Below are 103199 nucleotides of genomic sequence, written 5' to 3' on the forward strand. Positions count from 1 at the left end.
GTTTTAGTTAGTTTTCCTTTTTTTGTTTTTATTTTTATTTCCATTAACGAAAATGTTTTTTCACTTCTAGTTTTCATTATTTCGTTAGTTTTCGTTAGCAATAATAACCTTGGTAGTAAGAAAATAAACTACTAACTCTTTTACACTACGTCCACGCCTACACTGGTATTTTTGAAAACGCAGCTGTTTCGTCCACACGTAAATGGTGTTTCAAATCACCGAAAACTGAGATTTTTTTTTTTTTAAAACTCATCTTTTGTGTTTATGTGTGGACGAGGAATACAGAGTTCGTCATGCAACATTAAAGGCATGTGCCTTTATTCATGTCAGGCTGTGGGCAATGTTATTGTTTACATGAGAGGAATTGCAGAATGGCAGCTATTCAGATTAACAGTATTTTGTCTCTATCTTCAGGTTTTACATGCTTACATATAAACACGCAGTTACTGTCCCTCCATTTAGAAAGGCAGAGGCGTCACGGTGTAATTATTTTACATGTAGTTGTTTTTTTCCTGTGTAATATTCAACATTGCTATCAATAAATTTTTCAAAAAAAAAATGCCTCTGTGCAAAATGGGTTTAAAAACATAAACAACTGTGGGATGCTGTTTGTCCGTGATTTAGATGGGGGGGAACAAATCGTGGCAGTATCAGCCTGGTGTTATTTGTATCCCGCTGTAACTTTGCTGTATAAAGAGCTAACATCTCCAAAATGTCAGGAGTAGTTAGTCATTACAACAAGTGCTTGTGAACTAAAAATCAAGAATGTGGGATACTGTTTGTCCGTGATTTGGAGAGCCCAGCGCTGCTCCTGACGAAGGGAAAACCAATTCTGCAGGGGAGACCTACCTTGGACTTGTGCAGGTGAAACCAAAGGGAAGTTATGCTTCACTGTATTTTCTAGTCTTTGGCTTAGAATGAAGTTGGTTTGGAAACATATTCAGCTATGCTTCAGCCCCTGCTTTGCGTTTGTGTGGGCGCCGTGCTAGCAGTGTCCAAGCTTTGTTTTTTCCCCTTTTCATGCTCAACCTGATTCAATTGCTGTGGTGGGATCTTAAGAAACTTTTGCATAAACAAATGCCTGCAAATATCAAGCTGAAGCAACACTGTAAAGAAGAGTGGGCCGAAATTCCTCTACAACAATGTAAGGAACTGATAAACTCATAGAGAAAATGATTAAGTTATTGCAACTAAACATACCTTCTATATTGGAAGATGTACTTAGATGTACTTAGTTTTTTTCACTGGACATTCATTTACATCCAGTCCAGTGAAAAACTAAGTTCAAGGTTCTTTATTATTTGTAACTATGCATGTGACAAATAATAAAGAACCTTGAACCTTGAACTTAGTTTTTCACTGGACTGGATGTAAATGAATTCTCTTTAAAATTTGTTTAAAAGTTTTAGAGTACTGAAACATCATGGGTGAGAGCAGTCTCATGTTGCAAAAGCACTAAAAAGAACCAGTAAAGTCTGCAGATCTACATGCCGACTCTCACCAAAGTCCTATAATTAATAACTGGAAGTGGTTTCTGACACATAAATGGTAAATGGCCTGTATTTATATAGCGCTTTACTAGTCCCTAAGGACCCCAAAGCGCTTTACATATCCAGTCATCCACCCATTCACACACACATTGGTGATGGCAAGCTACATTGTAGCCACAGCCACCCTGGGGCGCACTGACAGGCGAGGCTGCCGGACACTGGCGCCACCGGGCCCTCTGACCACCACCAGTAGGCAACGGGTGAAGTGTCTTGCCCAAGGACACAACGACCGAGACTGTCCAAGCCGGGGCTCGAACCGGCAACCTTCCGATTACAAGGCGAACGCCCAACTCTTGAGCCACGATCGCCCCATAAGCACAGGTAAAGTGGGTAAATGCTGCCTGGCCAGAATAAAAACAAAGAGCACCAATGTCAACCAGTGACTTATGAAGGATGTCGCACAAAGACCCAGATATTTATGTGTTTTATGGACCAAAACAAAGTAATGAGGCCACTGGCGTACAGTACATTCATCAGGTAGGAGGAATCATACTGCTCCCTGGTGGTCAAAGTTATTGCAGCAATTTCAATTTAGATTTGCTGGAATTTTTGAAAATACATAAGTTGTTAAAAGAGTGCTTCTCATAAAAAACAAAACACACAAATGTAATAAAACATCGTCTCTAATTATATGAAGGCTTGTTCATTTCTTCAGAGTCTGTCTTTATTCTTTCCACAAATTCCCGACAACAATACCTAAAAACAACAACAGTCCAAGGTTTCTGTTTGAAACAAACTTTTTCCAGCAGTCTTCTGGTTTGTTGATGTCTAATGTGTAAATCTACAAGAGAAGAAAATAAATATACTTCAATGGAAAACCTAATCTTAAAACACATGAATCTGTGCATGTTTCTCATTTAAATGTTGTATTAAAGTTGACCATGATCCTCACCTGGTTTGTCAGGTGCATTGCTATACCGGTGAGTACAGCATAGTAAGGGAGAGTCTGTTCAGCATTGACCCCAGCTAATACCAGTCCAGACATCATGGCCACAACGAAGCCACTCAGCCAGGGTTTGGTTTGCTCCTGGAACCTCAGTGCAGTAGATTTGACTCCTACTTTGATGTCATCCTCCTTATCCTATTTATGAAAGACAAAACAACACGAGGTCATAGTCAATCAAGGTCCCTACTTTAACATCCTGGATCCTGTGGACTTTCCTCCTCTGACCGCTAGCCCTCGCCATCCCGCTGTGTCGCTGAGGTCTGCGCCATCTCCACCACTACGCCCCCGGAGCCGCGGTGGGCAACCCGACGCTGTGGTGCAAACTCACCGCGGAGAGCTGTGCTTTACCCCGGCTCCTCGGAGAAGAGGACCCACGGCGCGGCTACCTGGGAGTCACTCACGCAGTCCGGCTGGCGCATCTCCATCTGAACACCCCCGGTGCCGGGCGCGGGCGTCTCAGATGGCCAGCAGCCCCCGGTAGCACCTCCTCTCTCCACGCTGGTCCTCGGGGATTCCATCGTCAGGAACGTGCGGATGAGGGGGGCGCTCACGCTGTCGTTCCCGGGAGCCACTGTTGTTGACATAGTGGACAGAATTCCCAACATTCTGGCATCCCACCCACAGGTTAACCGGCTCATCATCCACATCGGCACCAATGACATCCCCAAACAGCAATCTGAGCTGCTGAAGTTGGACTTCCTCCAACTCTTCAGCCTCCTTGGTCAGTTGCAGGTGAGTGCTTTTATCTCCAGGCCCACCCCCACCTGTGGCAGAGGGATAGGCCGTTTCAGCCGGCTGCTCAGCCTTAACACCTGGCTTTCCTCCGCCTGTGTCTCCCACGGCGTGGGTTTTATTAACAATTTTGATGCCTTCTGGGAGAGGAGGCATCTTTTTGGGGCAGACGGGCTCCACCTCAACGCCTGGGGACGCCGTTTGCTGTCCGCCAATTTGGCATTTGGCGTACAGCACTCCCGCACATCGCCCTGTCACTACCCCAAATTGACATTACCTGCAGATCTGTCTGCCACTGACTGATGTTCCCCTGGTCCCAGCTCCTATATTTGTTCCACTTTTAACAGTAATACACAAAACTCTGGACTCGGACCTCTCTCTCCCACAGTCAACACAATACCCGTCATAATCACAAACAGAGAGCAACAGAATTATCATAAATCTAGTAACTCCAAAAACATTAATAACCTCCGGCCTCTTCAAAAATATCAACATCCATTCAACTCTATTGTCAAAAATCCACCAGTCTCAATCAGTATGGCACTTTTAAATGTCCGCTCTCTGTTGAACAAGTCTTTTATTATTAATGATTTAATTTTAGATAATAAACTTGACTGTTTATTTTTAACTGAAACATGGCTGGGTTCGGATGCACCAGTTTGTTCTCACTGAGGCCTCCCCACCAAATTTTAATTTCTCTTTTTCTGTTAGAAGTGGTAAGAGAGGTGGTGGGACTGCATCTTTAGCCAACAACACACTCACCTCCAAACAAATTTTACTTGATCATTTTACCACTTTTGAATTCCACGCTATTGTTTTCAGCAGCCCTCCAGTTTCATCTGTCACAATTTATAGACCACCTAAAGACAGTGCTGCTTTTATCAAGGAATTCTCAGAATTTTTAACAAACATACATTCAAAATATAATATGATAATTTTAACCGGTGATTTTAACCTGCACATAGATCATCCTTCTGACCCTGCATCAAAAGAATTCTTAAACATTCTTCACTGTTTGGATTTTACCCAGCACGTCACACAGCCAACTCACAACAGAGGACACACTCTGGACCTGGTCATCACCCATGGGCTGTCCACCAGCGTGTCCTCTGTTGTTGACTTGGCTGTCTCTGACCACTACTGAAGGAAACGGTTTCCAGGGCCTAATCCGTGGATCGACTTCCTTCGAGGCGTGGACGTCTATCAGCAGAGAATGTACCTTCACCTATCAGCAGAGAATGTCCCTTAGTCTGTAACACAGTCAAATATATTCTCAAGTAATATTCAAGCATGCCATTCAGCGTGTTAGTACGAGCTCGGGAGCAGCTTGGGAGAACAAGAAAACAGAGACTGCTTTAGATTGTCTTCCCAAAGTGACTCAACTTTATTCACAAGTACAACAGTTTATATAGAGGGTAAAATTCATGAGACAGCAGATTATCAGTTTAAACCAGTACAGACCAAGATAAGGCAGTGTCTTCCTGCCCATGGGTGAAGAAGCATCCTTTGTGTAGTGTATCAGTTCAGCTACAATTGTGATTATCTCAGCGACATATTTTCAAGGCACAAAACGAAGAGTTCTTACATTAGTGAAATCTGAAACAAACCATTTGGCCTTCAACAGGCGTCTAAAAGATTAAGAAACTAATGTAGCTGAGGGAGTGATCTCTGTGGTATTTCAACCTTGTACCAGCCTGTGATTCTCACACATCAATTCTTGGGTCAAAGAGAAAAATAACTAAAACAAAGGGGCCTTATTGAATGACAGAGTTTTCCTGTATAATGTCACTATAAAACAATATCCAGTAAATGCTACCATGGTACTAAAATACCTAACAGTTCCCCTCTTTTATTATTTTTAAAAATAATAACTCAAATAGAAAGGAAAAATCACAAATGTAATAACATAATATAAAAAGCAAATCATAAAATGTAATAGTTCACAACCTAATGTTCAATATACACATCAGGAACATCATTGGTAACATCTGGCACATCCTCAGGATCAATTTGTGCTAATTGCAAATACATTGAAGTAGCTGTACTAGTAGCTATATGGGTTATCATTGAAAATGTGGCTTGCAGAAATGTGAACAGGGTTGCACTTTACAATACGAAATAGTAAATAAAAATCCTAAGGTTAATGCAGTAGATATGATTAATAACCTAAATATATAAAAAAGACAGTTCTTTAGTCGTCTCCTGGCCTGGTCCCAGGTTCGTGTGATGACAATGGGCATTTCATTTTCTCCATTATCAGGATGAAACGAGTCTATCTTTATCAGGTTAGACATTGTGTGGTACTCTAGGCTTTCTGTTCCTGCTGGATGTTCGAGTACCTTGTTGTTGTTCAGGCGGGGGATCAAAGGGCTTTCTGAGTCTTGGCTCTTTCCGGCGTTGTGTGTTAATCAGTGATTGTGTGTGTGTAGGTGTATTGGATCCGGGCGCTGGCTCGCCGGAGACGTCATCTACTTGATCCGACGCCTTAGGTGGTTTGGTGGGACTGGTCTTAACCCTGCTGGCATGAATCCACTGAGGTTGTCCGTCTGTTAGGATGCTGGTTCTTCGTCACTGCCAGTACAGTCTGGGGCTGGAACACGCGCGGCCTCCCAGAGTGTCCTTGGTTTTAGTGACTTCTCCAACACGCATCTCCTTGTCTCCACTTGTGGAACCGTGGAGGGGAAAGGCTGAGAGAGACAAACTTTCTGATAGTTATTATTCAGTTTTTCTACCAGGTTGTGAACATCAGTGGACAATGCAATATACATCACCTTCTACTAGCGGTGCCCCTCTGGAAGCTGACCATGGTGTTGGAAATAGTCTTATTTCAAATGGAAATAATTTGGTTACTGCAGATGGAGTCATAATGTATGAAGTGGAAAATCTGGTTGTGGTAAATGCTGATGTTTTGCTTTTGATTTTCCTACATTAGTTCGTGCACATGTTAGACAGGTTGCTAATATGCTTTTACTGCATGTGATGTTTTCTCAATTACAAATCTTGATTTTATTGCCCCTATTACCCCTCTTTGTCCGACATGACTCACACAGTGAAAATGTCGGGCAAGGACTGGCATCAGGGAATATGGGAGGGCAATCAAACCCTTAAGATTTTGTATAAGCCATCTCTGTCATCTAAGGTACAGTCATTATTCTCCCAACAGGTGTAATCACATGCAGAGGCTTGCTCTTGTATAAATTTTAAATCAACATTTGTTTCTAAATAGTCTGGGAGTGTAACAAGTGGCAGCTGTAGGGGCACAGATAATACTTCCTGCGGAGGTGGGAGCTGCAGCCTTGGCTGTCACGTCTGCTAAGGCATTACCTGTTGCTTCGTCTGTGTCAGCTGTACTGTGTCCTTTCGTTTTTACAACTGCAACGGCCGATGGCAGCTGTATAGCCTGAAAAAGTCTTTGCACAAGATCAGAATTAGCAATTTATTTTCCATCAGCAGATCTAAATCCTCTCTGTCTCCACAATGTGCCAAAGTCATGCACAACGCCAAATGCATAGCGGCTGTCTGCGTAAATTGTCACATGCTTATCCAAATGTAGCTCACAGGCGCGTATTAAAGCCATGAGCTCTGCTTTTTGTGCTGAGTGAAATGGTAATGAGTGAGCCTCTAGTATGATGTCAGGCACTGTTACCACTGAATAGCCACAAAGAAATGAGTTGTCACTCGGCCTTGAACAGGACCCGTCCACATAAACCGTGGCTGAGTCTGGGATAGGTGTTTGCTCTAAATCTGGACATGGTGCTGTGGATTCCTGTATACGTGTCATGCAGTCATGATCGTCAGGGTCGTCTGAACCATCCTGTCGGTCAGAGGAACACAGCATACGAATAAGTAAGTGTGCTGGCGAATTGGGTGTGCTGCTTGCTTTTATAGTGAGATTTGCTGTTGAAGTCAGTGTAGCTTCATAACCTGAGCGACGTTGTGCGGTCATGTGTTGTGTAGTTATGTTTGCTAGAATGGTCGTGACCTGGTGATTGGTGTGTAGAATAGTGTCATGTGAGAGTGTGAGCTTCTCGCAGTCCCTTATCATGATAGAGCAAGCTGCTACTGCTCTCAGGCAGGCCGGCATTCCCTGAACAATTCAGGCAGCACCTTTGAGTGGCGGAGGTCAGCACTCCCTTTAATGCATTGAAAGAGGCAGTCATTTCTGTGGACCACAGTATTCGAGGAGGCTTGTCTTTTTTACAACAGTCACGCAGAATGTGGTCATGAAAAGAACAGTCTGGTATCCACTGTCTGCAATAGTTCACCATGCCCAGGAAGGACAACATTTCCTTCTGTGTAGTGGGCCGAGGGACGGAGGTCACAGCTTTGACCCTGTCTGCAGTCATGGAACGTTTTCCGTGAGACAGTGTGAATCCCAAATATTGAACAGAAGTCTGACAGTACTGCATTTTCTTTGCTGATGCTTTGTGGTCAGTCTTTTGGAGGTGCTGGAGAAGCATGTGTGTAGCAGTTTGACATAGTTTTTCACTCGGAGCACAGAGGAGGAGGTCATCCACGTGTGGATCAGGGTGCAGCCCTGGAGGAGTAAAGCTGTCCAGGGTAGCACAGATCACCATTGAGAAAGCAGCAGGGCCGTCTATCATGCCTTGAGGCAGACGAGTCCAAGTGTACTGCTTATTTCTATGTGTGAATGCAAATAACGGCTGTGTGTCTTCATGCACAGGTACTGAGAAAAAGGAGCGGAGCATAAATCCACCACGGTAAAATGTGTATGCAATGCATGTCAATATGCTGTGAACATCTGAAACGAGAGGTGGCAGAGGAATGTTGACTGCATTAATTTGCCTTAAGTCTTGTATGAAACGCCATACGCCAGGTTTGTTAGGCTTTGGCACAGGATTGACAGGAGTGTGGGCTTTATTACTCCTGTAGTCAATAAATCTCCTATCATGACATCTAGGGCTGAGGCTTTTTCGGCAGAAATGGGATGTTGCTTGACATATACTGGCTTGTTGTGTTTTAATAGGTGTACGTGATAAAGTGTACAGTCAATAAATCCTATATCATTCTCACTTTTAGACCACAATGTCATATTCTGGTATTCAGCTGGCAATGTAACTGCAGAAATAGTACAGTGGATAGGGTAGGTTAGATCTATGTGTCGACATATTTCGTAACCTATGTCTGAGTTATGTAACAAAATCACTGTTTGACCTTAGAGAAACAAAAGTGTGGCTCCCAGTCATGGGATTACCTGGTAGTGGCGTCTGTACACGTTTTTTTTGGCACAGTGTGTGACATAGAGTACCGGACAAAAAGGATGTTGAGTTCATTCTCTGCTGAGGGTCCAGCTGACACAGAGGATGTTCCTTCTCCATCATGTCGGTACATAGGGCAGAGAAAACATAAGCTGTTATCAGTGTCAGCAAACATTTCACCCTTTATGTTAAATGAAATACACAAATTCATTTTTTGCTCTGGGTGTCTGCGGCTGCTGGAAAACTGAGCCACAATAAAAACACATATCTCTACTTTTATCCTTCCGTCCTCTGAAACTTCCTTGCTGTGCTGGAGCGGGTAATCCTGCATACATTAGTTTCTCACTTTCCTCTGAGCCTTCTACATCAAAATTCAACTTTATCTTAACACTTTTAGCTTTCGTGGTAGTATCTGCACTGGCCTTCAGTTTTACTGACCTGTTTTCTGGCGATAATCGTTCGGGATAGGGCTCCGGAAATAAATTAGAATGCATTAAAGTTATAGTTCTTAAGTTCGAGACGAAATCAGTCACGTAAGCACTTCCGCATGTTCTGGATACGTAATCATGGAAGTCTTCATTGATTCGCGAGTGTGGGTTAAACGTAACCGGAAGTGGGAGTCGTACTGAGCCGCTATTTGTGATTTTATATTTTATTTTTTCGGTTTTACAGTTAATTTTGATTTTTTATCGGACCCGTCTAAGGTCTTTGAATTATTCTGACCCATGTTCAGTGATTTCCAGAGGGGTTTACACGCTAGGAGGATTTAGGTTAGTATTTATTTTTGCTGTGGCACACCTGAGGTTACTTGATTTTTTGCTAGCAATTTTATCTTTTTAGTGAGCAACTTCTCACTTTTTAACGAGCAACTTCTCGTTTTATGACCCCAGGCAACTTCCTGTGTCCTTTCTGCTGGTGAGCAACTTCTTAGTTTATGACAGCAGGCAACTTCCTGTGTCCTTTCTGCTTTTATTTACAAAACAACAGGCAACTTCCTGTGTTTCTATGTGGGCCACTAAAGAAGGCTCCTCAGTGTATCCCACTTGTTACTATGTGGGCCACTGAAGAAGGCCTCGTCAGCGTATCCCGTTTCTATGTGGATCACTGAGAAAGGCATAACACAGTCTTATAAAATAAAGACGAGTGCCTACCTTCGTCAGGATCCCACTTCTCGACACCAAAATTGAAGGAAACGGTTTCCAGGGCCTAATCCGTGGATCGACTTCCTTCGAGGCGTGGACGTCTATCAGCAGAGAATGTACCTTCACCTATCAGCAGAGAATGTCCCTTAGTCTGTAACACAGTCAAATATATTCTCAAGTAATATTCAAGCATGCCATTCAGCGTGTTAGTACGAGCTCGGGAGCAGCTTGGGAGAACAAGAAAACAGAGACTGCTTTAGATTGTCTTCCCAAAGTGACTCAACTTTATTCACAAGTACAACAGTTTATATAGAGGGTAAAATTCATGAGACAGCAGATTATCAGTTTAAACCAGTACAGACCAAGATAAGGCAGTGTCTTCCTGCCCATGGGTGAAGAAGCATCCTTTGTGTAGTGTATCAGTTCAGCTACAATTGTGATTATCTCAGCGACATATTTTCAAGGCACAAAACGAAGAGTTCTTACATTAGTGAAATCTGAAACAAACCATTTGGCCTTCAACAGGCGTCTAAAAGATTAAGAAACTAATGTAGCTGAGGGAGTGATCTCTGTGGTATTTCAACCTTGTACCAGCCTGTGATTCTCACACATCAATTCTTGGGTCAAAGAGAAAAATAACTAAAACAAAGGGGCCTTATTGAATGACAGAGTTTTCCTGTATAATGTCACTATAAAACAATATCCAGTAAATGCTACCATGGTACTAAAATACCTAACAACTACTGTGTGTTTTTTAACATCACCGGTTTTATTCAGCGGGAGACCTCGGTGCGAACTGTGAGGAGGCGCTATCTAACCTCTGAAGTGGCTGCAAATTTTACCAGGGTTTTAGACGAATGCCCCCCTGCGATTTTACCTGCACCCTGCGATTTGATTTTTAATCATTTCAACAGCAAACTGAAAAAAAGCCTTGACTCCGTTGCTCCACTCACCACCAAAAACATTAACGTAAAACACGTATCACCCTGGAGAAACGAAGAAGTCAAAAAACTCAAAAGAAATTGCAGGGCAGCAGAAAGGAGGTGGAGGAAAAATAAAAATACTATCAACCATCAAATATTTTGCGAGCAACTTAAAGTGTACAATAATACATTAAGGAATTCAAGAAATTCATACTTCGCCAAAATAATCAGTAATAACAAAAATAATCCCAAGGTCCTCTTTTCCACCATAGATCATTTATTTAACCCTGATTTTAACAGCTCCCAAAGAACCCCCACAGACTCACTCTGTGAGCAGTTTGCAGACCACTTCAGGGGAAAAGTCAGCGCCATCAGATCTGATATTTTATCTAATCGCGATATGTTTGTAAACACATCTGCGGGCTCGATTGTACCTGAGGAGACACTGGACAGCTTTGTCCTGGTTAATGCTGAGAACCTTAAGAAAGTTTTCTCCACAGTGAGACCCACCACATGTCTTGTAGATCCAATCCCTTCTTCACTCTTTAAAACACTTTATGGATTTTTTGAGGCTGAGCTTTTATACATGATGAATTGCTCTCTTCAGTTGGGTGTCTTCCCTGCTGCCTTTAAAACGGCGGTGGTGAGGCCCCTTCTGAAGAAGAGCAATTTGGATTGTAATGATTTTAATAACTACAGACCTGTATCCAACTTACCATTTTTAAGTAAAATCTTAGAAAAACTTGTTTTTACTCAGATTAATGATTTTCTAAATGATAGAAAGATCCTGGAGATATTCCAGTCTGGATTTAGGGTGAACCACAGCACAGAGACGGCTCTCCTAAAGGTTTTAAATGATCTTAGATGTAACTGGGACGCCCAAAAGCTCTCAGTCCTGGTGCTACTGGATCTAAGCGCAGCCTTTGATACAGTAGACCACGCTATTCTTTTAAACAGACTGAAACACATGGTGGGCCTCTCTGGTGCTGTACACAACTGGTTCACTTCCTATCTCTCTGACAGATCTTTTATGGTGAGTATGGATACATGCTCCTCTAAGATCCATAAAATGACATGTGGTGTGCCTCAAGGGTCGGTTTTAGGCCCTGTACTTTTTAATTTGTATATGCTCCCTCTCGGCAGTGTCATCAGGAGGCATGGAGTGAACTTTCACAGTTACGCTGATGACACGCAGCTGTACATCTCCGTGTCTCCTGATGACACCAGACCAATGGATGCCCTTTTTAACTGTATTTTAGATATAAGATCTTGGATGGCAGAAAACTTTTTACAGCTTAACCAGGACAAAACTGAAGTTTTAATCGTCAGTCCTGAGGCTCAGAGAGAGAAACTCTTGTCTAAATTAGAGGCATTTTCACTATGTCCTTCGCTACAAGTGAAAAACCTGGGTGTTATTTTTGACTCTGAGCTTGGTTTTATCCCACATATTAAACATGTAACCAAAATTGGATTTTATCATCTAAAAAATATAGCCAGAGTCCGCCCAATTCTCTCTCGGGCCAACACGGAGATGCTGATGCATGCTTTTATTACCAGTCGCATTGATTACTGTAATGCCCTGCTCTCTGGTCTTCCTAAGAAGAATATTTCAACTTTACAACTTTTGCAAAACTCGGCAGCTCGTGTGCTGACGAAGACCAGAGGGCGGGCCCACATTACACCGGTTTTAGAATCGCTGCATTGGCTCCCCGTGTGTTTCAGGATCGATTTTAAAGTTCTTTTATTGGTTTTTAAATGTCTTAATGGTCTTGGGCCTTCTTATCTCTCAGATCTGCTTTTACCATATGAACCCTCGCGGACCCTGAGGTCCTCTGGTACTGGCCTTTTGATTGTCCCTAAAGTCAGGACACATACTCACGGAGAGGCAGCTTTTCAGTGGTATGGTCCTCGTCTGTGGAACAGCCTGCCGGAGGAGCTCAGGGCCGCAGAGAACGTACACGTTTTTAAGAACAGGCTCAAGACCCACCTTTTTAATTTAGCTTTTACTTAGCGTTTATTTATTTTATGCTTATTTATTCTATCCTGCTATTTTATTATTAATTTAGGCTTTACCTAATATTTATTGATTTTATTCTTATCCATTTTTTAATCTTCTTACTCTATTTATATTTATATTGTATCCCCTTCTTATTTATTTTATCATTTTACCCTGTATATAGCCTATTGTGGCATATCTCCAGTGTTTCCTCGGAGGGGGCTCTCTGCACTGGGGCTGTGATCGACCGTGGCTGCTGGGTCGCTGGGGGTCCTCTCAGCCTGGCTGGGGGCCTCCTTTGCCTCCCTCCTGCTGTGTGCCCAGCCTGGAGGCTGCGGTCTGTGACCGGCTCTCGGTGCAGACGGCTCCCTGTTATAGTGTTTCCTCACTTGGCTCATGTGAACCCAGCCCAATTTTTACTCTTTAAGTGTGCGCGTGTGTGTGTGTGTGTGTGTGTGGGGGGGGGGGGGGGGGGGGGGATATGTGTGTATTCACATCATTTATGTTAATGAGAGTGTGGGGAGTGAGTTGGAGGGTGGGGTGGGCTGCTTTTAACTATGTAAAGCACTTTGTGCTACATTTTTTGTATGAAAAGTGCTTTATAAATAATGATTGATTGATTGATTGATTGATTGATTGATTGATTGATTGATTGATTGATTGATTGATTGATTGATTGATTGATTGATTGATTGAACGAACGAACATAGGACACATTAATCTCATGTTCACCTCAAAGAAAAACATCAGTAAACACAGTAAACTGCAATCCCTTAAACTGCATTTCTTAAATATAAAGGAACAGCTACCATGTACTCACAGTTTAAACTGTTTTTAAATTAGTTTCAGTTTCTCGGTTCCTTTCTTCTTAAATTTACAGGTTCTCAACAGTCACTTTATTATGTATACCAGTTCACCTGGGCAAAAATCCCTTATTGATGTCTGAGGTTAGAGGAGAATGGACAGAAAGGAAGCTGATAGGAAGGCAAGGTTAACTCAAATAACCACTCAGAAGAACATCTGCTAAAAAGCATCTCTCAACGCACAACACGATGGGCTACAGCAGCAGAAAAGCACATTGGGGGCTCCTGTCAGGAAATTGAAGCTATCATTTGCAAGCTAAATTGGACAACAGGTGACTGGAAAAACTGCTTTCCTGGTCTGGTGCTGATGACCTTGGTCATGATTTCTGCTGCAACACTTAAATGGCAGTGTCAGAATTTGGCATTAAAAAAAGCATGTTGCCAGGTATCATTGGTTCAGGGTAGTGTTGGTGTATGAGAGCGTTCTTTTACATTTACTGCACTCAGCCTTTGGTTTAAGGAAAGAATTGTGTTTAATAGGAACGAAGTGGTGCGATCTCTCAGGCCCACTACTTTACCTGATGTGCGTATATTGTGTCATATACCAGCGTCCACATCACTCCTGAGAAGTATAGCGGGAGACACACGGACCAATCACAAGAGCCTTTAATAGCGGACCAGCCGAGCAGAGCGCCCCAGTTGAAAGTGAGTCCTAAAGTGAGAGAAGAGAACAAGAGAACAGCTATAGCTCTGATAGTCTGTAAAATATTAACTCTAGACAAAGAACACTACAAGATAACTTTACACAGCACATACCCAACACAAACTGTGGCCAGTAAGTGAACCTCTTCATCAGTGGGTAGGTGATAACAAGAGATAAAGAAGCAGCACCCAGAGCTATACTGTGAGAGCATTTTGAACAATGTGAGGGAAAGACTGCAAAATAACTGGATAAATAATCACTTTTAGTTACACTATGAAAATTAACACACTGTAGTAATATTGTGATCCAGTTCAACTGTTGCACTGATTTTTTTTTCTCATGACTCGGAGGATTTAATCTAACCTATATACCTGTTCCTATTCTTCTATTTATATTTTCTTAATAAAATGTCATTAACGTTCATACATAAAATTGATTCTGAGTACCTGTAATAGTTGAGACACAAAAGAACCCCAAGTGCAAGCGAGAGCTGCCCTCCCAGGAAGACCAGCGCCTGCATTCGAGAAATCTCTCCTGATGCGATTGGTCGAGAGGCTGTGCGGGACACCTGCGCAAAAACACAAACACTTTCAATTTATCAGAGCTGAAAAATAAATAAACACTTTGAGCAGGGGAGTGACAGTGACACAGGTAAGTCTAACGTCTGCTTAGAAATGGAAGTTTTATTTACTTTATTGCAAAAACATGTCCTGTTCTTTGTTTGGAGTCAGCTGTAAGAAAATCTCATTTACTTTTTTGTCGAAGTCTTTGTCCCACATGTCATTGATGGTGCAGCCGGCCCCTCTCATGAGAAGAGCACCTGTACCAAACAGTGTGAGCATGCCCAGATCTGGGAAGCATCCAGGGTTAGCAGCCAGAGCAATGCTCCATGTACAGGGGAGGTACAGCAGCCATGTCCCTACGATTAAAAGGCAATGAATTTCAAGGGAATTAAACAAGGAAGTAAGATAAGAACAGAAACAAAGCCCACAAAGAGATGAATGTGCAGCCAATAGCTACATTAATCTGGTGGCATTTTAAATGTGGTTTGGTTTTAGATGCATCTGTGCAGTGACACTGAAAAAATGCAGGGGCAAGATATTTTAGACTCATTGTCTTACACAGTAATTACATAAGAGTTTTACAGTTTGGTAGGATTCTTTCAAAGAACAATTTTAACAATTATTATCTACATCATGAGTTAGGGCTACATGCTTACAAAGATGCTTCCCTGTTAGTGCCAGTTAATAGCTCTACAAGGTCAAAGATGATGTGCTTATTTTAGCCATTTGTTTTCTGAAGACTGTATTAATGTTATATAGCTTCTTGTTTTGTTCTGTTTTGTTAACATGGTGAAAATGCTGCTAAAAATTGTTCTGGGCTTAAAGAGTGCATGTTTGGAATAAAGTCAAAATTCTGCAATATTCTAGATATCAATATTTTTCTTTTAAACTGACACAGATAAAAATCATTGCATAGCAGAAAATGAATGTGTAGACATGGTCATAATGACCTGCTGAAGTTAAACCTGAGTACATGAGCTTGCTTTGTCACAGTAGGAAGGAAAAACTCCCTTTTAACAGGGAGGGACGGCTATCTGTCGCGACTGGTTGGGGTGAGCGAATGAAGACACGACAACCCAACAATGTGATGTTCATATAAGTACAAACCTATAGGTTTGTCCAGCCTCATCAGCCGGAGGTACGGTTGGACGTGTACTGGTGCTGAATTTACTATAGTAGCAGCTGATAAACTGAACCGTCTTCTCCCGTTTTGCTGTGTTTCAAGAAGTCTTATTGATGACCAGATTGCAGATTGGTTCTTAGGCTTTCTCTTCCACACACGGGAGTCTGAGGGGGGCCCATCTCCAGCCTGTATCCCTTCCTTCTGGATGAAGCAGGTAGAAAGTGTTATGGTTCAAAATATTGGGGATGGAGACAAGAGAAAAACCACAATAACAACACTGGTCCGGCCGGGTCAAGTCAAACGATGATTTTAATGATCACACACGTGGGAGATGGACACTGATGCAGACAGCCTCAGATCTCAAAATGGTGGAGCATTGCTCAAACTCTTATAGCCTCTGGTTCTCCCACCTTATCATAAAAGCCTAAACATTCACATGCTTTTCTCTCACACGGCGCCTAAGCTACGACCTTGGCTCCCCGTTTATCTGCTCCTGCTGAGTTGGGGCAGAAAACTCCAGTATATTCTGTTCTCTTCTAATCAGACAAATAAGGCGATGACTTTCTGCAAACAGTATTTCTTATAACATCATAAAACAATATCATTCATCCACAATAAATCAGCAGTCTAATGTAATGCAAATCAGTTTAACGAATGCAATAGTTATCAGCTTCTTCTAATTCAGGAGAATAATGCAAACTAAAACTACATAATAATTCACAATCTTTAGTTAGGGGTATAACATGGCATAAAATAATATTATAATCTAACAATTGACATCGATAACAAGCTCCATGGTGGATCCTTTTCAGAGTGCTCAAAGCTAGCTTGGCTGGGAACATGGTGTCTCTCTGCACACACAGAAGCAGAAAGACACATGCAAACGAAGGTTAAACAAATACATTTGGTACAACAGAAACAGAGATGTGTGAAACTTTTGGCTGAAACAACCTGACTGTTTTAGCTGTTTAGGTAAGACACTGCACACACCTACATGAGACAAGCTGGTGTTACAGTAACAAGGCTAAGCTATCACTGAAAATATAATTCAATTCAATTCAATTTTATTTATATAGCGCCAAATCACAACATAAGTCGCCTCAAGGCGCTTCATAGATACAGAGAAAAACCCAACAATCATATGACCCCCTATGAGCAAGCACTTTGGCAACAGTGGGAAGGAAAAACTCCCTTTTAACAGGAAGAAACCTCCGGCAGAACCAGGCTCAGGGAGGGGCGGCCATCTGCTGCGACCGGTTGGGGTGAGAGAAGGAAGACAGGATAAAAGACATGCTGTGGAAGAGAGACAGAGGTTAATAACAGATATGATTCAATGCAGAGAGGTCTGTTAATACATAGTGAGTGAGAAAGGTGACTGGAAAGGAAAAACTCAATGCATCGTGGGAATCCCCCGGCAGCCTATGTCTATTGCAGCATAACTAAGGGAGGATTCAGGGTCACCTGATCCAGCCCTAACTATATGCTTTAGCAAAAAGGAAAGTTTTAAGCCTAATCTTAAAAGTAGAGATAGTGTCTGTCTCCTGAATCCAAACTGGAAGCTGGTTCCACAGAAGAGGGGCCTGAAAACTGAAGGCTCTCCCTCCCATTCTACTTTTAAATACTCTAGGAACAACAAGTAGGCCTGCAGAGCGAGAGCGAAGTGCTCTAATAGGGTGATATGGTACTACAAGGTCATTAAGATAAGATGGGGCCTGATTATTTAAGACCTTGTATGTGAGGAGCAGGATTTTGAATTCAATTCTGGACTTAACAGGAAGCCAATGAAGGGAAGCCAAAACAGGAGAAATATGCTCTGAATGCTACCAACACACTTGCTAACTCTAGTGTGATATAACGCCAAAGCAAGCTTACAATGAAGGTTACAATAGAGAATATACCGATTTTAAAAAGACCAAACACTGGACAGATGACAACCACATCAATACTTCCCTGCTGGGTCGTCATTGGTCGTCTCTTCTTTGAGACTGACAGACAAGTTGGAGGACCAGCGCCTCCAACTGGTGTGGAGTGTGCATCACAATTTCCTTACTGGTTAAATAAAAACCAGGTCTCACACTAACTAGTTTTTATTTTTTATTATGGCAGCTCCATATTCAGCATTCTTTATCCAGTATATCCACTTTGCCTCCTCTGCACATGTACAAACAATCAGTAAGTTGGTTTTATTCGTTTTTGTGGTTTCTTTTGCAATCCTCAATGGGAAATAGCTACAGAGGTCACTTTCTGTCAACCATATGTATGCAATAATATAAATAATATTCAGCTTAATGGAAGCTTTTATATGCCAATAGTTTTTTTAATAGCAGTGTTTTGTTAGTTTATCTAACACTGCTTCACCTAAGGCGTTCTTAACAATTGCCTGTTTCTTTCTTTTTTTGCACTTATTAAGGAAAAAGCACCCATGCTTTTTTGGTTAAAACCATATGTTGGAAAACCTCTTTGAACAAGCCCTGTAAGTCTACTTCACTTATTTTGTTCTTGTTAACATACAAAACAACCATGGAGTAGTAGTCAGTGTAAACTGATCGGATCCTAGAAATTTATTTCTGTTCATCTGGACCCAGCGTTTAGTAGAAACATTTTATCACTTATCTATGTGACTTCTTCAGTTTCAGCCGACTGCAGGCTTCACCAACTTTACAAACAATACGGCTGCATAATGACTAAAATAACACCAATAAGCCAGAAGCTTAGTTTCAATAAAAAAAAAATTCAAAGTGAGTAATAAGCTAAATAAGTCCTAAACAGATTCTTAAATTTACTTGTCAAGACAGGGTAGGGCTGTGGAATATGCAACATTATTGCATATGCAAAAAACATGTGACAAATGTAAGCAGCATTACAACTGAAACCTCACTGCTCTTGCTGAACAGTGCTGCACAGGGCCCTGTTCCAAAGGGCTTCGGAGTTGACGTAAAGCGGCGATGTATGTCGGCAACCTTCCGATTACAAGGCGAACTCCCAACTCTTGAGCCACGATCGCCCCAAAGACTACAATGAGAATAGAAACAGAGCAGTGTGGCTGGTTAAGTGGTGCAGTTGATAATGAGAAACATGCTTTCATTTTGTACTTTTTTAGTATGAGTACTATTCATTGTGAGATGAGGAATGGCTGCATTCACCGCATTATAAGATCGTGAAAGATAAACTCTTAAGCCCCTTCTCGTTTGAGAGATGGTCGTTCCTTTTTTACACAAACGGCCTCCTGCTTAAAGCAGGATATCTGCCTCGAAAGGATTTGCGCATCATGAACATATAAAGAGTGAATTTGAAACATATTGAGCAAAAAATGCTGTGAAGACGTGATATATGACACAAATCTAGATCCTTTATTTTTTTTCCTAGAATGTTTTAGCTTTCATCTTGTTGTAAAAGCCAGACCCTCTGCAAAAGTCTGCAACATCAGTATAAAATTTCTCTGGGATACCAAGGTGATATTGGTAAAACAAAGCTTTTCTTGCTTTCTTTGTGACCTGTGCAGCTCAGCAAGCATCGTCACTGCAAGCACGTGGCCAACTGCCTGCGATAGAAACCGAGCCTGAAAAAAGGATTTCTGTTATAAGTTTTTAATAACAATAGCGCCCATTTATTTAAATATGCGGTGCTATATAACACTTACAGTATGGAGGATTTGTTAATACCTTTCATTGGACATTATAATACCTATATCGCCGGCCATAAAAACAGAAAACAACACCATCACAAAAACAGAAAAGACTTTTAAAAGGGGGGCTTGGCGTTAAGGTATGAAATCTACGTACTTCCGGTTACTGTTTCCCCAGATTTCACAATGAACTAAGCGTGGAAGTAAAAAAAACAACAACAAAAAACTCCATACGTTTTCGTGAATATTAACAAACACATATTTTTTTTTATCAAATTGATAAAATTTAAAAAAATACAATTAAGAAATCCTAGTTCGTATTAAACCAAAATATCCTGTCGTTATATCGAATCTCGTGTAACTGCTGGTAAATAACATTATAACTGATATTTTAATTACTTACACAGCGGAGGTAGTTTTCAGGTAGTTTTATTTTGAAGGGTTGGTGAATTCTACGGAAGTGAAGATGTTTTGTTGCGGTGGGGGAAGCACAGGCCAGGGAGAGTCACACACGCTTGAAAAATGGCGGAAACGTGCTCCGTGTTCACGCGACTTCCAGCAGCGGTTCAAAACGGTGCCTCCTAAGCCTTGTCCTGTTTTTGTGTGCATGCGTGAGTAAAAACCTTGCGTGCATCGCGCACTTTAGCGAGTTGCACATCTCGGCATTTTGTTAAAATAGGTAGGATCTGTTTATTCGGTTGACTCGTTTTACGTCTCCTTCCTGTTGAATATGCTACACTGAAAGTTAAATAGAGGTGTTGAGTTCTTTGTGCTGCCATATTTAAAGATAATATTAGCAAAGCGTACAATCTCGCTCTCTCGCTCTCTTTAAGTATTCACTTGTGTGTATAACTTAATAACGGATAACGAAGTAGCGTCGGATTATGTTGTGCTGCTTCTGTGCCTTGAGAAAAATAATAATCTGTTTTTTCAGTTGTCTAGGTGTGTCACTTAATGTGTAAGGCTGTGGGTTAAAAGAGGCATGCAAGATGGAAAACGGTATGTATCACAGAGGTATGCAACGTCTTTGTGAATAGATACTGACCTATGCTGATCTATACTGGTCTGTTGCCTGCCCCCTCAGATACAGTGGAGTGCTCCACCTCTGGCCACATCAAGCAAGTCATCAGCCAAGCAGTCACTGAAGAATCCCAAGTCGAGGCTTTCCATTGTAGTCACTGTGTGCTGATCTTCGAATCCAAGGTGTACCTTTTTGAACACCTTTACAAGGTGCATGGCCTCAATACAGAAATTTCTCTCAGAGAGGCTGGTTTATCCCCTGGGACTGACAAAGCCAACACAGAGAGCAGCAGCAGGAGTTCAGGAGATAATTTTAAATGCCAGAGGTGTGATTTTAAAGCTTGTAGTTGGGATGGTTTAAGTGAACACGAGGAACTGTGTCACAAAACTTCAGAAAATCCTAACGTGTCAGGAGGTGTCATCATTTCAGAAAACCTCGACAGCACTTTAAGTGTCATTTCAGCAAACCAGAACAATGAAGCTGCAGGAACATCGGAAGATCCATCAGTTCTTTCAGATATTTCTACCTCAGAAGCAAACTGCACATTAAAGGACCTGAAAATTTTGCAGGAATCTCCTTCAAGCTCCTGTCCAAACAGTAGTGGTGTGTTTAAAGTCACAGCAAAGTCTGTGATAGATATCACCGGAAGTAAGTCGTACCCTTTTTTGCACACTGACTTGACTACTGATTTGACTAAAACTCCGGAACAATTCAGAAAGGAAACTGTTCCTGACAGTGCTGTGAAGAGATCCAGTGGTAAAAGTTTAAAAGGTCATCCTGTCAAAAAAGCCAAGTTGGATAACGAAGAGATGCTCACGGAAAAAGAAAATAGACAACAGTCATCCAGCAGCGAAGTCAGCGAAGATGAAGATGAGGCAGACGCGGCAAAAGTGTATTCTTGTAAACATTGTGACTACAGCGACGTGGGCATCAGGCGAATTTCTGCCCATTATCAAAGTGACCACCCTTATATCAGATACAATTCTGTCTACATTCAGGACGCAAGTGATCACAGTGCCACCTTTCGTTGCTTGGAGTGTCCAGTTGAGTTTTTAAGCACAGCTGACCTCAAGAGGCACTACTTGGAAAATCATCCAGATGCCCCAGATGTATTTGCCATGAAATCATGTGGCCTCAGTTTGGTTTTCAAATGCTTTCTTTGTAAATTTACTATCAATCTATTGAAGTCTTTGAAAGAACATTACAAGGCAAAGCATGCAACATATGAAGTGGAGAATTCCTTATTGTTCTGCAGATATTCAATGTCTGAATGCCAAGAGGAATCGTCTCAGCTGAGTCTAGATGTTCACTACCAAAAAAGCCACCCAGATGAAGTAATCACATTAGATAAAATCAAACAGTCCGCTTGTCCCACATCACATGCAGCATCAGAGATGACATCTGAGAAGTGTTCAGATTCTGTGATTGTAGTAGATCATTCAGAGACCACACCAGAAGCCTGTAAGAATCGTTCAGAATCTTCCCAAACCACGAAAGGGGAATCTTCGAAGTTTCCAACAAAATCCAGTAAAGAAATTACTACTGGACTGGACATTTCCTCATCCAGTTTACCAAATGAAACATTTTACTGCCAGTTCTGCAGTTACACAAGTACCGAGGTTAAGAGTATCCTTGGTCATCACTATGCAAAACATTCTATGGATGCACCAATAGGTACTGATGATGTCCTAGGGTACAGTGCTGAGATGCAGAAACGTCAGAGTGAATCTAAGATGTCAAAAAGTCCTTCATCTTCCCAATTTAATACTAGTAAACAAGTGAAGATGTGTAGGGAAAAAGAAGATCTGTATAAGGAGGATTACACAGCAGATGCCTCAGAAACAGGAGAGAGACAGAACAAGTCCTACGCATGTCCAGAAAACTTGTTTTACTGCCACAAATGCAACTTTGGAAATCCGTCTGTAAAAGGAGTAATTATCCATCAGGCTAAGGTTCATCGAAAGTGTAATTCCAGCACTAAGTGTGTTCTTGAATATACAGCTTTAATCCATGATGAAATCAGGAAAGCAAATGCAAAGGATTCCTCTTCTTCCCGTCTACCTCCTCCTATAATAAATGAAGGCGAAGAAAAAGCATTTTTTTGCCACTTTTGTAACTACAGGCATAGTACTTTGGATCGGGTAATGCGCCATTACAGCAAAACACATCATGGATTTAAGGCGAAGACTTCAGAAGTCCTTCTGCATACATCTAAGATCCACGATCAGGCACAGAAATCTCCTCTAACATCCACTCAAAATGAAGAAGCTGCTCAGGAAATCCTCAAGCTGAAAATGAAAAAGAAAAAAACAAGGAAGCATTCAAAGTCTTTGGTCATTTCAGCAACACCCTCAGTGACAACCCCACACACAAAGAGGTCCCTGAACTGTTACTCATACGCATGCGCATACAAAACTGACGTGATATATGCTCTGAAGACGCATTTAAGGAAAATTCACAAAGTAAAGCGTACAGTCACAGATATTTTAAGATATTATTTTAGACAAGGATCATTAAAGCGCGGCTATTATTGTGAATTCTGTGTTTTCAGACATGAAAAAGCTGCAGCAGTTTATGAGCACTACCAGGAACGCCACCTAGGACGTGTCCCCTGCGTTGAGTATGTAAATTCTCGGTTATATGCTGGTCCTGAAATTGTCCTTTCTAAAAAGAAGAAGCCTGATCTAGAGCAGAGTGGAGGCAATGGCACTGAAAACAGATTGCTATCCCAAAGATCCGGACAAAATAAAGCTGGTTTGTCTTGCAAAAGATGCTCTTTTAAATCTAAATCTTTGTCAGATCTGGCACACCATTACCGAATGGTTCATCCTTTGAATGCAAAACTTTCCAAGAAAACAAGCGCAAGCTGGCGGGTGGAAGACCAAAGTGACAGATCTCGCTCATTGTCCTCCAAAGTGTTCAAGTGCCTTTACTGCTCTGCAAATTTTAATAGCAAACAGGGTCTCCACATTCACTGTGGATTGAAACACCCGGAAGCTGTAATTGAAAGATATGAACAAGAACAAAAACCAAAACAGCAGCGCAAAAAAAGAAGGCATAAGACATTGAAGTCTAGCATAACAGCAGAAAAAAGCCTCTTGATCTACAAGTGTCCAAAGTGTCCATATGTGAATGTTAGCTCCCAAGGGACCCTCACTCACTGTCAAATGAAGCATCCAGCAATTGTAGTCTGGGCAGATGAACTTGAGACAGGTGAAGTCTTTGCATCAAACATGGTCAATTGTACTTTAGGAAGAAGTTCTAATGAAAGAGGGTACTTGTGTAAAAAATGTTCACAAATCCATGGATCACTGACAAAACTCAATGCTCACTGTAAGATGGTTCATCATGACAGAAAAGTGTATGAGCACACTGACACTGAAAGCCAGCCGGTTCACACATCTCGGGGCTCAGCACGGAAGGATGCCTCTGTGAAAAACAAAACTTCGAGAAGAGTAAAAATTGCGAAAAGTAGACAGGCTCCACAAACGGAAACTCCTGAGGCATCCCCATCAACTTTGCTGTCCGGCCTCCGCAGCAGCAAACAGTTGTACAAGTGCCAGATGTGCACCTATAAAGGACCGTATCGAAAATACCTCCAGCGCCACTACAAAAATTATCACAAATTGGATGCAGTCAGTATTTACAAACTTCTTGACAAATATAATAAGCGTAAATGGAACTCTCCCAGCAACGTACTTAAATCAGGCAACAGCACAAAGGTTAAATGTTTGAAATGTCCAGAATTAACATTCAAGTCGTCGCAGCTGCTCATTGACCACTATAGTACTTTTCACCGCTCAGAGTGGAAATTGGACTTTACTGTGTTGTCACTAGGATTGAGGAAAAAGAAAAACACAGGGGTTTACAAATGTGACCACTGCAACACACAATTAAATGGGATTCGAATGGTGTGTTATCACATGGATCGCCACAGAGCAAGGATGCTAGAGAAGGCCAAGGCTGCGCAGAGAAAGGAGTCGCTTATTAGTACAACACTAGAGCAAGAATCCAGCGAGGTAAGTTGACGCTGTAATTCCTGTCTACGCTCTTTGTCTTCTGATCTACTCGTGTTATTTGACCATTACTGTGATTTTTTTTTTTTTCCAGCCCTGCAGGCAAGATGAAATGACCACATTGGAAACTGTGAACGAGGTTAATCGTTGGAACGGGACACGAGTACAGAGCGCCGCTACATCAGAACTCTCTGATGTACAGCAGCCAGAACTAGAATCGAATGGAGACAAACACACGTGTAGACAGTGCGGCCGGATGTTTATGTCATTGAAAGGCTTGCATTCACATGAGCACAGCCACGCAGCCCTGGCAGCCATCAAGAAATTGGACAATAGCTCCACATCTGGATTAAAACACAAGTAAGAACTTTGGGCTTTTTTTATTGTTAAAAACTAAACTAAAAAAAAAGTAATAATGGCTAAATTTAGACTCATATATTAAAGCAGTCACACCATTTTGCCACGTTTTTTTTTTTGTTTTGTTTGTTTTTATTGTTGTTGTGGGCTCACTTAAAAAGTAACATAGCCAAATGGAAATTTTAGCAGTTGGTCTTGTTTAGTCTGAAAAAGTACAGTGCCTATCTGGGTATTGGAAAACCTTTGCAGAAAAGCTTCTTTATCTCAACATTTTCACTTCCTGGTTAAATAAAAAGTTAGACTCCCCTTTCCCGCTTTCCTCAATTCCACCTCTATCCACTCCTGTATAACTTTAAACTGCACAAGAAGACCGTTTCCTCATAAATCGAAACAATGGCTTTCTGACAAGAGAACCAAAGTCGAGAAATTATACCTCCTTTACAGATTTTAGGAGTTACTTCATCTACTCTCTGTTTGACTAATGTATCTTTCGCAGGCTTGTTGAAATTGAATTTTGATTGCTTTGTTCGTTAAAGCAAGTCCCAAACACCCCAAGCTGTATTTTTTGTGAGAGTTGAATGATTGTGAACCTTTTTTTTTTTTTCTTTTTACCTCACCAGCATTAGCAAATATCTCATCCACAAATCTGGAACTCTGAGACCTTTTCTGTGTAGTTGCTGTACCTATCGGACAACAATCTTTGGCCTCTGGAGGAGTCATTTTATGAAAAAGCATAATGGTAAGAACTCATTTGTAAGATCACCAGTGGTATCTTATGAGCATTAAGTGTCAAATGCATTGACTTTGATCTGCGAACATTGATTTCAAAATCACCAGAATTTTTAAAATTAGTCTTTTGTTGTAGATTATTAGCATAAGTTTTCTGTATGCTGGATTTGGTCAAGTTAATATGAGTTGTCACAGGTGCATTTTATATTAGAAGCTGACTTTAACTGTTCAGACTGGGATGGTTTTGGCTTAGTTTTAAAGACAGCCACATCTTTCACAAGAAGGGGTTTGAGAGATTTCGTGTGGCTTTATGTCTGCGTTTATGTCTTTCCTTTTTCATTTGGTTATTCTTTTGCTGAATGCTTAGATCTCATCATGGCTGCAGCTGAGACTGAAGACAAAGATGAGAGTGAAGAGAGGTTTAAGGAGTCCTCTAATTCATCAGAGAAAATGAACAGCTTGCCTGAAATTGATGAGCGACCTGAACTGATTAAAGGCAAGTCATATCTCATGTTTTTTTGTGTGTGTGTGTTTGTTTGTTTGTTTGTTTTTTAAACTTGGTCTTGGTTTTCATAAAACAAACAGTTTTTGGTTTTGTAGCAGTACTAACAGACTGTGGGTCCTTGAAACTTTGACAGGATCTCTGTACTTGGAGCCCCCAGATGTGCGGCGCCAGTTAAACCACTACACCATGATGGCACAGAGCAGCATCAAATCTAAAGTGAACGTGCAACTTTCAAAATTACCTGAGAACAGCGTGCTTCACTGTGAGTTCTGCAATTTCAGCACTGGACACCTGTCTAGTATCCGGCGGCACTGCCTAAATCGGCATGGAAAGAAAATCCTCAGATGTAAAGACTGCAACTTTTTCACAGGTTTAAGGTAAGGTGCTGTAAGAGTTTGTAGTTTTGTGTGTACAAAAGATTTTTGGCTTTTTTTTTCTTTAATAAAATTTAGTGTGTTGCTAAAAATCTGCAAATTGTACTACTTAGCTTTAACTATTTAGCTTTTGTATTTGAAAATGGAAAATGTACACAAATGATATTCTGGGATTGAAAACTTCGAAAATATTTTTATGTAAATATTAGGGCTGCTCAATTAATCGAATTTTAATCACGATTACGATCTGGGCTTTCAACGATCATTAAAAATGACTGAGCCGATTATTAGCCCCTCCCTCGTGCTTTACTCTCGCGCTGCTTCGTGTGGCAAATCGAGCGCACCTCTCTGCATTTCGAACACGTGTCACAACAATTAAGAGGACCCGAGGGAAGCTCCGAAAGCTAAGCAGAAGTTATTTGGAGAGGAGAGTGACTGCTGTTGGTTGAAAAGAGAGGTAAAAAAAACTTCAGTGGTGTGGAAACATTATGGGTTGGCGGAGTCAGACGTGGATCAAGTAGACATAGTGTGTAAACTTTGCTACAGTGTCGTAGCTGCACCACAGAGCAACACTGCAAAGTTCACTAAACATAGATGTTTACATTTTTCATTTATTTTTTATATTGCAAACATTTGCACTGTTATCAGTATTTGCACACTATTTTATATTATTTTTTGACAATCTTTAAAGTCATTATTCAATACATTGTTATTGTTAAATAAATATCGTCAAATAATCGAGATCTCAATTTCAGTGAAAATAATTGTGATTATAATTTTTGCCATAATCGAGCAGCCCTAGTAAATATTCGTTTTCACATTTGTTTTAAATGTTGCATTTATTCTCGCATTTGCATTCAGGATGAGTAATAATTGATACTTTTAATTCTGCATCATCACACATGCGCAGGATCTGACTAGTTTCTATAGTCAGGTGACATAATGCATTCCTGGTTTGCCTCAAGGAGGAGACACAAATCCCTTTGGGGTGGCATCGGGAAGAGAACCTGGCATAAAAGTGTGCTAAATCAAACATGCCGCGCTATCTGCTGTTTGAACCCTTTTTGAAGAAGAAGCTTCTTTTATTCAAATTTAGACATTGTTGTCAATTATTTTAAATGTATGGGAATAACTTGGATGAGTTTTATGAGGTATTTGACTTGACAGACATCTTGAATTTGTCATTTCTACTCATTACTCAACACGAGTTGTCACCAAACACCGACAGATTTGCAATGTTATCACTGATTTCTCCTGTTGTCATTAGGAAAACTCTGGAAATGCACATGGAGACGGGTCACTCTACCTGCCAGTCAAAGCCTACTCATCAGAAGGACCTCTGCTGCCCTTTCTGTCTGTACCAAACTAAGAACAAGAACAACATGATTGATCACATTGTCTTGCATCGTGGTATGTTGGAGCATTTGCAGGATTTGTAGGAACGTGTTCTGCTTTCCGATACCTGACGCTGTCACATAAGCATTCCCTTTTTTCCTTTTTTTTTCTTTACAGAGGAACGTGTAGTGCCAATAGAGGTTCGTCGCCCCAAACTGTCACGTTGCCATCAAGGCATCATCTTTGGGTCAAAAAAGGTATTCTCTTTAACTGATGGGCGGACGGTGCTCTTGTTCTACACACTGCTGTCATAACCATGAAGATTTAGAAAATCAAGAGAAAATGAAGTTGAATGAAGAATGAAGTTATTTAAGCCTATAAGAAACGTAAGCAGCAATTAGATGTCAGACGTCAACATGTCTGATATTTGAAGGGAGTAGCCAACGAAAGAGAGTGGGAGCATACATCCTAAAAATATGAATAGATATAAAAATGAACAAAGAATTCATCAGAATGACATTTTTAAATGTCAACCATGCATCTTGCTTAGTAGCACTGCATCACTTTCACAAGCTACATATAGACAGTGGACTTACTTTTGCAAAAGAATGGTTTTATTCACATATCACATTGGCTACAGAGACATTGGCACTGGGCCATTTGATTCCTTTAGTCTAAATGTTTTTGTAGTCCAAAAACTTTGCCACAAATCGGTTTAATATTGATTAAGGTTGCACCTAATGGAGTGATGCAGTGCATATCCTACCCCAATTCCTTGGCTATTAAAAAGTGCTACATTTACAGGGATTAAACCATAAGTAATGTCAAAGATGGACATGGACAACTACTGTGACACGATCCGTTGGTTTCTGAAATTGTGTTTTGATGCCCCAAGATTAGCATTTTCACCACAACCATCTTAGTTTCAAAGTAGGGCTGGGCGATATGGCCTAAAATCCATATCATGGTATAATTTGAAGCATGTGCGGTAACGATATATATCAGGATATATTCTTTTCTTCTGTATAACGTATTTTACACACTATAAGGCACACTTAAAATCCTTTAATTTTCTCAAAAATCGACAGTGTGCCTTATGTATGAATTCTGGTTGTGCTTACTGACCTCAAACCGATTTTGTGTTACACGGTGCGTAGAAATCAAAAAATGTTTTAGTACGACTTTGGAGAGCTATGAAAGCGCACCGCTTGATGGATTGCCGGAGCATTACGGCTGCCGTAGTCAGGAGCCTTGCGGAGTAATCCAAAACTCCGTCCACTTCAGGTCCCAAAGTCAAACACTGCAGCGTCACTGAGAGTTACAAACTATCGCAATTCTTTCATCTTTAATAAAATGATCAGCGTTTCTGCTCTACCAGGTGTAACAATTAAGTTTAACATCCAGGCATCCATGAAAACAGAATCTATTAAATTGAATGGAGTTAGAAGTTAGCAGGAAATTTGCTCGCTAGCTTCCACCTAAACATCATATAGCATGTTCTGACTGAGAGATTTCTGAAAAAATTAAAATGTACAGCTCTGCTATCACTTCCAACATAAATGAAGACAGAAAACTAAACAGCAGTGACATTTGTAAGGTTACTGAAGTTGGGCTAGCTGGTATATAATGATGTCCTACGTGATTGCTAGCGACACAGCTACGTTAGCATAACATTAGCACAGTGAAGCTGAAGGATGAATGCCAACTTTTTCCCACTCGATAAAAGTTAACGTGAGGGTTTCTAGTGGTTAGGGACAAATGCAATTGCATGGCAGGATGCTGTAAACGGACCAAACTTCAGTCAGGAGAACAACTGAGATAATCCATCCACAATACGAGGTTAGTCATTAATATACTGCAACAACATGGGAATATAGCAGCTGCGAGAGAATTCAGCATTAACAGTGGGGCAAAAAAGTATTTAGTCAGCCACCGATTGTGCAAGTTCCCCCACCTAAAATGATGACAGAGGTCAGTAATTTGCACCAGAGGTACACTTCAACTGTGAGAGACAGAATGTGAAAAAAAATCCATGAATCCACATGGTAGGATTTGTAAAGAATTTATTCGTAAATCAGGGTGGAAAATAAGTATTTGGTCAATAACAAAAATACAACTCAATACTTTGTAACATAACCTTTGTTGGCAATAACAGAGGTCAAACGTTTACTATAGGTCTTTACCAGGTTTGCACACACAGTAGCTGGTATTTTGGCCCATTCCTCCATGTAGATCTTCTTGAGAGCAGTGATGTCTTGGGGCTGTCGCCGAGCAACACGGACTTTCAACTCCCGCCACAGATTTTCTATGGGGTTGAGGTCTGGAGACTGGCTAGGCCACTCCAGGACTTTCAAATGCTTCTTACGGAGCCACTCCTTTGTTGCCCGGGCGGTGTGTTTTGGATCATTGTCATGTTGGAAGACCCAGCCTCGTTTCATCTTCAAAGTTCTCACTGATGGAAGGAGGTTTTGGCTCAAAATCTCACGATACATGGCCCCATTCATTCTGTCCTTAACATGGATCAGTCGTCCTGTCCCCTTGGCAGAAAAACAGCCCCATAGCATGATGTTTCCACCCCCATGCTTCACAGTAGGTATGGTGTTCTTGGGATGCAACTCAATATTCTTCTTCCCCCAAACACGACAAGTTGAGTTTATACCAAAAAGTTCTACTTTGGTTTCATCTGACCACATGACATTCTCCCAATCCTCTGCTGTATCATCCATGTGCTCTCTGGCAAACTTCAGACGGGCCTGGACATGCACTGGCTTCAGCAGCGGAACACGTCTGGCACTGCGGGATTTGATTCCCTGCCGTTGTAGTGTGTTACTGATGGTGACCTTTGTTACTTTGGTCCCAGCTCTCTGCGGGTCATTCACCAGGTCCCCCCGTGTGGTTCTGGGATCTTTGCTCACCGTTCTCATGATCATTTTGACCCCACGGGATGAGATCTTGCGTGGAGCCCTAGATCGAGGGAGATTATCAGTGGTCTTGTATGTCTTCCATTTTCTGATGATTGCTCCCACAGTTGATTTTTTCACACCAAGCTGCTTGCCTATTGTAGATTCACTCTTCCCAGTCTGGTGCAGGTCTACAATACTTTTCCTGGTGTCCTTCGAAAGCTCTTTGGTCTTGGCCATGGCGGAGTTTGGAGTCTGACTGTTTGAGGCTGTGGACAGGTGTCTTTTATACAGATGATGAGTTCAAACAGGTGCCATTCATGCAGGTAACGAGTGGGGGACAAAAAAGCTTCTTACAGAAGACGTTACAGGTCTGTGAGAGCCAGAGATTTTCCTTGTTTGAGGTGACCAAATACTTATTTTCCACCCTAATTTACGAATAAATTCTTTACAAATCCTACCATGTGAATTCATGGATTTTTTTTTTTTCACATTCTGTCTCTCACAGTTGAAGTGTACCTCTGGTGCAAATTACTGACCTCTGTCATCATTTTAAGTGGGGGAACTTGCACAATCGGTGGCTGACTAAATACTTTTTTGCCCCACTGAATGAATCAATGGGACGGAAGTGGAGGAGTGGAGTTTTTGACTATCCCCATATTCCAAAAGTGCTTTGTCTCTTTGCTATTACTGTCGCTCAGTAAAAATTGCAGATGATGTTGTTTTTAGTCGCTGCAATGCTTTCAACCAAAACAGGCGCAGCTTGATGACACCATCAACATACGCTATCGCGGTAGAGCGGTATAGTCAAAATCTCTACCGTTAGCCAAATTTATATAGTTTCTACCGTATACCGTTTATACCGCCCACTTCTATTTCAAAGAATAAGATGTGGTGAGAAGGAGAGGGGCTGACAGTGAAACTGCTATCTCTATGCAGTAAGCAGACAAAAGATAATCCAACATTTTTAAGCAATTTAAACATGATTTGCAAAATAGTTGTAGTAATATTTTATTCAGTATGCTTCCAAAATCAGTGACTAAGCCCATAAACTCACAAGGAAAGTGTTTACTATGTCATGTCTGTCTTCCCATAAACTATAGGACTGGGAGTCTTATCTCAACCCCATAACTCCAAGTGTATTATATTGGATAAATGAGTTTTTGAGGCTTCTACATCATCAGTGCCCCACCCCAATATAATGTGATGGAAAAGTGTATCATAATTTGGACCTTGATTCTGTCTATGCAGGTCATGAAGAATCATGAACTCGTGGGTCAGGGGAGCCTTGATCAGCTGGAGGCAAGCGTTGATAATGTGCCAGTAACAGAAGAAGAAGAGGAACATTTGTCTAACATGGACCAGCTAGATAAAGACAGAGAAGATGTAGAAATGGAGGACCTTTTTGCAGACTGTGATGAGGTTCCACAAACTGAGAACCTGGAAGAAAACTATACCACAGAGAAAAGTGCACTCCAGATCAGGGAATGCCAGGAAACCAACGGAGAAAGTCCTGGCGAGACTTCCGAATCAGACATTCAACATGAAAATGCCAAACCAAACTCTACTGTCCAACAAGAGCTGCAAAAACAAGCGGAGCTTGTCCTGCTAGAGACTGCAAGAGAACAGGAGACAGGAAAAGTGGAACAAAGTGTAACAGAAGTGAAAATTACAGATACCCCATGTGAGGATTACGGCGATCCAGAGGAAGAGAGGCAGACAAATGAAAACCAAGCCCAACCTGAATTCACAGAATCTGGAGACAAACAACAAATGGAGACAGGAAATGTGGAACAAAGTGTAACAGAAGTGAAAATTACAGATACCCCATGTGAGGATTACGGCGATCCAGAGGAAGAGAGGCAGACAAATGAAAACCAAGCCCAACCTGAATTCACAGAATCTGGAGACAAACAACAAATGGAGACAGGAAATGTGGAACAAAGTGTAACAGAAGTGAAAATTACAGATACCCCATGTGAGGATTACGGCAATCCAGAGGAAGAGAGACAGACATATGAAAACCAAGCCCAACCTGAATTCACAGAATCTGGAGACAAACAACAAATGGAGACAGGAAATGTGGAACAAAGTGTAACTGAAGTGAAATCTACAGATACCCCATGTGAGGATTACGGCAATCCAGAGGAAGAGAGACAGACATATGAAAACCAAGCCCAACCTGAATTCACAGAATCTGGAGACAAACAACAAATGGAGACAGGAAATGTGGAACAAAGTGTAACAGAAGTGAAATCTACAGATACCCCATGTGAGGATTACGGCAATCCAGAGGAAGAGAGACAGACATATGAAAACCAAGCCCAACCTGAATTCACAGAATCTGGAGACAAACAACAAATGGAGACAGGAAATGTGGAACAAAGTGTAACAGAAGTGAAAATTACAGATACCCCATGTGAGGATTACGGCGATCCAGAGGAAGAGAGGCAGACAAATGAAAACCAAGCCCAACCTGAATTCACAGAATCTGGAGACAAACAACAAATGGAGACAGGAAATGTGGAACAAAGTGTAACAGAAGTGAAATCTACAGATACCCCATGTGAGGATTACGGCGATCCAGAGGAAGAGAGGCAGACAAATGAAAACCAAGCCCAACCTGAATTCACAGAATCTGGAGACAAACAACAAATGGAGACAGGAAATGTGGAACAAAGTGTAACAGAAGTGAAAATTACAGATACCCCATGTGAGGATTACGGCGATCCAGAGGAAGAGAGGCAGACAAATGAAAACCAAGCCCAACCTGAATTCACAGAATCTGGAGACAAACAACAAATGGAGACAGGAAATGTGGAACAAAGTGTAACAGAAGTGAAATCTACAGATACCCCATGTGAGGATTACGGCGATCCAGAGGAAGAGAGACAGACAAATGAAAACCAAGCCCAACCTGAATTCACAGAATCTGGAGACAAACAACAAATGGAGACAGGAAATGTGGAACAAAGTGTAACTGAAGTGAAATCTACAGATACCCCATGTGAGGATTACGGCGATCCAGAGGAAGAGAGACAGACAAATGAAAACCAAGCCCAACCTGAATTCACAGAATCTGGAGACAAACAACAAATGGAGACAGGAAATGTGGAACAAAGTGTAACAGAAGTGAAATCTACAGATACCCCATGTGAGGATTACGGCAATCCAGAGGAAGAGAGACAGACATATGAAAACCAAGCCCAACCTGAATTCACAGAATCTGGAGACAAACAACAAATGGAGACAGGAAATGTGGAACAAAGTGTAACAGAAGTGAAATCTACAGATACCCCATGTGAGGATTACGGCGATCCAGAGGAAGAGAGGCAGACAAATGAAAACCAAGCCCAACCTGAATTCACAGAATCTGGAGACAAACAACAAATGGAGACAGGAAATGTGGAACAAAGTGTAACTGAAGTGAAATCTACAGATACCCCATGTGAGGATTACGGCGATCCAGAGGAAGAGAGACAGACAAATGAAAACCAAGCCCAACCTGAATTCACAGAATCTGGAGACAAACAACAAATGGAGACAGGAAATGTGGAACAAAGTGTAACAGAAGTGAAAATTACAGATACCCCATGTGAGGATTACGGCGATCCAGAGGAAGAGAGACAGACATATGAAAACCAAGCCCAACCTGAATTCACAGAATCTGGAGACAAACAACAAATGGAGACAGAAAATGATTTCAAAGTGGATGAAGAAACACCAGCTGAAAAGCAAGACGTTAAAGCACTTGAGCATAAAACACTGAACATTGAGGCAAAGGTAGAAGATGACATACTGCGTCATATCTTACAGTTGGCCAATGATGACAGCAAGATGCATAACAAGGCAGATGAGGGTAAAACGGTCAAGATGGAGAAGGGCACTGAGGCAAGTGATATCCCATTAGCTGAAGAGAGCAACTTCCCTTTGTTCCAGAATCCAAAGAATCAAGTTGGTATAGAGGCAAATTCAGCCTTAACAAAGCTAAATATTGCACATGTAAATAACACGAGGACAGAGGAGAGTTTAAAAATTGAAAGACATATGTTAACCCTCCCGCCCACTTGTGCACAACTTAAGATGATCACCGGTGATATTTTAGGTGTCTCGTTTACAAAATTAAAGCAGGAAGAAGTGCACACTCAGCAAAGCAGTGAACAGGAACCTAAACCTTGCACAGAAATACCAGTACTTGAGAAAGAATGTCTGAAGAAGGAAGTGCACTCTCCTGAATGCTTCAAGGAGGAAGAAGAGAAAGGTCCTTTCGAGCAGAAGCAAAACCAAGAATCTGAGATGCTCACAGAAGACGAGGAACGACACCAAGATCAGGCGCCTGGTGACCACGACGGGATGAAGGATGATGATTGTCTGCAAGAGCCTGAAGGTAAAAAGAAATTATGAGTGAATTGAAATATTAGTTTTTGTGCATTTTTGTAAGCAAAATGCAGAAGCAGTGTGGAAAAACTAAATCTTTGCGTCTATAGGATGTAAGAAGGTAAGTAACAGCCAGATGCTACAATCATCAGCAAGTATGGTGACCTCTGTAAAAACAAATGAATTGAAATATTAGTTTTTGTGCATTTTTGTAAGCAAAACACATATTTTAAGTACACTTAAAAGTACACTCTTAAGTACACTTTAACACTTGTTTAAAGTACAGAAAAAGAGATGGTAAATGCAGATATTGGGCAACATCAATGATAGAGTTATGAAAATAAAAGTGCTCCCTCTTTGAATTGTAAGGTTTTATGTGTCAGGACTTTAGATAAGTACAATTAAAGATGAACTATTATGTCATTAATAATTTAACAAAAAATGAGCCAAAATGCAGAAGCAGTGTGGAAAAACTAAAAAAGCCATCTTTGCTGCGTCTATAGGATGTAAGAAGGTAAGTAACAGCCAGATGCTACAATCATCAGCAAGTATGGTGACCTCTATGAAAACAAATTGTCTGGCAGTTCATTGATCTGATTCACATGTGTGATAAAACAATGCACAAGGCGAAGATGCTCAGACAAACCAAAGAAATATATGTAGAAGAGCTACATCTGAGACTCTAAAGGCTTCAATAGCGATGTCTAGCGATACTGCAAAGCATCACGTTTGGAGAAAACCAAACAGGATAACAGCACAAGCTGTTCACCTCCACACTTGCCTTTGTTTTACTCGTGTGCTGTGTAGATCACAGCTGTATCCACACCTGGGCATTTGTTATGCAGATGTTGTGGCAAACCTTCTGGCACCTACTTATACAGTACAGGGAATAGGGCTGCCACGATTAGTCGACTAGTCACGATTACGTCGACTATCAAAATCATCGACGACTGATTTAATAGTCGACGCGTCGTTTGAAGCTTTGTAAGATCACAAAAGACGCAGGAATAAGTAGTAGGATTTAAGAGTGTAATAACGGACTGATACAGAAGATGGCAGCACTGCATGTACAAGGATGCCAGCTGCCGTTAAACCCCGAAGAAGAAGAAGAAGCAGTGTCCCAGAATTCATAGCGCAGCCCAGCTCAAACGGCGGCAGCTAGTTAGTTTTAATATTACTCTTATTATTCTTTCTGGGTCACAAAATAAAGGTTTAACATATGTTCAGGCGAGAATGTAGCTGTGTAAACCTCAAATATCTGCTCAGTTTATCAAGACACCACATATTTTCAAAAGCGCTCCGACGTTTTCGGAGACGTCTGTTACCCACTAGCTCGATAGCGAGCCGGGGGCTAGGCTCACTAGTGCCCTGAGACCCACCGCTGTCTTTCGCTACTCAGGTTAAACATATATAAGTCACTTAGATAACTTAACAATGTTATTGTTTAGCTTTTTTTAGTATTTTATTTGTTCCTGAGTAAATCAGTTTGGGTGAGATTAAAGTTATAGTTTTTACATAGCTGAATAAACGTCAAGCAGACAGCTGATTATCAGAAGTGTGAGATTCTCGAGAATATACTCCAGTGTCCTGTTATATTTTAGATAGCAAGGAGTTTATTAAACTTCACCGAAACAATCTGCAAATTTCATTAAAATTTAATAAACTACCATCTTGTCTTTATTTTTAGTTGGCACAGACCTTAAACACTTAAAGCTGTAAGCTAATGGTAGTTGTATAAGAGCAGATGCTGCTGGTGCAATAAGATGTACTTTTACGTCCAGTGGACGCATGATCTGATTAGTCGACTAATTGCAAAAATAATCTTTGACTAGTCGACTATCAAAATAATCGTTTGTGGCAGCCCTAACAGGGAATACTACCTGCACGAACCAGTCATCATCAGGTATTAATCTTGATTTCACTCTGCCATTACAAATTACATAAACATATGGGACAGTTTTCATGCTATATCCTCCGAACCTTTCGTAAGTGAATATTCTCTAGGGTGTACAGATGTATGAATCAAGCCTGTTCAGAGTTAGGATGTTGTATAAAATATAAATAATGCAGCATGCAGTGATTTGTATGGTATCTCTATGGTATTTATTTTAAAAAAATATTTAAAACCCCTCTCTCTTCTATAACAAGTTACAGAAAGTTGGCACCTTTAAAAAGAATGAGGACCTGTGACCAGAGCAGTACATTTTTGGATACTTTAAGAAGGTGCAGTTCATGCTTAGCACATATTTCAAAATCAAGTATCCGTGATGGTATCCAGGCATCGATTACCTTCAAAGGTATCACTAATGCTTAATAGTATCTACTAGGTTTAGAACAACAGAGACAACGGCTTTTTTAAGAAAGATCATATTTACATAAGAAAGAACACATTTGCATCATGAAATTAGAAATATAACAATGTAGAACATAAAATCGTCATTTGAATTTAGTACCAAATCACAAAAGTGAGGTCTTTAAGTTGTAAGGCAATGACCCTACAGTATTAGAGAGAAAACCACAACAATCAGATGATACCCTATGGGCAAAGCACTTGGTGATGGTGGGAAGGTAACCCTCCCTTTTAACAGGAAGAAGCCTCCAGGGAGGGACAGATGTCTGCCACAACGGTTGGGAGATGAGGTGAAACTCCTGAGCAATTTATCTTGCTCTTTCAATTATATAAGCTATGTTCTGATCTTTGATAGGATTAGAACACAGCACAGTCCCTTCAGTTTTCAAACGCGTACAGGGTTGTAAACACAGTGGCAAAAATGTTCCTAATCACACTTTTGTGAAATATGTCAAACTCAAAACGACCATGTGTTTTTCAATAAAACAATCTCTGTTGCTTGAAGCATTCAACCACATCACGTGGTTTTAGCAGCCTGTTGACTTTGTTTCGTTTCCAAGAATTGTTATGTTGTTGCCTAACCTTTCAGATGCCGTTTCCAAGAATCAACTTTGTGTGATCACAGCTCTAGAACAGCTAATGTACTAAAAAGACTCTGATATGAATGTCAGAGGCCATTTCTTCACCATTATAGATGAACTCTTAGCCTAAGTTAGACATAATGTTTTTACATCTAAAGTAAAAACATTATATGTATACAGATATCCTATTTAATCACAGCAATATCTCTTTCACTTTCAGACTGTTCTTGGCAGTGTCCACTTTGATGCTGCTCACCCAGAGAATCACCTCTGTGTCTTTGGACCTTCAGGAGAAACGAGTCGTACTGACACCATCCAAAAGGCAGACTTGTGTCACGCTTCTCCCTCTAATCAACTACATCCTCAATTTTACCACACTGCTTGGTGGTCCTTTGGATTCCTATGGACAATTCATTACTCTAATGGAGGGGATCAACCTCACCTCGCCACCCAGTCCTCTAGGTGTAGTTTTCCTAAAGCTGATGCAAGTATTAATGCTAGAGTGGGTTAGATTTTATCTTGTCTTTTTTCTGAAACATCTTATCCATGATTTCAACCCTGGCATCCTCTATGGCAGTGGTTCCCAAACTTTTTTTGCTGGGCCCCCCTTTGTTTTACAGAAAAGTGTTCTTCGCCCCCTCCCCCTTGCTCGCGCACTCACACACGCACGCACGCACTAACACATCCTCCAACCACACACACCCACGCACGCACGCACTAACACATCCTCCAACCACACACACCCACGCACGCACGCACGCACTAACACATCCTCCAACCACACACACCCACACCCACGCACGCACGCACGCACTAACACATCCTCCAACCACACACACCCACACCCACGCACGCACGCACGCACTAACACATCCTCCAACCACACACACCCACACCCACGCACGCACGCACTAACACATCCTCCAACCACACACACCCATATTTTGCTCAATTGCGGTTTATTTCACACCTCAAACATTTAGTAAACAATTGAGCAAATACAAGTAATCTGCAGGTAGTAAGCAGGGTTTTAATAGTTTTGCAATTTTCATTAGTTTTTATTTTATATTTAGTTTTGACTTCAGATTTTCAATTTTATATCAGTTTTAATTAGTTTTTACCAATTGTTTGCTAGTTTAGTTTTTATTTTGTTGAAAATCCTTATTTTCAGTTTAGTTTTGATTAGTTTCAGTTATAGTTTTAGTTGTGTTTGCAATAATTAAGTGTAACAAAATCCCAGTTTCATCATATCAGTCATTCTCTTCTGCTTATCCTTGAGTATGTTGCGATTCCAGCTACCATCGGGATGCATCACGCTGCCTTGCCTGGGGTTAGCTTCTGTTTTCTGGGGATGAGGGTTGAGTGTGCTCCCTTACATTCTCAAGGTAAGCTAGGTTAGCCTTCTTGTGTGAGCTTTTCAAGTGCACTTTAAGGTTTGTGGGAATTTTTTCCCCTTTAGAAATGTCCCTCATAATTTGTCTCTTTCCACTACAAGACACTTGCTTTATCCAAAACAGTCGTATTCAAAGTAATCCCAAATTGGAATCTGGCGCTTTCTCCTGACATGATTCTGCGCGTGGACGGAGCAGCAACACAGACGACTCGACTAACGTACTGCCACCTGCTGGCATAATTAGACAGCAAAAAAAATCTGGAAACTAAACTTCATTTTCACCCTTGACTATTGTATGACACGCACACATCAATGAAAACTAAATACAGTTTTGCTATAAATGCAGTTAATTTTTATTAGTTTTGTGAACACTCATTACAGTTTTAGTTAGTTTTCCTTTTTTTGTTTTTATTTTTATTTCCATTAACGAAAATGTTTTTTCACTTCTAGTTTTCATTATTTCGTTAGTTTTCGTTAGCAATAATAGCCTTGGTAGTAAGAAAATAAACTACTAACTCTTTTACACTACGTCCACGCCTACACTGGTATTTTTGAAAACGCAGCTGTTTCGTCCACACGTAAATGGTGTTTCAAATCACCGAAAACTGAGATTTTTTTTTTTTAAAACTCATCTTTTGTGTTTATGTGTGGACGAGGAATACAGAGTTCGTCATGCAACATTAAAGGCATGTGCCTTTATTCATGTCAGGCTGTGGGCAATGTTATTGTTTACATGAGAGGAATTGCAGAATGGCAGCTATTCAGATTAACAGTATTTTGTCTCCATCTTCAGGTTTTACATGCTTACATATAAACACGCAGTTACTGTCCCTCCATTTAGAAAGGCAGAGGCGTCACGGTGTATTTTACATGTAGTTGTTTTTTTCCTATGTAATATTCAACATTGCTATCAATAAATTTTTCAAAAAAAAAATGCCTCTGTGCCAAATGGGTTTAAAAACATAAACAACTGTGGGATGCTGTTTGTCCGTGATTTAGATGGGGGGGAACAAATCGTGGCAGTATCAGCCTGGTGTTATTTGTATCCCGCTGTAACTTTGCTGTATAAAGAGCTGGTCGACCTGGTGTCTTGGACTGGTTTTAAGAATACAGTATTACTCTCACTGGAAGATCAGCGAATGCCTCAATAACGCAGCAGGGTTTGGCTTTTGGGAAGATTCATCTGGGGACTATTTCTCCAAATGGAGCGGACTATCCGATGGGGACTTCTGGACCACTGAGGCATCGATATGCATGTCACAGTTTGCTCGTCGCTGGAACGCCACAACAGCTTCATGGCTGCGTAGACTAGTTTATGCAAGGCACAAACACTTCCCACTGCTCATGTGCTTTGGTTTTTCACTGTGGTGGCACGGTTTACATTTAGGACACTTTGTGGGGTTTTTCACCTGGGCAGCAACAGTGAAAGCAGACCATCATATTCACAGGAACCTTCTCCCAAATATTACACCGACACAGAGAAAAATCTACACTTTTGTAAACTGGATAAACACTCAAATGATTGTTACCTGCATTGTTATAGCGGTAGAATTTAGAAATTCGTCTGGTTTGAGACTTTTATCCAAAACATACATAGGTCTTTTTCCACTTGTTAATATAATCCTGCACTTTATCGTTTTAAACCTCAATTCACTAGAACAGTAGTCAAACAAAGATATATTATTAAAGCAAAAAGAACGTTGACTATGGCTCGTTGATCCCAAGCACACCTGCAAATCTACAACAGAATGGCTAAAAAAAGAAACACATCAAAGTGTTGCAATTGACTGGTTAAAGTCCAGTCCTCAACCTGATTGAATTGCTGTGGTGGGACCTTAAGAAACTTTTGCATAAACAAATGCCTGCAAATATCGAGCTGAAGCAACACTGTAAAGAAGAGTGGGCCGAAATTCCTCTACAACAATGTAAGGAACTGATAAACTCATAGAGAAAATGATTAAGTTATTGCAACTAAACATACCTTCTATATTGGAAGATGTACTTAGTTTTTCACTGGATGTAAATGAATTCTCTTTCAAATTTGTTTAAAAGTTTTAGAGTACTGAAACATCATGGGTGAGAGCAGTCTCATGTTGCAAAAGCACTATAAAAACCAGTAAAGTCTGCAGATCTACATGCCGACTCTCACCAAAGTCCTATAATTAATAACTGGAAGTGGTTTCTGACACATAAGCACAGGTAAAGTGGGTAAATGCTGCCTGGCCAGAATAAAAACAAAGAGCACCAATGTCAACCAGTGACTTATGAAGGATGTCGCGCAAAGACCCAGATATTTATGTGTTTTATGGACCAAAACAAAGTAATGAGGCCACTGGCGTACAGTACATTCATCAGGTAGGAGGAATCATACTGCTCCCTGGTGGTCAAACTTATTGCAGCAATTTCAATTTAGATTTGCTGGCATTTTTGAAAATACATAAGTTGTTAAAAGAGTGCTTCTCATAAAAAACAAAACACACAAATGTAATAAAACATCGTCTCTAATTATATGAAGGCTTGTTCATTTCTTCAGAGTCTGTCTTTATTCTTTCCACAAATTCCCGACAACAATACCTAAAAACAACAACAGTCCAAGGTTTCTGTTTGAAACAAACTTTTTCCAGCAGTCTTCTGGTTTGTTGATGTCTAATGTGTAAATCTACGAGAGAAGAAAATAAATATACTTCAATGGAAAACCTAATCTTAAAACACATGAATCTGTGCATGTTTCTCATTTAAATGTTGTATTAAAGTTGACCATGATCCTCACCTGGTTTGTCAGGTGCATTGCTACACCGGTGAGTACAGCATAGTAAGGGAGAGTCTGTTCAGCATTGACCCCAGCTAATACCAGTCCAGACATCATGGCCACAACGAAGCCACTCAGCCAGGGTTTGGTTTGCTCCTGGAACCTCAGTGCAGTAGATTTGACTCCTACTTTGATGTCATCCTCCTTATCCTATTTATGAAAGACAAAACAACACGAGGTCACAGTCAATCAAGGTCCCTACTGTAACACGGGACACATTAATCTCATGTTCACCTCAAAGAAAAACATCAGTAAACACAGTAAACTGCAATCCCTTAAACTGCATTTCTTAAATATAAAGGAACAGCTACCATGTACTCACAGTTTAAACTGTTTTTAAATTAGTTTCAGTTTCTCGGTTCCTTTCTTCTTAAATTTACAGGTTCTCAACAGTCACTTTATTATGTATACCAGTTCACCTGGGCAAAAATCCCTTATTGATGTCTGAGGTTAGAGGAGAATGGACAGAAAGGAAGCTGATAGGAAGGCAAGGTTAACTCAAATAACCACTCAGAAGAACATCTGCTAAAAAGCATCTCTCAACGCACAACACGATGGGCTACAGCAGCAGAAAAGCACATTGGGGGCTCCTGTCAGGAAATTGAAGCTATCATTTGCAAGCTAAATTGGACAACAGGTGACTGGAAAAACTGCTTTCCTGGTCTGGTGCTGATGACCTTGGTCATGATTTCTGCTGCAACACTTAAATGGCAGTGTCAGAATTTGGCATTAAAAAAAGCATGTTGCCAGGTATCATTGGTTCAGGGTAGTGTTGGTGTATGAGAGCGTTCTTTTACATTTACTGCACTCAGCCTTTGGTTTAAGGAAAGAATTGTGTTTAATAGGAACGAAGTGGTGCGATCTCTCAGGCCCACTACTTTACCTGATGTGCGTATATTGTGTCATATACCAGCGTCCACATCACTCCTGAGAAGTATAGCGGGAGACACACGGACCAATCACAAGAGCCTTTAATAGCGGACCAGCCGAGCAGAGCGCCCCAGTTGAAAGTGAGTCCTAAAGTGAGAGAAGAGAACAAGAGAACAGCTATAGTTCTGATAATCTGTAAAATATTAACTCTAGACAAAGAACACTACAAGATAACTTTACACAGCACATACCCAACACAAACTGTGGCCAGTAAGTGAACCTCTTCATCAGTGGGTAGGTGATAACAAGAGATAAAGAAGCAGCACCCAGAGCTATACTGTGAGAGCATTTTGAACAATGTGAGGGAAAGACTGCAAAATAACTGGATAAATAATCACTTTTAGTTACACTATGAAAATTAACACACTGTAGTAATATTGTGATCCAGTTCAACTGTTGCACTAATTTTTTTTTCTCATGACTCGGAGGATTTAATCTAACCTATATACCTGTTCCTATTCTTCTATTTATATTTTCCTAATAAAATGTCATTAACGTTCATACATAAAATTGATTCTGAGTACCTGTAATAGTTGAGACACAAAAGAACCCCAAGTGCAAGCGAGAGCTGCCCTCCCAGGAAGACCAGCGCCTGCATTCGAGAAATCTCTCCTGATGCGATTGGTCGAGAGGCTGTGCGGGACACCTGCGCAAAAACACAAACACTTTCAATTTATCAGAGCTGAAAAATAAAGAAACACTTTGAGCAGTGACAGTGACACAGGTAAGACTAACGTCTGCTTAGAAATGGAAGTTTAATTTACTTTATTGCAAAAACATGTCCTGTTCTTTGTTTGGAGTCAGCTGTAAGAAAATCTCATTTACTTTTTTGTCGAAGTCTTTGTCCCACATGTCATTGATGGTGCAGCCGGCCCCTCTCATGAGAAGAGCACCTGTACCAAACAGTGTGAGCATGCCCAGATCTGGGAAGCATCCAGGGTTAGCAGCCAGAGCAATGCTCCATGTACAGGGGAGGTACAGCAGCCATGTCCCTACGATTAAAAGGCAATGAATTTCAAGGGAATTAAACAAGGAAGTAAGATAAGAACAGAAACAAAGCCCACAAAGAGATGAATGTGCAGCCAATATCTACATTAATCTGGTGGCATTTTAAATGTGGTTTGGTTTTAGATGCATCTGTGCAGTGACACTGAAAAAATGCAGGGGCAAGATATTTTAGACTCATTGTCTTACACAGTAATTACATAAGAGTTTTACAGTTTGGTAGGATTCTTTCAAAGAACAATTTTAACAATTATTATCTACATCATGAGTTAGGGCTACATGCTTACAAAGATGCTTCCCTGTTAGTGCCAGTTAATAGCTCTACAAGGTCAAAGATGACGTGCTTATTTTAGCCATTTGTTTTCTGAAGACTGTATTAATGTTATATAGCTTCTTGTTTTGTTCTGTTTTGTTAACATGGTGAAAATGCTGCTAAAAATCGTTCTGGGCTTAAAGAGTGCATGTTTGGAATAAAGTCAAAATTCTGCAATATTCTAGATATCAATATTTTTCTTTTAAACTGACACAGATAAAAATCATTGCATAGCAGAAAATGAATGTGTAGACATGGTCATAATGACCTGCTGAAGTTAAACCTGAGTACATGAGCTTGCTTTGTCACAGTAGGAAGGAAAAACTCCCTTTTAACAGGGAGGGACGGCTATCTGTCGCGACTGGTTGGGGTGAGTGAATGAAGACACGACAACCCAACAATGTGATGTTCATATAAGTACAAACCTATAGGTTTGTCCAGCCTCATCAGCCGGAGGTACGGTTGGACGTGTACTGGTGCTGAATCTACTATAGTAGCAGCTGATAAACTGAACCGTCTTCTCCCGTTTTGCTGTGTTTCAAGAAGTCTTATTGATGACCAGACTGCAGATTGGTTCTTAGGCTTTCTCTTCCACACACGGGAGTCTGAGGGGGGCCCATCTCCAGCCTGTATCCCTTCCTTCTGGATGAAGCAGGTAGAAAGACATCGATAACAAGCTCCATGGTGGATCCTTTTCAGAGTGCTCAAAGCTAGCTTGGCTGGGAACATGGTGTCTCTGCACTCATAAAGATCACCCCTGCACACACAGAAGCAGAAAGACACATGCAAACGAAGGTTAAACAAATACATTTGGTACAACAGAAACAGAGATGTGTGAAACTTTTGGCTGAAACAACCTGACTGTTTTAGCTGTTTAGGTAAGACACTGCACACACCTACATGAGAGAAGCTGGTGTTACAGTAACAAGGCTAAGCTATCACTGAAAATATAATGAATGCTACCAACACACTTGCTAACTCTAGTGTGATATAACGCCAAAGCAAGCTTACAATGAAGGTTACAATAGAGAATATACCGATTTTAAAAAGACCAAACACTGGACAGATGACAACCACATCAATACTTCCCTGCTGGGTCGTCATTGGTCGTCTCTTCTTTGAGACTGACAGACAAGTTGGAGGACCAGCGCCTCCAACTGGTGTGGAGTGTGCATCACAATTTCCTTACTGGTTAAATAAAAACCAGGTCTCACACTAACTAGTTTTTATTTTTTATTATGGCAGCTCCATATTCAGCATTCTTTATCCAGTATATCCACTTTGCCTCCTCTGCACATGTACAAACAATCAGTAAGTTGGTTTTATTCGTTTTTGTGGTTTCTTTTGCAATCCTCAATGGGAAATAGCTACAGAGGTCACTTTCTGTCAACCATATGTATGCAATAATATAAATAATATTCAGCTTAATGGAAGCTTTTATATGCCAATAGTTTTTTTAATAGCAGTGTTTTGTTAGTTTATCTAACACTGCTTCACCTAAGGCGTTCTTAACAATTGCCTGTTTCTTTCTTTTTTTGCACTTTTTAAGGAAAAAGCACCCATGCTTTTTTAGTTAAAACCATATGTTTGAAAACCTCTTTGAACAAGCCCTGTAAGTCTACTTCACTTATTTTGTTCTTGTTAACATACAAAACAACCATGGAGTAGTAACTGATCGGATCCTAGAAATTTATTTCTGTTCATCTGGACCCAGCGTTTAGTAGAAACATTTTATCACTTATCTATGTGACTTCTTCAGTTTCAGCCGACTGCAGGCTTCACCAACTTTACAAACAATACGGCTGCATAATGACTAAAATAACACCAATAAGCCAGAAGCTTAGTTTCAATAAAAAAAAAATTCAAAGTGAGTAATAAGCTAAATAAGTCCTAAACAGATTCTTAAATTTACTTGTCAAGACAGGGTAGGGCTGTGGAATATGCAACATTATTGCATATGCAAAAAACATGTGACAAATGTAAGCAGCATTACAACTGAAACCTCACTGCTCTTGCTGAACAGTGCTGCACAGGGCCCTGTTCCAAAGGGCTTCGGAGTTGACGTAAAGCGGCGATGTATGTCGGCAACCTTCCGATTACAAGGCGAACTCCCAACTCTTGAGCCACGATCGCCCCAAAGACTACAATGAGAATAGAAACAGAGCAGTGTGGCTGGTTAAGTGGTGCAGTTGATAATGAGAAACATGCTTTCATTTTGTACTTTTTTAGTATGAGTACTATTCATTGTGAGATGAGGAATGGCTGCATTCACCGCATTATAAGATCGTGAAAGATAAACTCTTAAGCCCCTTCTCGTTTGAGAGATGGTCGTTCCTTTTTTACACAAACGGCCTCCTGCTTAAAGCAGGATATCTGCCTCGAAAGGATTTGCGCATCATGAACATATAAAGAGTGAATTTGAAACATATTGAGCAAAAAATGCTGTGAAGACGTGATATATGACACAAATCTAGATCCTTTATTTTTTTTCCTAGAATGTTTTAGCTTTCATCTTGTTGTAAAAGCCAGACCCTCTGCAAAAGTCTGCAACATCAGTATAAAATTTCTCTGGGATACCAAGGTGATATTGGTAAAACAAAGCTTTTCTTGCTTTCTTTGTGACCTGTGCAGCTCAGCAAGCATCGTCACTGCAAGCACGTGGCCAACTGCCTGCGATAGAAACCGAGCCTGAAAAAAGGATTTCTGTTATAAGTTTTTAATAACAATAGCGCCCATTTATTTAAATATGCGGTGCTATATAACACTTACAGTATGGAGGATTTGTTAATACCCTTCACTGGACATTATAATACCTATATCGCCGGCCATAGAAACAGAAAACAACACCATCACAAACACAGAAAAGACTTTTAAAAGGGGGGCTTGGCGTTAAGGCATGAAATCTACGCACTTCCGGTTACTGTTTCCCCAGATTTCACAATGAACTAAGCGTGGAAGTTAAAAAAAACAACAACAAAAAACTCCATACGTTTTCGTGAATATTAACAAACACACATTTTTTTTAATCAAATTGATAAAATTAAAAAAAATACAATTAAGAAATCCTAGTTCGTATTAAACCAAAATATCCTGTCGTTATATCGAATCTCGTGTAACTGCTGGAAAAAAACATTATAACTGATATTTTAATTACTTACACAGCGGAGGTAGTTTTCAGGTAGTTTTATTTTGAAGGGTTGGTGAATTCTACGGAAGTGAAGATGTTTTGTTGCGGTGGCGGAAGCACAGGCCAGGGAGAGTCACACTCGCGGGAAAAATGGCGGAAACGTGCTCCGTGTTCATGCGACTTCCAGCAGCGGTTCAAAACGGTGCCTCCTAAGCCTTGTCCTGTTTTTGTGTGCATGCGTGAGTAAAAACCTTGCGTGCATCGCGCACTTTAGCGAGTTGCACATTTCGGCATTTTGTTAAAATAGGTAGGATCTGTTTATTCGGTTGACTCGTTTTACGTCTCCTTCCTGTTGAATATGCTACACTGAAAGTTAAATAGAGGTGTTGAGTTCTTTGTGCTGCCATATTTAAAGATAATATTAGCAAAGCGTACAATCTCGCTCTCTCGCTCTCTTTTTTAAGTATTCACTTGTGTGTTTAACTTAATAACGGATAACGAAGTAGTGTCGGATTATGTTGTGCTGCTTCTGTGCCTTGAGAAAAATAATAATTTGTTTTTTCAGTTGTCTAGGTGTGTCACTTAATGTGTAAGGCTGTGGGTTAAAAGAGGCATGCAAGATGGAAAACGGTATGTATCACAGAGGTATGCAACGTCTTTGTGAATAGATACTGACCTATGCTGATCTATACTGGTCTGTTGCCTGCCCCCTCAGATACAGTGGAGTGCTCCACCTCTGGCCACATCAAGCAAGTCATCAGCCAAGCAGTCACTGAAGAATCCCAAATTAAGGCTTTCCATTGTAGTCACTGTGTGCTGGTCTTCAAATCGAAGGTGTACCTTTTTGAACACCTCAACAAGGTGCATGGCCTCAATACAGAAATTTCTCTCAGAGAGGCTGGTTTATGCCCTGGGACTGACAAAGCCAACACAGAGAACAGCAGCAGCAGTTCAGGAGATAATTTTAAATGCCAGAGGTGTGATTTTAAAGCTTGTAGTTGGGATGGTTTAAGTGAACACGAGGAACTGTGTCACAAAACTTCAGAAAATCCTAACGTGTCAGGAGGTGTCATCATTTCAGAAAACCTCGACAGCACTTTAAGTGTCATTTCAGCAAACCAGAACAATGAAGCTGCAGGAACATCGGAAGATCCATCAGTTCTTTCAGATATTTCTACCTCAGAAGGGAAATGCACGTTAAAGGACCTGAAAACCTACAAGAGGCCATTGCAAACCATTACAAAGTACTTCTCAGTGTCATCTGAATCAAATGCAATGACTGCTGAAAAATTAGCTGATGGAACCAAAGGAACTATCATTTTGCAGGAATCTCCTTCAAGCTCCTGTCCAAACAGTAGTGGTGTGTTCAAAGTCACAGCAAAGTCTGTGATAGATATCACAGGAAGTAAGTCGTACCATTTTTTGCACACTGACTTGACTACTGATTTGACACCATCTAAAACTCCGGAACAATTCAGAAAAGAAACTGTTCCTGACAGTGCTGTGAAGAGATCCAGTGGTAAAAGTTTAAAAAGTCATCCTGTCAAAAAAGCCAAGTTGGATAACGAAGAGATGCTCACGGAAAAAGAAAATGAAAGACAGCAGTCATCCAGCAGCAACGAGTTTTCATTTGAAGTCAGCGAAGATGAAGACGAGGCAGACGTGGCAAAAGTGTATTCTTGTAAACATTGTGACTACAGTGACGTGGGCATCAGGCGAATTTCTGCCCATTATCAAAGTGACCACCCTTATATCAGATACAATTCTGTCTACATTCAGGACGCAAGTGATCACAGTGCCACCTTTCGTTGCTTGGAGTGTCCAGTTGAGTTTTTAAGCACAGCTGACCTCAAGAGGCACTACTTGGAAAATCATCCAGATGCCCCAGATGTATTTGCCATGAAATCATGTGGCCTCAGTTTGGTTTTCAAATGCTTTCTTTGTAAATTTACTACCAATCTATTGAAGTCTTTGAAAGAACATTACAAGGCAAAGCATGCAACATATGAAGTGGAGAATTCCTTATTGTTCTGCAGATATTCAATGTCTGAATCCCAAAAGGAATCGTCTCAGCTGAGTTTAGAAAAATCAGATGGAATTTCTCCTGAGCGTGCCCACACATCCCAAAATTCTTCTTCTAAAAGAGCAGACATGGCCTTGTATAAATGCCAGAAATGCATGTTTAGTCACAGGTCAGTTGTTGCTATGCATGTTCACTACCAAAAAAGCCACCCAGATGAAGTAATCACATTAGATAAAATCAAACAGTCCGCTTGTCCCACATCACATGCAGCATCAGAGATGACATCTGAGAAGTGTTCAGATTCTGTGATTGTAGTAGATCATTCAGAGACCACACCAGAAGCCTGTAAGAATCGTTCAGAATCTTCCCAAACCACGAAAGGGGAATCTTCGAAGTTTCCAACAAAATCCAGTAATGAAATTACTACTGGACTGGACATTTCCTCATCCAGTTTACCAAATGAAACATTTTACTGCCAGTTCTGCAGTTACACAAGTACCAAGGTTAAGAGTATCCTTGGTCATCACAATGCAAAACATTCTATGGATGCACCAATAGGTACTGATGATGTCCTATGGTATAGTGCTGAGATGCAGAAACGTCAGAGTGAATCTAAGATGTCAAAAAGTCCTTCATCTTCCCAATTTAATACTAGTAAACAAGTGAAGATGTGTAGGGAAAAAGAAGATCTGTATAAGGAGGATTACACAGCAGATGCCTCCGAAACAGGAGAGAGACAGAACAAGTCCTACGCATGTCCAGAAAACTTGTTTTATTGCCACAAATGCAACTTCGGAAATCCATCTGTAAAAGGAGTAATTAACCATCAGGCCAAGGTTCATCGAAAGTGTAATTCCAGCACTAAGTGTGTTCTTGAATATACAGCTTTAATCCATGATGAAATCAGGAAAGCAAATGCAAAGGATTCCTCTTCTTCCCATCTACCTCTTCCTATAATAAATGAAGGCGAAGAAAAAGCTTTTTTTTGCCACTTTTGTAACTACAGGCATAGTACTTTGGATCAGGTAATGCGCCATTACAGCAAAACACATCATGGATTTAAGGCGAAGACTTCAGAAATCCTTCTGCATACATCTAAGATCCACGATCAGGCACAGAAATCTCTTCTAACATCCGCTCAAAATGAAGAAGCTGCTCAGGAAATCCTCAAGATGAAAATGAAAAAGAAAAAAACAAAGAAGCATTCAAAATCTTTGGTCATTTCAGCAACACCCTCAGTGACAATCCCACACACAAAGAGGTCCCTGAACTGTTACTCATGCGCATACAAAACTGACGTGATATATGCTCTGAAGACGCATTTAAGGAAAATTCACAAAGTAAAGCGTACAGTCACAGATATTTTAAGATATTATTTTAGACAAGGATCATTAGAGCGCGGCTATTATTGTGAATTCTGTGTTTTCAGACATGAAAAAGCTGCAGCAGTTTATGAGCACTACCAGGAACGCCACCTAGGACGTGTCCCCTGCGTTGAGTATGTAAGTTCTCGGTTATATGCTGGTCCTGGAATGGTCCATTGTAAAAAGAAGAAGCCTGATCTAGAGCAGAGTGGAGGCAGTGGCACTGAAAACAGATTGCTATCCCAAAGATCCGGACAAAATAAAGCTGGTTTGTCTTGCAAAAGATGCTCTTTTAAATCTAACTCTTTGTCAGATCTGGCACACCATTACCGAATGGTTCATCCTTTGAGTGCAAAACTTTCCAAGAAAACAAACGCAAGCTGGCGGGTGCAAGACCAAAGTGACAGACCTGGCTCATTTGACTCCTACCAGTTTGATAAATCACAGGATGAAGCAAAGGCGTCCTCCACAGTGTTCAAGTGCCTTTACTGCTCTGCAAATTTTAATAGCAAACACGGTCTCCATATTCACTGTGGAATGAAACACCCGGAAGTTGTAATCAAAAAATTTGAACAAGAACAAAAACCAAAAAAGCAGCTCCAAAAACGTCTGCATGTCTTTAAGTGTCCGTATTGTACCTACGTCAATACCGTTTATCAGGGTGTTCTCACTCACTGCCAGATGAAGCATCCCAACCTCCCATCCAGGGCCGATAGTCTCCATGTGGATATGGTGTATGTTGAAAATTTGGACGAAACCCGGAAAAGCAGTCCTCCTGGTGAGACTTTGAAACTTTGTGGGCACATGTGTAAAACCTGTCCCCAAATCTGCGCAACGCTGGAGAAACTGAACAAACACTGCGAGCGAGACCACAAGAAGACTGGTGCAAGCACAGCACAAAGCACGGCCAAACCTGCTCCTAAGCCATTAGTTAAAAGTAAAATACTTCTATCTAAAGCCTACAGTACACATGGATCTGTATCAAAGACTTCAGTTTTAAGCAAGAAAATCTATGCCGTGATCAACTGCCAGCACTGTTCTTACACATGCACCACCAAACTTGCTCTTGGTCGCCATTTGCTTGCTAACCACAAGCATACTATTTCAAAGGACTGCGTATACAAATGTGTGCTGTGTTCTAAAGTTTACTTCAGGAAAAAGCATCTTGGAGGCCACTATGCAGTGACGCATGGAAAGGAGGCTTATTTAAAATACTACGTGCCCATATACAAACAGCCTCTCAAGAAGACAGCGCCATCGCCGTTTGAAGACCCATCAACTCAGCAACAAGAAAAAGCCTCTGAGACATTTAAGTCTAGCATAACAGCAGAAGAAAGCCTCTTGATCTACAAGTGTCCAAACTGTCCATATGTGAATGCTAGCTACCACGGGACCCTCACTCACTGTCAAATGAAGCATCCAGCAATTGTAGTCCGGGCAGATGAACTTGAGACAGGTGAAGTCTTTGTATCAAACATGGTCAATTGTACTTTAGGAAAAGGTTCTAATGAAAGAGGGTACTTGTGTAAAAAATGTTCACAAATCCATGGATCACTGACAAAACTCAATGCTCACTGTAAGAGGGTTCATCATGACACAGAAGTGTATGAGCACACAGACACTGAAAGCCAGCCGGTTCACACATCTCAGGGCTCAGCATGGGAGGATGCCTCTGTGAAAAACAAAACTTCGAGAGAAGTAAGCATTGCGGAAAGTAGACAGGCTCCACAAACGGAAACTCCTGAGGCATCCCCATCAACTTTGCTGTCCGGCCTCCGCAGCAACAAACAGTTGTACAAGTGCCAGATGTGCACCTATAAAGGACTGTATCGAAAATACCTCCAGTGCCACTACAAAAATACTCACAAATTGGATGCAGTCAGTATTTACAAACTTCTTGAGAAATATAATAAGCGTAAATGGAACTTTCCCAGCAACATACTTAAATCAGGCAACAGCACAAAGGTTAAATGTTTGAAATGTCCAGAATTAACATTCAAGTCGTCGCAGCTGCTCATTGACCACTATAGTACTTTTCACCGCTCAGAGTGGAAATTGGACTTTACTGTGTTGTCACTAGGATCGACGAAAAAGAAAACCACAGGGGTTTACAAATGTGACCACTGCAACACACAATTAAATGGGATTAGAAAGTTGTGTTATCACATGGATCGCCACAGAGCAAGGATGCTAGAGAAGGCCAAGGCTGCGCAGAGAAAGGAGTCGCTTATTAGCACAACACTAGAGCAAGAATCCAGTGAGGTAAGTTGACGCTGTAATTCCTGTCTACGCTCTTTGTCTTCTGATCTACTCGTGTTATTTGACCATTACTGTGATTTTTTTTTTTTTTTTTCCAGCCCTGCAGGCAAGATGAAACGACCACATTGGAAACTGTGAACGAGGTTAATCGTTGGAACGGGACACGAGTACAGAGCGCCGCTACATCAGAACTCTCTGATGTACAGCAGCCAGAACTAGAATCGAATGGAGACAAACACACGTGTAGACAGTGCGGCCGGATGTTTATGTCATTGAAAGGCTTGCATTCCCATGAGCACAGCCACGCAGCCCTGGCAGCCATCAAGAAATTGGACAATAGCTCCACATCTGGATTAAAACACAAGTAAGAACTTTGGGCTTTTTTTATTGTTAAAAACTAAACTAAAAAAAACGTATTAATAATGCTATTAAAGCAGTCACCCCATTTTGCCACGCTTTTTTTTTTTTTTGTGGGCTCACTTAAAAAGTAACATAGCCAAATGGAAATTTTAGCAGTTGGTCTTGTTTAGTCTGAAAAAGTACAGTGCCTATCTGGGTATTGGAAAACCTTTGCAGAAAAGCTTCTTTATCTCAACATTTTCACTTCCTGGTTAAATAAAAAGTTAGACTCCCCTTTCCCGCTTTCCTCAATTCCACCTCTATCCACTCCTGTATAACTTTAAACTGCACAAGAAGACCGTTTCCTCATAAATCGAAACAATGGCTTTCTGACAAGAGAACCAAAGTCAAGAAATTATACCTCCTTTACAGATTTTAGGAGTTACTTCATCTACTCTCTGTTTGACTAATGTATCTTTCGCAGGCTTGTTGAAATTGAATTTTGATTGCTTTGTTCGTTAAAGCAAGTCCCAAACACCCCAAGCTGTATTTTTTGTGAGAGTTGAATGATTGTGAACCTTTTTTTTTTTTTCTTTTTACCTCACCAGCATTAGCAAATATCTCATCCACAAATCTGGAACTCTGAGACCTTTTCTGTGTAGTTGCTGTACCTATCGGACAACAGTCTTTGGCCTCTGGAGGAGTCATTTTATGAAAAAGCATAATGGTAAGAACTCATTTGTAAGATCACCAGTGGTATCTTATGAGCATTAAGTGTCAAATGCATTGTCTTTGATCTGCGAACGTTGATTTCAAAATCACCAGAATTTTTAAAATTAGTCTTTTGTTGTAGATTATTAGCATAAGTTTTCTGTATGCTGGATTTGGTCAAGTTAATATGAGTTGTCACAGGTGCATTTTATATTAGAAGCTGACTTTAACTGTTCAGACTGGGATGGTTTTGGCTTAGTTTTAAAGACAGCCACATCTTTCACAAGAAGGGGTTTGAGAGATTTCGTGTGGCTTTATGTCTGCGTTTATGTCTTTCCTTTTTCATTTGGTTATTCTTTTGCTGAATGCTTAGATCTCATCATGGCTGCAGCTGAGACTGAAGACAAAGATGAGAGTGAAGAGAGGTTTAAGGAGTCCTCTAATTCATCAGAGAAAATGAACAGCTTGCCTGAAATTGATGAGCGACCTGAACTGATTAAAGGCAAGTCATATCTCATGTTTTTTTGTGTGTGTGTGCGTTTGTTTGTTTGTTTTTTAAACTTGGTCTTGGTTTTCATAAAACAAACAGTTTTTGGTTTTGTAGCAGTACTAACAGACTGTGGGTCCTTGAAACTTTGACAGGATCTCTGTACTTGGAGCCCCCAGATGTGCGGCGCCAGTTAAACCACTACACCATGATGGCACAGAGCAGCATCAAATCTAAAGTGAATGTGCAACTTTCAAAATTACCTGAGAACAGCGTGCTTCACTGTGAGTTCTGCAATTTCAGCACTGGACACCTGTCTAGTATCCGGCGGCACTACCTAAATCGGCATGGAAAGAAAATCCTCAGATGTAAAGACTGCAACTTTTTCACAGGTTTAAGGTAAGGTGCTGCAAGAGTTTGTATTTTGCTGTGTACAAAAGATTTTTGGCCTTTTTTTTTTTTTCTTTAATAAAATTTAGTGTGTTACTAAAAATCTGCAAATTGTAATTAATACTTTTAATTCTGCATCATCACAGATGTGCAGGATCTGACTAGTTTCTATAGTCAGGTGACATAATGCATTCCTGGTTTGCCTCAAGCAGGAGACACAAATCCCTTTGGGGTGGCATCGGGAAGAGAATCTGGCATAAAAGTGTGCTAAATCAAACATGCCGCGCTATCTGCTGTTTGAACCCTTTTTGAAGAAGAAGCTTCTTTTATTCAAATTTAGACATTGTTGTCAATTATTTTAGATGTATGGAAATAACTTGGATGAGTGTTATGAGGTATTTGACTTGACAGACATCTTGAATTTGTCATTTCTACTCATTACTCAACACGAGTTGTCACCAAACACCGACAGATTTGCAATGTTATCACTGATTTCTCCTGTTGTCATTAGGAAAACTCTGGAAATGCACATGGAGACGGGTCACTCTACCTGCCAGTCAAAGCCTACTCATCAGAAGGACCTCTGCTGCCCTTTCTGTCTGTACCAAACTAAGAACAAGAACAACATGATTGATCACATTGTCTTGCATCGTGGTATGTTGGAGCATTTGCAGGATTTGTAGGAACGTGTTCTGCTTTCCGATACCTGACGCTGTCACACAAGCATTCCCTTTTTTCCTTTTTTTTTTCTTTACAGAGGAACGTGTAGTGCCAATAGAGGTTCGTCGCCCCAAACTGTCACGTTACCTTCAAGGCATCATCTTTCGCTGTCACAAATGTACTTTCACCAGTGGCAGCCCAGAAAACCTGCATTTGCACATGATGAGGCACGATGACATCAAACCCTACAAGTGTCGGCTGTGCTATTTCGACTGCACCCGGCTGAGTGATTTGGAGGCACACCTGAGCGATAAGCATCAGGTCAGGATTTCTCTAAAGCCTTCTGTGCATCCTTGGAATTCCTTTGGGTCAAAAAACGTTGTTTCTTTAACTGATGGGCTGACAGTGCTCTTGTTCTACACACTGCTGTCATAACCATGAAGATTTAGAAAATCAAGAGAATATGAAGTTGAATGAAGAATGAAGTTATTTAAGCCTATAAAAAACGTAAGCAGCAATTAGATGTCAGACGTCAACATGTCTGATATTTGAAGGGAGTAGCCAACGAAAGAGAGTGGGAGCATACATCCTAAAAATATGAATAGATATAAAAATGAACATAAAGAATTCATCAGAATGACATTTTTAAATGTCAACCATGTATCTTGTTTAGTAGCACTGCATCACTTTCACAAGCTACATATAGACAGTGGACTTACTTTTGCAAAAGAATGGTTTTATTCACATATCACATTCGCTACGGAGACATTGGCACTGGGCCATTTGATTCCTTTAGTCTGAATGTTTTTGTAGTTCAAAAACTTTGCCACAAATCGGTTTAATATTGATTAAGGTTGTCTGTGAAGGTTCTCAGTCATCCAGGTCATTGTAGTCTAAGGAGCTTGGAAAGAAAAGCGTCTGGACTTCTTTGAGTTGCTTGAAGAGCCAACCTTTACATGGAGGAAGTGGAAAGAAAGGCTCTTGGCTCTTTTAAAGGGAGAGTACCCAGCCATTGGTACAGATATGTAGATGGCACCTGGGTCAAAATCAAAAGACAAGAAGTGGAATCCTTATATCCTAGAAGTGGAATCCTATAAAGTCAGCAAAGATGCACAGAAAAGAAGATCAGACACCAGCGAGGGAGGATAAGAAAGACAGACGCAACAACATTGTCATCCCCTATGTAGCCGGTGTATCAGAGAAACTCAAGGTTCTCTCCAAGCACGACATCCCAGTGTACTTCAGACCCAGCAACACACTCAGACAGAAACTGGTTCACCCGAAAGACAAAACTCCTAAACACAAACTTAACAACGTGATGTATGCTGTACAGTGCAGCGAGGAATGCCCAGACCTCTACATCGGCGAGACCAAACAGCCACTTCACAAGCGCATAACACAACATAGAAGAGCCACCTCCACTGTACAAGACTCAGCAGTTCATCTGCATCTAAAGGACAAAGGTCACTCTTTCGAGGATGCCAACGTTCACATTTTGGACAGAGAATACAGATGGTTTGAAAGAGGAGTGAAAGAAGCCATTTACGTCCACTGTGAGCGAGCATCTTTGAACAGAGGCGGTGGTTTATGACACCAACTGTCTGCCATCTATAATCCAGTTTTGAGATCCCTTCCCAGATGCCTTAACGCCCACTCACATCCTGGGCCATCTGACCTCAGGAAATCACATGATAGGGTGGGGCCAGGCTTCACAATGAGCTCACCCGAAACCCTGGCTGATTGTGACCCACACCCGCTTTCACACCTTGGCTCATATGATTAGGTAGAGGATCATCAGGGGGTCCTTTGTCCCTCTGTGGGGGGAAACTCCCACTGGGTTTAAATCTGGGTCTCTCCACCATTTGACCCTTAGAACTGAAGAAGCTTCTCGGATGAGAGGTGAAACGTCTTCAAGCAACTCAAAGAAGTCCAGAGGCTTTTCTTTGCAAGCTCCTTAGATTGATTAAGGTTGCACCTAATGGAGTGATGCAGTGCATATCCTACCCCAATTCCTTGGCTATTGAAAAGTGCTACATTTACGGGGATTAAACCATAGGTAATGTCAAAGATGGACATGGACAACTACTGTGACATTATCCGTTGGTTTCTGAAATTGTGTTTTGATACCCCAAGATTAGCATTTTCACCACAACCATCTTAGTTTCAAAGAATAAGATGTGGTGAGAAGGAGAGGGACTGACTGTGAAACTGCTATCTCTATGCAGTAAGCAGACAAAAGATAATCCAACATTTTTAAGCAATTTAAACATGATTTGCAAAATAGTTGTAATAATGTTTTACCACCCTGGGGCACCTCTGTCAGTGCGCCCCAGGGTGGCTGTGGCTACAATGTAGCTTGCCATCACCAGTGTGTGAATGTGTGTGTGAATGGGTGGATGACTGGATATGTAAAGCGCTTTGGAGTCCTTAGGGACTAGAAAAGAGCTATACAAATGCAGGCCATTTACCATTTTTTTTATTCAGTATGCCTCCAAAATCAGGGACTAAGCCCATAAACTCACCACGAAAGTGTTTACCATGTCATGTCTGGCTTCCCATAAACTATAGGACTGGGAGTCTTATCTCAACCCCATAACTCCAAGTGTATTATATTGGATAAATGAGTTTTTGAGGCTTCTACATCATCAGGGCCCCACCCTCACCCCAGTATAATGTGATGGAAAAGTGTATCATAATTTGGACCTTGATTCTGTCTATGCAGGTCGTGAGGAATCATGAACTCGTGGGTCAGGTGAGCCTTGATCAGCTGGAGGCAAGCGTTGGTAATGTGCCAGTAACAAAAGAGGAACAGTTGTCTAACATGGACCAGCTCGATGAGGACAGAGAAGATGTAGAAATGGAGGACCTTTTTGCAGACTGTGATGAGGTTCCACAAGCTGAGAACCTGGAAGAAAACTATACCACAGAGAAAAGTGCACTCCAGATCAGGGAATGCCAGGAAACCAACGGAGAAAGTCCTGGCCAGACTTCCGAATCAGACATTCAACGTGAAAATGCAAAACCAAACTCTACTGTCCAACAAGAGCTGCAAAAACAAGCGGAGCTTGTGCTGCTAGAGACTGCAAGAGAACAGGAGACAGGAAATGTGGAACAAAGTGTAAGAGAAGTGAAAATTACAGATACCCCATGTGAGGATTACGGCAATCCAGAGGAAGAGAGGCAGACATATGAAAACCAAGCCCAACCTGAATTCACAGAATCTGGAGACAAACAACAAATGGAGACAGGAAATGATTTCAAAGTGGATGAAGAAACACCAGCTCAAAAGCAAGACGTTAAAGCACTTGAGCATAAAACACTGAACATTGAGGCAAAGGTAGAAGATGACATACTGCGTCATATCTTACAGTTGGCCAATGATGACAGCAAGATGCATAACAAGGCAGATGAGGGTAAAACAGTCAAGATGGAGAAGGGCACTGAGGCAAGTGATATCCCATTAGCTGAAGAGAGCAACTTCCCTTTGTTCCAGAATCCAAAGAGTCAAGTTGGTATAGAGGCAAATTCAGCCTTAACAAAGCTAAATATTGCACATGTAAATAACACGAGGACAAAGGAGAGTTTAAAAATTGAAAGACATATGTTAACCCTCCCGCCCACTTGTGCACGACTTAAGATGATCACCGGCGATATTTTAGGTGTCTCGTTTACAAAATTAAAGCGGGAAGAAGTGCACACTCAGCAAAGCAGTGAACAGGAACCTAAACCTTGCACAGAAATACCAGTACTTGAGAAAGAATGTCTGAAGAAGGAAGTGCACTCTCCTGAATGCTTCAAGGAGGAAGAAGAGAACGGTCCTTTCGAGCAGAAGCAGAACCAAGAATCTGAGATGCTCACAGAAGACGAGGAACGACACCAAGATCAGGCGCCTGGTGACCACAACGGGATGAAGGATGATGATTGTCTGCAAGAGCCTGAAGGTAAAAAGAAATTATGAGTGAATTAAAATATTAGTTTTTGTGCATTTTTGTAAGCAAAACACATATTTTAAGTACACTTAAAAGTACACTCTTAAGTACACTTTAACACTTGTTTAAAGTACAGAAAAAGAGATGGTAAATGCAGATATTGGGCAACATCAATGATAGAGTTATGAAAATAAAAGTGCTCCCTCTTTGAATTGTAAGGTTTTATGTGTCAGGACTTTAGATAAGTACAATTAAAGATGAACTATTATGTCATTAATAATTTAACAAAAAATGAGCCAAAATGCAGAAGCAGTGTGGAAAAACTAAAAAAGCCATCTTTGCTGCGTCTATAGGATGTAAGAAGGTAAGTAACAGCCAGATGCTACAATCATCAGCAAGTATGGTGACCTCTATGAAAACAAATTGTCTGGCAGTTCATTGATCTGATTCACATGTGTGATAAAACAATGCACAAGGCGAAGATGCTCAGACAAACCAAAGAAATATATGTAGAAGAGCTACATCTGAGACTCTAAAGCAGGGGTGTCAAGCTCAGATACACAGTGGGCCAAAATTCAAAACTGGAACAAAGTCGCGGGCTAACGTTAATATTTATTGAAATATATTTATTCCTCCAGATCAAATCAAATTCAAATTCAAATTTTATTTGTCACGTACACAGTCATACACAGTACGATATGTAGTGAAATGCTTGGACAACTGCTCGTGACCTAAAGAGAACAAAAAAGGAAAAGGCTATGAATAAGATAGGAAATAAATATGAAAAATTAAAAAGGGTAAATTTAACTAGGAAGGAATAAAATATAAATTAAGGTTAAAAATGAAATAACTGTACAACACAAATTAGAATGAAGGGTAAATTTAACTGGGAAGAATAAGATAAAGATAAATATATAAATTAAAGTTGAAAATAAAATAACTGTACAACAAAATACACAATACACAATATTGTGTATTGTGTATTTTGTTGTACAGTTATTTTATTTTCAACTTTAACTGTACAACAAAATACACAATACACAATATTGTGTATTGTGATATAAGAATGAATCTTTTCTTATGGACTCAAACACGTTTTGCTGAAAAACTGAATATGGAACAAACAAAGCTTAATACTAAACAATATATATATTAGCTGTATAATACCAGTAGGCCATCTTTGATAGTCATTTGGTATGGCTTCGTGGCCCAAATGTAATTAGGCTGTGGGCCAAATTTGGCCTGCGGGCCAGAGTTTGACACCTATGCTCTAAAGGGTTAAATAGCGATGTCTAGCAATACTGCAAAGCATCACATTTGGAGAAAACCAAACAGGATAACAGCACAAGCACCTTGCAGCACCTGTCAAGCAGGGTGGTGGAGGGGCGATGATTTAGGCTCGTTTCCAATCCACAGGACTGGCTGTGCTTAAATGAATGCCTGAAAACCTCAAACTGAACTGAAGCAATGTTGTAAAGACTGATAAAGTCATACAGACGATGAATGCTGTTAAGAATGGTTCTAGAAGATACTGAATATAAGGTGTACTTACTTTTTCACACACTGCTTCTGCATTTTGGCTGAGTTTCTGTTAAATAAATGTAATATTAGTAATACATATAGTGTATTACATATATACAGTGTTGTTATATTTTCTTATTATGTGCTGATATGTAAATCCTTAGAGTTGAAACAGGGTGTACTTTCTTTTTCACATGACTGTATCTTAGTGCATTCCTAATATTAATTTGAAAAATTAAATGAAAAAAAACAGGACTGTGTGTGATTACAGACAAATCTGATGATAAAAAGTGATTCAAAAGGAGATGATCTATGTGTGTGATCATTGTTTATTTAGTCGTTCAAGCAAAAAATATGAGAACTTCTCGGGTTTTTCTTAAGTTCTAATGGTAATTTTTTACTCTTTTTCTGAGCTTTTATCTACTTTTTTGTGATAACTAACTGTAGGTAAGTATTGGGTTGTGAACATAAATAGATTTTGAGGAATCTTCGGTATGGGATAATTACGTTGTTGATTTGTTTTGTTTTGTCCCCTCCCTCAGATACAACAACAACAAAAGAACCTGCTGAAGTCCTGTGCTCCTCGGTTACAGAGCAGAAACGATTTACTTGTGAGTTCTGTGGAAGAAATTTGGTGAACAGCTCTGAACTGAAGCGTCACGTCATGCGGCATGGAATCTAACAGTCTTTTCCACGTTTTTTTTATTTGGGTTTCCATTTTATGGAAAGTTCCTTCCAGTGTTGTGTTGAGTTGCGCATTTTAGATTTTGTTATTCTCATATCTTATCTAACTGTACGTTTACATATTTACGTTTCCTTTTTTGTGCATTTTTAAACTTCTTCCTATAAAATGCTTTTATGGTAAAGCTGTTAAACATAGATGTGATTCAGTAAATAAAACTTTGAACCAATATGGTGAATGTATTATGTGTGACACACTGTATTTAAAATCTTTAGAATTTTTTTTGTATTTTTTTTAAACACTAATGGATAATGGCCGTGATCAACTGTCATCAAGAGTTCATTTTTATTCCTGTAGTTTGGGCAGGGAGGTATTATTTACGAGAACTTATTACTGTAAAATCTGCAGAAACCTCTACACTGTGAACTAATTTTACATGAAAACGTTTACATAGAGTTAAATACCACAAACTGAACCAACTTCCATAACAGAAAGTTCATTAAATGCTGCCTTCAGGTGTTGTTTGGTATTTCAACACACTTTTATTGTGTATTTTGTACTGAAAAGGAAAATAGTTGACAGTAAAATATCAGTATTTAGTTTGGTATTCCATGTTAACAATTTTTATTTTTTTTATTTTATTTTTTTTAATACTTCAATTTGTTTTGAATTTAAAGTGTGTTTGCAGCACCTGATATTTATTTTCCTCCTAGCTTAGAGTGGCGCCTTCTATGAAAGTGGTGAATTTAAACATTTTTAGTTAATTTTACCATTACAGTAGATGTCACTGGTGTCAGAAAAGGCAGTACATCTGAAGATACAGACTTGTGCACAATAGGTCATAAATGATTAATAAATGGTCCATTTTTTTTCAATTTCTTGAACAACAGCAAAAAACGGACGCAGGCTGGACCAAGAACTAATCAGGGACATTTACAGAAGACTGAAACACAGTTCAAGTTTAAAAAGTTAATGTGTTATGAGACCACGTGTGTTCATATCCTTGTATCATAAAACATGGATGCTTTGTATTAAAAGTGTTGCCCTGTAGCAAAAATCAAATAGTGCATTAAGAAAATATAATCTGGTTACAACAATAAATGTTTGATCTCAAATGTCTTGATGTAAAGAGCAATGTGCGCATTAGCTAAATAATACTGTGCAAATGGCTTACCCACCCCTATTTTTTTTTTTTTTAATTTTGATGTGGATCTAGGAAATGGGTGTAGCAAATTATAAAAATGTGAAAATAGAAATACAGTATACTGAGAAAAAAGTCTGGACATTTCTGATGAGCCTGAAATTCAATACTTGGTATGGCCACCTTTTTTCATCAACACAAACTGAACTCTCTTAACCTAGCCTTGTTCCCTTGAGTGCTTCTCCTGTAATTCTTTGGATGTTTGTTGACTTTGGTTTTGTTCTCTGTCAATATAATCCCACACTGCTTCAGTAATATTAAGTTCCGGGCTCTGGGAAGGAAAATCCATGACTGACTGGGTTCAGTTGTGTGTGTGTTTTTTCTATCCCAATATTCTTTCACTGCATGGAGGTGTGTTTGGGGATCAGTCTTGTGAAAAATTTTCTTATTGCCAAGCAGATGCTTTCCTACATGATTTTCCATGTTTGATCAAAAGCTTTTTAATAAGATCCCCAACACCACTGGCTGAAATGAAACCCCAAATCATGACAGCACCTCCACCATAACCTCTTCTATACATATTGACAATTTGAACTAAACATTTCACATCTGGATTCAGCCCTCTATAAGAACTTCTGTCACTGATTTTCAGCCCAGTTCTTGTGCAATTTGGCATACTGAGCATTTTCTCCCTGTTTTCTACCACTGGCTTCTTGACAGCCACTGAAACCATTTCTGATGAGGCATCAGCGAACAGAAGATGGATTGACTAAAAGGCTGTCTTTTCAGTTTTCTCAAATTTTTTTATGACACACTCTGCCACCAGTAATGGTGTTAATATGACAATACAACGTTTGGCCATGCCACTGTTTGATTATATTCCAGTCATCAAAGTGAACTACATGGCATTACAGCTTTACTGTTTCAATAAATTCTCTAAGCACTGCTTTGACGCACTGAATCAAAAGATTTGTTGGACCACCACAGAAAAACCTTAACGAGGGAGAAAGGCGAAAATACGAGCTTACGGAGGTCACGTGAAGGCAGCATTTTCTTGTGTTTGCGTTGGTTACGACACACTCTTGTCATCCAAATGTAAGAGGACGCTGCTTCCTGGTGTGTACTCAATAATGGACTGACTGATGAGCCAGGTCGAGGTGAACTTGTCCTCACTTTGATCTGCTTCTCTGAGTCCACCGCTCTGCGCACACTGGGTAAGTTAAACGTGTTAAGGTGACATTAGAAGAAATACATAGGGAGAAAAATCGAGGAAAAAATGCGATGCTGATAAATATTGGTCAGTACCACTGGATCCAAACCATTTACATGAAGAGAAACGTGTTTTGTGCTTTTAGATGAAGATATTTGAAAGCACAATCTAACACATTTGTGTGTTGATGCTTTTTAAGTTCATACAAATTGAGGTGGATTTGCTCGGGTGAGGAAGGCTGCAGGAATTGTTTCCTCCTTCCTCCTCGACCAACACGTTTTTCTCCCTCTGTTTCCTGATTACTTACTGTAAGTAGATGTGGTTAATTAAGGGTGTCGGTAATTACACGTTTACCGGCATAAACTGGTGTAAACGTTTTGTATTTTAAACCTGTCTAGTCCAGGAAACGCTTCTTTTTACATACTAATAGCGTCCACATTTTTATAACCTTAACGCGAAAATACAGCTACTTAAATATTGTACCGTCTTCAGGTGCTTCTTTGAGTATTTAAGTGTTTTAGTATACTTCTCTAGGACACTGTAGTGATACTTACTGTAATTACCTTTGGGGTAAAAGCGACCTTCTCAGTTTTATTTCGTTTTTTAAGTTGTTGAAACCAAAATATGCAACTTAAACGATTTGATATTTGATTTAAATTGGCTCTGCTTTTTATGCTGGATGCCCTCCCCGACCCAGCCCTGGATGCTCCTGCTTATCTGAATGAATGATTATTTCTGTTTTTAACAAGTTTTCCGCAGTTGGAGTAAAATGTCAGAACACTGAGTAACTGAATAAACATTATTTTACTAAATTTAACTAAATAAAAATAGATTTAAAAATACACATGGTACAGGTACTGTACCTACACATTTAAGTGATAAGACAAATAGAGACCTATTTCAGTTACAGTAATTCAGTTTATTTAAAAGGAAAAAGTACTTAAATGATGATTTTGTATGATTTGTACAAAGCAAGAAACTCAAGGAAATGTAAAGAAACTACTTCAGTTTGATTGGGATAGCCTACAATAGTAACTCTTTAAGGGTGAATTTCTTTTAAGGATGGCTCTGCTTGTTTGTGTTATTTGAGAAAAGTCACGAGGGGCATTTTAACACACTATATTAAAAGTGCTGCTCTTTGTACAGCAGGAAAAGAAACACTATCAGGTGGAAAAATGTCAGCCGTAAACAAATCCAAGGAAGATGAAGGCAACTTCTCCACAAAGGTCATCAAGATTGTGTTTATCATCCTGCTGCTGGACCTGCTGGGATTCACTCTGATTCTACCTCTGCTGCCTTCTATTTTGGATCACTATGCAGAAAGCAGGGTTGGTCTTTCATTTATTTATTTATTTATTTATTTATTTATTTATTTATTTATTTATAGCAGTATAATCATGTAAAGGCACTTTTAAAATCACAGCAGATATTAAAGCGCTTTGAGTGCTCAGATGAGTAGAAAAGCGCTATATAAGAACCAGTCCAGTCCATTAAGCTGATAAGCCTGCTATACACGACAAGGAAAGAGGTTAAAAGCATTAAAACTTTGAAGGTGATTCCAGCAGCCTTATTTCCTGCCAGTGATGATCAAAGGGTAACAGTGTTTACTGAAGACATTTTTTTTGCAGTGTGAAAATTGTTAGATAGGATTTTTTTTGAATGGAATTCCCTCAACGGACCATTTCTACATTGTGAACACATCCTCGAACAAAGATGGTTTTGTTTGAAGAATCTCCTCCATAAAAACTGTAACAAACTCATGAGTGATTTGATTCGATTAGTCCGTGGGTGAATCCGCCTGCTGAGTCATGGTGAAGCAACCACTTTGCTGGTATTTATACTATAGCTCTGTGATGCTTTGTGTGTGGGCAGGATGGTGTGTATCAGTCTCTTCAAACTGTTGTGGACTGGTTCCGGGAGGCTGTTGGGATTCCTTTGGAAAAGAAATACAACAGTGTCCTGTTTGGAGGTATATTGGATTAATTTTAAACATCAGATTTATTCAACGTTAAGGTCAACATTTTCAGTGTTGCAGGCTCATTGGTTTAATAATGCTCCTCCCCCCCCCCCCCCCCCCAGGTCTGATTGGCTCACTGTTTTCTCTGCTACAGTTCCTGGCATCACCTGTAACCGGGGCTCTGTCAGACTCATATGGCCGGCGACCCCTGCTTATGCTCACCACAGTGAGGAAAACATCACTTTTTTAGGACTTTTTAAAGTTTTGTTTATCACTGTTCGTTCTGTAAGAAAACACAAAGCCCTTTCTCCAGAGCTGACTCATTCACATCTAATTGGGTGCCTTGTGTTTCAGTTAGGGCTGATGTCCTCCTATGCAGTCTGGGCTGTTTCCCGGAGCTTCAGCATGTTCCTTTTGTTTCGGGTAATTGGGGGCATTTGTAAGGGCAACGTCAGCCTCTGCACTGCCATCATAGCTGACCTGCCGTGCCCGAAAGCACGGAACCGAGGAATGGTAGGCAGAAATATTTGTGGTCATTACAGGAAATGTTTTGTTGAAGTGAAATTAATTAAAATTACTTTGTGTTATATTTATACATACTTTTTTTTGTTATCAGTACACTTAGCTTAGCACATGTATTGAGAATAGATAAATAAAGTGTCTTTCTGTTTCCCTCTGTTGTAATCAGGCCATGATCGGCGTTGCCTTCTCCTTGGGCTTCACTGTGGGGCCTCTGATGGGCGCCTACTTTGCTATCACCTCCAAAGCAACAGGAAATGTCTTCTACCTCACTCCAGCTCTGCTCGCCCTGGCTTTCAGCACTGCCGATCTGCTCTTTATTTGGCTGATGCTGCCAGAAACATTAACAAAGGACGTCAAGGTTAGTTAGAAACACTCCTGCTAATGCAAACAGAACTAAATGCAGTTTTAAACAGTAGACATACATTTTCCAGCCATCAGTTGTGCTGTATGGATTCCCAAAACACCCTGTGGTAGAACAAGTATGAACCTTTTTCACTTAAAGTTGACCTATTATGCTACAATTGTGTAGATTTCCATGACTCACAGTTCAAAACAGTGCTCATTTATCTTACACTGGGCTTTGTCTCAAACAAGAAGTCTTTAGCTCAGTTCTCCTTCCCTATTACCCAACAGGAGATGGGTTAGACCGCTTTAGTAATTGCCAGAGCTGTTTGTCTGAAATGACCATGTAAGGACATCCACTGTATTTGACAACATACTGATCTAACAGTAGAAAAAACAATGTAACCATATATTTGTATTGGGTTTACAATATGTTTCTCTAAAAATGATTGCTATGATTGAAAAATACATTTAGTTTAGTAAAAAAGTACTTTTTTCCCATGAAGAGGAAGTATCACACACCTTAAATACAAAGTACTTCAATAAGGGCCAATATCAGTACCAGTATCAGTGACTATCTGTTTTCCAATGTTTTCAATTTTTCATGCTGAGCTAAGGTAACAGGCTGCTGGGGGCTGGACCACCCTTTGCCCTCCTTTTGAACTACTTTAATTCTTCAAGACATAAATTCAACAAGGTGCTGGAAAAACTCAGTGATTTTGGTCCATACTGACAGGAGAGCACCAAACCGTTTCAGGTGGAGATTTTGTCAGCTGCACATACATGGTGGGAATTTCACTACCACCATTTCACAAAGGTGCTCTGTTAGATTGAGATCAGCTGACTTTGGAGTCCATTTGAGTGCAGTGAACTACTTTAATCAGTCATCAGAGCATGTGCACACTGTAGTAAGATTGGGATGGTCAGCAACAATACTCACTGTGTACAAAAAATTATCCCCCACACATTACACCACCACTACCAGCCTGAATCATGATATACTGCAGGATGAATCCATTCCTTCATGTTGTTTAAACCAAATTCTGACTGCCTTAGCCCACCTGCGTCAAGATTCCACATGTTGTGCATTCTTCTACGTACCTTTGTTGTAAGTGGTCATTTCAGCTACTGTTGTGCTCCTAAAAGCTCGTAGAAGTCTGGCCATTCTTCTCTGGCTTTTGGATTTCCATCCAGAGAACTGCCACTCACTGAGTAATTTGTCTTTTTTGAGCCATAGTCTGAAAACCCTAAAGATGGTTGTGTGTGAAAATCAAAGTAGATCATCCATTTCTGAAATAGTCAGACCACCGCCAACAAACACCCATCCATCCATTTTCTTCCGCTTATCCTTATCAGGGTTGTGGGGTGGCTGGAGCATATTTCAGCTACCATAGGGAGAGAAGGAGGCGGGGTACACCCTGGACAGGTTGCCAATCTGACCAAGGCTTACTCATAGAGACAGACAACCACATTCACCCACCTTTGGGCAGTTCAGAACCCCACTAACTGCACGTCCTTGGACTGTGGGAGGAACCCAGAGAGAACCCACTCAAACACAGGGAGAACATTGCTAAACACAGGATATACTGATGTCCAATGTTTAGAGTATTTCCACCCTCTTTATTCCTTCTTCAACAGAAATTATATGAAAGTTTTTCAAAAAAAAACCTTATGAGGTGTACTTTAAGCAATTTTTGTCATTCCACTTAACGCATGTCTGGACAGGTCTATGGCTGCTGATCCACTGTGTACACCACCTTATTAGTAAGGCGATGATTTATGTGCATGTCTGCCAGATTGAGCAACATACCTGAAACCACCAGGCGAGGAATGTTTCAAAGAGACAGTGATCACTGTTTGGATTGAACATGTCTGATTTTTCTCAGTTTTCACCTACCCACTGCAGAAAAAATACATAAATAAAATAAAATTACAAGTTCACATAATTCTTATTGTTTCTGAAGAAACAGCATTGTTTTTTCAAATCATTATTCACTGAGAGAGAGATGCAGATCATTTTTCTTGTTCCATTTTAGGCTTTGTCTTCAGGCTGTGGGGACTGCAGGGACCTGCTGCATCCATTATCCTTGTTCTATTTTGCAGCTGTTAGTAAGAAAAAAGATCAACTTTCAAGAAACGGTGAGTAGTGTATACGCTGCATTCATCTGTGATTGTCCCGTTTATAAAGAGTGAATAAACCTTAACACAGTGCTGCACTATTGGGCTGTGTTTCACAGGAATGCAAAGCCTTCGAGTGCTGGGGCTGGTTTATTTCTGCTACCTCTTCCTGTTCTCTGGTCTGGAGTTCACCTTAAGTTTTCTTACTCACCAGCGTTTCCAGTTTACAAGGTATGAACTCAAAGATAAGGCTGTGTACTCTGAGTTTCCCTTTTAAGTCTGACAAACAGCAACCTTATGTTTTTCTCTCTAACAGCATGGAGCAGGGAAAGATGTTCTTCTTTATTGGTGTCATCATGGCTTTAATCCAGGGTGGTTATGCTCGCAGAATAAAACCGGGGCAGCACATCAGGGCTGTTCGTATGGTAAAGTCACCAACTGCTTGCATGGCAAATACTGATCTAATGCCGTTGTTGGTGTTAATGGAACAGGATAAATCACTGCACAAATGTCTACCTTACTGAACCATTTTTCTTGTTTTTAGGCAATCATAGCATTGATCCCAGCCTTTGTAATCATCGGGTTATCGTGGAATGTAACAATGCTGTACATTGGGTTGTCACTGTATTCCTTTGGTGAGTCAAAATTACTGTATTCGAAATATGCAGTAACTCAGTTTCATCTGTCTTGTCTTGACAGCACCCAAGAATGTGTAAATAAATCTAAAAACTATGTGATAAACTACTGCCAAAATACATAACAGGACAGTACACTGTTAAAATAGAAGAACACTGCCAAGAACACTTTCAAGGATGCAGTAATTAAACTATTGCTTAAGAAGACTTTGCCTGATCCAGCTGTCTTAAGTAATCATAGACCAATCCTCATCCCTTCTCTTATTTCAAAAATTCTTAAATGAACAACTATAACATAGTCAAGAAGTCATTAGCAGAGGAGTGGTTTATCTGAAGAGTTTCAGTCAAATTTCAGAATGAATTATACTCATGTGGAGTTCCACAGGGTTCTGTACTGGGACCAGTTCTATTTACATTTTACATTCTTCCCTAAGAAAATCCTACATACATTTTCATTGATATACAGATTATATGCTGCTATATTTACAGCAAATTATGTAGCTAAACCACAGATATATCTTACAGAACAAAGGCCTGGATGTCTGGAATTTTTTTTTCATTCATTTTCAAAATTGAGATAAAAACTAATGTTATTATATTTGGCCCCCAAAATTTTAGAAACATGGTGTCTAACCTGATACTTAATCTGATGCAAAGTCCATAAATCTAGGCGTTGTTTTGATCAGAATATGCGTGCATATTGAAGTAGGGATCCTTTTTTTTTAGTCTGCTCCCTAACAGGAGTGGATAATATCACTTTAGTTTAAATACTTCGTGTTATTCTTATCAGAATCAGAATCAGAATCAGAATACTTTATTGATCCCTGGGGGAAATTATTTTTTGTTACTTTTTGTTATCAAGTCGTCCTCTAACTTTTCTAAGAAGCAAAATATCAGATTGTTACTGTTTTGTATGATATTGTGCTATATAGCATTTTACTTAAATGTCCCTAAATTATAAAATTGTTCCAACGTATTATGTATCCTATTCTTACAGCGGCTGCCATAGTTGTCCCCTGCTTGTCGACTCTAGTTTCTGACCATGGTGAGCCTTTTATCAAATCAAAGTATCAAAAATATTTTGATCCTGCTATAATGTTGGTACTGTTGCTGATTACCCACTGTTGCTGATTCCTCTAGGCTCAGCCAGTCAGAAGGGCACTGTGATGGGGATTCTGCGTAGTTTGGGTGCCCTGGCCAGAGCGTTGGGCCCAGTTGTGTCCTCCTCAGGTGAGGAAACTGAAACTAAAGGATCTTTCCATATGCTGCTTTTCTCTTGAGATGGTGCTATTTGAATTATTTGTTATATATTCATATTTGTTTTGTTTTAACTGATTTGTTTGCAGTGTATTGGATTGCTGGAGCACAGACCTGCTTTCTTATCACATCGGCCTCCTTCGTCTTGCCCTTAGCTCTCCTGGGCATAGCCAGGAGACTAAAAGAGGAATGAGCAACTTAAAGACTTTTTAAAAAACCTTGTTTCATTACCTACATCAATGCAATGATGTTTACATCTTCTGGGAAAGCAAGCACTAAATTCACAGTAATAGGATGTTTACTTTTCCATGCTGTTGGCCAAAGATCAAAAAATGAAACAAAATGATATGAGAAGATGGTACAAATACCAAAAACGAATGAATGAACATAATGTTGTTTGTGTGTTCTTATAGACCGGTGTGTATTGTAGACTGGGTGGGTTAGAAGGAATTCCATGTGATATTAGTGCTCCTGGTACACAGATATTTTTGTAATGTTGTATTTTATTAATCACTAAGATTTTCTATTTTGCAAAGGATACTTTAGCATTAACACACATAAAACTTTTTGATGTTCTATTCTTTACTACAGAGAATGAAACATCAGTCCATGGCAATGAACAGTTATCTTACTTTGAACCTTTTGTATAATTTTTCTAATTCATTCTATGTGAACTACACATTAAATACTGTACTCAAGTACAGCTTTGATCAACATCTTTATGCTTTAGTATTTGGGTCTACTTAATGCTTTTGCTGCATACATTTTACTTCACAATATGTATCTGAAATACATTTTTAAAGGTAAGATATGTTTTTGATATTTTTTTTAGTATATAAAAATAAAGATTACAATCTTTATTCTTGGTAAATGCAAAAAAGGGAAATTCTTCATGAGTTTTGTTTTTTAATCTGAGTTTAACTTGATTTATTCTGAGCATAGTATACACAGTTCGATGCTTTCATATCAAGAAAACTAAAATAACTGTAAAGTCCAGTTAAAACAAAGGAAAGTGTAAGCACCATCCATGAAAGTCCTTACACTCAATGTACGATATGAAAGAAACTTAAATTTGATATATTATGTGTGACTTTTTAGTCAACGACTTTGTGATTCAATTGGTTTAACAGTTCAGGTTCTTAACCAGTTCTCATCATGGGGCAAAATAACATGTAAGCACAAGACCCAAACTGGTGTGGTTAGTTTTATGGCTGATTTACAAAAGTTGCGCTCATTTCTAAGGTGCAATTATTTCATAGGCACAGTCAGTTCAGGTCAGTATGAAGTGCAAAAAGCAAGGTATACTTTTTTCAGTGTTAAATTTTGACACAGTCAGCAGTTGTGTGCTGAAAACATGATTCAATTCAGTTTGTACCACTGATTTAAATATTCTCCTCTCTACATTTTGCACCTTGAAAATGAAATGGCTGTACTAAAAAAGAAGAAAAAAAGTTTTTTACTCTAAAACACACATTTGTGCCACTGCAAAACATCTGGCCCCTAAAGTGTAACAGAAATTAAATCAGGGGTCTGTTACTAGTCTATTACTCTTTAACCTTTACATGCTCCTCCTTGGCACTATCATAAAGAATCGCAATATATCCTATCATACTTACACAGATAGTACACAGCTGTACTTATCACTTTCTGATGATCTAACCTCTGTTCACAAACTGATGCACTGATGACATTAACAGTTGGCTGTCTAGAGACGTTTTAAACATGGAAATCCTTGTCCCTGGTCCAAAAAGTCAGAGAGAGAAAATTTTTTCATATTTATCATCCCATACAGTCTCACTCTGTTTCTGTCTGGAACTTCTGCAGCATTTTGGACAGTGATCTCAGTTTTAATAATCACATCAATAAGGTCACCAGAACTGCTTTCTACCACAGATATAGTTAGAAAATCCTAATCACAAACTAACTGAGAAATTGGTCCAAGTGTTCAGCAAGTTGGACTACTGCTCTGTTTGCAGGATTATCCAAATTACTAGTAGGACAACTTCAGCTTGTCTAGAGTGCAGCGGCGAGTCCTGACATGAAAATTGGACCATATTATCCCAGTGCTAAAGTCACTTCACTGGATCCCAGCTGAATACAGAATTACATTTAAAATCCTTCTATTAGCTCATAAAGCTCTCAGTGGTTTGTATAGTACACATCTGACTTCCTCCAGTAAACTTCTAAATAGCTCAGTGTCTATTACTCAGTCGTTCTTCTCAGATTTTCAGTTGCAGATCTTTTAACTGTCTCCAGAGATAAAGCTAAGTGTGCTGAGGGTGCTTACACGTATGGTCGTGTTCTCTGGATTAAGCTGTCTACAGACCTAAATTTAATCTAATCTGTGTTCAAAAACTTTTTGTTCTCACAGGCTTACAGTTAATAACTGTGTGCATGGATGTGCACTTTACTTCATTTTGTTTTCATCATAAACTTGCATAGGTGTTTTTATCTTCTGTGTAAAGCATATTGAGTTAAAGCAGGCCTATGATGAAATGTGCTATATAATTAAACCAGACATTGACTTTTGGTACTCAGAGTAAAGCTTTTTAGTTTTGTTAATTTAACAAAGTAGAAAATTTAAAGACGCAATTCTCTTTCATGAAATACTAAATAAATACACAACAATTTATTTTGGAGTTTCAAAGAAGTCCAAGCAAACTACAACAAAATATAACTAATAATGTGTTATCGTTCCAAGCAGATGTGCAAACCACTACACTACGGAGCCAGCGTCAGTAATAATGTGTATGTAGTGCAATTTTAAGCAACTTAAATTAAGTAGGGCCAAGCAACAACGTTAATCTGGGGTCCTCCTGGTATGTTTAGATAATGTTAAGTGTTTTATATTTACACATATATGCACAGAGTATAGAGTTATAGATATGTTTATGCGTCTTTCTAGCCTTCGGGGTCTCAATAAAAGATGGATTCATAGAGTTTATTATACTTTTTTAATTAACAGGAATACTCGTTAAACGGTTTACATTGTTTTATCAGAGGGTGTCGCTGTGGATCTCCTGACTGCACATGTAAACACCAGCTGTTTCACGCAGCTAGCTGCTCCGGCTTCATGCTGTCAAACAGGTTGCTTAGCCTGGTTAGCCATGCACACACTTTTGGGGTAGATTATTGTCTGTACACTCGTAAGATGGAGCTTGGCGACTTGTATGAGCTTATATGAAGATACGAAGATGTGACTTCAACTAGAGTGATGGACAAGGTATTTTATGAAAATGAATGCCACATTTGTTCTTTTCTTTTGCTAGCTAGTTAGCTAGAAAGCTAACGAATGTTAGTTTTTGCAGCTGAGCGTGAGCTAACTCTTAGCAAACTTTAACTGTTAGTTACACGAGTGAGATACTGCTAAGACAATGTGTGGTTTGAACACAATAATGAGCTAATAGTTCAGTTATACTGTAAGACATTTTCAACCCGGCGGTTACTATTGTGCAACATAAGCTGGATGTTCTGTAATCAAGTGGAGATGGATGCGTTTCGTTTTTAGTGCATTGTGAGTCCAAAACATCGATATAGCGGTTAGTCTTAAGCTAAATTTCTTTATGCAGATTCTACTCGAATTTGGAATTAATGGCGTGATTATCAAAGGTCAAACACCAACACGCTGTTTGGTGGCAGAAGAAAAAACTGTCATGTGCTTTGCTTTCCAGGACTTTGACCATAGACACCAGAGGGGGTCGAGGAAACCGCCTGCAGAGCCCCACACATCAGCATCAGCGCAACCTCTGATTCTACCAAACCCTTATACCTCCGATCAGTTTTCAAGAGGGTAGGAAGTTATCATTTTCAGGGGTATTTAATCATTTGGCTTTTCATCGGGTGCTCATGTTGTTACAATTTGTTAAGAAGCCAGTCAGGTCTGAGCCCAAAACCAGCAGGCAGAGGAGGAGATGCACCGAGGAGTCATGGCTACAGCAGCAGCCGCCCTGTTAGAGAGGCCAGTGATAACTTCCTACAGAGCAATAGGACCAAACAGGATCCCCAAGCTAAGGTTGGCTTTATTTTTATTTACAGAAACCTACATGTAAACAAACTTTATTCATGAAGTAAATTGTTATTTTCTAATCTTCACAGATGCCTCAAAACAAAAAGGACTCTCAAGGAAAATTCATGGGCAAAACCTCAGTGGACATGCAGAAAAAAGGTAAGTGGCGTACATGGTATTAACTTTTTTTGGGAATAATTTCTTGGTTCAGATGCTAGTTTTTGTATTGAATGTACAAACAAAATATTTTTAACATTGGAAATCATTTTGTGGTCAAGTGATTCCCAAATATCCCATGGGATTTGGTATCAAGCTTGCACGTATTACTGCCATATACAGGAGGGCAAAGCGACACGAATGATCGGCTAACTTGTGAGTTGCCCACACATTAAAGGCTTGGCTATTGCTTTAGTGCCTTGGGCATGTTTGTGCACCAACCTTGTTGCTTTCTCATGTTACTCAAACTCCAAGTAACAACCTATGCTGATGACCCAGCAGATATTATTGTGAAAGCTGCCTGTCTTACAGCTTCACGTGGATTTGGAATGTCTGTGGCCTTTAGCCCAAGTGCATAAACCTCTGGCAGCAGTTTGGCAATGTTAATATGGTGCCAAGAAAGCTAAAGGGGCACAGAGAGATTCTGAAAGAAACTTGGCCTACTTTAAAGGAGCTCTACAGCTGAAGCTGCAAGACCATTTAATGGTTTTTGTGTAACGGTATCTTGCAAGATCTAGATGCTGCAGATAAACTGTAACTGTCTGAAATGCAATTAAAGAATGAACTGACAACATTCAGTTGAGATGATGTAGAGCAAAGGTGTCAATACAGTGAGAATTGCAGTAATTCTTGATGAGATTCTTTAGCATATTATTGTCTTATAGATTTTGTTTGTTTGTTCAGTTTTGATGAACAGAATTGTAGTATGTTGGGCACAAAATGTTTAAAACCCGCTGCTTTATGTAAATATTTCTCCTTTAATATTTCATAATTCATTCCCAGGTTTTAAAGGTACAAGATCTGCCCCAACCTCTGCAGGGAAGCCAAAACCAGCACAGACAAATTCTGTCCCATTTGAAGTGAAGATGGCTGATTTTCCGGAATTGGGTGGTGTTTCAGTGGCCAAAGCAGCTCCTACTGTTCGGAAAGAGTGCTGGGATCCTCCATTCACAAGCTCCCAAACTCCAAAATTGGCATCTTCTTGGATGGTCAGCTCATGGGAATATCAAATGTTAAGCTATGTGACAGCTCTTGCACATTACAGAAAGCTATACTCATGATGTTGGTGCTGCTGTAATTTTTTGTTGCATAGTCTGGCAGCAGAGGATCTCCAACCCTACCTGGTCCCCAGGTGTGTGCCACTAATGCCAAGCCAGAAAGCCAAGTTATCCAAGCAGGTAGGCTCAGATTTACTCTAGTCTGTCTTTCAGCAATTTTAAGGCAGTTTTAAAAATATTTCACACGTTGATTATCTTTATTTGGTGTGTGTGCACAGTCCAACCGGTGGTGACGTCCTGGGCTAACATTGCCTCTCAGCCTCCGAAGAAACTTGATCCCAATGACAAGACAATCAGCTGTAACAGTATGCAGGTATGATGCATGTTTTAGATTCTCAACAGTTATACCAGATTCCTAGGCAATTGGCAAATCTTAACAATCCGTAAGTGATAGCATTCGGAAGGGCATCATGTTTTGCCAAATCGACACGGGATGCTCCTACGTCCCTTGTGACAAGAGAGCAGCCGAAATTAACTTCTTTAAATAAATTTTGAGTAAATATAAAAAAAAAGATTTAATTGGACACTTAAAAGTTAATTTGTGAGTATTATAGGTGTGAACACTTTTTTTTTTTTTCTTCATTATTCTACAAGAAAGGCGAAACAGCCTTCTCACTACCCCTGCTCTGCGTTACACTTTATATACTTACAAGATGGAAAGAAATCTGTAAGGCTGTTACTAAATATTACTAGATATATCTGAGTATTTGTGAGTTGTGTATGTATTCGTTTTGTTGTATTGGGACAATCGTGGCTCAAGAGTTGGGAGTTCGCCTTGTAATCGGTTGCCAGTTCGAGCCCCGGCTTGGACAGTCTCGGTCGTTGTGTCCTTGGCGAGACACTTCACCCGTTGCCTACTGGTGGTGGTCAGAGGGCCCGGTGGCGCCAGTGTCTGGCAGCCTCGCCTCTGTCAGTGCGCCCCAGGGTGGCTGTGGCTACAATGTAGCTTGCCATCACCAGTGTGTGAATGTGTGCGTGAAGGGGTGGATGACTGGATATGTAAAGCGCTTTGGGGTCCTTAAGGACTAGTAAAGCGCTATATAAATACAGGCCATTTACCATTTGTTGTCATGTTTTGTTTTGTTTTTAAATAGCTCACTCTTGGCTCTTGATGTCTCTCGCACAGCAGTAACCATCACACTTAATTTCACTTATGCACCATCCATTTAGTAGCTTTTGGTGTTTTTTGTAATTAACCTTTTTATTAGGTTTTCTTAAATGTAGGTAGATTTTTCACGCTAATTAAAAATATGTGGACAGTATTACTCTGCAACAGAGCTCCCACTGCTCTCCCGTTACACTCTGTATCCACACAGAGGCTGAGCACCATCACAGAAAAAGCAAGAAGCAACAAATGTTCTCTCGAAGCTTGCATTTTATTCATAAATGTAAATGAAATTACAGCATGCCAACTTGCAATAGTTATAAAATCTGACACAGCACACCTGCTGAAGTCCAAGGTAATTACAGTTTTTTTAATACCATATCAGCTTGTACACTTGACATGCGTCACAGTCAAAGTAGAGATTATTATGCCTCGTTTCACTTTCCACATTTAGCAGCTCCATTTGCAGGTTTGCAATTTGTACCTCTTTTGCAATTAGCACAGAGGGACTCGTGTTCTAGCTCTGAATAAGGCACACCTCCCTCCATTATGTTCAGGAAGCAGCAGCACCCTGACATAGTTTGTGCACTGTGTGAGACTGTGTAAGTCATTCTAGCACAGGCAGATATAGTTGCATATAGTATGCATATGATTATGTTGTCTAACCGCCCTCCAAAAGTCTTTTTCAACTTTGTTTGAACTTTCATTGTGGATTATCAGAAATCTATTGATCTAACAACAACAAACAATGCCATTCACAACAGCCATGGAAATCTCTAACATTATCTTTAGAGTGCAGTACTTAAAATTGTGTTCAAACTATGGCAACACTGGAGAGTTTCTGTGAAGAGCTGTTCTTTATTTACAAAGACATTGTAAACCAAACCAAAATAAGCAAGGCAACAGAGTAATGAGGCCAAAGAGACATTATTTGTGAACATCAAGCAAACATGTAATTATAGACACACAGACTATATATCGTGGTGTTTACATCCTTGATATAACAGAATTTATCAAATGGGTTGCTCAACATAACAAAAAGCTAAACTTTCACAGTAAGCCTTTATATTTTCATGGGGTGTTTGAGCTTTGTCATTTTTATATCTTATCAGATTGAGAGCATGGCTGCACAGGAGGAAGAGATAGCTCCAGGGAGGAAAAAGCGAAAGAAAAAAAAGAAGCCGAAAAGTAGCAGTGAGGGTGCAGGAGGTGACTCGTCAGAGCCGGTGATTTCTCAAGAGCCTCCAAAATTTGAGGTGAAGAAAATCTGAGTTGTGAATTTTTGTTCAACTCGTTCTGTTCCTAGGAGAAGGATTACTTCTGTTGTATGGTTTTCTTTGAAGGATGAAGAGGAGTTCCCAGACTTGACTCTTGCTTTGTCGAAGACTGAAAGGTTAATAACCAGCAGCAATACAAAACTATGCAATGAGGTACTCATCATTTCATCATATATATATTTAATATTAGTCTAAAATTACATTTTATAGTGTTTTTTTATGATAGTGATTTTTACATTCTTTTTAAGGAAAACCAAAGAGAAGGAAGTCAGCATCAATCTGCTGACCAGAACCAGGGAAAATCACCTGCAGCAAAGACACAACCCACTGAAACGGGAAAAAAAGGACAGGTTTGTGTCTTGTGTACATTAAAGTTAACCTTTAGAATTGGAAACAGGTTTGATTTTAATGTGCAGTTCTGTTCTTGTTTACCTGATTTCTAGAAAAGCGAGAAAGCCTCTGGGAAAAAGAGCAAGGTTCCTATGCAACTGGACATCGGAAACATGCTGGCCACCCTGGAAAAGAAGCAGCAGTCTCAGAAAGCCAAGCAGGACGCTAAGCCAGTTATTCTCACAGGTTGGCTTGATAGATATCACTTTATACTTTGTTTTGAAGAATAATGCTAATTTAAGTAGTTTCCTAACCCCGATCTTGGAGTACATGCTATCATAACCTGATGAAAAATAAGTATTCCTGTATGTGTAGTTGGTGGAGGACTACCTGTTGTTCAGAAGCAAACATCTGCCCAGAAGAAGCCTCTGTGGCAGCAGGATAAAATTGCACACAATCCCCTCGATTCAACTAGTCCTTTGGTAAAGAAAGGCAAGCAAAGAGAGGTGCCCAAAGCAAAGAAACCAACTCCTCTGAAGAAGGCAAAGTTCATTTATTTACTATGCAATAAAGACAAATATAATCAATTTTATGAGAATTCATTTCAGCTGTGTAGCTCTGTTTATAGACTTGAACTCATGTTTTGGTTCCTCAGGTCATTTTGAAGGAGAGAGAGGAGAGGAAGCAGAGGCGTTTACTGGAGGAGAGAGGACTGCTGCCTGAAAGCGAGTATAAACTTGCGAGTAACTGTACAGAAAAAGAGCAGTGTGATGCAAACGCCACAGGTCAGAGCATGCAGTGAAATTATTGCTGCCAGTATGCTTTGTTCTGAGCTGTTGGAAACGAATGATTGCAGCTAATATTTTTAATTTTGTGCTTTTCAAACCATAGATGAGGTTGGCTCTCCTGCAGAGGGATTTGATGAATTAAATGACACATGTCAGATCGTGGGAGAAGCTGAAGAGACGGACAAAAATGAGACCATACAGCAACAAATCCCCTCACCTCAGTCATACCCAGCACCTAAAATCCACAGCAGAAAATTCAGAGAGTAAGACTGCCAAAGCGGCACGCTTCACTGCATGACCAGTCACAAGTTGATGTTGGTTGCTTGCACCCTGAGTATATCGCGTTTCCATTTTCATTTGCATTTCAGTTATTGCAGCCAGATGCTGAGCAAAGATGTGGATGAGTGCGTGATGTTGCTGCTAAAGGAGCTGGTTCGGTTCCAGGACCGCCTGTACCAGAAGGACCCCATGAAGGCCCGCATGAAGAGGCGGCTCGTGATGGGCCTTAGGGAGGTCCACAAGCACCTCAAACTCAGGAAGATCAAGTGTGTCATTATCTCACCTAACTGTGAACGCATCCAGTCCAAAGGTACTATAAGACCTGATAGTTGGCTTTCAGTTTGGAAACTAGGAATTCTGAACGTTTTCTTTAAATTTGGGCCAGTCCAACTTTCATGTTCTTTGTGTTGTTACTTTAAAATTCAAGTTTAGGCTATGATCAGCAGGAGTTATATGTATGCATCCCAATTCTTTATGGTCACTTAATATTTTTAAACATGTCCATTACAGTTTCAGAACTTCATTATCTCCTTTTTTTCTAGTTTTATGCTATTGCTTTTAAAAAGCACACTATTCCCTGTTGGCATTTCAGAAATGTTTTTTGGTCTTAAAAATCACAAATTAGAGAGAAGACAAAATGGAGAGAATACAATTTGTTGTTTTCTGATTTATCAAGCAACATGGAAAAGCGAGAATTGTCATATAGTCTTTCATAAATGTGATCCTGGGAGAGCTGTGACGTACAAGGAATGCTTACAATTGCATGAAAAGGGCAAAAATATCACCTTTCACAGGCGGCCTGGATGAGGCTCTCCACACAATCATCGATACATGTCGTGAGCAGGGTGTGCCGTTCATATTTGCACTCTCTAGAAAAGCTTTGGGACGCTGTGTCAACAAGGCCGTGCCTGTCACCCTGGTCGGCATCTTCAACTATGATGGTGCACAGGTCAGGGTTATTGTTATGCAAATGTACGCACAATTATTGTTTTAAGATGACATTAATAGGTAATTTCAAATGAGCTGAAAACTTTCGTACCTACAGGATTATTATCACAAGATGATCGAGCTGTCTTCTGAGGCCAGGACAGCCTATGAAGGGATGGTGTCAAGCCTGGAGCAGAGAGACCAGGAAGAGGCAGAGCTTGAAACAAACACTGAGGAACCTGTGCCTGACCCGGATGTAACGGAGCCAGAGGAACCACAATACAGTAAGTAACTGTAACATTGGATAGCGATGATATTGCTCTGTCTAGTAAAAAACAAAGTGTCTCTAACAGTAATCGTGAAACAGTAAAAAATAATTACATATTGTCTCCCTTTCTCAGTAAAAATCTGGAAGAAAATGTTGGAGGAGGAGTATAACCACACATTAATGGACTTTGAGGTGGAGCTGCGGTCCATGCACTTGGACAATGAATGTACTGAAAACACTGATGATGAAGAGAGCTAACAGTTGTGAAGCCTTTTGTGCCTGAAAAATGGATCCCCTTATTTCTCATCGTACTGGCAGAAAAAGAGCCTTCCAAGGCTACAGTGCTGCAGGTGTTTCTCAAACTGCGGCTCGCAGCTTTCCAGGACTTTGTCAGTATCATGTTAGTGCTTATTCCAGTTATTTATGATTTCTTCTTAGTAGGGCTGAACTTGAAGAGATCCCACAATCTGAATGATCAGCAGCTTCATGACAGTGTGTGGAGGTTGTTAAGGGGATGTATGATGATTTAACACTGCATTTTTTTCTTTATAATAAACTTCAGTTCAAACGATTTTGACATTTTAGTGTCATTTTACATAAAGAAATGACATTTTGACATAGTGACATTCCTTGACTCCAGTAAAATTTGAAGGTTTTGAATAAAGAGTTGTGTATCATCCTTTGTAAACATGTGGAGTAAGTTCAAGATTGCATATTAAAGGAATTAATGGTTTAAATTTACCTTCTTTTATTTTGCCATGACACTGAAGTTACACATTAATTTAAGAACAATGATAAACCAATGTTTATGTTCTTCAATGTTCTCATTCATGTTATATAACATATGCTGCATACCAGTCTCTATAGCATACTGTCTGTACACAAGAAATCAACATAAAGCAGTGTATATTAGAATATATATACACAATAAACATAATACCTGTGATTTGTTTAGAGTGCATATGACACAGTCAATGATTTTTTTTTTTTTAAAATACAGACTTTTGTGACTTTCACACTGCTTAGAATTGGTATTTAGCATATGTAGCACAACCCTCAGTAGGGTTTAAATAAATTTGATTTTATTACTGAAGAATCCACTTGGATGAAAGATGAAACAACCTGCTTAGACTTTCACTCATGTTAATAAGTTTGTTTTTTACATTTTCAAAATTTTACCCACAAATACAAATCTTTTCTACACATTTGGTTCAGTTTTTGGCAGGTTCACGCAGGGTAATAAACTTAAACCATGCAATATTTCACAGGGGCAAAAAAACTAAAATCCATTAAACTGCGCTTTATTTTTTAAAAGTAGAAACCAAGCTTGGATTTTAATATCTGAATGACTGACTGATATTACATGGTTTTGCATTTAAGTCATTACATTTACATTTTGATTCAAGCCAGGGAGAAATAGATATAAAATAGATTTCATAACAGACATTTTGCAAGGTAACAGTGTCATGTGACATGTGTGTTGTGTCAAATTGTCTGTGCATAGTCTTAAGTTTAAGATGTTTAGTCTCATTCATTTAATTTGTGTATTGTTTGTGTAGATTTGTTTAAACCTGAAAAAGTTGTAAGAAATCACATTTGTCAGTTTACGACATTTGTTATAATCGAATTATACAGATAATAAATATTTAGTAAGCTCCAAAAGTGCTGATAAGTATGTATTGCCACACTGTTGAGGTGTTGTTGTTTTTTTGTTTTTTGTTTTTTTTAAAATGGTATATATTTTTTTGACAAATACTTAACTATAGAAAAGATACTGTCCCAAGAACAATGGAATTACATTTTGTGATCAGTTTGAAGTCCATTAATTTTAAATTTCAATTTTAAGTGTCATTTGTGTAATCACAACTTAATAAGTGAATCTTTAATGCACAAGAGTAGAGGCTTGAGTACATTTGGCTGAGACACCCCCAATATTATAGAGAACAGCAAGTCTACAACCTTCAGTTGTCTTTATATATGAATATTTGTTCAATCAGCATTTATCAATAAATGCTAAACAGAAGTAAGAATCGCTGCCGCTCCAACAGTATTGATCAGGTTGTAATGAAACATGCACACGGTGATCACCTAATGGGTTTTTATCCAAATTGTTAAATGGCCTGCATTTGTATAGCGCTTTTCTAGTCCTTAAGGACCCCAAAGCGCTTTACACTACATTCAGTCATTCCCCCATTCACACACACACACACATTCACACACTGGCGATAGCAAGCTACATTGTAGCCACAGCTGCCCTGGGGCGCACTGACAGAGGCGAGGCTGCCGGACACTGGCGCCACCGGGCCCTCTGACCACCACCAGTAGGCAAACATGGGGTTAGTATCTTGCCCAAGGATATTTGGCATGCAGCCAGGGATCGAACCACCGACCTTCTGATTAATGGCTGACCTGCTCTGCCACCTGAGCTACAGCCACCCCAAGGTCACATTTGTCATTTTACAGGCAATAACCTGTGACTGGTGATGGATTGTGAGCTGGATGAGCCGATACATCTTTGACATTCAGGTTTTGGTATATAAAAATTTATTTAAATTTAAAAAAAAAAAATAGATCTATCTATATCTATATATCTCACCTTTTTTGAGGTGAATGTAAGCTAGTTCATACATGAACCAGTTCTGAAAAAAAATGAAATGTATGGTAGCCAAATGCTCCTTTAGACCATAGAGAGTATTTAAGATTCAGGCAGAGAAGAAAAATGAACAAACAATGATTTTTCCATATTTTATTATGTCATCTCTGTTAACCCATTTGAACTCTGCTCCCTCTGATCTCGCTCTCTCTCCCCATCTCTCTAATTGAGTGTTTAAAACAAACAAACACACACAACAAAAGTTTCTTTTAAATTCCACATGTAATTAGCTTGTTTACATGCGTAATGCATAAGTATTACCTATCTGGAAGTCCTTGTATTATGTTACAAGATGCATTTTAAAAATCTAATTATAAATTTACATCAGTAAAACAAATCTATTCTTTAAGTCTGAAGCTTTTTTAATGATACCATATCTTGTAAAATAATCACTTGATTAGACTAGGCACAGGTTCATATGCAGATTTGCTTGTCAGTTACAGCACAGTATGCCACCACTTTAAAAAAATAAATAAAAATGTGCCAATAATATTGCGTTGTAATGACTTTAGAAACCTGGATATGCTCTTTGTGTACATTCTTGATAATGAAACAGACCACAATTTACCTTCCAGAGGCAAAAAAACAAAAAAACAAAAACAAAAAATGAAAACAGTAACTGTAAAGCCATCAAGCAACAGTCTCTTTGCCAACAAGCCTTAAATGATTAAACTTGGGTTACTTTACTTAGCTATACCACAAATTAAGCATTCTACTAATAATGTTTTGAAAGCTTGACATGGCTAATGTAATATAAGAGTTGACTTAAAAGCAATTCAGTCATGCTGTACTCGGACACATCATGCTTTGAGCTAAAAGCAGGGATTTGATGTTTAGCTGGTATAGTCTCGATCTATTTCAGCATAACTTTGGCAATACTAATTTCTACTAAACACAAATTACACCTGAGGTTTTTGCAGGTATTAATTGGTAAACCACAGTATTAGCCAAATCTGGTTGAAAAGAATCCATTCACTGGATGTTACTCAAAACAAAAAGTCAGCCCCCAGATAACTCGAGATGAAACAGAGCACTATCATTCTCATGGATGTTTGGACAAAATGCGCAAATCCAATGAGCACATGTCAAACTGTTCTACTGAATAAGGACAAACTTTTACCTGCTGTTGGTGCAAGTATAATTTATACTCAGTAGCCCAAGTACCCCTGGACCAGAGATGGTATATTTTATGGTTTTTACGAATGTCTGTACCAACCGTACATCCAACGAGAACAGCAAAAATATAGACTATTCACAGCTTTGATTCAACAGTAAGTAATGATGAATGTCTGCTGTCACCTTATAATAGCATTTTTATATGATAAAAAGTTTTAGATTACAGCTGGTGGAGGGACAGTATCTACATATTCACAACCAACTAGTTGTGGGCACACTCCCATTTCACTGTGCCCAGTCATATGAAGATTTTTTGGCTTCTGATTGACCCAGTCTATGTAGCCTTTAGCCTTAAAAGAAGCGTTAACTGACTCACTGTGTTTCTCCAGGAAAACCACGTTGTCACTATTCACTTCTTTCACCATGCTGTAGTTATCAGGCACACTGCCTTCTTGTCCCTGTGTGTCCAGAGTATGGGGAATATTTTCTTTCTTCATGATTAAAATATTGTCACCATTTACCTCGTTCACTCTGCTGTAGTCTGCTTCCTGCATGTGCTCATGTCTCGGAATATCCACATAACCACAGATTCCAAACGGTTGGAAGATCTTCTCAGTGACACCTTTTAGCTGATTTGCCTTCTCATCATTTAAAACGTTTGCACTTGAGCATTTAGTAAGAAGCTGCGACGACTCTGTCTTATCTGAACTCTCCTCTGAGGAAGACTCGCTGTCTTTTGGAAAGTGATCCACTTCACTTGTCTCCTTAGATTGGACTTCTGAGTCTAATGCCATGGCAAGTGGCAGAATGAATATTTTCTTTTTCTCCAATGGCAAATACGAGGTTTCTTTATCAGACACGATCAGGTAATCCTCTTTCTGGTCCTTCCAGGGTATCATAACAGGAAATCTCTGGTTGAGAAGCATGGCATTAATGACATCTTCAGATTGGCCGCTCTGCAAAGGTTAATTGAGTATATTATTATCAGCACCAAAACAATGGGGCTTTTTTTGTGTGTGCATATTCTAGAAGCAGAATGGAGAGGCAATCACCTTGAGAAGTTGAACATCAACTCCTCTTATCTTTGGACTAGGGACAGGGGGCAGAATATACTTCTTCACACTGAGAAAGAAAACAGTCATGAGTCAAGTCTTCACATCTTGTCTTCATGTAAAATAGAGTGATTTAGACTTTATATCAGATACATACGTTTTTCTCTTCAGGATCAAGATAATCATTGCCGCAAGCAATGGAATTAGACAGAGGCTGAAAACCAGTATCCAAAAGGAATTGTCCTTGCGAGAAACTGAATTTTGTTTTTAAAAAAAAAAAAAGAAAAAAAAAAAAGAGGCACATTTTTATTAATCTTTAACTGTTAGCACTTGCCAATATGTTGTAAAGAAGGCGTAAAGGGCTTTCGGGACTTACAGTTAGGGACTTTGACAAAGGTAGTGTTGCTCCACTCACTCCAGCTGTTGTCTATTGCACAGCGCACTTCAACCATGTACACCACCCCAAGATCAATGCTGTAAATGGTGAAATGTGTTTGTGTTTCTGACGCGTAATTCTAGAAAGAAAGAGGAAAAGAAATCACAAAACATTTGACTTCTACTACTGTTAAGATCACCTTTGGACTAAATGAGAGTTAAAAATACATTTGTTTACTTTGAAATAAAACAATTTAACCATAAAATTTATGGTTAAACTGCAGTATACTGATTTACTGATTAATCGTGTGTGACAGGTTATACCACAACTTTATTCTTCACATGACAGTAAAAGGTTGTTTAATGATTTCCTATTTGGGCTGGTGCAGTTCATTCCAGAGCCTGATTTCATGCTTGACTTGCCAACATGGATTCATCATCTGACAGAGGAGATAATCGCTACTAGCCAAGACTGCTAAAAGTTAGACCTAAAATTAATTTTGTGATTGCATTAATTTTCAAAATGTAACATTTTGAGGTTTCAACTCATAATGGGTAATATGTTAAGCTTTCACTGTGTGGCTTTCTGTTTTTTTGGATAGAAAATCTAAATGGTAATAATAATAATACTTAATTTACTTTAAACTTGGAGTTTAATTTGATTTCACATTTAATTCTAAAATGTTATGTCGGTTTGATTTGTATATTTGTTAAAAGGTTTGCATAAAATTAATGTTGGTCAAACTTAGAAGTGACTTCTAAGAAGAAGTAACTTTTAGACTTGATTGGCATTCAGATCCACAGATCTTTGAAAGTTATTTACAATTTTCACATACAATCAATACAAACAGGAAGCGTGCGCTGTGTCAGTTTGAAGGTTTTATATACAGAGACATTTAAAAAAAAAAAAAAAAAAAAATCTAGTCCTTTCCAGGTTTTAAAACTGGGTAAACACAACCTCAGATACAGCAGCAGGTGACATATTACACCATGTCACTATTTATTCAACAAAAACTAAGCCAAAAGGCAGAGGCAGTGTGTGAAAAACACAAGGTCATGCATAACTTGAAGCAATCATTTTCCGTATGACTTTATCAGGCTCTCACCTCATTGTGGAGGAACTTTGGCCCACTCCTCTTTATTGCATTGCTTAAGTTCACTGAGTTTTGCGGTCATTCATTTATGCATGGCTCTCTTTTAAGGTACCGCCACGGCATTTCAGTCAGGTTGAGGTCTGAACGTTGACTGGGCCATTGCAATACCTTAATTTTTTTCGTTTGAAGTTATTTTGTAGTAGATTTGCCACTGTGCTTGGGATAACTAGACCTCATCAATTGACTAAATGAAGTTTCACGGAAAAATATAAAAATATTGATAAATCATGTATCTTAAAAAACAAAAAAAGAAAAGTAACATTTAGAAGCCCCCCTGAAAATGCATACAAACAAATCACAGCTTGGCTGCCTTAGGAAAACAAATACAAATCTTTAAAATTAATACTACTACTATAACAACAACAACAACAACAACAACAACCACCTCCTATACTGATAATACCAATAATAACTATTATTGTCATTTCGGAAACTTGTTTCCTTATATATGGTGGGGGAGGGTTAGCATGTAGATAGTATCCAAATAGCACGAAGAGTCTACAAAACTGTTTGTTCTGAACAATTATAATTTACTAACATACACACAGTGGTGAGAACAAAATAGGTTGGCACATGTTTCATTCATCCAATGGTAATTTTCCATGGGGACTCATTTTTGGCACAGTGTAAGAACGTTTCCATGCAATATTAGAGAAGCTCTGTCAGCCACTCACCTTCCATATTTTGCTCTTGTCTGGTTTGACTCTCAGTTGATTCTTCAGAGTGACCCATCCTGACTTTGTGTCTATGTTAGACGGTGTATGCCATTGGATGGTGAGGTGTGGGCTGTCCTCTATGTTGACCACCACTGTAACATTTTCAGGTGCAAAGGGCTTCACTGTTCATCAATAGAGAGAAACAGAGACTGTGATGCTGTTTATCAGGTACAAACTTAGTTCAGTATATTTGCATGCCAACATTTGGTATTTGGCACTAAAAGCAAAATGAAATTAAGTTTTATGAGAAGAGCATTAACTTTAGTTTGCTTACATATTGAAATTTTGAACTAGGCTGAAAAAAGTGATTGTATTTTTTTTGTCATTTTGCCTTTATCCAATAACACCAGCGTAGATACAGATGGGCATGTTGGAGTGAGGAGTGACTTTACACAAGGTTCTTGGTGTCCAAGAGTTAACCCACAGTTTGTGCGTTTACTGTCAAGCTATCAGGTAGGGCTGTTAAAGTGAGGCAAAAATCATAATCGTAAATATTTTGGTCTCTAGCAAGCTCATTTAACAAAATTACTTCCTGACTTCATCTCAGCCTATCCATAACATCCTCTTCTGTTCATTTATTGCTTTTTAAGCTGTACTATTATAATTTATTGTTACAATGAACTCTCTGAAAAGCCTTCAACATGGCCAGAATGCAGCAGCCCAGGTTTTAGTCTGACCTGCGACCCATTGCTGCACCCCCACCCACTCACCCTTTCCTGTCTTCACTACTCCACTATCCAATAATAGAATAGGAGCCAGAGCCTTCAGCTTCCAGGCCCCTCTTCTGGAACCAGCTCCCAGTGTGAATCTCTACTTTTAACATTAGGATTAAAACTTTCCTTTTTGATAAAGCATATAGTTAGGGCTGGATCAGGCGACACAGAATGCTCCCAATAGGTCTATTCGGCTAGAAGGTTTCCCATGATGTTTCTTCTTCACTCACTTCTTTTATACAAAACCCTGCATTTAATCGTTAGTTATTAATGTCTTGTTCTCTTCCACAGCATGTCTTTTGTCCATTCTCCCTCCTAACCAGTTGCAGCAGATTGCTGCCCCTCCCTGAGCCTGGCTCAGCTGGAGGTTTCTTCCTGTTAAAAGTGAGTTTTTTTATTCCCACTATCACCACCTGCTTGCTCATAAGAGGTTGTCTGATTGTTGGGGGCCATCTCTGTATTATTATAGGGTCTTTACCTTACAATGTAAAGTGCCTTGAGTTAATTGTTGTTGTGATTTTGAGCCATGTAAATGAAACTGAATTGAACTGAATGAACTGATTTAGAAAAAAACAAAACAAAAAAAACAAACAAAAAAAACCACTCTAGTGCATAAAATGTAATCATAATTTAGCAAATGAAGAGTCCGACACTCTATATTTTCTCGTGCTACTCAACAGAAACCCTACACCCATGATTTGTTTGCAGGCAAACATGTGAAACAACCAACCAGCAGACTAGCATTGCCTCCCCTATGGCCACACCTCTACTTTGGTTTGCAGCTGCCCTATTCAGAAACCAGCATGTTGATCTGTGCTTAGTCTCATGCATGGGTGCTTGTAAAGTGTGTTTTCTGAGGCCAAAAACCCTCCACAACTAATGCAGTGAAATTACTGTTTGCTTACAGGACAGGACGCAGATACCGCTCTGCCTGTATAACCCCAACAAAAGGTGTGAAATTTGATGCTGGAGTATACAGAAGTTTTGCTGTGCACAAACCAGTTCCACCTCATTCTGTTCAGGTTTTTATTTGCGGCTCATGTATGTCACTCAGTACTTTTCCATTCCTCACCAGCCTCAAGAAGGCAGTCTGGGCAATAAAACTGTGCCAATCATTAGCTCAGTCCGTACAGATTTTTGTGTTACTCCTGTTCTGACACAAATATATTTTGATCTGAGCAGATTATTATTATTATTAACATTTTAAAAGTTTTTAATTCTGAATGAGAAAGTTTGAAGTGACCCTTAATCATTACCAGAAAATCCTAATTATATCAACAAGCTTCAGTGTTGTAAAATAATAACCTGTGTAGCTAAAGAAAGGTCAGCGTGATTTATAGTTTAGTGCACAGTACAGTGATAGGCCAAAAGCAATCATAGTTTAAATGATCATTACAACCCATCCATCCATTCGCTTCCGCTTATCCTTTTCAGGGTCGCGGGGGGCGCTGGAGCCTATCCCAGCTGTCATAGGGCGAGAGGCAGGGTACACCCTGGACAGGTCGCCAGTCTGTCGCAGGGCCAACACACAGGGACAGACAACCACTTGCACTCTCATTCACTCGCACATTCACACCTAGTGGCAATTTGGATTATCCAATTAACCTATCCCCACAAGCTGCATGTCTTTGGGCGGTGGGAGGAAGCCGGAGTACCGGAGGTAACCCATGCAAACACGGGGAGAACATGCAAACTCCACACAGAAAGACCCCGGCCTGATGGTGGAATTGAACTCAGGACCTTCTTGCTGTGCAGCAACAGTGCTAACCACCGTGCCACCATTACAACCCAGAAAATAAAAAAATAAATAAACTTTGAGGATATTTTTAGTACAAGAATGCTTTACAGAAATGATATATGCTCATATTTCTATTTTTAATGGTTTCTGTTTATCACAAAACAATCAAAAATCATGTTTGATTTATATATTTCATGTAAATTATTTAAAACTAGAAAAACTTACCAATGTTCATCAAGTCAAAAGTAAGGGGGTCTGAAGAAGTATTCCCCAGGGCATTGGAGGCCTCCACAATCACAGTGTACTCGACCCAGATAGAGGTCTTGCTAAAGAAACAGGAGTTACTTCCAGCTTTGTGGTAGTCCGGACACTGGCGCATATTCTCCTGACTGCACATGAACAAAATACATGTCATCACCGATCACTGCAATGTGACTTCAGTTGCATCTCCTATGAAATGAATAATTGGATTTTCTGATGAGTCTGTAAGCATGTACAGTCATTTCTATTGCACCTTACTATCATATTCTATGGGCTTAAGCATTAAGTGTATCTCACATACTCAAGTTTGCCCAGTTTGGAATCAATCAATTAACCCAATATGCGTGTTAAGTGATTGATGATTCAAAATTAGCAAAGAAAAAAGAAAAAAAAAAACACTTAAAAATATCATATAATATCCTTATTATTTATAGTAAAGACAACTACTGGAAACCTAAATGATAATATGAGCTGGTTAGCATGTTATTATATTATATTCTTCGCTGGGATGACTAATGATTTAGAATGTCACCAAGTCAGGGCTTCACAAACACACAAACATCTTCGAGATCCATCCTCTCAGGACCATGACTCAGTTTTGTGGCATTTCATCTGTGAAGATTCTTGAAATGCTAGTGCTAGGATTTAGCTAGAGAAATGTGGGTCATTTGGGTGAGCCACGTCTATGTTGGTGTACTTGCACATCCACAAATATTTGTGCTCAGCTCACAAGGGTGTGAAAAGAGACCCAGTAGTTTCCCCACATTTACTTATCTAGCACCACGTACAACTAAACAACACCTTTACTATTTCTCAACGCGGGTGATAAAGAATTTGAAACTTCATGGAGTATCTGGTAGCGTGGGGTGAAGATAAATACACTATGCCGTACTTAAAACTCCAGTTTGATTCCAGCGGAGGACCCACAATCTCTATTGTGTAAAATAACAAGAAAACAGACTTGGTAGGTTAAACTAACCCTTCTGTCTTATAGTAGAGGTGATGCACAGTGGGCAGCCCTCCATCAGAGCCTGGGGTCCACCAGCAGAAAAAAGTCTCCTTGTCGGGGGACCTGCAGCCAAGTTTGTCTGGTTTTTCTGGTGGAGACATGCCTGGCAACACACGTGACAAAGAGACATCAGCTTCCAATAAACAATATGATAAAAAAAAAAACTTGGCACAGTTATTTAAAGGACAGCATTCACTTATCTCAGGTAAGTGAACGTTGTCTCTTACCTTTGATAACTTATCTTAGTTTCACTCATCCACCCAGAGTTTATTCATTTAAGCTGTGCTCACAGCAACTCAACCTGTGACCATTTGAAATGGCATTTTCTATAATGTTTATTTAGACATAAAACTCCACAGTGATTGGTGGAAAAATTTGTCAAAAATAGTTTAATAGGTTTCTTGATACTTAAGTGACAAAGCTAGGGAGGCAAGGTGGGGACAGTCAGTATATAGGACAAAGGTATTGAATGTGAAGGTTCCAGAGAGGAGGAAAAGAAGAAGACCACAGAGAAGATTAATGGATATAGTCATTGACATGCATGTGGTTGGTGTGACAGAGGAGGATGTTAGGGAACGGGTGAAATGGAGGCAGACCCATAAAAGGAGCAACTAAAAGAATAATATTAAGAAAAAACAATAATAAAATCTGTATATGACTGGGTCATTCTCATGTTCAAGCACAGGGCATAGTGGTCTGGAATCTCAGTAAACTCCGTCATCATTAGACTGAAAAAGCACAAGATTGTTTCTATAAATGTAGGACAGATTGATAGATGTGGGTTGAGACTGAGAAAATGAAAGAGAAGACAAATAAAATCAGAGCTGTTAGCCAACAGGAGCACAGTAGGTGGACATCCTGGGAGGCTGTTATTGAAGGGCTGTTATGAGAACACATATGGTGGATGCCCCAAGCAAGGCTGTGTATCATTATCAAGGCTATGTAGGAGGCCTAGAGGAGAGCTACCACCTTGCAGCACGTTTTCTAGAAGGAAGCAGTAACATAGGCCTGATATGAGGGTCCTGTATAACCTAACTGAAAGCAATAAGGCTGGAAGTAAACAGAGAGCATGATAACAGAGTGCCTGATCCTGTTTGTCAGGCAAAGAGGTGGGGCTCAGATTTGCAGTTGGAGGTGTTGGCAACTACTGTGGCTTGAAAGGAAATAGAACATGAGCTCAATACAAAATCAAAATTACCACAACAGAAAACCACAACCTCACTATACCACAACATATCTACCACTACCATGCCTGCTCTGTGGGAAAAGGGAAAATTACTGAGGACTGCCAGATGTGGGCTCATGAACAGAGTGTGGGGTGTTGGAATTGCGATGACAGACTCCATGCTGATAAATGCTCTCAAATATCTGGTGGAGGAGGCACAACAAGGGAGCTTCTGGCTCAAAAGAAAGGATAAAGTGAGGGTAAAACTCCTACTGCTCGAGAGCAGGAGCCCAGAAATGTCCAGCTGCTAGACGTAACATGGCTACGGAAAGTAGGCAGAATTGAAACCACTAATATCAAACATAACTTCATTTCATTTTATTCGTGGACTTTAATGTTTGCAAAGATTCACAGTTAATCTTCAGACTGATTTAATGTAGAGACACAGTTATTAGTCTGTACATTAAATCTTGCTTGGATTCAGTGTTTTCAAACTGAGATTTTAACCATTGCTGCTTTTTGTTAGATTACAAATAACAGAATAACACACCAGAGAAAACTTATTTAAGTAAAAAAAAAAAAGAAAAAAGAAAAAAAAAAGGTGTTTCGTTTTAATTTTTAAATGTAATTATTCAGGATAATGAGCACCGAATATCCTTTTACAAAAAAAAAAAAAAATCCAAAACTATCTGCATTTTATAGTCTGTAGGCCACTAGCACTTAAGGCCCAGTTTTGGACCATGATGTAGTCGTTTACTCTGTACACCAGCACAGTGGATTTTAGTCAAGCTGTGATTGAAGTGCAGACTTTCAGCTTTAATTCAAAGGGTTTAACAAAAGAATCACATTGAGGTTTGGGTGTTACAGCCACTTTTATGTATGTCACCAATTTTCAGAGGTTCAAAAATAATTTGATAATTTGCCCAGTGATGGATGTTTCTTTATCAATCCTCTCAGCATGACGTCAAAAGAGATGTAGGAGCAATACTTCTGTTAAACCCCATGCATTAACACTAAAACGTCTATACTTCAGCTGAAATGTCGTCTAACCGTAAGTAAATATTCTGAGCGAATCGAGCCTCAGTGATTTAACTTACTGTTGCATTCTGCAGCTAATGCCAGCAGCAGGAGCAGCAATGGCAGCCTGAGATGCTTCACCATCCTGGCACAAGCCATCACACTCTGTGACAGGGAAGTGACATCACAAGCAAGTGGCAATGGTGTGATACGAGCTTGAGGCAGAATGTCTTGTTGTTACCTGAAACAAGCAGATATGGTGGGAAAACAGCAAACAACCAATAATACCAGTTTTTCATTTACATATACGGGTCAGTAACAATTTTCATATGGTTATCAAACGTTAAAATGAACTGTTAATAATTGGCTGGCAATATCATCAGCTGTAATCAAGGACTTCAAACATTATATGAGTGTTTTAGTAAATAAATAAACTGAAAGTGTGATGTTAGATTCATTTTGCTCATTTCAAAAGCAAAGTGGATTTGCCAGAAATTGCCAGACAAAACGTGAAAAAGAGTTTGAAACATGCCGTTTGGTGTTAAGCAAATTTTACATTGTCTAAAAAAAAATGCTGGAGATGAATACGTTAATATGTGTGTAGGGGATTTTAAAAAAGTCATCTAATTCACAAACACGCACTTTGGACTGTTTATGCACTTCCTTATTCCTGAGAGATACTTGGATAAAGATTACACACAGAAACAAAGTACGCACAATTATGTTGGAAATGCTTGATGAATAACTGCACGTCACTGCAAACTGCTGCACGGCTTTTCTACATGGACTGGAAATTTACTGAAGCTCAGCTCAGTGGGAACTCAGACACCAAAGTAGTTTTCTGCCACCTTAACATGCTTGATGCAATCAGTCACCACAGGAGGTGTAGGAAACCGTCTTTTACTGGTTACCAACCTGTAATGTACAGAATATCGCAAAGGGGCCACACCTTTTCCCTTTTTGTAATTTGTGTTGTTTTGCTCAGCACAAACAGAGACAACAAGCTCCTTTTTTCCCTGCTGTGACACCCATTCTGACAAGTTTTAACAGGATCGCTCAGTGGAGCAAGTCTTGGATCGGGCTTATGTCTCAATTACATGCCAAAATTAAAACCCAAAGCTAAATACTCTATTTGGCAATCAGAATAAACATTTGGTCTGGGAGTAAACCTATCCTATCTTGAATCTAGTATAACGTATATATTTTAATATTCTTCTAATGAAGTACATATAATATTCTACATGTTTAAAGATAAGTGAAAAAAAATTGCATTATTATGCTGTATTTAAAGTGCAAAAATATAAGAATGTTTGGCAAGACGCATGCTGAAAAACTGTTACTAGGGTAACACACAACAGCATAGATGTTCAGTCAACACTCTGTATAAATATAGGCCTAATAATTTGTACCTAAGGATATAAACTGTACTATATGTATAATATTTATTATGTGTACTAATACTGATTAACTAATTGCTTCCTTTTATTACTATCAGATTTTTTGTGTTAAAGCGGAAGAAATAACTTTTTTTTAAAAACCCACATTAAATTCAGAAAAAAAAAATCATGTGGATTTACGCGCTTTATACTCTCAGCTACTCAGTGATAGGAAGCCTGATTAATACCGTGCATTGCATTACATAGCACATTTAGGTTTTCATTTTCTGTAGACCAACCTGCGAGCACACAACACGCACAGAATCCATTACCAAAGAATTACATGCAGCCCTATCAGGTGTGATATTTACCAGGAAGCCGCGGGGGGGAAAAAAAACACACAAATAAGTACAACTAAAGGTTAGTAGAGGGTTAATAGACGCGCTCTGGCGTTCACTCACCACTTTATGATCTTGGCAGCTATGTTTATCATCGATATTTATCGGACGTTGACGGGTACAGAACAAAAAAGGTAGCCTTCTTCAGTCATGACACAAAGCCAAACGAGCTCCAGACGAGCTCCGCACACCTGGCAACCAATGCGCCTAACACCCCAGGTATGACCACAAATAAGGAAGAGAGGTGTCTCGTTAGTAGTCGGGGGAGGGGCTTATTGTCGTCACGACATACCCACCTGAGTACGAGCGAGAGAGTAAACACAGCGAGATGTCTCACTTCACTTAATTCCCTGAAAGTGCCAGCAGTAATGGTAACTGGCTGGTTAGTAACAGGTTTAAAGGGCAGTCTTCATACCTTCATGATGTTTTATTGGTATTTTAGCAAATTTAGCTACATTTTTTTAATGTTCCTATAATGGTTAATCCACCAGTATGCACACGCATATCAAAGCTACTCCAAAATATTTTAATGCTTTGATTATTTTGTTATCCACGAGTTTATATTTACAGTTAAAAAAAAGGCAGAAAAAATTGTAAAACACATTATTTTTGCATTTTGGTGTAAAAACGTGAATTCAGTTTGTTACTTGCCTAATAAAAACAAAACCATTTAAAAATTTTAAACAGGTCTTTGGCAGATTTCTAAAAATATTCACGTTTTCTTGTTTTATTTTATTGTTGTATATATACACTGTGTACACTGTACTTTTTTGCCTGAATATTTGCCTGCAGTGACTCATCAAGATGCATAAACTCAGTCAGAGCGAGAGCAGCACACCTGTCTCACATTTTCTCTTAAAATATATTGCTGTCATGTTTTACAGGTCACATGAAGAAAAGGTTGTAAACTCAAGAAAGTTACAGTAGAGTTTTTTGAGCGACCTCCTCTTGTACCTAACACTTTCTCTTCCGTTTACCATTTCTGTGATAGATTAATATTTCTGCACCTATTTCATTATTTTAAATAGCCAACAAACATAAAATGAAGAAATGAACGAGGGGTGTAGAAAACAGAATTAAACAGATACTGGTTACAAGCATATAAAAGCTTGTTTCAAAACCCTAAATTGTTCGAGTGAGTATATGAGGGTCATGACTAGGTTTGTTATCAGATAAACACTAATCATCACACATTCACATGGGTTTGTTGAATGATGTTAGGGAATTTTGATTTCACTAACATCATTATGTAAATTATAAGGCCTTCAGTATGAGAGCAACATTTTAAATGTTGAAATTTGTAATAAAATTCAATAATCACACTGTTGCTGTAAAATAAAAATATATTAACATACACCCCACACTAACTCTTTTGTTACCATGAACACAGAATTTGTTTTTTTAATTCAGTCCCATATACATCTCCTTGTTGGTGTTAATTCTCTGATGTAGATTTAGCCGTAGCTACTTTTGGTCTTACTTTAGGATTTGGCAACAAAAAGTAAAATATAGAATCTCACCAGCCTTATCTTTGAATTTTACTTCAAGCATCCATCTGTGCGGTATTGTTGATTTCTAGATGGCTTGTACACTGTTTGCTGCAAACAGGTGCAGCTGTCTTCCAGTGACGACAACCTCTATTTTGGAATATGAAAGGGTTAAGTACAACAGGTGAAATGATGTTATGGGGATGCTCTCGTCTGATATGGAGGTGTGGACATTCCTCTTTGTCCACCATCATCAGTGTTGTTATTTTTTAGGGGCACTGGTCAAGGACAGACTACAGATCACCATGTCCACAAAGGTTTTCTGGAGTTCACTTAAGCAGCTCCTTGCTAACAAACAAATGACGTGAAACCTGATCAGAGTGTGCACAAGTTTCACGTTGTTTCACTTGTATTTTATGAAAAATACAAGCTCCCTTAAGCCTGCTGCCATTAATAGCATCATAATAGCACTAACACATTTTAAAAAAAAGTTCAGATGGGGGAAAATGGTAGAAAAGCAATTGGAACATCTGCAACTAATCAGGTTAATTGGCAACTGGTGAGTAACATGCATGGGCATCAAAAAAGCACCTTAAATAGGCAGAGCTTCCAAAAGTAAAAATGGGCAGAGGGTCACCATTTTACGAAAAAAAAAACTGTCCACAAATTGTGGAATAATTTTAGAATAATGTTCCTCAATGTAAAATTGAAAAACTTATCCCATCATCTACAGAACATAATCATCAAGGGATTCTGAAAATCTGGAGAAATCCCTGTGCGCAAGAGACAAGACAGAATATCAATACTGGTTGTCTGTGAGCTTTGGTCATCACGTCATGGGTTCAGGATCACTTCTACAAATCACTGTCTGTAAACACAGTTCATTGTGCATCCACAAATGCCGGTTGAAACTCTGTCATGTAAGAAAGGAGCTTTAGGTGAACATGATCTAGATGATCACTTATGGTATGAGGGTGCATTAGTGCCTGTGGAAGTGGAAACATTTAGAAACGCACCATCAACGCTTAAAGGTTTAGAGCATCGAATACTCCCATCCAGACTATGTATTTTTCAGGGAAGAGCGTGGGTATTTCAGCTTGTCAAACTGCATATATGTCTGGGTGCTGAACTGACCTGCTAGCAGTCCAAGCCTTTCACCAATGAAAACATTCAGTCCATCATGAAAGAGCAGCTAGAATCTTCTAACAGACGAGAAAGGGACAGCATTCTTCTTCCACAGTCCAGCAGCTGGTCTTAGACATTTATGGGCTGTTGTAAAAAGATGAGGTGATGCTACGCCGTGGTAAACATGGCTCTGCACCAACTTTTTTGGAGAAATGTTGCTGCCATCAAATTCAAAATTAGTATATTTTTATTTCTTTTTAGTTAGTTAGTTAATTAGTTAGTATATTGCTTTAAATAATGCATTTTCTCAGCTCAAACATTTGATATGTTTTCTGTTGTAGTATTTGTCATGTCATACAGTTTTTAGGCCTTTTGATTCTAGATGAGTCACAGTTAATAGCTGACCAAAAAAAGCCTAAATATATCCACTATGATTCAGTGTTCAGGATTTTCTCTACTGTTACATTTGGACTCTCTCAGTCAACTCTTTGCCCGTGTTTATTTGAAACTGGAAAGTGTGGCTGGAAATTACTCATACTGATTTTAAGATAGGATAAAGCTTCTCACATGATCGCTCAATAGGAATAAAATGCTTTATTAAAAAGGGCTGATTTTTAAAACAAATGTGGTAAAATTACAGGTTTCAGTGAAAAGCTTTAACTGTGACTACTTGTAATTTGCCCCAAGGCTGGGCGAAGCATTACATGTTTGCGGGATAACTTCCACAGCAACAAAAATTTGCGTTCAGCAGAGAAGCTCCCCAGTACTTTTCCACACGCCTGTCTATCTGGGCAGTGCTTAGCCCATCTGGCGTGTCAGTTAAGAGTGACACACCTTTAGTTTCTGTTTAAGTCATGTTCACATTTTATATTAAACACATTACTTACTTATATAGCCATAAACAATCAAAAGAACCTGTTTGTTTGGTGACGTTAAATAAAGGTGAGTTTGTGTTGTTATTACCATCATTGTTCCAGTTGGCATTTTCAATCCTAAGAATGCAATTTGTCATGTTATTGCAAGACAATTGCATGTTTTGCAGTCTGTGTTGAATAGACTCTACATAAACAAATGTTAAATCTGTGCTGCACCTCCTCATAGATTCACATCTCTAATCTTCATAGACTGTCATGGTGATTAACTCGAAGAATAAACTCGTGGCTTCTCTGCATGTCTTTTTTTATGTAAAATGTCATCCTCTTAAACCAGCTGCTGATAAAATTGTTATAACTCTAAGAAGATTTAACAAGGAAGTTATAAATGGCTGGACCCCATTAATCTTTAGGGTAAAATATATTTTATTAAATAATAACACTAAACACTGAAGGTTACTTTACAAAGAATTAAAAATCAATAAGAATGAATGGAAATACCTATCAAATTACAATATGTAAAATCATTAAGAACAGAGAATCACAGTGAGTAAGACAATTTAAGGAGGTGCAGGACAAAAGATTGCATAGTGGAGAAAAAGTCAGTGTTATATACAGTGGGATGCAAAAGTTTGGGCAACCTTGTTAATAGTCCTTATTATCCTGTATAAATCGTTGGTTGTTACGATAAAAAAATGTTAGTTAGATATATCATATAGGAGAAACACAGTGATATTTCAGAAGTAAATTGAAGTTTATTGGTTTTACAGAAAGTGTGCAATAATTGTTTAAACAAAATCAGGCAGGTGCATAAATTTGGGCACCACAAAAAAGAAATGAAATAAATATTTAGTAGATCCGCCTTTTGCAGAAATTACAGCCTCTAAACGCTTCCTGTAGGTTCCAATGAGAGTCTGGATTGTGGTTGAAGGTATTTTGGACCATTGCTCTTTACATAACATCTCTAGTTCATTCAGGTTTGATGGCTTCCGAGCATGGACAGCTGTCTTTAACTCACACCACAGATTTTCAATAATATTCAGGTCTGGGGACTGAGATGACCGTTCCAGAACGCTGTACTTGTTCCTCTGCATGAATGCCTTGGGGGATTTTGAGCAGTGTTTCTGGTCGTTGTCTTGTTGAAAGATCCAGCCCCGGCGCAGCTTCAGCTTTGTCACTGATTCTTGGACTTTGGTCTCCAGAATCTGCTGATACTGAGTGGAATCCATGTGTCCCTCAACTTTGACAAGATTCCCAGTCCCTGCACTGGCCACACAGCCCCACAGCATGATGGAGCCACCACCATATTTTACTGTAGGTAGCAGGTGTTTTTCTTGGAATGCTGTGTTCTTTTTCCTCCATGCATAACGCCCCTTGTTATGCCCAAATAACTCAATTTTAGTTTCATCAGTCCACAGCACCTTATTCCGCAATGAAGCTGGCTTGTCCAAATGTGCTTTAGCAAACCTCAAGCGGCTCTGTTTGTGCTGTGGGGGGAGAAAAGGCTTCCTCTGAATCACTCTCGCATACAGCATCTCCTTGTGTAAAGTGTGCTGAATGGTTGAACGATGCACAGTGACTCCATCTGCTGCAAGATGATGTTGTAGGTCTTTGGTGCTGGTCTGTGGGTTGACTCTAACTGTTCTCACCATTCGTCGCTTCTGTGTATCCAAGATTTTTCTTGGTCTGCCACTTCGAGCCTTAACTTGAACTGAGCCTGTGGTCTTCCATTTTCTCAATATGTTCCTAACTATGGAAACAGACAGCTTAAATCTCTGAGACAGCTTTCTGTATCCTTCCCCTGAACCATGATGGTGAACAATCTTTGTCTCCAGGTCATTTGAGTTGTTTTTGAGACCCCCATGTTGCTACTCTTCAGAGAAAATTAAAAGAGGAGGAAAACTTACAATTGACCCCCTTAAATACTCTTTCTCATTATTGGATTCACCTGTGTATGTAGGTCAGGGGTCACTGAGTTTACCAAGCCAATTTGAGTTCCAGTAATTAGTTCTAAAGGTTTTGGAATCAATAAAATGACAACAGTGCCCAAATTTATGCACCTGCCTGATTTTGTTTAAACAATTATTGCACACTTTCTGTAAATCCAATAAACTTCATTTCACTTCTGAAATATCACTGTGTGTGTCTCCTGTATGATATATATAACTGACATTTTTTATTGTAACAACCAACGATTTATACAGGAAAATAATGACTATTAACAAGGTTGCCCAAACTTTTGCATCCCACTGTATGTCACAAACAGTTTTGTCAAGGTTTGCTGTGTAGCAGGCAGGGTGTACTACAAACACAAAAGCAAAACTTGAAACTAGAAACACAAAAACTCAAACTAAAACACAAGAAAATAAACCAGGAACTGAGAAATAGGAATTAACTTTTTAAACATAGGCTGCATCTTCCTGAGGGCACATTTGTAGACCGATTACGTCACAGCAACGCGACAAAGGCTGTCTCAATTCGTAGACTCCTCTTAATCCGGCCGACAAATGCGTCCTCATTTTCCTCAGATTTGAAGGATGGGTTGGATGTATCCTTCGTGGCCCACAATATCCAAGTTTTGGGACACAGCTAATGAGAGGATGGGGAACAGGTGGTAACACAGCTGGGACAAATCAGACCTAATGAGACAAGGGGAAGCAAAACCAGACACACTGCACACAGGACAGGGACTATCAAAATAAGACAGAAAACACACGACAGACATGGACTTGACACAGTAACAAACTGCGACATGAGACACAACTGACTGGGGAATGAGAAAAACGTGAAGTCAGAACTAAACCTACACTAAATGTGAGATGCACAGGAACAAAAACCAAGAAATCAGAAAGCGAAAAACTAGAGAGCTACAAATACAGAACCATAAACCAAAAGACTAGTAATGATAAACCGTGATGAAATCAAAAAATTATAATAACACAAAACACTGGGTCACTTACCCAGGACTCTAACAAGTTTAAAGACATCAAAAAAATAACTAAAAATATCAAAAGTATGTGAGGAAATAAGTCCAGGCTTGGGACTGGCACTAGGAGTACACTAACAGCACCATGCAGTCTCATTGCAGTTTGTAAAATAGTCACAACTATAATTTTATTAGTTTGTGTTTCTGTACATTAACTTTTATTCTTTTGTGTGTTCCTCAACATGAATTTCCCAGCATTAAATTTGAACTTTTCATCCCTCCATTCTCCTATATACCGAATCTATTGTATATCTCAAATATTTTCATGCATCATCACTTTTAAAAATATTATTAATGAACAACATGCTGCTTAGTTAAGTTTAGACAGGTTAGTTTTGTTAGGTTTTGTTTTATTATGGTACTGGACTGATTGAACAGCAGCACACGCCTGAAAAGATATGCTTCCAGTGGTAAAACAGTGCCACCTTGTGGTGAATTCTTTTGTTACAGCTTGCAGGGGGCAATTACAAAAAGTACCTTTAGACAAAACAAAACAAAAAAACAAAAAACAAAAAACCTTTAGACAAAACAGGATTTACAGAGAGCCAGTCTCCATATGAGTTAATAGAAGAAAAGCTCTGAGATTCTGTAAGAGGAGACAAGGGGTGTCAAGCCTCTCCTTTGGTCAACTCACAAAACCAGTGCTGACTGCAGGTTAGGGTTAGTCAGTGGTGCTAGTTTATAAGGTGGGGGAAGCCTGCACTTAAATGGTCACTTGGATGAGTGATGAGTGAATGT

The 103199-nt window shown here is 39.6% G+C and overlaps 6 protein-coding genes, 1 long non-coding RNA gene and 1 pseudogene across 30 annotated transcripts; 4 read left to right on the forward strand and 4 right to left on the reverse strand.

Annotated features, from left to right (window-relative positions):
• Positions 1 to 2192: 2192 nt before the first annotated feature.
• LOC145432451 (4-hydroxybenzoate polyprenyltransferase, mitochondrial-like) lies at positions 2193 to 15916 on the reverse strand. The gene is made up of 7 exons (XM_080309405.1): positions 15685 to 15916; positions 14767 to 14933; positions 14461 to 14582; positions 14128 to 14213; positions 13890 to 14023; positions 2443 to 2631; positions 2193 to 2331 (listed from the first exon to the last, which is right to left on the reverse strand). The coding sequence occupies exons 1-7, from the start codon at positions 15704 to 15706 to the stop codon at positions 2215 to 2217; spliced, it is 837 nt and encodes a 278-aa protein (XP_080165531.1). The 5' UTR covers positions 15707 to 15916; the 3' UTR covers positions 2193 to 2214.
• A 2330-nt stretch (positions 15917 to 18246) lies between these two features.
• Positions 18247 to 19457, reverse strand: LOC145432452 (uncharacterized). The gene is made up of 3 exons (XR_013912745.1): positions 19341 to 19457; positions 19195 to 19259; positions 18247 to 18712 (listed from the first exon to the last, which is right to left on the reverse strand). It is a non-coding gene; the product is annotated as an uncharacterized LOC145432452 (long non-coding RNA).
• Positions 19458 to 19805: 348 nt separating this feature from the next.
• LOC113032965 (zinc finger protein 462-like) lies at positions 19806 to 62927 on the forward strand. Of its 7 annotated transcripts, none has more exons than XM_080309373.1 (11): positions 19806 to 19936; positions 20260 to 20324; positions 20410 to 24365; positions 24457 to 24722; positions 25340 to 25458; positions 25816 to 25944; positions 26087 to 26330; positions 27595 to 27737; positions 27840 to 27919; positions 31814 to 34949; positions 61673 to 62927. In XM_080309373.1, the coding sequence occupies exons 2-11, from the start codon at positions 20315 to 20317 to the stop codon at positions 61810 to 61812; spliced, it is 8223 nt and encodes a 2740-aa protein (XP_080165499.1). In that variant the 5' UTR covers positions 19806 to 19936; positions 20260 to 20314; the 3' UTR covers positions 61813 to 62927. The 7 variants fall into 7 exon arrangements, with proteins under 7 accessions (XP_080165499.1, XP_080165501.1, XP_080165504.1 ...); XM_080309375.1 differs by lacking the exon at positions 61673 to 62927 and adding an exon at positions 38091 to 38633; XM_080309374.1 differs by having other exon boundaries at positions 19833 to 20004.
• On the forward strand, positions 40329 to 40967 carry LOC145432348 (membrane-bound ghrelin O-acyltransferase mboat4 pseudogene; annotated as a pseudogene). The gene has a single exon (XR_013912635.1). The product of XR_013912635.1 is annotated as a membrane-bound ghrelin O-acyltransferase mboat4 pseudogene (transcript).
• Positions 41784 to 48169, reverse strand: LOC113033349 (coenzyme Q2 4-hydroxybenzoate polyprenyltransferase). 13 transcript variants are annotated; one of them, XM_080309392.1, is made up of 10 exons: positions 47090 to 47181; positions 46944 to 47008; positions 46314 to 46461; positions 44746 to 45077; positions 43828 to 43994; positions 43527 to 43648; positions 43194 to 43279; positions 42956 to 43089; positions 42034 to 42222; positions 41784 to 41922 (listed from the first exon to the last, which is right to left on the reverse strand). In XM_080309392.1, exons 4-10 carry the CDS (start codon positions 45047 to 45049, stop codon positions 41806 to 41808), a joined length of 1119 nt encoding a protein of 372 aa, XP_080165518.1. In that variant the 5' UTR covers positions 45050 to 45077; positions 46314 to 46461; positions 46944 to 47008; positions 47090 to 47181; the 3' UTR covers positions 41784 to 41805. The 13 variants fall into 13 exon arrangements, with proteins under 13 accessions (XP_080165518.1, XP_080165516.1, XP_080165519.1 ...); XM_080309390.1 differs by having other exon boundaries at positions 46328 to 46461; positions 47090 to 47180; XM_080309393.1 differs by having other exon boundaries at positions 46323 to 46461; positions 47090 to 47180.
• Positions 62928 to 64027: 1100 nt separating the features above from the next.
• On the forward strand, positions 64028 to 71710 carry LOC113032966 (solute carrier family 75 member 1). 3 transcript variants are annotated; one of them, XM_026186156.2, is made up of 13 exons: positions 64028 to 64167; positions 65310 to 65491; positions 66036 to 66132; positions 66243 to 66346; positions 66475 to 66633; positions 66809 to 67000; positions 69021 to 69123; positions 69222 to 69333; positions 69419 to 69527; positions 69647 to 69737; positions 70735 to 70782; positions 70878 to 70967; positions 71084 to 71710. In XM_026186156.2, the coding sequence occupies exons 2-13, from the start codon at positions 65339 to 65341 to the stop codon at positions 71185 to 71187; spliced, it is 1362 nt and encodes a 453-aa protein (XP_026041941.1). In that variant the 5' UTR covers positions 64028 to 64167; positions 65310 to 65338; the 3' UTR covers positions 71188 to 71710. The 3 variants fall into 3 exon arrangements, with proteins under 3 accessions (XP_026041941.1, XP_026041942.1, XP_026041943.1); XM_026186157.2 differs by having other exon boundaries at positions 64033 to 64167; positions 65313 to 65491; XM_026186158.2 differs by having other exon boundaries at positions 64080 to 64167; positions 65313 to 65491; positions 66275 to 66346.
• A 2329-nt stretch (positions 71711 to 74039) lies between these two features.
• On the forward strand, positions 74040 to 81985 carry LOC113033843 (selenocysteine insertion sequence-binding protein 2). 2 transcript variants are annotated; one of them, XM_026187976.2, is made up of 18 exons: positions 74040 to 74217; positions 74666 to 74784; positions 74862 to 75006; positions 75090 to 75159; positions 76000 to 76205; positions 76310 to 76394; positions 76493 to 76587; positions 78492 to 78635; positions 78723 to 78809; positions 78905 to 79006; positions 79100 to 79232; positions 79362 to 79528; positions 79642 to 79771; positions 79878 to 80037; positions 80143 to 80363; positions 80848 to 81002; positions 81099 to 81264; positions 81382 to 81985. In XM_026187976.2, exons 1-18 carry the CDS (start codon positions 74209 to 74211, stop codon positions 81504 to 81506), a joined length of 2319 nt encoding a protein of 772 aa, XP_026043761.1. In that variant the 5' UTR covers positions 74040 to 74208; the 3' UTR covers positions 81507 to 81985. The 2 variants fall into 2 exon arrangements, with proteins under 2 accessions (XP_026043761.1, XP_026043762.1); XM_026187977.2 differs by having other exon boundaries at positions 74056 to 74217; positions 74865 to 75006.
• Positions 81986 to 83979: 1994 nt separating this feature from the next.
• On the reverse strand, positions 83980 to 97531 carry prlrb (prolactin receptor b). Of its 2 annotated transcripts, none has more exons than XM_026188253.2 (9): positions 97512 to 97531; positions 94298 to 94458; positions 92006 to 92138; positions 90991 to 91154; positions 88273 to 88436; positions 86446 to 86584; positions 86227 to 86323; positions 86070 to 86139; positions 83980 to 85973 (listed from the first exon to the last, which is right to left on the reverse strand). In XM_026188253.2, the coding sequence occupies exons 2-9, from the start codon at positions 94374 to 94376 to the stop codon at positions 85233 to 85235; spliced, it is 1587 nt and encodes a 528-aa protein (XP_026044038.1). In that variant the 5' UTR covers positions 94377 to 94458; positions 97512 to 97531; the 3' UTR covers positions 83980 to 85232. The 2 variants fall into 2 exon arrangements, with proteins under 2 accessions (XP_026044038.1, XP_026044037.1); XM_026188252.2 differs by lacking the exon at positions 97512 to 97531 and adding an exon at positions 96055 to 96214.
• Positions 97532 to 103199: the final 5668 nt, after the last annotated feature.

Source organism: Astatotilapia calliptera, chromosome 12, assembly GCF_964374335.1.
Source record: "Astatotilapia calliptera chromosome 12, fAstCal68.1, whole genome shotgun sequence".
Lineage (NCBI taxonomy): Eukaryota > Metazoa > Chordata > Actinopteri > Cichliformes > Cichlidae > Astatotilapia > Astatotilapia calliptera.

Excerpts from the sequence above, each read along its gene's own strand:
- LOC113033843 (XM_026187976.2), top strand. Across the intron at positions 79,233-79,361 it reads TAAGCCAGTTATTCTCACAG|TTGGTGGAGGACTACCTGTT; the intron begins GTTGGCTTGATA and ends CTGTATGTGTAG. Across the intron at positions 80,364-80,847 it reads TGAACGCATCCAGTCCAAAG|GCGGCCTGGATGAGGCTCTC; the intron begins GTACTATAAGAC and ends CACCTTTCACAG.
- LOC113032965 (XM_080309373.1), top strand. Across the intron at positions 26,331-27,594 it reads AACTTTTTCACAGGTTTAAG|GAAAACTCTGGAAATGCACA; the intron begins GTAAGGTGCTGT and ends TGTTGTCATTAG. Across the intron at positions 27,920-31,813 it reads TCATCTTTGGGTCAAAAAAG|GTCATGAAGAATCATGAACT; the intron begins GTATTCTCTTTA and ends CTGTCTATGCAG.
- LOC113033349 (XM_080309394.1), bottom strand. The coding sequence starts at position 45,049 with ATGTTCCCAGCCAAGCTAGCTTTGAGCACTCTGAAAAGGATCCACCAT. Across the intron at positions 43,649-43,827 it reads ACAAAGACTTCGACAAAAAA|GTGTCCCGCACAGCCTCTCG; the intron begins GTAAATGAGATT and ends GTTTTTGCGCAG. Across the intron at positions 42,223-42,955 it reads ACACAATATACGCACATCAG|GATAAGGAGGATGACATCAA; the intron begins GTAAAGTAGTGG and ends TTTCATAAATAG.
- LOC113032966 (XM_026186156.2), top strand. The coding sequence starts at position 65,339 with ATGTCAGCCGTAAACAAATCCAAGGAAGATGAAGGCAACTTCTCCACA. Across the intron at positions 69,124-69,221 it reads AGATCAACTTTCAAGAAACG|GAATGCAAAGCCTTCGAGTG; the intron begins GTGAGTAGTGTA and ends TGTGTTTCACAG. Across the intron at positions 70,968-71,083 it reads CCCAGTTGTGTCCTCCTCAG|TGTATTGGATTGCTGGAGCA; the intron begins GTGAGGAAACTG and ends ATTTGTTTGCAG.
- LOC145432451 (XM_080309405.1), bottom strand. The coding sequence starts at position 15,706 with ATGAGGCTGGACAAACCTATAG. Across the intron at positions 14,583-14,766 it reads ACAAAGACTTCGACAAAAAA|GTGTCCCGCACAGCCTCTCG; the intron begins GTAAATGAGATT and ends GTTTTTGCGCAG. Across the intron at positions 2,632-13,889 it reads ACACAATATACGCACATCAG|GATAAGGAGGATGACATCAA; the intron begins GTAAAGTAGTGG and ends TTTCATAAATAG.
- prlrb (XM_026188253.2), bottom strand. The coding sequence starts at position 94,376 with ATGGCTTGTGCCAGGATGGTGAAGCATCTCAGGCTGCCATTGCTGCTC. Across the intron at positions 92,139-94,297 it reads ATTAGCTGCAGAATGCAACA|GCATGTCTCCACCAGAAAAA; the intron begins GTAAGTTAAATC and ends GTGTGTTGCCAG. Across the intron at positions 85,974-86,069 it reads TTGATGTTCAACTTCTCAAG|AGCGGCCAATCTGAAGATGT; the intron begins GTGATTGCCTCT and ends TAACCTTTGCAG.